The 144179-nt window shown below is 44.5% G+C and overlaps 1 protein-coding gene and 1 long non-coding RNA gene across 5 annotated transcripts; both read left to right on the top strand.

The window, feature by feature from the left end:
- Positions 1-56392: 56392 nt before the first annotated feature.
- LOC106112624 (uncharacterized) lies at positions 56393-62546 on the top strand. Of its 2 annotated transcripts, none has more exons than XR_008746729.1 (3): positions 56393-56607; positions 61003-62153; positions 62511-62546. It is a non-coding gene; the product is annotated as an uncharacterized LOC106112624 (long non-coding RNA). The 2 variants fall into 2 exon arrangements; XR_008746728.1 differs by lacking the exon at positions 62511-62546 and having other exon boundaries at positions 61003-61187; positions 62068-62504.
- Positions 62547-65735: 3189 nt separating this feature from the next.
- Positions 65736-131749, top strand: LOC106112616 (E3 ubiquitin-protein ligase rnf213-alpha-like). Of its 3 annotated transcripts, none has more exons than XM_055801964.1 (69): positions 65736-65927; positions 66965-67142; positions 68234-68316; positions 68684-68780; positions 69126-69370; positions 71026-71089; positions 71689-71728; positions 72054-72122; positions 72236-72412; positions 73024-73238; positions 73916-74208; positions 76545-76750; positions 77625-77798; positions 78421-78619; positions 79496-79560; positions 79946-80141; positions 80538-80657; positions 80756-80854; positions 81070-81198; positions 81403-81604; positions 82402-82581; positions 84099-84230; positions 85121-85698; positions 86749-86914; positions 87109-87326; positions 88505-88642; positions 89169-89348; positions 90296-91763; positions 92591-92784; positions 93431-93586; positions 94521-98087; positions 99066-99199; positions 99344-99439; positions 100707-100822; positions 103662-103790; positions 104488-104552; positions 105008-105152; positions 106382-106523; positions 106745-106918; positions 107583-107716; positions 107928-108085; positions 108359-108562; positions 109735-109931; positions 110834-110954; positions 111373-111473; positions 112050-112223; positions 112747-112922; positions 113001-113097; positions 113180-113294; positions 113934-114117; positions 115318-115520; positions 116140-116241; positions 116451-116666; positions 118575-118656; positions 119053-119087; positions 119186-119280; positions 119657-119807; positions 119960-120131; positions 120292-120383; positions 120802-121056; positions 121269-121395; positions 122367-122450; positions 122703-122871; positions 123005-123200; positions 125949-126026; positions 126559-126759; positions 126953-127042; positions 127441-127601; positions 129020-131749. In XM_055801964.1, exons 2-69 carry the CDS (start codon positions 67037-67039, stop codon positions 129186-129188), a joined length of 15096 nt encoding a protein of 5031 aa, XP_055657939.1. In that variant the 5' UTR covers positions 65736-65927; positions 66965-67036; the 3' UTR covers positions 129189-131749. The 3 variants fall into 3 exon arrangements, with proteins under 3 accessions (XP_055657939.1, XP_055657940.1, XP_055657941.1); XM_055801966.1 differs by having other exon boundaries at positions 65737-65927; positions 69243-69370; XM_055801965.1 differs by lacking the exon at positions 72054-72122.
- The last annotated feature ends 12430 nt before the right edge of the window (positions 131750-144179 follow it).

Here is a 144179-nt window from a genome sequence, read left to right as displayed (position 1 = left end):
TTCATTTCTTTAAATAGAGTTGTGGTTTGATCCCAGCTGGCAGCTAAGCCCTATACAGCCTCTTGCTCACTCCCCCCCAGCTGGGGTCGGGGAGAGAATCAGAAGTGAGACAACTTGTAGTTGAGATAAAGACAGTTTAATAGGTAAAGCAAAAACTGTGCACATAAGCAAAGCAAAAGGAATTCATTCACCACTTCCCATCAGCAGGCCGGTGCTCAGCCATCCCCAGGAAAGCAGGGCTCCGTCACACATTAATGGTTACTTGGGAAGACCCATGCCATCACTACAAATGTCCCCTCCTTCCTTCTCATTCCCCCAGCTTTATACGCTGAGCATGACATCATATGGTATGGAACATCCCTGTGGTCAGTTGGGGTCAGCTGTCCCAGCTGTGTCACCTCCCAGCTCCCTGTGCCCCCCCAGCCCACTCCCTCTGTGTGTGTGAGAGAGAGAGGCAGAGGAGGCCTTGGCTCTGTGCAAGTGCTGCTCAGCAGTAACAAAAACATCTCTGCGTTATCAGCCCGGTTTTGAGCACGAGCCCAAAGCATAGAGCTATACTAGCTACTATGAAGAAAATTAACTCTATCCCAGCCAAAACCAGCACAGATAGTTTCCTTAACACAAATTGCTTAAAAACACTTTTTATGAGAATCACCAGTATAATTTGTTTTTCTGCCTATTCCATATAAGTCATTCTTTAAAAAGAAAAGACTGTAGTTTTGTAAAAACTCAAATGCCTCTGCAGCCCAAGGGTAACACAGTTAGCAGACTATACTGGATAATTCAATTTCATTAGCAGATTTTTCATCCACTGTGAAAACTAGAAGAGTGCATACTTCCACATGCCTATCACACCACTGTATGTTTTATGAATTGCTAGTGTCAGATTTATACAAAGAAAATGAAAGTGCTGGATTCTGTTGAAGTCCGTTATAAGTTAATACGCTAGACCATGGTATTAATTCAGCCTTTGGAAGAGGACTGATCTGAGGGATGGTGCAATAGTGCCAGTAGAGGATTTCCATTTTCGTTGAGTATTGTTACTATCTTAGTTGCTATCTCTTTAGTTCTTGCAAGCGGTTAAAGCTTCAGAAGGGCCCCCCTTTATCACACTTTTTTCACTTCTTTACATCAAAAAGTCTACAAATGGACAATTTGTAAAACTGTGCAGAGCAGCTCTGGTAGCTGCAGGAAACGAGTCAGGTGTACCTCAGGGAGGGAACATGAGCATACCTGTCAGAGGTTCACAACCAGGTGTGGGTCCTGGCACACCACCTTGTTCACTCAGGTCCAGGGGACCAGGGCAATGGTCTGCAGTAACCCTTTCAATTCAGGCACTTACATGCTGCAACATCAGGCACATATATGAATAGGTAACTATTATAGAGCTATACCTCTTCTTTCCTGCTGCCATTCGCCCTTTCTGGTTGCACCACGTGTTCTGGTTATAATGGTGATGAAACAGAATGATTACAGGAACATAAGTGCATTAGGATATGCAGTCAGGTGGAATTGGTCTTTCATGCTTCTTTGCGAATAGCTGCTGAGCAGGCAGGGGAAAGTGAATATAAGTTCTTGATACGGTTCATTGCCTTCTACATGAATTGTGTGAAACTTATGCTCTCAATGCAGTTATCTGAGACTTTTTACATCTCCTGTCCCTTTTTCAAGCAATGGACTGGCAAGCAAACACAGTGCCATACATTATGGTGGCCACAGAACGGGTACATGCATGATGTATTACAGTGCTCTGCTGCACCTTGTACTACACAGCAGCTCTGCGATGAGTAGTGTAGATCACGGGAGACTGCAAGATGGCTCTCTTCTTCCAGTTATATAATTAGATCCATTGCTCATCTGTCATAGCAAAGTGCTGTAGCAAACAGAGACTCGGCCATCTATGACACCACTCTGCCTGCTCCTCCATCAGGAACACTGACACGTCTGCATGTTGCTGTGTGCCCTGGTAGCAGGAGCTCAGACCTCTGGCTTAGGGCTACGTCACTTTGGCTCCTACCCACTCATCATCAGAGATGCTGCCTCCGATTCTGACAGTGACAAGGGGCAGAGACAGCAAGTGTAAAGCTGTACAGAAGCATCTTCTTCTCTGGACACCTCGTTCTTCTTCCTACATCTTTTGCCTCTTGCCATCTCTTTTAGTGTGCTTTTCTTACTCTGGATGCTCCCTGGGGCATGGAACTGCCATTAGTATTTAGGTTCCCTTGTGCCACCTAGAGCTGTAATAAGAAGGTCACTGTCATCATCATATTGCAGTACAAGCATCACAAAGAAATGGGGTCTGTCCCTACAGGGAGGAAACACCCTGAGCCTCACAGAAAAGAATTCAGCCCTTTTCATGTGGCAAAAGCTTCACTTCTCTCTAGTGGCAATCCTGTGAACTCCCGGGTCCAAGGCATCGCATTAACAGAGGTTATGTTTCACTTTGCTGTTTCATAGTGATCCTCTGCAAGGACACAAGGCACTGTGTCCTGTAGCAGGGATGTCTGATCGGAACTTATGATGGCTAGACTCCAGGAACAAAAGCGAGGCACTTTTCGATACTTGCAAATATTCCTGCCTAAGTGGGATGAAAATTGGAACCACAGCAAATGTTCAAGGCAGATAATCTTACGAAACAAAATTAGATCCCCACACATCAGTTAAAATGCTTCATTTCTTTCACAGACTGTTTATTTATGGGTTTTATTTATAATTTATGGCTTTATCAAAAGCTTTTGTGACATCAGTGAAGGCACAGCAAGGCTCCAGTTTATGGTCATGACCTGCTTCCTGAAGCTGCCTGGTTAAAAATGTGCCTGATGGTGGTGGAGAGGCTGGGGTGGTAGTTTCCCTTCCCTGCACACAGAGCTGGAGGGCGGTGGCTCCCTTTGCTTGGTGTCACCTGGAGCCAGCTGAGAACAAGTGCCAGGGGGTGTTTCCCATAAAGTCCCATTGTGAAAGTGTCTTAAGGTTTTGTCTTCCAGGCTTTCCATCAGCTGATGCAGGCAGAGCCGCTGCAGCTGTGAGTCACAGCAGTCACTGCTTGCAAAGGGGGAGCTGGGGGCATGCGACACTTCCATTCGCATATTGTCCAGCACCATCTTTTCCCTTAGGTGACCTATCATCATTTCTCCCTTCAGAAACAGCAGCCTCTGATACTCTTGATAATATTTCAATCATCTCTATCCCCACAAAGTGTGCAGCAAGCATTTTTCAACTGCACTGTCTTGCAGTGCTCTAAAATCATCTGTGCAAGGTGTTTGCAGCAGCAGCAAGCAGGGAGAGCCCATGGTTATTAGGTCTTTTTGCAGGCAGATGGAATATGGATGTACTGCTGAACTCCTGCGAGCTGTGTTCACTGCATCATCTGGAAAAGTTGAGCCACATCTGAGCCAGATGAGGCTCTCCTGTCTGACGTGTCATAGAAATCATGTCTTCAGCTGATGCCTTGCCACTGGAGACAAAATTAACAGTATCAAACGCCTCCAGAAAGGATGGTTCTTCAGGTAGAAATTCCATATTTTCACCCTGTGTGATATGTCCAAAGACCTCAATTTCTTATACTGACTTCATTTTCACATGCCAGACTTGATAGTGAAAAGGCTGTTAACGTGCTCATCCCTGGGATCCATCTTGTCTCTTAGTGAGGTGAAGGACTGCTCTCTCAAGGGGAGAAGAACCAGCAGAGAAGGGGAAAGAGACTGTCAGGGGCCTTGTAAAAACTTTCCACACTTAACAGCCTTCAGCTGGATCTCCTCAGTGCTCTCCTGGCACCACCTCTCCTGCCTGGACCTCAGCTGTCTTGGGAGGTTTCTGTTCTTGTGTTTTATGTTGTCCAGGGTTTCAGGAGGTCATCTGGTCCCACACCCCATTAGTGCAAAGCCAGCTTTGAAATTAGATGCACCTTCAAATTTAGATCAGAGCATATACAGCTAAGTTGTATCTTCAGTGGTGGAGACTCCACAACTTCACTGGGCCTGAGAATTTTTCCTCCTAATATCCAGTGTTACTGCTGCTACACTACCACAGCTCAATATATACACTGGGCCTTCTTTTGCCCCTCTCCTTTCACATCTACAGGTTCAAGGTAGTGGTAAATCATCGCCTTTATTTAGGAAACTCATTTGCTTCACCTCTCGTCTTATTCCCTTGTATCTATGTGGGACTACTTTTAAACTGGATTAGTTAAATTGCCGTCACTGCTGGCCATAGCTAGTAAGAGTAGGCCAGTATTACCCAAAGATGTGGATGGGGTAGGCTGCTAAGAGAATCACAGAATAACTCCAAGTAGGAGGAACCTCAGGGGTCTCTGCTCCAACCTCCTGCTCACAGCATGCCTTCTCTGAGGTCAGACCAGGCTGCTCAGGGCTTCATTCAGTCCAGTCTTGAAAACGTCCAAAGTCAGAGACTGCACAACCTCTCTGGGACACCTTTGCCTCTGTCTGATTGTCCTCATGGAGAAGAAGTGTCTCCTTAAACCCAGGCTGAAACTCTTGTGTTTCAACCTGTGTCCTTTGTGTCTTTCTTCCTACGCATCCTCACTCTGGGGAGCCCATCGTGGTCTCCTCCTCCTCCCACAGACACTGGGGGCTGCTGCTAGGCCCACAGAAGCCATCTTTGCTCCAGGCTGAACAAGCCCAGCTCCCCCAGCCTCTCCTCATGGAGCAGGTGCTCCAGCCCCACCATTTCCACTGAACTCACTCCAGTTTATCAATGTCCATTTTCTACTGGGAGGGGACAAAACTATTTCCAGTATCTATCTGTGATCTAATGAGTGCCAGATAGGTGGACATAACAACTCCCCCTGATCTCTGCCTCTTTGCCTGTTCATTCACTTGTTGGCCATTGTTGCTGTCAGGATTCACTGCTGGCCCATGTCCCATTTGCTGCCCAGCAAGATCACCTGTGTTGTTGCAAAGGGTCCTTCCATCCCAGGTGCAGGACTCTGCATTTTTCTTTGTCAAACTTAATGAGGTCCTTGTTGGACCATTCCTCCAGCTAGTCTAAGTCTACCTGAATGGCAGTCCTGTCCTTGAGCATAACAATTGATCTCCCCGGTTTGGAGTCATCTGGAAAATTGATGAGCAAGCCTTCTGTCTCCTTCAGAGCACTGGTAAAGGTATTAGGCAGGACTAGTCCCAGGACAGACCTGTGTAGTGCTCCTGAGCGCTGCTCCAGTGGGTATTAGGGACCATGTCTTGTGGTGTGTCACCACTGCTGCTGAGCGTGCATACTCTTCCCTCAGCAGAGTTTCCACCCTCTTCCCATGCACCTTCCTGCAAAAGCTGCTTCATCTTTGAGCTACTTTACTTGAGTGCGCACTGGGCCTCCAGATGTTGAGGTCTTTATCTTTTGTTGAATGGATGGTTGGTACTCCCTCATAGGCAGTCAGCTGGAGGCAAGAGCACCTTAAGATGAAAAATAGCTGGAGTTTTCTGGATGCAAATCCTGCCTGGCCACCCTTGCCCAACAGCAGCAGCCAGGACACCTCACACTCACTCAGAGAGTTCCGAGTAGTCTCCAAAGAGCCTGTAAGACTGGGAAGATCTAAAAGCAAAGCCCAGAAGCAGCTGTGCAGACTCTCACCACTGTGGTGCTCCTGTTTGCTGTGCTCTGGGGAGTGCAGAGACTGTGCTTAGCTGTTGCGTGCATCTGATTTCAATGTTTGTGCATTTAGCTGTCATTAATAGCAGCTCATTATCTTATGGAGTGTCTAATTGTAGCAAAATGGCAGCCTTTGCTGTGAGGTAGGAGACGTGATGTAGGACAGAACTTAACAGATCATTTTAAAGGCTGGGGGCGTCCTCACCACTCTCCAGAGGCTTGCAATAAGCCACTGTTGGTACTAGGGTATCATCAGACAATGCTTAATCTCTGAGATTTGGGCAAAGTTTGATCTTTTGACTTAGAAGATAATTATTCTGAGTATACCTGTTTCCCATGGCCTGTTTCTTCACCCTGCTACCTGGCAGGGATCCCCTGGACATGGGGCAGGGTTGCAGGGGCTTTATCACTGCCCCTACATCATCTTTCCTGCAAATGGGGCAGCCTCTTCAGTCTAGTGCTCTGCATCACAGCAGCTGAGGACTTTGTTGTTTGGAAGGAGGATCACAAGAAGCTGGGACAGTTTAGGGACATTGCATTGAGACCAGGCTTTGAGGGAAGAGGTGTGGACATCATTGGTTTATGGTGAAAAAGTTGAGAACCTGACTCTGACCCCATCCGTTCCACTCCCAGGCACAGGCAGGCATGTTGCCTGCCGATAAATATGACCATACCTCTGCACTGCACATCCCCTTCACCACCCAGAAACAGCAGCAATGAGCAAAGGGGCAGGCCAGTTCTCTTGCCCGTGGCTGGACACAAAAAATTAACTTGGAATTTATATTTTTTTATACTTTTCAGTGTGTGATATGAAAGTGATGTGAATAAGGCTATTCTTTACTAATAATTCTGAGCTTTCAGTACAGGAAAATATATAATCTCCAGTCAAATATAGAAAATAAAGTCAACATTTTATCTGCAACCCTCTGAAATTTTAGCTGAGAGAAGATAATGTGCTATAATTTTGAAACATTGATTGAAAACTTGTTCATCACAAAGTATCGTTGCTGTGCTCAATTTTTCCACATTCACATTTGTGCTGACACAGCTCCAGTGAAATGTTGATCTTGTCTAATCATTAACACAGAGCAGTTAGGAAGGCTGTGGATTTTCTGAGTGTATATATATAGTACACCAATATAGCTGCATCAGTGGAAGGTCCCAGCAAATGTATTCCTTGATTGATGTAATCCAGTAGACTGTGGTTAGAGGTCATAACTAACTGCCAGCCAGCACACAGGCAAAAACATTTGTGAGGTTGCTGCTGCATTGGGCATTTTTTTGGGAAAAAGGACTACAGTGGAGAAAAGATGATACAGTGTCTAATCAAAATATTACTAGAAAAATTGTTCTAGAGTTCATATAATAGCTTACTAGACAAAGTCCTGTAGACAGACAATGAAATGTATGTGCCAAAATCAATCAGGACCTTATGAAAATTTAATCAAAGTTTATGGTAAATAGTTCTACCCTAGATAAAGTTATATTTCATTAATTTTTTATTGTTACTCATTTAAACTGAAGTGATTACTGCACAGAGCAGATACTTTGTTGTCAAAAATTAGTCTAAGCATGGTCCAGGGATCAGTTTTGGGTGAGCTCTTTGCTTCATATTAGGATTCCTGGTCCTGCTCCAAGAAGCAGTTTAGCATTTTAATGAATCCCTTCCAGACTCTGTGTATCACCCTCAGAGCAGGGACAGGACCTCAGGTCTCTTCATGTACAAGCAAGTGCCAAATCCCAGGCTAAAACATTAGATTTTGGATTAACACATCCCTCATTCCTCTCTGAAGCACAAAGTAAGTTTAGCTGAAGGACTGAAGTGTCGCCTCCCCCCAGCTAACCCATATTGCAGCAGCTCAAGCAGTCTCCTTGCCAAGGATGGGGAAGACCACAGAGTCTTCCACATAAGCCCTCTTTTATGAATCAGTGACTGTTCTGTCTTCCTGAGACACTTGTGTGAAAACCAGAATGTATCCAGGTATGTTTTCTGCATAAAGACAGAAAAACTTACAAGGGACTCAGGGTTCTAGGTAGTGGAGTCCATACATGTTCCTTAGTCTTTTTTAAAACCACAATGACCTGTTATCTCTGCATGAAAAAGATGATAGTCATTCCATTGCTCATATCTGTCCATTCTTGTTCTGGCTGTGGACTGACATACCTAATTTTATGTTTACCTGGAAGAATTCAAAGACCTGATGTGTGTCTGTGCATGTTTTGCAATATTTGCTTTGGACGGAAGAGTGTTGGTTTTAACACTCAGATGGGGGTTGGAGGTTCTGGAAAGTAATTCTAGAAAGCATTCAGTGTAGTCAGAATGCATGAACTGCTCATCATTTTGTGACAGAAAGGGTTAATGAAATTCTTGGCAGTGTAAAGAGGGAAGTAATGATTAAGGGTGGAAAGGCGGCTTTTACCTTTGTGTACAAAATTGGCTAGACTTATGTGCAGTTCTGGCATACTTATATTAAAAGAACCATGAAAAGATGCTGGAAATGCAAAAATGCCCTAAAAAAATGTGGAGATTGGAAGAAACATAATTCCTTAGGCGATGTAAAGAGCACCATCACTTTAGCTTAGCAAAGAAAAGTTCAAGGTGACCTCAAGAGGAAAATGAACTGGGAATGGAAGTGTTCTTTAATTCACTTTATAATTATGGACAAAGGCATAACAAGAAATTATGGTTCAAAGCAAAACTAGACAAATTTAAATGAGAAATAATGTGCAAATATGTTTTAGGGAGGTTATAAACTCTTGAAGCGAACTAGGAAAGAAAATGGTTGATTCTGCATGTCCTGATGTGTCTGAATGCCTCTCTGAAGTTTGCTTAGGTCAAACACATATGATCAGACGCTGCACAGAGATAAGTGGGTGAAATCAAGTGGCCAGTGTTCTGGCTGTTTCTAGTGCTGAAGCTCTAGATTTTATCTTTTTATTAGATACAGACACTGTAATTTTACTTTCTAAGTGTGAAGTCTATTAGTAATCTTGCAAAGCATTCGCTGGGTCTGTAAACATAATCAATCAATTGGATATCGACATGGCAGGTAGCAGTTTGATTAGAAAATGCTAAATATCAGAACATTCGTGTGATTAATGGAGCAGCTGAGATGCAAGTGATTCCACATTAGTGGGGCAGGTGTTTGGTCTAAGCAAGCAAGTGGAGTGTTGTTATAGAGAGTAAAATCAATAACATTGCTGGAGCTCCTCCCAGTACGAAGAGCTGCAGGAACAGACTCTGACTGGTAAAGGTCAGATTGATTCAGTGGCTGTCATAATTTCCTACAGTAAAACACCTACTTACAAAAAATAAAGTGCTATATTCGATGCAGCAGTTGTTCAGGCAGCCAACCACTTATATTTATGTTTTAAAAATGACCACAAAAAACTGAGAAATCTTCACATGCCACACTGGTCTTCCTCCTTCCAGCCTCATCATATGCTTGGGACTTTTCAGCCTGGACAAGGACAGGCAGAAGAGCCCCACAGCAGCTGTTCTGCACTAAATGTCTGAACTAAGGAACTCATCAGCTTGCAGACGCTCAAGTAGGCGTTCATCCTGTCCTTGTCCGCATCAAAGCAAGCCCTGGACATGTGACCACCAAAGAACATATTTGAGTTTCCCGAAAACCTATGCTTTGTGCAACTCAAGCTGCCCTACAAGAAGCACAGAACACCAGCAAAATTGTCCAGACCCAAGATCTGTCCTTTCACCCAGGGACCAGAGGAAACAGCAGTTGTGGGATGGGACAGGCCAGCTACTGCCCAGCCATTTGTGGGTGCTGCAGCTTCAGGAGCAGGAAATGAAGATCCATGTTAATCTTAAATAGAATTGACAAGCTGTCTTCAATGAGAGCTTTTGATCCACTGCTCCTCTGGGAGTGAAATAAATTGTATCATCAAAGGCAGCTATAATTCTGCATGCAGGGATTTATGCTACTCTATTTGGAAGTACATTCAGATGAGATTTCCTAGGAATTTAAATAGATGAACCCGTATTCATATCTGTGGGAGCAGAACTAGCCTATTTCAGATCTTCTTATATGCACTCACTGCATAATATCCAATAGTTTCTTACTACCTTCAGACATTGCCTCGCTGCTATTTACAGTGCATTGATATCATATTGCGTCATGTGGATGTCACCCTACCTAGTGCCACGTTTGCAACATAAAATATCAGGCAGGGGAATTAATATTCAGGAAGTCCAGGCAATGGACTCCCATTGACATATAGCACTTATTTGTCCTTCTGCCAGTGAAAACCTTTGCCCAGTGATTTGACTTCCCCTGGGCTTATGATGAATGACTCTGTGAATTTGGTTTGGTACCATCCCTTTCTCAGTGCTGATAGAGGTGAAGAGAAGCAAAGGATGGAAATTCAAACCTTTCTCCTCAAGGGATTTGGTTAACCACATCCATCTGGAAGATTTTTATTATCAGGGAGAAGAACAAGAAGAATATATGAACTGCACAGGAAGGTATTAGCAAATTTCTTCACCCCCATTGCCCCAAGAGAAAGCCCTTTTTTGCACATTCATCTTATATTTATATTTCACCTCCACTTTCCCCCTTCTTTTCTGAATTTCTCCAGATAGCACATCTTAGTTGTCTCCTCTCCTGTTCCCCAAAGTTCTTAATGTTTGATGAATAATCTCTGTTTCTTTCCTTCAAACCAACCTGAGAATCCCCCTCCTTGCCATGAGTCCTCTCCAACATCATTCCACCTGACCTATATTTTCAGGCTCTTCTTGGCATCCCATGGGGCAGTTATTACACCCCATATCTAAGAGGAATATTTCTCACAGTCTCTTTTCATTATTTTTGGAAACATCAGGCTACCCCCAGGCACCAGCTCCTTCAGCAGTATCTCAGCATCCCAGTGTATAGCAAACCAGGAGTCCAGCAGCTCTGGAAAATGAGCATCTGACCTGCATGTTCCTTTCTTGAGCCTCAAAGGCAAAGTCAGCACTTAGGTTTGTCTTTGGCAACCCAGGTGAGGGTCTCTGCACTGAAAGTCTTCAAAACCAGGGACATTTGTTCTGATGATGCCACCCTTTCTGGAGATGAGGATTTACCCTCAGTCCTACAAGAGATTCCTCTACAAGTTGTGCTTTCTGAGTATACAGATTTTGTGGAACTGGAACTATATCACGGAAAGTCTAGAAGGCAGCACTGAAGAAATGTCCTTGGTTGTCTCAGACCTGCGTCCCCACGATGTCCCATCCTGTACCAGAACAGGGACATACTTACTACAATTTCATTGGGCTCCAGCTTCTTCTCAGCTATTCCAGCTCCTGAGTCTCTCCAGTAGTGCAGATCTACAGCTGCATTTTGGGAGTGGGGTTTGAATGGTTAAAGCAGCTAAACGGACATCCAGGAGTATGCCCCATATTCCTGCCTCTCTCTGCTCTGTCCCTGCCTCTCCTTCTCCATCTGCTGTAGGGGAAGGCAGTGCCTCTGAGCATTTCCTAATATTTGCTGAATACTTTGGGAACCCTGAATAAGAGGATCCCTACATACAGGCACAGGCTGGTGTCAAGCCAAAGAGGAAGAACTGAGAGAATCGAAGCCTGGGAACAGCTTGCTCGGACCTTTGCTTCCCTGCTGAAAGCTCAGAAACACCACAGCATTCCAAAGCACTTTAGGGACACTATGAGGGAGGAATCCTGAAGCCTCAGAGATATGTTACTGGCAAAATAAAAGGCTTTTTTTTTCTTTTATTTTTCTTTTTTAGGTACAAGCAGATGAAAGGGACTCTTTGACTACAAATAGATGCAAACCGTGGTTTGTGGATCTGTGTCTGATGCTGAAGTAGGAGTGGAATGTTAGAGCTTCTGCAAATACTGACACAGTATTATTGCACAAATAATTGCCCTTTTCATCTACGTGAGGCCTGGAAAAACTCATTTTCTGCTAAAATCACCATATGGTATGCAAATATATTTATGTGCTGTGCTTGTATTATCACAGGCTTACTAGGTTTAGTCCTGGAGTGACTGATGGGCCTCTTTGTAGAAGGACACTGAAGACATAGGCAGTTGATCTGCCAGTAGAGAACAAGGAAAATCTGATTAAGCAAGTCAAATAAATGCACTGTGTCTGCAAAGGAGCTCTGTTGACCCATTGGCTCTGCAGGGCCCTCTGGCAGCTCCCGGGCTGACTCAGTTTGACTGTCCAGCAGTGGGGCTAAATGGGTATCTGTTGCTTGGCCCACAGCTCTGGTCTCTCCTGCTCTACAAACCTGAGGTCCTGTGGCTCCCAAAATTGGCAGACCCAATGCAGTTTGCAGCTTAACCACTGTCTGCTTTGCTGCTTCACCATGCAGGACAGGCTCTTGAGCCATGTCTGCACTGATGGGAAAGCCATCAGGTCAAGCCAGCTTTCCTAAGACGAATTTCACAGAGTAATCTGCCTTCATCACCAGGGGTTAAGGTAGCATGGTGTGCAGCATTGCAATGGCCAAGGATCATGTGGAGCTGAGTTGCAGCAGAGCCCTTGTATTGGCCAGACAACAGCCCAAAGGCTGAGACAGCTTAATCCAGCACTTGCTGGAGGATGAGAAGGGGGATAAAGGCTTCATTAGAAGCATTTGGCTCCCTATGCAAGCAGCTTTCACTAACAATGCCATTTGTCCTCCAGAGAGATGGATGTCTTCTCCTCATAGCCCTATATGAACATACAGCAAAGCGTAAATTTTATAAGCAACTGAAAAACAATTCTTATAATGGAAAGTGTCTGGCAGCTGTCCTGTGGCCCCAGCAGTGCACGCACACAGCCTGCCATGTTAGGGACACTACAGTGGTATGTGAATCAGAAACAGAATTTCCCAGGAGCACTTAACCATGCAGGTATACAGCATACAGAAGAGGTGGTTATATTAGTTATGGGTATGAACACGCTTCTCAGAATGTGTAGACTAGCTGGGCTGAGTACAGCATGTACACAGCATTCACTGAGAATGAGACTTGTTGGTATCCTTCTAAAATCTGAGCTAGATTTTAGTAAAAATTACATATCCGGAGGGACACCAGTATGAATTCTGTGTTTTCTTCAGCTCCTGGAAGATTTGGGTGTGGTTTTTTTAAACTACAGTTTAAAAATTCCCTGAAATGGATTCAACACACTTCAAAAGTCTCACGTCAGTGTAACAGGGATCACTGAAGCTTTTTCCCAGGCTCTGTCAGAATTAACAATATGAGGAGTGCAAGGGGATTTCTCCTATAACATTTCCAGGTAAATCCAGACATTCCCACATGGTATGAATTGTCCAGAACAAGTGTAGGTTGGGATGGGTATGAGCTTCATAAGAGGTAGCCTTTGCTAGACTTTGGAAAGAAAACTGGTTTACCTGTTGTATGAAATTAATAATGTCAAGTTTAGACCTCTTTTCCTATATCTTGATTATGCAGACTATCTGTAATTTGCAGCAATGGTCTAGGTCTCCAACTAAGCAGTCTTCATTTGCTTTATTAGAAAGACTTCATGGGAAGATTACTTGTGCAAGGAGCTGGGGGTTCTAGCAGATAGGAGAGGACAAGGCAGCAGCAAACGTCTTTCAACAGCCAGGACCAGGAAAGATAGGAATTGGTAGCTTGGATGCTGGACTCCATGAAAGACAAGAGTGGAGCCATGCGCAATGGTAAGGATCTGGGCTGGCAAATAAGTCAGTTACTGGAGTTAGCAAATGAAAAAAGCCTCTCTGCAAGTCGAGGTAAGAAAAGGGAGGAATGAGCTCCCTTTAACAAAACTCTTATTTTGAGAGGTGTGATGATGGGGCAGACAGGCAGCGAAAATATCTCAATGCCAATTAGGTTGAAAGTCAATTGGAAAAGAATTGTTGAGCACATTAAAGGCTGTTAATTTTTTTAAAGTTTCAGTAGGAAGACTATACAGGAGGTGGACAGTAATTAATGTAAATTGCAAAGAAAAGCCCAGAAAATCAAATGCTAACAGTCTCCACACTGAAACAAAATGAGTTAATCATCATTATTGTTATTACAATGTGTATCAGGGGAATTAATAATCGTTAGTTAATTGTCAACAGTGCCATCCTAACTTTCTCCTAGTGCATTTGCATGTTTTCCACCTCTTATTTGGTTTTATTAGTTTAAAGAGATGGTGTCAACTTGAAATCCAAGGTTTTTTAAAAAAATAATTAAAGGCTGTTGCTCTCCCCCTTCTGCCAATTATAACTTTGCAGTTACGTACTGCTATTTTAAAAATGTTTTTTCTTCCTCATGTACAAAGGTTGCAAAAGGAAAACAAACTACTGTGGAACACTGACAGTCATTAAAAAAAGTGCTGCCAAAGATTCAAAGTAAACAAACCTGAAAATCTATTTCTTTCTGGTCTCTTTCAGGACTCAAAATCTAGATACCTCAAATGAATACTGTACCTGATCAGAGCTGTTCTTTCAGATAAATGTCATGCAGAGTTACAGACAAGAATCAAAGCTTCAGCTATGTCTCTCTCATGTTTCTTAAAAGAGCTGCACTTTACAGGAAAAGTTATCTGAGTTTCTTACCAGTGGGGAATAGACTCCGGACACATGTAGGGATAGCTGTAGCAGATACCTTGTGTGGAATTTAAAGTTCAAATTGAACGTTCCTTAGGATTATGTCATGATTCTAGGGAATTATGCTAGTGGCGATCTTTGAACCATTGTTATTTCTCATTTTAGAGATGGGCCCATTATGTGCTAGCGCTATGTAATTTGACTGATGCTCCACAATACCCAGCCTGTTATTTGTGTCTGTCATCCTTTACACCCGGTAACAGTTTACATTATTTATATTATTATAATGTCATTTTCATATAAGTATTTTGTTACCTTGTGGAGACATAATAAACTTTTTAAAAGCTTTTCTTCAATTTTCTAAGACCATTCTGCAGTGGAGGAATAGGTCTGGGTAAGCTCACATTCCAAGTTGTCCAAGGTTTAAAAAAAACCCAAAAATTCAACCTGTATACTCCATTAAATGTTCACAAATGCCATTAAAAGTATTATAAGACTTGAGGCTAGACACTATATCCTTTTATTAAATGAACTACTAGGCTTGGAAAAATTACATTGGTCTTTCTAGCAAAAAGTATTTTACTCACATAGTAGTTTTTATTATGAAGGTGTAGGTAGTTTCCATGCTGTCAGGCCTGAAATGAGCACTGACATGGTGAAACTAGGATGCTCAATCTGTCTGTCCATGTTTGTTTGTCCCCTCACTGGTCAGGGAAAGCACACAACTCCTCCCACCCCAGCCCCCAAGCCACAGGCACAGTCAGACCCTCACAGCATGGTCAGGACAGTGGGTTTGGGCAGCTGTCCTGCTCCAGCATGTCCTGTGAGCATTGCAGGAGGAACAAGTCTTGAGAACAGTGAAGGCAGTAGATTACAGTAGCCCTGCAATCTGTAAAGCTTTTGAGAGAGTAAAAGTATCTATATATTCTTAAAATCCACTACCTTCATTGATGGTGAAGATCTGTAATAATAAAAAGCACCAACAGCAAACATGGGGATTACAGAGACATACTGAAGAGGTACATCTCTGAGATAAGATATGGTAGAAATCCGCTACAGTTTAAATGAAAGTGTACATGTAAGAAAGACAATGTAAGCAGAGGTTATGTAGGTGCAAACACACCATATTTATAATCTGCCTTCTGAACAGGAGTGTCCTGAACTTTGGTATGTGTCAAACCTGTGGCTCTGTGAAAATCCTCTTTGTCACTGAGTTTCATAGCACTGAAAGTTTTTTGGAAGCACCCTAGACTGCCTCATCAGCCCAAATTGACCCCATGGTGCAGCTGCAAAGGGACTGGGAAATCTGGAAGGAATTAGGCAAAGCACAGAGTGCAGGTTCCATCCAAACAGGACTACATCTGCTCTGCAGAATGCTTCACGATTTCACCTGGCTGTACCAGCTGGTTACCTAACCGCAATCTGCAACAACATGGAAGGTCTGCAGCCCCATGCTGACCCCAGCCCTTGGGCCACTCTCAGGCTAGCAGTAGCCGTTTGGAGAGGAGCAGTGTTCCCATCTCACCCCAAATTCCCAGCTCCAGCTAAAGCCTCTGGGCTTCCAATTCACTGGTGTCTTATAGATAACACCCTGAATCTCAGGGGCTTTTGCATTTCTGGTATTCTAATATTCAAGAAAGATGCTTTTCATCTCCTCCGTGACTGGGAGGAGCAGCTGGCTGTCCTCTAGGTCATGACAGACTGTCACTTCCACTTATATGCTATGGAAGAAGGGCTGCTGGCTAGTGAATGCCAGGCTGCAGAGCTGCAGAAAGTGCTGTTCCAGCGGCTCTTAGGTTTGTTAAGCAGCTGTCATAACCTGCTGTGTTTTTGGAGGAATCAAATGTTTACACAAATTTGTTTTGTAAACTGAGAGCTTCAAAAGTGTCAGGGTTTGATTCAGCTGTGAGAGTAGCCCCAAGGGCTGGATGTTTATCAGAGCTGCTCTCGGAGGAGTTGTGTCAAACCCTGCTCCCAGAGTCACACCAGGCGGCACGGCAGCCTGCCACACACCTGTCACGGTAGATCACTGGTGTGACTGAGGAGCTACTACCCGTTCTCAACATCTTATCCCGATTACTAGTTCATTCATTTGCACTTCCAGACTTCCTTGAAGTGGCCATGGAAGAAAGGATTGTATTAGAAAGGTGTAAAGCCTTTCAGAGAATATAGGGATCCTCTTAGTTTTGCAAATGAGAACATTTCCCCTGTTTTCAAAGTCTTTTCCAGTTTTATGCAGGTTTTTGAGTTCTGGTCACCATTAGAAAATTAAGCGCCAGAAAACTGTAACAATAACACTTTTGTGTACGGTTTCTATCCCATCCAACAGTGGCAATCCAAGGGAGGTAGGATCTAGGGGACAGCTTGTTCCCACAAGCTTTCTAATGTTGTGAAGCTCAGAGTTTTGCAAACTGCACTGAGGATATTGAGGAGTTTCATGAGCCTACATGCTGAACCTTTTAGTTTTGTTCATTGGTGTCATCACAAATGCCTTGCTTGGTCTAAGTCTGTGTTGTGTTTGACTTACCAGCTCCCCAAACTGACTCTGTCTTTGCTTCCATCTCCAGCTGTACATTATTCACATGAATGCAGAAACTGTTGAATTTAATCTCAGTGTCTACCAGCTTTCGAAAACAGGGACACTTGAGAAGCATGTTTTTAATTAAAAAAATAACTTAGCAGTTTCTACAGTTTTTCCAAGCACATCCTGCTTCTGGAGGACTCACCATCCCTGTTCTCTGCATCATGTAACTAGGCTCTATCTAAGAAGGATTAGTTATGCATGAAAAGCAGAGCCTGTAACCTTTCTGCATGGTCAAACCAGCAGCATTGTGGGAAAAACAGGATGGGAAACAACTTTCAGATTCATCAGGCTTTGTCTCTTGATATCAAATGCCACCACACTGTCTATTCCTCTTCTTAAAAAACCTGAATTGCACCTTAAAAGTAACTTTGGTTTTTTGCTCATGTTGTTCCTGTTGAAAAGCTGTTTCCAGGACATCATTCTTATGGATGGAAATGGTTTAATTTTATGTAGAAATCTATTCATGGCTGTACTCATTTTTTCTTCTCCTAGCACTGCCCTGCAGCTTTTCTCTTGATAAACTTCTACTCCCTGATGTTACAGATAAATCATGATCGTTTCTTTTCTCAGGCTTTACTTTCCTAGGTTAAACAAGCCAAATCCTTCCTGTCATCTCTTGTATAATCTTGTCTGCATTCCCTACTTCTCCTAGGTGCATAACCTGGACTTGGGCCAGGCTGAATTTACCTTTCTTGAATATGAAAACCAATATGTATGTAGGAAACAAAGTACATATGGCTTTTACAATGCTCTAACTATTTCTCATTTGTAATTATACCGTATTTCCCCTCTGGACAACATTTCAGCACTACAAAGGTGATCTTTCTGTACAGGAATAGCATCTGTTACATTGACAGAGTTGTGTACATGGTGAGGAGTCTAAAATTGCCATATGCTTTGTTTTACCTTTATTTCTTTGCTGTCAGTGCCTGCTGTAGAGACTGTGCAGCAGGTTCACATGTGTGTGTTTTCTAAATGCTCTTCAGAGGTATTCAAAACACATGTAGATGTGGTGCTTAGGGACATGGGAGGCTTATATTGGATATTAGGAAAAAATTCTTCACTGAAAGGGTTGTCAAGCATTGGAACAGGCTGCTCAGGGAGGTGGTAGACTCATTGTCCCTGGAGGTGTTTAGAAGTTGTGTAGATGCGGTGCTTAGGGACATGGTTTATTGGTGGACTTGGCAGAGCTAGGTTAACGGTTGGATTCGATGATCTTAAAGGTCTTTTCCAACCTAAACAATTCTATGATTCTATTCAAAAGCCAAAAGGGTTCAGGCATCTGGGGGTCTTACCTACTGGGCCCTTGGGGAAAAGTACATTTACCTGAAGAAAAAGTGTTGATGATAGGAAGTATTATTTCTTTGGAGGAAGGAGTTGGCTCAGGACAAAGCCTGGAGACTGTTGTAGATTATGTGCTTAACTTTGGAGGAGCTGGCCACTTGTATTCCATCTGCGGGGATGAGAAACAGAGCAGTCTGAGCAGACAGGCTTGAATTTGTTTCCTTCTGTGGTCTGCCTTTATATTTTGAAGACAGCACTGTGTAACTCATTTTTTCAGTATGTGTTTTCCTGGCCAACATAAAACCATGGAGAAACTTCTATTTCTGATGTAGGCAGGGGGGCTAAATATTGCTACTGCAGCAGCTATAAAGAGATATTTTGGTTTTATACTTGCTGTACACTCAGATGATATGAGACAAGAATAGCAATATTTTACATGTAACTGAGATACCTCTTTCCCATTGTTGCTGTCTACATCAAACCACGGCCGCCTATACTCTCCTGCTTCTCTTTTCCTGGTGACCTTCCAAATTACAGTCTCCTATGTTCATGAAGAATCCATTAAAATTGATGGGCCGAGGCCAGTGGTGTGAGGTTCAACCAGGCTCAGTGCCGGGCCCTGCCCGTGGGTCACACCAGCCCCAGGCAGCGCTACAGGCTGGGGCAGGGGGCTGGGAACTGCCCGGTGGGAAAGGGCCTGGGGGTGCTGGCTGACAGCCGGCTGGGCATGAGCCCCCAGTGTGCCCAGGTGGCCAGGGGGCCAGCAGCGTCCTGGCTGGTGTCAGAAACAGTGTGGCCAGCAGGGCCAGGGCAGTGACCGCCCCCTGTACTGGGCACTGGTGAGGCCGCACCTCGAACCCTGGGTTCAGCTTTGGGCTCCTTCCCAGAAGAAGGACATGGAGGTGCTGGAGCTAAAGAAGGGCAATGGAGCTGGTGAAGGGTCTGGAGCACAAGTCTTATAAGGAAACTGGGGTTGTTTAGCCTGGAGAACAGGAGGCTGAGGGGAGACCTTATCGCTCCCTACAGCTGCCTGACAGAAGGCTGTAGGCAGGTGGGGGTCGGTCTCTTCTCCCACATAACAAGTGATAGGAGAAGAGGAAACAGCCTCAAGTTGCACCAGGGGAGGTTTAGATTGAATATTAGGAAAAATTTCTTCACTGAAAAGGTTGTCAAGCATTGGAACAGGCTGCCCAAGGAGGTGGTTTTAGTCACCCTTCCTGGAGGTATTTAAAAGACATGGAGATGTGGTGCTTGGGGACATGGTTTAGTGGTGGACCTGGCAGTGCTGGGTTAACGGTTGGACTTGATGACCTTAAAGGTCTTTTCCAAGTCAATACTATGATTCTGTGGCAATCGATGGACTATTAAAGTCTGCCTAGTAAATCTGGCAGCCATCAACAGATTAAATTCAAGGTCTATCCAAACATATTAAAAACAGTTTCTTGCTGACCACAGGCACTCCAACAGACTTGCGAAAATGAAATACTGTAATCTTTCTGGCTGTCAGCTAGCCTGCTGTTATTTGTGCTAAGGCTTCCCCTGCTGTGAAGATAGCTATATTTACAGTGGTTATTTATGCAGCACTGCATTATATTTAGCTGTTTATCATATGGTGACATACTCTCATTTGGTTAACTGGAAGACAACACCTTGAGTATAAAGCACAAGGTTCTGTTTGCCTTTACTTTTCCAATTTGAATTACCTGGTCTTGCTACAATACAATTAAGTTTTAGAATTTTAGACAATTTCCTCATATCAAGGTCTCTCCTGAGCGACAAGGCAAACACAAAGAAAATTCCCTGCTGTTAACAACATATGGCCCATGTAACACTGCATACACTTACACTAGTAGTTCTCTTCACGGGAATAACTCTCCTGACATGAGTAGGACTGTTCCTAGGGGTGAAGTTGTGCTCCTTCAGAACCGTTTGTAAGATCTCTACCATAGATGATATTTGGTACTGTGTCATTTTCACATTTTATTAATGATACTTTAGTCTTCATACGAGCTAGTCTTCCCAGAATTTCTTACATCCTCACAAATGCAATTCAAGCTGCCTAAAAGTAAAGCATCCAGTTTAAGTGAGTTGACCAGGGTTTCCAGCAGTCAGAGAAGAGAAAGAAGCCTGTGTAAATGGCAAACCATTTTGGCGTTTGGAGTAAAAGCTCCTTCTGGAAATGTTGTATGGCTTAGTCTAGGCAGCTAAAATTTTGAGGATGAAAGCAAGCAGAATGAATTCCCTCCTGCCTTACAGATTAATAATATTTCAGAAAATAACAACTACACAAGACAAAATAATAACACTGTAAAAGGGCTTGTTTCATTTTTGGAGGACAAACTAACTCTTCAGTATAATTTTTTTCATTTTACAAGAGCTTATTTTTTGTTTCCTTAGCACTGGAGATCACTGTCTGGATGGGGATAGGGTCATAATGCTTTTTCAATTTTAACCTAGAACATTCATCTAAAAAAAGAAAAGCTATCTCAAAATTTTTTTTATGCATTTCACTGAAAAGTAATACATATAAAAGTATGGGATAGAATAGAGATAAATATGGAAAAGTAGCAGCATAGGAGATCTATAGAATAGCTTATACCGTGACTAGAAGTAACATTTGATCGTTTCTGAAAAGCTGTTTCTTAAATTAATCACACAGGCTTTTGGGTACAAAATCTTGTTGCTGTTTGGCAAAGATGTAGGTATGGCTTTATTTTATTACTCAGTTCATACCTAAAGTAATTAAAATAGACTATAAAATCCACTATCTGAACTCATGTTCAGTTAGATGGGAGCAAACAGATGAAACTGATAGTCATTTTTTCCAAGCAATTTGCAGGCTGGAACTAATTAATACCAAAATCATTACAAGAAATATACTGTAGTATTAACCTCTAGCTTAGTTTTGTTCAGGAAGCTGATAAGATATTAGTAGATTTAGATAAGTTAACTGCAATTGTAATTTTTACAGTGGCACAAATATAGTACCTTTTCTCAGTTTAATCATCTTTATTCCAATCTTTATCCACGCCCACCAGTGGTTCTCAATCAAGCAACATGCATTTAGCATCTAACAATAGCTATTTCATAAAGCATTCATTAGCGTGCAGCTGCCAGCTGTTGTTCAAAGTCTGCACTCTGAGGTGTAGCGAAGGCCTTCATCTCTCTTTGGCTTTTGCAGGATGTATAGTTGTTCTATTATGTTGCTGATTGACCTGTAAAAGGGATGGTATTTCACCTGCAGTGCTCATAGCATCCTGACCAGTCATCTAATGTCAATTAAATTTCTGTCATTTGGGTCTGTAAGAGGGTTTGTGCGTGGAGCCACGTGTAGTTCTGTATGGTCTCCAGGAATTCCAACATAATTTGTTCCAGGAGAAATTGCATGATTTTATTTGATTTTTTTTTTTTTTCTTCCTAGAATTGTATAAGGAGCTCCACTTGACATTTGCATTTTGTTTTTTCAGTGTGAAGTTGTAAATTAGTCCCAGATGTCTTGCAGTTTGGGCACAGAGACTCATGAACTTCTGTAAACCTTTTGATGTTCTCTGTCTGTGATTAAAAGGCTATAATAAATCTACCCACAAAGATGTTAAAAAGCTGAAGCTGCAACAGCTTCTTAAGAACAGCCTAATCATCTCTTTAAAGATATGAGCCTGTATCAAACAGACAAACGTTTCTTTGCTATAATTTCCCAGGTTATCAGACTTTACAGGGAGAGCTCTGCACGCTGGTATACCGAACACTCTCATCTTCTCTCACGACACCTGCATATGGATGCGTTTCCTGCACATCGAGATGGAAGAGAAAATGCTTTTTTACATAAGTTGTAATTAATTGCAGTATCATAATATGGTCAAAACTGAGCAAACTCTCAAGCACTGTTGAATGGGTACTAGGCATACCTGGGTGTAATGATGACTAAGATAATTTGGGAAATTATTTTTAACCCCATGTCTAGATTTCAAGGCCTAAATAAGGTCTTCCTTATTATCTTCTTCTGAAATAACTTCAAAACAACACCTTCAGAAAAGGCCAGAGAACAACCCAGGGAACTACAAGCCAGTCAGATTCTCTTTGATCCCTGGAAAGGTTATGCAGTAAGTCCTCTCAGAGCACAATTCTGGGTGCAGGAAGGAGAAGAAGGTGACTGGTAGCACTGAGTATGGATGTACCAAGGGTCAGTCATGCCTGACCAATCTGATTGCCTCCTATGATAAAATGACTGTGTTTCAGGATGAGGGGAGAGTAGTAGATGTCATTTTTGTTGAGTTTAGGAAGGCATTCAAGGTTCTTTCTCATCATATCCTTGTATCCAAGGTGGAATGTCATGGTAGGGTTGGGAGAAATTCAGATGGTTTATAATCTGGATGGATGGTTGGGTTTAGAGGGTAATGGGTAATAAGCCATCTTTACCTGAAGATTGGCAACAAGGGAAACACCATAGCAGTCTGTCCTGGGACCTGTCCCAGAGACCTGTTTAAAATCTTTATCGGTGGGTGGGAGGAGGCAACAGAGTGCTTGGTCATCAGGTTTGCAATGACATCAGATTGAGCCACCACTTAATATGAGAAAGACCTGGGGGTGTTGGTGGATGAAAAGCTCAACATGACCAGGCAATGTGTGTTTGCAGCCCAGAAAGCCTGGACTGGGCTGCATCAAAAGAAGCATTACCAGCAGGTCGAGAGAGGGGATTCTGCCCCTCTACTCCACTCTCATGAGAGCCCACCTGCAGTACTGCATCCAGCTCTGGGGCCCCCAACACAAGAAGGACATGGACCTGTTGGGAGTGAGTACAGAGAAAGGCCACAAAGATGATCAGAGGGCTGGAGCACCTCTCCTGTGAACACAGGCTGAGAGAGTTGGGGTGGTTCAGCCTGGAGCAGAGAAGGCTCCAGGGAGACCTCAGATCAGCCCTCCAGTACGTAAAGGGGCCTACAGGAAAGCTAGAAGGGGACTTTTTACAAGGGCATGTAGTGACAGGACAAGGGGGAATGGCTTTAAACCAAAAGACAGTAGACTTAAATTAGATATAAGGAAGAAATCCTTTACCATGAGAATGGTGAGGCACTGGAGCAGGTTGCCCAGAGCAGCTGTGGCTGCCCCATCCCTGGCAGTGCTCAAGGCCAGGCTGGATGGGGCTGTGAGCAACCTGGTCTGGTGGGAGGTGCCCCTGCCCGTGGCAGGGGGGTTGGAACTATGTGACTCAGGTCACTATAAATCTTTCCCAGTCCTCCCTAAAGCTTTCTTTCAACTTATAATGTCACTTTCAGGTGACAAAATCCTCACTTAAATATTAGAGAGCTCCTCAGAAATTAATCTCATTTAGCTATTTTGAGGCTTTCCTTTTTTCCTGTACATCCATTAACTATTAGGTGAAAAAGATACTGTCACCTCCATCAGGTGAGGATGAAGTCCCCAGCACCAAATAGAGATCTCTGTAAGGAGCAGTTCCTGTTGTCCAGCTGTGAGTTAATGTTTTCATTCTTTTTGTGAATGTAAAATATCACATATTCCACATGTAAGGACCTTTCTTTTTTCATTATTATGATGGCTCAAATCTTCGCTAAAGTCAAAAGACACAGCACACTCAGGAGCTTAGAAGGATAAAGCCAGATTACAGTTTCTTTTTTTTTTTTTTTTTTTTTTTTTTTTTAACCCACATATTGTGACAGTGTGCTGTGCAAGGCAGCTCTCAGTGTGCTGCCTAGCCTGGCCTCTGCTTCCCCTAACTTTAGTTGCTACCTATTATTTCAACTAGGCAAGAAGTTGGTGACCATCTATGCTGCTTTTCCTTCACCTTTTTTTCTTTTCTATACATGTGTCTTTCTGTAGCAGCAGCCTCTCAGAAAATATGTGAATTTATCCCAGTTCTGCCACTCTGTGTGATCATGTAGGCTTTGGGATGGTTGTGTTGGAGTGATGCTGAAACAAGGCTGACCTTGCCAGCATGCTGGCCGTGAAGTGTGAAGCGTCTGTGTCACCCCTGAGCAGATCAATTGTGTCATTCACATGCACAAAATCTGCTGAACTGAACTGAAAACCTCGCAGACATGAAGACACTTGTGTAAATATTTGCCAGTAGTGGTCTTAAGTCAAAGGTAGGAAACCTCAGGGCACAACTTAGAAAATTAAAACACAGAGATCCTGAAAATGTCCTGGCTTTGGGAACTTTGTTCTGATTCTTCACATTGTGTACTTCATGTAAGAAGTGACAGCAATTTTGCACGTTTATTTGGCAAAGAAATCTTTTTTTCCCATGACTTTTGACTTGTTTGCAGCATTTTTTTAATTCTGAGAGTCATATAATTTCCCACCAGCTTTCTTTTCTGTCCATATCTAGTTCTTTCCATCTTTCTGAAGAGGATTTGTCCCCTGCTCTTTTTATCAGAGACTTCTTATCATTTCTTTTGCTCATAGTTGGAATCTCTCAAATGTCTCCTGGTTTATCACTATCCTCCTGTAGTCAAGTGCCTAGGAGTGCATACAGCTATCCAACTACAACTTTTCCTAAAGACATATGAAAAAGAATAATTACTTACCTGGCCTTATAAAAGATACGCCATTGTAAAATATGCTGAAAGACTTTGTCTGCTGCAGCAGAATTCACAGTGCATACTCATATTTAGCATGTTTAATTTGTTATCTACTATCAACTCCAAAATTAACATGTTATTACTAACTTTGGAGCTCCCTGAACCCTCTGGGACTTCTCCCTTTAGATATAAGCATCAGCCTCATTAATGCCATTATAATTTATTCATCACTCTCTAATGTTCTGTTAAACTCCTCTCTGCTTTCAAAGTTAGAATTAAATATGTGTAGGAACCATGTTCATTTCTGACTGAGTATAGGCCCTCCAGGAACTGATGAATTTGACATTTAGCTGTTCCTTGCAGCAAGTTCCATCACCAGTTAGATTATGAATTTTGGAGGGTGAAAATTATTGGCTGGTTTTTTTTCTTTAGTGTGATCTTTCACCACTGATGTCAAAGGGTGTTGTGCATCTGATGTAAGCGAACTGATACCAGGAATTCATTTTATCTTCTAGTTTCAGAAATGAACTTTATTCATGGTGTAGCACGAGATGCAGTGGGTCTCATGTTGTTTGGAATCATTAAATCCGCTCTGGCTGGTAATATAACATACATGGTATTACTCAGCCACAACTTCTTAGGTTTAATGGGAAATGTCTGTTGACTCTCCAGCTCCACTGTTAAGCCAAAGATCAGACGACATTATAATGAACTTAGAGCTAAAACCTACCCAAGTAATAAAGTCTTAGATTGTTCTGATTTTATTAGGAAGTACTTCTGAATGTAGGCTGGAAACAAACCCTTAGCTACTGCATGCTGAAGTCAGTGGTCCTGGCCACCAAGGGCCAGGAAACAGCAGCAGAAACCCTGTAGAAGCCCATCTGACTGCACCTTGGATTTCACAGCCAGACTTCACAGGGACTAGTTAATCCTTCTGTCCTTGTGTCTAGCGATCACATTCAGCAGGCACCTCCAATGGTGAGGAGATGCTGGGAAGGATAAGATATGGGAAGAACCTTGCCAGCATCACCCTACAATCTGTCTGCAACTGCTTCAGAGAGAGCTGCCACAGTGTCGGGGCTGTCAGCACAGCACAGGCTGCTGCAGGGAGGTGGCAGGTTGCAGTGCCCCGGAGGAAAGAGTTTCCCCTCTGGAGACAATGACATGCCACCCCATGGTGAGAAGGGACTGTAGAGATGAGAGCACTGCCGTCTCTAGGGATGTAATTCCAGAAGAGCTGAAAGAAAGCAATTGTTAGTGATTTTCTGGGAGAGAGACAGCATACGAGTTCTTGATTGTTTCTTATTGTCAGGTAAGCTGAGCACAAACTTCCTGTGAGGAAAGGCCAAAGTGTCAAATATCCATTTTGCCATTTTTGAGAACATCTACATCGAACTGACGAGCAGAACTAGAGTCACCTCACTTCATGTAATATATGCTTCCAAAGTTCAATAGCATTGTCATATAATTCAAGTGTTTGCTTCAATCATTATTCATATCTAACGCTGGAGTTGGGAAAATAATGAAAATATTATTCATAGAATGTATTAGTCTCCAAATTCCATGAATCTCATTGAATAAATTATTCAGCTATTATTATCACCCTCTTCCCCCTCACTCCTCCTCCCTGTCCCCAGGAATTTTCAGATGACTACCTGTAAGGAGGAACAGGTCCAGATGCAGGTGTTGGCATAAGGTGTAGATGCTGCATCTGTCTTATGTGAGCCAGGTGGATGGACGTGAATATGCAACACACAGTCTACGTGGCTATTTCATTTTGTGTATGGGACCCCAAAAAATATTTCTGTACAAAAGCCCCAAATGACATCAGATGCCTAGGCATAGACAGCTGAATCACATCCTGAATAATATTTAAATATATACACTTTCTTCAGAGGCAGGTCATGCCTGAGGTGGCCCTGCTTGTCACTCCCCAGGGGCGGATGGGGCAGCAGCAGCTTCTGCTTGGCATCTGCAGCTGAACTATGCTTTCATTGCTTCTGAGAAGGTATCAGGCAGAAGAGGGGTGCTGCTCTTCCAAATTTGTGGTGACAGTACTGGAAGCTTGTGCTCTTTAATGAATGGTATTTATTCAGAAAAGTGTAGTTACTGGTATTAATATTGAATTCTTCATCCCCTCCAATGAAGGAACTTTAGGACAGGGCTGCACCCTGCAGTCCCAGATGGAAGTATCTTGGGGTTATACTCTTCAAATGTTTGCATCCAGGAAGGTATTTGCAATGCCCTGTCTGTACCTGCTGAAGTGTGGGGAAAAGCCCAGGAGCCACGTGCACCTTATGGGGTATAGTACAGGAACTAGTCAAGAGGGCACCGACCTAGTGCCAGCCTACCACAGGCCAGCTCTATGGGGAGGTCACAGCACTGCTCCTCCTCTTCATCTCATCTGTTCAGGTGTCAGGAGCTTTGTGTAGATGGTTCTTCATATCATCCTATACAAGGTGACACACTGACAGATGCACTGAGTCCTGCTCCCCCTCACAGCTCAAAAGAAGGCAAGACAGGAGGAAAAGATGCATTTTCCCTAAGCCTGTATGTCTACAGGGCAGGCAACTGCAACCCAAGCTCGCTTTGGAGCTCAGTAGGGTTCTTACCTGATGAGAGAAATTGGAGAACATGGGGCCTTGTTTTACCATTTCTGAAAAGTATAGACAGGACAAATTGCATCCCTGTGGCCCCTGTTTCTCTCTGTTGGCTGTATGGAGACCAGATCAGACACTGACACCCACTCCTGCTTTGTGGATATCAACTGTTGATCCCATAAACATGGGATCATGGGTCCCAACATCACACTGAGCATTGTGTGTCCATGGGAGTATCCTCACACTGCAGGGAACTGGGGAGCTACACAGGAGCCCATAGCATCTCTCTTGAGGGACTAACTCCAGTTAGCCAGGTCTACTGGTGGTCTACCCTACAGACTTGGCTCTTTGCAAATTAACCTTTTTACATATTTGTCACAGTGATTACCACTGAGATAGAACTGCCTTAGCAGAAAAAGTCCTTACTGTTCAGCTAATAGTTTCTGTGTTTCCCCACCTCTGTCTGAAGTGTGTGACAGACGACAGATGCCCGAGAGCCTTACCTGTCTCCATGTAATCATGGCTGGGTACAATTGCCTGTTGAGCTCTGCAGGCATCAGGCTTGCAGAAGTAAGCCACATTTGTGGACAGGAACACCAACCTGCAGGAATTACATGTTGCCTTTATTGCTCTCTCTGATCATTTACAGTTTACTTTTCAAAGTCTGTCTAACACATGTTCACCTCATCTCAGCTCCCTGTAACCTGGTCTGCTTCACTGCCCCTCACCCAGTGAGCAGGGCATCCTCCTCAAGCCATTTCCCTTGGCATGGTGAAGAGTGAGCATAACTGCTACTCACCCCAGGGCACTGAGTGATTTATCTGAGGGGGAAGTATTGCTGAGGCCTTTTTCACCATCCAACTTCTAAAATACTTTTTTTTCCAAAGGCTTAGTTATTCATTATCCAACTGTCACAAACATTTCCATTATTCCCTTCTGCATTTGGCTGCTATTAGGCTTTTGTCTGTCTGTGTCTTTCCCTTTCTCAACTCTTGATTTACATGGGATGCTTTGGAAACTCCTGTCATTTCTAATGCCGAGCACTGCTTCAGGTCAGTGGGGTGGGAGGAAGCAGTGTTCGCATTCAAAGACGCATAGGCGTGTGTTTAACTTGTAGTCTTATAAATGTCAGCTTGTAATTTGCATGTAAGTGCTTTGCAGAAATAAAGCTGTAGGACATAAGCAAGGTGAAGTGTGAGTTACGAGTCTGTGGAGACGGTGCAGCAACCCAGGTCCTCTGTAATGTGGCATAGCCTAACTATTTTGCCCTGACCTGAGATTTGTCCCAAGGGAAAAGTGAAGCCAGTTCTTCATGCATTGCAAACCAGAGCACAGACTTTGCCTTTCAAGCTGTGATAGACTAAAATAAAATGGGTAGGAAACACTTTACAGGCACAAACTCCTTTGAGTTTTCCCTCCCAGACACTGCACATTTTCAAAGAGCTGTTGATGGCTGCTCTGCGCTTTAGCTGCCCTTGCCCTTGCTGTCTGAGCAGTGCACGAGGACTCTTAAGGCCAGCAGTACCTTGTTTGCCAGCTGCACGGTGCTCCTAGCCCAAGGACTCAGGACAACTGCAGAAACCAGGGGGAAACATGTTTCTTACCTCCTTTTTAAATGACTGCTCACTTCACAGCGATCCCTGCAGCTGCTTGCAGAGGGTGTGCAGGATGAGCAATGCCAGCTCACCCAGCAGGATCTTCAGTTGTGTCCTGTCAGCACAGGACAGAGTTTACTGAAACACTTCTCTCAGGCACAGCGTAGGCAGAATTGCTCATCACTTTCATTCATTTCGGCCAAAGAAAGGAGATGAATTTCCTGGTGATACCTTCAGTGACGAATGTCTGCAAAGACAACCCCTGGAACAGGACCCATGTTTTTTTCTCATTGAATAGAGTGCAAAAAGGTTCAGTGTGTGCCTGCAAGCTTCTTTCATGCTCTGACTAGAACCTATCATGAAGCCAGTTTGAGCACATTACAGTTGCCTCTTCCTTCATGAAAAGGGATATGGACTAAAGGGCTGCATATGGGCCCAAGGAGGAGATAAAAATCTCCTGGCTGACCTGAACGAACCATCATCTGGATCATGGGTGTGAATGCAAAGCAAGTGTCTTCTCACCCACATCTTCCCATCACAGTATAAGGAGCAGAGCCCACCTAGATCAGTGGAGCTGCAATAGTTAATATTTGTCTTTGCTAGTGCCACGGGACACACAGTGAAAGAAATGTTTCCCTTGGTGCAGCTGTCTGTCCTGCAGCAGGGCAGATTGAAAGTGTGTTGCAAGCTGTGGCTTTGAGACACCAATTTCTGCATGTGTGCAAGAGCTGTGAGGTCCACACCACGGTCTTCCAAGAGTGGTTCCTGGGAGGGAGTTGCAGGCATGGGGTTGGTCCATCCACCCCTGGCAAGCCATGATGGCTCTCTCCCTCTTGCAGCCTCATCCCAAGTCACGCAATGTGCCCCCAGCCTGGGACTTGCTTCTCTTTGCTCGTGGATCACCTGTGGCTCAAGGAGCTCAGTTTTGCTGCCCCTGCCAACTGTGCATGAGAGCAGAGGCAGCACTGGGGCAGCTTGTACCCTTTCTCTTCCCATAGGAACTCCTCTATTCTCTGTCGCAGGGGAAAAACTGCTCAGCTCAAGTGGTTTAAATCAAATGAGGATCAAAGCAATTTTTAGATTTTTTTTAATGACATAATTAACTAGTAATCAGTGAACTGTACTTGCAGGATCAATATCAGTAATATGACAGACGAACCACAGCACTAGATGCCTATGAAATATTAATAAACACCTACACATTTCAAAATAGCCTTCATAACTGATATCCCAAAGCTCTAATCCCAGAGCGTGCAGAGTTATGTGCACACCACCATCACAGAGGCCATGTGGGCCACCAGCACTCACCCCCCTCCTAGGGAGCTCCCCTGCTCTCACACCCCTCCTGTGAGATGTGGATGCTCCCCATGCACACACCAGTGACAAAGGTCCCTCCAGGCTAACACACAGGCACTCCAGATGTGTGTCTCCACTGCGGCAGTCCATGCTGTCACCCCACTAGAACAGAACAGAATAAACTATTTCAGTTAAAAGGGACCTACAACGATCATCTAGTCCAGCTGCCTGACCAATTCAGGGCTGACCAAAAGCTAAAGCATGATACTAATATATAAAGCATGATACCAAATGCCTTCTAAACAGTCACAGCTTTGGGGCCTCAACCACCTCTCTAGAAAGCTTGTTCCAGTGTTTGACCACCCTCTTGGTAAAAAAATGCTTCCTAATGTCCAGTCTGAACCTCCCCTGGTGCAGCTTTGACCCATTCCCATGTGTCCTGCCACTGGACGTGGGGGAGAAGAGCTCAGCGCCTCCCTCTCCCCTTCCCCTCCTCAGGAAGCTGTACAGAGCAATGAGGCCGCCCCTCAGCCTCCTTTTCTCCAAACTAGACAAGCCCAAAGTCCTTAGCCGCCCTCATAGGACATTCCCTCCCGCCTTTTCACCAGCTTTGTTGCCCTCCTCTGGAGGCATTCAAGGACCTTCACACCCTTCTGAAGTTGTGGGGCCTGGCACTGCACACAGTACTCAAGGTGAGGCTGCACCAGTGCTGAATCCAGCAGGATTGTCATCTCTTTTGACCGGGTGGTCATAGTGTGTTTGATGCACCCCAGGGTGCAGTTTGCCCCCTTGGCTGCTGGGGCACACAGGTGACTCGTGTTGAGCCTGCTGCTGACCAGCACCCCCAGATCACCCCCTGCAGGGCTGCTCTCCAGCCACTCCTCTCCCAGTTCGTACTTGTGCCCAGCATTACTCCATCCTAGGTGCAGAACCCATCATTTCAACTTGTTAATGTCACCCCATTAATCATCGCCTAATGCTCTAGTCTATCTAGATCCCTCTGCAAGGGATCTGGTCCCTCAAGAGAGTCAACAGCACCTCCCAGTTTGGTATCACCAGCAAACTTGCTAATGGTGCATTCAACTCCTGCATCCAGATAGTTTACAAATATGTTGAACAGAACTGGCTCTAGAACTGAGCCCTGAGGAACAGCGCTGCTGACTGATTGCCAGCCACATATAACCCCATTCACTACAACTCTTTGAGTTCTGCCTTTCAGCCAGTTCTTCATCCAGCGTACTGTGAATGCGCTCATCCCACAGTCAGACAGCTTGTTGAGAAGGATGTTGTGAGGGATGGTATCAAAAGCCTTACCAAAATCCAGAAAAACTACATCCAGCACCTTCCCTTCACCCACTAAGCAGGTGACCTTATCATAGAAGGTCATGATCTTTATCACATCAAATTAGTTAAACAGGACCTTCCCTTTGTGAACCCATGTTGACAACACTAGTTGAATGTCGGCCTCACATGGTGTCCAACAGGGCAGCTGCTCTGCCCAGCCTCAGCAGAGGCTGGGATGCTGGTGGTGCTTCTGGCACTGTCACACCAACTTTTGACTGCTGCTGTTCCCACTCCAAGGACTCTCCCCAATGTTACAAATTTTTGTACTTCACACATAAGCCTTCTTAAGCTGACTCCTTCATTGTTTTGAATTCTTTCTAATTCCCTGGTCACTGTTCAATCCAGCTAGTTGCTGATGTCTTCTTTAACATGATCAGTTTTAGGCAAGTGATGGCAGTTTTGGGTATTCTGCTCCCCCATGCTGTAGGCACTCACTTTCTATCTTAACAGCTGCTTTTAACCAGGCTGTTCTGCAAAGACTGCACTTTGTGAGCACCCCCACAATTCTGCCAAGGGGGGAGCTTGGTGAATTTGCCCGCACCAACCATTGCAGTGAAACTCTGCAGCCCGTCCTACCCTGTCCATTGGGCAACTAGTCTCTGTGCCACAAAACTCTGTTTTGCCTGTTCACTGACTGCTGACCTCTACTCTCTTCTTTGCTGTGCAAAAGGGGCTGTGTGACCTCCTGAGGTCCCACTTGACACCTCTGTCTCCTCCCTTTTCATATCTCCTCCCTGGCATGGAAATCTACCTTCTTTCCTTGCCTTCCTCCTCCTCCCCAGAATTGAGCCCACCCATCATCCTTTCCTTGCCCACAGCCATGTGTGGCCATACTTTCTGGGTCTTTAGACCCTGGTCCTGTTTCTTCCCTACCACTTTTGGGCAGAATTCAGTCATAATCATATGAAGGTCTCTTGGGTGGCGCTGAGCTACATATAGCCAGCCCTCTGCTGGAAGATGCTCAAACAAACTTTCCCCTTCCAGATTTACAGTCTTCTAGATTTCACAGAAAACAAAATAGACTTCTGTTCATTTTTGCTCAGGACATCCTCTTTGAAGTTGTGGAAGAACGTGTTTGTGCATGTGTTTGCTTTTCTGTAATGACTGCTCTAAATGCAGTATTAAAGAAACCAGAACTACCATTCAGTTATGTACTGCTGGACGTTTGACTGCAAACACATACGTGGTCTGTATTTCTCATCAATACTCTTTATTATGTTTTCTTAGCCTTATTCCCCACCATGTGCCTTAATATACTTTGTTCTTTTCCTGATTTTTTTTTTTTTTTAGCAAATCCCCAAAAGCAAATGATAAGCATGAAATTGAGTTAGGTAGCAACAGTAAACTGAAGATATTAATAGTCCTCAGCTTGGCATTTATAAGAGATGAGGATTATTTTCTGAAGTGGTACCCAATGAATGGTCAAAACAGTTTCTTAATTAACAGTATTAGGAGAAAATTCTGGGTATTGCCATGTGGCTTGATTTATATAAATGGGTCATGGAATGTTTTTTCTGTAGGTCTCTGAAACAAAAGGCATGTGCTGCACAGCCTACTGCTCCTCCCCCCATTTCAAATCAAGCAGAAGACATTTCAGTAGACAGATTTTGTGTTTATCCTATTTTTGGATGATATTGTAATGTTTCACACAATTTGATTTAAAGGGGATGGATACCTCCTGTTTACTTAATGGAACACTGTTGAACGTGTGTGGCCTTCTGCAGCAGACGTTTGACTAACTCCCATGTGCATCGCAATGCCTAGGTAGGCAGGCTGGCACTGGAGGCTGCTGCTGCTGCCTGTTACTATCAGTTGCACTGGGTAAGTTTTGCGAAGCATGTTCACACTGCAGCTGAGCCATCCATCTACCTCTCCCTCCCTTTTCATTTCCATCTGGTTTATTGTTCTGTCTGAACGGCCTTCAGTCCTCACCCTAGCCTCGCTCCTGGAAGACACGAATTGCCCAGGGATGGTCTGCAAGCACTGCAGCGGGGGCGCAGCGCTAAGGCTGGCACAGGCAGGCGTCAGCTCACAGCTGGTGAAAGTTCTGTGGTGTCATAGAATGATACAATCATAGAATCATTTAGGTTGGAAAAGAATTTTAAGGTCATCAAGTCCAACTGTTAATCCAGGACTGCCAGGTCCACCACTAAACCATGTCCCCAAGAGCCACATCTCCATGTCTTTTGAATACCTCCAGGGACAACAGCTCCACCGACTCCCTGGATAGCCTGTTCCAATGCTTGACAACACTTTCAGTGAAGAATTCTTCCTAATATCCAATCTGAATTTCCCTTGGCAGAACTTGAGGCCGTTTCCTCTTGTCCTATCATTTGTTATGTGGGAGAAGAGACCGACCCCCACCTGTCTACACTCCCCATTCAGAGCGATAAGGTCTCCCCTCAGCCTCCTCCTCTCCAGGCTGAACACCCCCAGCTCCCTCAGCTGCTCCTCACAGGACTTGTGCCCCAGCCCCTTCCCCAGCCCCGCTGCCCTTCCCTGGACACGCTCCAGCCCCTCGACGTCCCTCCTGCAGCGAGGGGCCCGACACTGAACCCAGGGTTCGAGGTGCGGCCTCACCAGTGCCCGGTACAGGGGCGGTCACTGCCCTGGCCCTGCTGGCCACACTGTTTCTGACACCAGCCAGGACGCTGCTGGCCCCCTGGCCACCTGGGCACACTGGGGGCTCATGCCCAGCCGGCTGTCAGCCAGCACCCCCAGGCCCTTTCCCACCGGGCAGTTCCCAGCCCCCTGCCCCAGCCTGTAGCGCTGCCTGGGGCTGGTGTGACCCACGGGCAGGGCCCGGCACTGAGCCTGGTTGAACCTCACACCACTGGCCTCGGCCCATCGGCCCAGCCTGCCCAGACCCCTCTGCAGAGCCTCCTGCCCTCCAGCAGATCAGTGCTCCCCCAGCTTAATGTCTGGCCCCAGTACTGAGCCCTGGGGAACACCACTTGTGAGTGGCCGCTGAGCAGATCTAACTCCTTTCACCACCACTCTTTGGGCTCGGCCAGCCAGTCAGTTTTTTACCCAGAAAAGAGTAAGCCCACCCCAGTGAAGAGTGTCACTCCATCCTCAGTGGTGGTAGCTGCCTGCACGGGTTCCCTCTGCCAGCAGCAGTCCTGCTGGGCACAGCCTCACGCTTCACTGCCACTTCTGCCTCAGCACCAAGGAGACAGTAAGCAGCAGGATGACAGCCCAGCTCAGCCCACAGCCTCTTGTGCACAGAACCTATTGCCCCCTTTATCTCCCTTTCCTCCTCCTTCATAAAGGAAGGTCTCCTTCAGCTATGACAGTAGCCTGAGTGTGGATCCCTTCCTGGAATAAAGCCCATTAATTCATACACTCAGGGACAGATCAGGCAAGAAGAAAGAGCATTTCAGTTGCTAACTGTTTATCCTTTCTTCCACTGCAGCAGGAAAATCCTATCAAAAGGAAGTTAATTATTTAAATGCCTCCTCCATTAGAATTGTTCATTCAGAGACGTTTCTTACACCTCAGTCACCCTGAGGCTTTACTTGCTTTGAGCAAATCTGTTGTGGGTTTATATTATTTACCAAATAGCACTGCTCCTGACCAAAAATTTAATAAAGATCTACTCAAGACAAAGCAGCCACTGTATTACAATACAGTTTTAGTCTGCACTGACTTAAAAAACATTGTATTGTGCTGAAGATAATCGCACAGAGGGCAATTAGAGAAGCTGGAGAGGATCAAACACAGTAATAGGGATATAAAAGGAAACCTGCCTTCTTCATATGCTACTCCCCATGCATGTGAATACTTCCCTTTTATCTTTTTACGGATGTTTCAAATAACATAGTAATTACAAATTCAAAAGGATTTTTTTCACATAAAACCATCTCATCTTAGCCACTCTCCTGGGTAACGTTAGAGCAACTTCCCAAGGCTTGCAGTTAAGTTACCTGTCACTGCAAACACAGGATAGTTTTGTACAGGATATGGTGTAGTACTTTTGGGGCTCAGGTCTTGACCCAGAGCCTTCTGCAGGAATCAGAATAGATGATTACAGTGTCTTTTTTTTTTTTTTTTTTTTGTCTATTGAAAGATACAAACTATCTTGGGCAGAAAACTGATTGAGCTGAATATTACTAAAGTATCATTGCAATCTAAACCAGTAGTCAACTGACTGAGAGTGTAGTGAAGTGTTAAGATAATTATGTAAGTAACTTAGTTATCATTTATAGCTGCCCTAGAAGATTTGTCCTACTACCTAGGATAAAAAATCAGCACTAGTGATTATGGAGTGACTTTGGGAGGTGCAAAACAGTGGATTGGTGCCCAAGGAGTATATGTGGTGGCAGCTGCAAAAACACTGTGAGAGGAAAGGTGATTAATAGGCATAGAGGGAGCCTTCAGTTTAGATCTGAATCAGTTCTGCTCAAAACCTGTAGGCAGCTAGGCAAGTCTGTGGAGCACACAGGTCTGCATTTCCTTGTAAAACTTGCATATGGAGACTTCCAAGGGTGTGCATCTATGCATTGTTGGAATTTGGCTCAACAGGTAAGAGCAGAGATACGGTAATAGATACTTTTTCCTTATGAGCCTCTTCAAGCAGAACTCTGTTGCAAAGATAGTTAAGGGACTCAGTCCAAATCACCTTGAAATGAGAGTTTTCCCATTTGCTTCAGTGGGCCAAAGCACATTTATCATGAGCACTGAGTGCCACTGAAAGGGAGGAGGGCTGCCCATGTGCCCTGGTCCACAGCACGCTCATGCTGGCAAGCAGTGTTAGTGGAGAGAGGGAAGGAAAAGGTAGTAGCTGAGGTTTAAGACCCCCTAAGTCATCCTAATAAATTCATCCCCATGTACTGCTTTTGTAGTTAAATTCTTCCAAAACCAGCTGTTCTGAAAAATGCTGCCGCATATTTTCTTTGCAGTTTCTACAACATTATTCTTTGTTTGTGTGAGGAGTTATAGGAAGTATTTCCTTACTATTATGCTGCTATTTAACAGAATATTTCTCAGAATTGTTTTATACTATACAAAATAAAAGTAATCATAACAAAATGCCAATGTTGCACCTTGCAAATTTTGTCTTGCTTGTTTGTCAGCAAGGTCAGCACATAACCAGAGCCTTTTCAAGCTCACATCAAGTCCTGTTTTTGAGATTCACTTCCTGGCCTTTGAGATACTTAAAAACCTCAATTTGTCTCTTTTTTTCAATTCTCTCTCTCTTTTTTTTTTTTTTTAATAATTTTAACATTCTTGATCAGGTTCAAGGATCAGCTTTTTGGATTGTCATATTCCATGAAATTGGAATGGCCAAGAAGTTTCTGTTCAAGAAGTCTCTCCCTCTGTCTCTCTCTGGAAGCACCTTTACATGTCATATGTGTTGATCTAGAGTTCTTAGAAAATATGATGATTATAAAAGGATATTTCAGGAGAGAGAACCCATTGGTTATAATACCTGTACACTGTGTAACATAAGTAAATTAATCACCTAAACAAAACAAAACTTTGAATTACATGCTAGGATTAATAGCTTGTCATGATCCATTTTCAATTATGTTTTTGTGCTTCTGATCACATGAAAAATGGATGTCCCTTATGTCTTCTGTGATAAAGAATAGTATCTCTTGAAAGATTGCGGGGGATTATACAAAACATGATATGCCCATAGCAAACATGACGTACAGCAGACACGAACACAGGATGAAGAGCCTTCCCTGTGTTCAGCTCCTCTTGTACTTCCTGAAGGGAATGGCCTGTCAGCTGCTGTGACCCACAGCATCTTTGCAAGTACCAGTGATGTCTTCTGTTTGCGGGATGAAATCTTCTCTTTCTCACTTCCCTGAAATAAAGTCTGTGGAAAAAAAAAAAAAAGGGGGGGGGGGAGGGGGAGAAAAAGATCAAGGCAACCCCCAAATTTTCCATTTTCATTTGTCTTCCACTGATGTATGTGGCCTTGCTTCTGATATTTCTTCTTTTGCTAGGAACTGGCTCAAACTGCTTGGCAACTTCGTGGGACTAATGATCAAACCAGCAGACACTCTTGTGAAAGAGAAAGATTTGGTGTTTTCACTCACTGTAAAAATGGTCTGGATATATACTCCTATGTATCAATGCCTTCTGAGCAGAACTGAGTTTGAAGACATAAAAGTCTTTTGTTGTATTAATACCATCAATCATTAATTAGGAAGATATTTTTCTGTTTAAAGAAAAGGATCAGAATACATGGCATAAGCTTTTGCCAACTTATGGCCTTCATGGAGGGTGTTTTTCAGTGTGATTTAGTTTACAAGGTCTCTGGGGTTCTTTCACCACCACCAAGTATTTATATTTATGCTGTAAACAATAAATTGTATAAATTTCTCTTTTGCTGTTGTGCCTCAGAAATCTTGACAATGAGCATGCAGCCATGCACCAAGACCTCTTCCTGACAGCCTGATGTTGCTGGTTTGCTCTGCCATGTGTTGCCTCTTAATTTATACATAGGTTGTTATTTATTTGAGACAGGCTTTTCGTACTTGCTTTTACACAGAACATAACACAACGAGGTGTAGTTCACACTGAAGAAAGGTGCATTATACCATGCTCCAACTGGAAAAAGGGGCAGGAAAATTAATCGGTACTGTTTTGCTGGGACTCATTTCATTAGGAAATGAGGCACTACAAATACACACACACATGGGAACCCTTAGATTAATAGAGGATGGGCTGGCAACAACATATGTACCAAGGATGCTCATTGGCTCTAGATCATGCCGCTGAGCCTGATTTATTATCACCAAGCAGGATGCCAAGAGGTGATTCTGACATACTGGGAGCTGGGGACATACAGAAGAGTGAAGAAATAGTATTATGCAGCTCAAGATGTGTTGTGTATGAATGTATTTGTAGGCTGGCTGGCGTGCGTTCTGGTTGCACTAATGTATTCCTATTGATATAAAATACTCGGGGTAGAACTGGACACTTAAAGATTAATCTAAATGTGTTTAAAAAGAAAGTAGCAGCAGAATCAGCAGGGAAAGCATTTGGTTTCTTCCTGTCTCCCTCTCTGTACCAGAGAAGAGTGATCTATGCACAACTCCTACAGCCTTTGCTCCCTTGATGCTGGAATAGCAGCAGAGGAACTCCAGGGTCATGCTTCTGGAGACCACCAAAGGCCAATTTGTGTTTAGCAGCACTTACCATCAGTTCTCTCAGCTGGGTTTTAAAGGCCTGAGCTTTTATATACAAGATATGGCCCAAAACCCAATAGTTCCTGAGACACAATAATGTTTGTTTGGGTTTTTTTTTTCTGTATTAGACTCTAGCTGGAAAGCAAGGCATGCAAATTGTCCTTGTTTTAGGTGAGATTTTGAAAAGATCACTTGGTTGACCACTGTCTTCACCCTTTCCTCGTGGATTTGCTTACATGGCAAGGTTCTTGGAGTCCACTTCTTTTGAAAATGAGAGCCCTCAGCTAACTGAGGGCATGTATTAAGAGTCCAACTGATCTGTCTATTCTGTGTTGTCTCCTAATCTGTGTTCTCTGCCCTGTGCGAAGAAAGAAATACATTGATCAAGTGCCTGTGACACTGCAAAAGGAAGCTGGGAAAAAGCAATGAAAATAGGAGAAATTTATCCTTTTCTCTACCACCTTGTCCTGAAGTCAATGCAAGGGTATTCACAAACTGCATCCTTCCATTTGTGGTGTCTGACACTGCCATTAATCACAGCTCAAATGAGAAAAAAAAAAAAACAACCAAAAAAACCCACACCACCAAAAAACCCAGCCCAAAATACAAAGACCCACAGGATCTTTCTCCTGTGCTTTCTAATGCCCCACCAGTATGCTGTGCTGTGCAGTCCTGCCATCTGCCCTATAGACTGTGTCCACGTGCCTCACTGTGCCCACACTGGGCAAGTGTACATCACCAGTAATGGCACTGAAATAGGAGGAATTAGTGCACACCTGCAACATGTTCCAAGTTAGAGAGGTGAACACAATAAAGTGGTGGTGAAAGACATTCATCAGCTATTTAATGGAAATGTGACTTACACGTCAAATCCATTCGCTGATTAGCATCACCCTTCCTCTCAGGAAAGAAGGCTCCAGTATATTTTTCAGACTTGATTAATAATTTATTTGGCATCTGGAAGTCACAGCAAAACAGCTCATATGGAAAGGGAGGATGCAAATTGTATGCCTCTCCCAGGCACTACCAGCTTATTATTCACAGCTAGAAAACTATTTGTAAAATATTTGTGTAATTAATATTTTAAAGAGCATCTCTGGCACTTGGGTTGATTTCAGCATTCTCAAGGTGGAGGGGGCTGTGTGTGTGCTACAGATACCGTCATCTGGAAGGCATGCTCTCATCACCAACTGAACCAGACAAAAGAGGATTTAAGTATGTGAGGGAGCCGGCACTAGAATAAGGGGAGGCTTATTGTCTTTTGAATGGATGACAACCATCCATGGAAGACAAGGGGAACCTTTCCAAACTGGGACATTGGTCACGCACAGAGGGCACACTCTGCCTACCGTAAACAGGGCATTTGTAGAGCTCATGTCAGAGCATATTTAATGCAATAAAGCTGCTTACAGATTTTACAGCTGTACAGGTGATATATTACTGTCTTTCTGCAGGTATCACTCGAAGATGACCTCAATCATGTTGTGACAGCTTCCCTGATTGTCTTCTAGGAATTCATCTTCTAGAGTAATACACTATTTTTAGCTACTTCTACTGTCATGCCACTTGCTGTATGGTAGCTGCAGTATTTCTTCTCAGAGTTGTAATTCTGTTTACCAACCACAGATTCTCATGAGTTGCTAATAGCTCTCATTGTCGTATCAAGAGGATTTTAATAGACGAGGCCACTTAATCAACTGAAAAGGGAAAGAAAACCACTAAATGCTGTGTCATATTCAAGCTACAATTTTTCTTTTCTTTTTAAGTTTTTTTTTTCTTTTTAAAAGATTAAAGTTGCAGTAGTTGAAAAGGGGTAGCTGCCGTGCTCATTCTTGGTTTTTACAACCATGACTTTCAGAGTGCCAAAGTTTATATACCTAAATCTACAACTTGACCTACACAGTAATAGAAACCAAATATTCTCTTCTGATTATTTAACCCTGGCATGTGGACCGTATTCTTGTTATTATTGTTCACCACTTCTGGGGCCAGCATCCATTGGGTCCAATCCAGACCAGCTTTCCCCTACATTACACTCTGCACATATGTAGTCCAAGATAATGAAGAACAATTTGCCTGGGGTGGGACGATGAACCAGATGACCTCTCAAGTTCCCTATGAAGACTTGGTGTGCAAAGGTGGTGGCTGGGGACAGTGCTGACCTGAATGGCAGCATGTTCACATGCATGGCTATGTTGTGTGAAAAACTGTACCTTGTGGTGGCAATCTTATGGATGTGAGTTACAGATGCCTAAATAAGCATCTGGAACACAGGCAGTACCCCAGAAACAAAGATGACAAGAATAGGAAAGGAAGCAAAGACTTACCAAGCAGTCTGGTTGCTATTTATTTACCCACGCTGCCTCTCCTGGCTAATTTGACAGCCTGAATGAAATTGTCAGTGAGGAAAGTACTGTGAGCATGCAGAGTGTGCCGTGATTAGAAATGGCACTGTTGGGGAGAGGAGCATCAGAGCAGCCCAGCAGAAGTTATCTCTGTATTCCCTCTGCCTTTTCTCCTGAGAGATACTTGCCTTTTATTCCCAGCTCCTTTGCTTTCAGTCCTGTTGCAGCTTGCACCTCGTCAAATGTAAAATGCAGTTGCTTTCAGTGCAATGGAGGCAAAGGGAGCTCATGGTCCTTCTGCTCCTGGGTGGATAAAAATGCCACAGCGCTGATTCTGCATTGCAGGGAGGGGACAACCTCAATAACCAAAACAAGTCATACAGTTATTGAATTACTCGGGATCACTGGTTATCAAGATCTTTTTTCAAGTTCTCCCCATACAGAATATAAATGCCCCATAAAAATATTACTGCTTATTGACATTTGGCCACATTTATAAGTCAGTTGTCAGCAGCTAAATCAAGCCAGTGCTGAAGTGTTTAATTCTGGATACAACAGAATGCACTAGCCTTTGGCTATTCCACCCTGCTTTAAGCAAAAAGATAATGCAAAGTTTTTTCCTAAAAAATCACAAAATTACATGGGCTTGCGCATCCCTTGCTGTAACTATTTAGGAGCATGATTTAGAGTTGTTGTGTTCTGGAAAGGGGAATGTGGTTTGAGCTGAGGGTCCCAGAGCCATTTCACTTCAGCAGGTCTGAGAGGTTCTGCGTGAATGTGTCTTCCTTGCTGGTGAGGAAGCAAGCAGGGCTTGGTAACAGACCCAGGACAGTTTGGTGGCATATTCGTTCTCCATTACTACTAGGGTGCAACTGGGGATCCCAGTCAATGACCAGGATTTGGCATCCTTGACTCAAAAAGGGGTCCCATGTGTTGCCTTAGGGTCAGCCCATCTCCTTGTCACATTCTTGGAGTGCCATCACCTATTTTTATTGTCTCTTCCTTAGTAACAATACTTGGGCTGGAAACAGAGGCTTCCTGCACTTTATCCTTCCTCAGAGCACTGGCTGGGCACACATATGATTTAATCTCATGAAATCTCTTGCTGTATCTGAGGGGAAAAAAGGAACCAGCCTTGAAGAAAGGGTAACCTGCAAGGGTGCAAAAATGCATTCAAGAGTGTTGTGCAGCTGGCAGCATCTGGATGGTCAGTGGGGAAACCAGGTGGAATTTGTTTAGCTGAACACTTAGCACAACCTTGAAAAACTACAGACAGACTGTCCCTGTTCTTTTAAAGATCCAAATTCCCATTTTTTGGTGGCAGGAGAGCAAGAATTTAGGAAAGAAGATTTATGTATTTAATCCCTTCAGCTCGGTGAAGGGATGAGCTACATTCCAAAGCAGACTTTCAGAAGCTGAGAGTACAGCAGTGATTGACTGCATATTTATCCCAAATAAACATTTCCCAGGATGAATGGCACAGTTCAGAAGTTATTTCAGGAAAGGGACAATACCCTCAAAAGCACTAAGAAGCAAGCAAGCAAGCAGATACAGCAGAAAACACAATTATAGTAAAGCCAGCTTTGAAAAGACAGAGACCTTACAAGCCAGGGTTACTTTAGCCTGCAGTAAGGGAAGATTAATAATGAACATAGATTGCTCAAATGAATCATATCATAATGGATGTCCTCAATGTCTTGTGATGGATGGCTAGACAGCATTTAGTGCCACTAACACTGGTGATTGAACTGGAATACAAAGCAGGTAGGAAGGAGGTTTTGGTCAGGGAAGGGCATCGGCAGTGTCTGTCAGTAAGAGGGCAAAACCCACCTCCTGGGGAACAGCTATATCCTCCAACCTGTGATGTAGGGGAGAAAACCAATGAGACTGGAACAGCCATTGCTTGGACAAGGACAGCAATGTCAGGCAACGCAGAGACTGATGGATGTGCTCAGGAGCAATCTTTATCACCTGGAGCTTCAGTGGACAGTTGCAGAGTTACATTGCATTAGGAGATTGCATGAAACTGGTTTTCTGCCCTGTGGTCTGCTTAAGCCAAAAAGCATTTTGCAGTTTGGGTAGAAGCCCAAGCATTTCATACTGCTTCGCTGTAGACCAGAGATAAGGCTATTAATAGGTTCTCTGTATATATCTTTTCCTAATACAGCAAGTAGCTCCTCAATTCACTAGCTAAGGTGGCAGAGTTTGCTAGCTGGCACCTGATAAATGCCGTCTCTGCCTCCCTGGCTTACCTGCCTGTAAATATATTCAGTGCAAGTTATTGAAAATTTGCTAGGTGGCAAAAAAAATGTCATGCAGGACTGGCTGGCTGGACCAGAGAAGCCGGAGTTTCTGACACTGTCCTGCACTACACACCCCTACCAGCCCCACCAGGGCCAGTTGTGTTCTTCTCCCACATCTCTCTTCCCAGGCCATGAAAATTATAACTGACCCACTAGAAAAAAAGTCAAAGCCTGTGAAACTGGAAAGAGCTACAAAAAATGTAGTAGTGGAAAAAAAAAAAAAAAGAGCATAACAAATGTTTCCTGCACAGACGATAGCCACAGTCAGAAAAAAAGAAAAAGAAAAAGAAAAAAAAAAACAACACCAGAAAACCAGAGAGAAAGAGGCTTTCATTACCCTCCTTGCTGGGTAGAAGCAAAACTAATTAAAAAAACAGTGGGACAAGGGGTATGCCATAAAGTCTCACCGCACAAGCATGGCCCCTTTCTTCTTTTTTTTTTGCTAAAATTTTTATACATTTCCAAGTCTTGCCCATCAGAATCTGTAGGTAACAAAGTCGAATAAGTTGCGAGACCCTGGGACCAGTGTTGCTGCAAGTGTGAAACAAGAAATGGAGGCGTTCCCGGTGCACCGTGATTGCTTTTCCCCTTCTGACTGCACCATAGCCAGCTGGCAACCATAGCCACTGCTAATGGGGAAAGCAGTTTAGAAAGGAAGGAAAGTGTATCAGCAGTCTGGATGCCGTTCCAGTAGCAGCACTTAAAATGAAGCTGAAGTCACAAAATCGGTCAGCTCACCGTGGTCCTCAGCAACTGGCACCTGTGTCAGCACACCACAGAGGCAGAGGGAGAGAGGGAACAGGGAAAGAAGGAAGGAAGGGAGGAAGGAAGGAAGGAAGGAAGGAAGGAAGGAAGGAAGGGAGGGAGGGAGGGAGGGAGGGAGGAGAGAAGGAGGGAGGAGAGGGAGGGAGGAGAGGAGGAAAGAAAAGAAAGAAGGAATGTATTACTGTATAAAGACATGGGAACTGTGTGTTATATAGTGTCATTGATACTCCAGTAAACAGCATGATTATAAGCAACCTATTGCTCAAACAGGCTCTATGGTTAATAGCAAAAATTTACCAGTTAAATGTAACGGCCAAGCATCAATTCCCCTGTTAAAAAATGTCCAGAAAGTTTATGACCAAAGTCTCACTGTGGTCCTGTAATATGTGTGAAGTAAATGTAGCCCTTCAAATGCATTCGTAGTCTGATGCAGCCGTTACTTCTCCAGGCACTGACTCCTTGTCATGTCCGCTGTATTGAAGGTATGAGACAAAACAGCAGCTGGAAATAAAGTCTGAAAACTTTGCTCTGAAAAACAGCTTTCTGAAACTATGCAGTCCTATATTCAGCAGATCTCTGTCGGTCAGATCCTCTCTCAAGTGATTAAAATAAGCTCTCACCCACAGAAGAGCTGACACAGCCCAGAAAATTATTGACATAATGCAGAATGAGAAGAATGTATTCATTATGTTTCTGCTGTGATTAAGACTATAATATGAACTGACCGCTCAAATATCTTCCTTCCCCCAAACAATTGAGGTCTGGGCGTGCACTCTCAGCTCAGGGAAGGGTCCTTGGTGCCTGCTGCCCTACAAGGTACCACTGTCATGTGTCCTCCAGCTGCAGGGCCAGGCCAGTGCAAAATGTAGGGGCAGGAGAGGGAGAAAGGCCATAATAAAAACCTGCAATTTGGGCTTGGATGTTGTAAACATGGGCAAAGCGGTAAACACTGTGAGCATCTGACCTGGTGCACACAATCTGTGTGGTTTGAGCCCTGTGTATAATTAAAGAACACCTTTTACTCCATATACATCAGGGCTATGCAGCAGCACAGGAGCTGTTTTCCAGGTAGTACTCCAGGTCACTATCATTTCTACCGCAACAAACCAGCCCATTTGCCTGACGGAAAAAGACAGCAGCGCTGGGATGAACAAGCATGCAGCAAACTGTCTCACCCAGATCATAAGTCTTTATTTATCTTCAGCTCTGCTTGCCAGAGCAGGTGGTTTTCACATCTTTAAAAGCTCTTTGCTTCAGATGTCTTTTATCACCTTGGATATGTTTACGAGACTCCTTGCTCCTTCTGTGCACACTTAAATTGAATTTATTCCCACGTTTTCTCCCTTCTTTGTTTCCACTCCTCCCCATACCTTCCCCTTCAGCAAGCTCATCCTGAGGAGATACTCGTTTTGGGGAAAAACTCATGTCTGATTTTATGAGGATGTTTGTATGTATGCACAATCTCTGCAAGTCTCAGTTTGTTGGTGGCTTCTTCATGTCCCATTTTATTCATTTTTGAAGCTTAGAGCTGGGTTTCTACATCCTCTTCTGGAATCCTAATACGCAGCCTGAATTTCAAGGTCGTAAAGCTCTCTATAGATCTTACTGAGCTCTGAAATAAAGCCCCCAGGAACATGGTCTGGGAGAATAGAACGGAATAGTATAGAACAGAACAGAATAGAATAGAGTATGATTTGTTTAGACTGGAAAAGTCCTTTAAAATCATTGAGTCCCACAGTCAACTTAGCTCTGCCAAGTCCACCACTAAACCATGTCCCTAAGCAGCACATCTCCATGTCTTTCAAATACCTCCAGGGAGGATGACTCAGCCATCTCCCTGGGCAGCCTGTTCCAATGCTTGACAACCTTTTGGTGAAGAATTTTCTCCTAATATCCAATCTAAACCTCCACCACCACAACTTGACACCATGTCCTCTTGTCCTACTGCTTCTTACTCGGGAGAAGACACTGACCCCCATCATGCTACAACCTCCTTTCAGGTAGTTGTAGAGTGTGATAAGGTCTCCCCTCAGCCTCTTCCACTCCAGGCTGAACCACCCCAGTTCCCTCAGTCACTCCTCACAGGACCTGTGCTCCAGACCCTTCACCAGTTTCATTGCCCTTCTTTTGCTACAGCACCTCGACGTCCCTCCTGCAGCGAGGGGCCCAACACTGAACCCAGTATTCGAGGTGCGGCCTCACCAGTGCCCAGTCCAGGGGGCGGTCACTGCCCTGGCTCTGCTGGCCACACTGTTTCTGACACCAGCCAGGATGCTCAACAGAGGTGTAACATGGGATTGTATCTCAGACTCAATTCTAGGCTTGAACTGTTCAACTGTAGCTGCAGAACACTGCAGTAGGGACATTGTGAGCCTCCCAGCCATAAAATAAAAACAGATGATGCCTATTAGTGTTGCTATAGAGCCAGAGTGGCATTTTAGGATTTAAGGAGATACATGGTATTGCAGACGTTTTCTGTCTGTCCTAGCAAGAGATACAGGCAATGGAGTGCTGGAGCCCACTGCCAGAGGTGGAAAGGGTTGGAGGCATGAGGCTCAGGAACACACTGATGCCCCTTTGCTGGCCTCAGGGTTTGACTACAACTAATTGGCAGCACTTTATATCAAGCGAAGATGAAAACCCCAAGGTTCAGAAGCCAGGCTTCCCATGGAGAGAGGTCATGGAGGGTTGCTGAACATGCACACAAGTCCTGGCTTAACAAAATGCTGCCTAGCTTTCAGTATCAGAGGAGAGACCCTATTTCAGCTGAGGGAGAGCTGCCCAACAAGTAATTGCCTGGGAACAGAGTCACTGCTGGCACTTTGGGGTAATCAGGCAGAAAGGAAAGAAGGGATATGAGAGATGAGAAAGGTCACTGAGTATATGAGGACCAGTGCTTTTTGACACATGGGATTTGCATGTCCCAGAAACAGACAGGGTCTAATGAGGCAATCCAAAGGTTGAACAGGGGACTGAAGGTCTCCTTGAACTATTAATAACCAGCCACTGGGGTAGATTCTTTCAGCTCCACTAAAAACATAACTGTCCTTTATTTCATATTGCAGTAAGGCTGATCTTAATACTGTTGTTGCTGAATTACTTTATTTGGCTTTGTTGCTTTTACATTGTCAAGACTTTATTTCTGTTGAGCAGCATGTACTCCTCACCTTGTTGCATGCTATACTAATAATGCTTTTATTATGTATTTTTAGATCCTTCCCACAGTGTGCAGAGATCTGTAGAGCTTTTTTAGCCCAGAATATCAACAAAGCTTACTGCCAAAGTTCCTGGTAGAGGTACTGCATCAACTCACTCTGATTGTCCCTTGAAAAAATTAGATTGTTGCAATGTGAGTGCAGAGCAGGGGTCAAGGTCCACTGCATATGAAAATGGAATTGATTACTCCCAATGAATAGAGGCTTGCAGCTCTTAAGAACACTATACAATAAATATATTGGCACATACTATGCATTTGGCATGCTAAACAGTTTACTGAACTACTCCCTGCAGCATATTTTAATGAAATGCTGACAGTTTGGCATCTTATTGGATAACTGCGTTCAGTGGCATCGGTCACAAATGACAGATGTTAAGGAAGGCATACAAAGCACCCTGTAAGATGGCAGCTCCTCTGTGACTTTCTGCTCCACGTTGCTACACTTTTGGAATTTATCATAGCCAGCAATTAGAAATCAATAATGAACACATGGCATTCCTCCAGTTCACCGTCTAGAAACTTCTGCCTCTAAGCTCCCCCACCAAAAAAAAAAAAAAAAATGGTATGCAGATATTCTTCCGGAAGAACTTGGTCTTACCTGCTGGAGTAATGCCATTAGCATTCCATGTTAGATGAGATGTGAGAAAGAACAACTTGCTGATGGAGGGGCTCTGCCTCTTGCTCCGGTCCTGCTTTGCTGGCTGGTACACAGGGCAATGCAGCTGATGATGGAAGGAACAGGAGATCCGCAAGGGCCACTCCCAGCTCCAGCTGTCTCTTAGACATGGCCAACACTGGCACAGAACCTAGGACTGGCCCTACCTCTCCACTGCTTTTCTGTCTCTTTTTTTCTGTGCCTGAGGAGAGGGTTTATTCATGACAAGATTAAAAAAAACACAACCCAAACACCTTTGTCACAGGTGGGGATTTTTTAAGCTGAAATAGTTCCACAGTGGAAGTAATCAAACTTTACAAACACTTCTTCCTATCTTATATCCTCACCTGCTCCTAATGCTACCATTACCTGAGGTCTCGTGCTACGATAATGTTTTTCTTACAGTCGCTGCGTCAAGACTATAAACAAATAAACCGGTAGGACCTCACCTCTCCCAGGATCACAGCTGCTTTTGAAGAAGGAAAGGCTGGAGACGTGGCCCTGATTCTTTATGTCGTTGGTGCCACCCGGTGTTGACAGACTGGAAGTGGCACTGCAAAAGCACCCGCTTGAGAAGTCTCGGCCGATGGTGCCTCTGGAGCATGTTCTGCAGCCCTGATGGCACTGCCAGTGTTGTGACCGAGGTGTAGGGAAGAACCAGGAGATGAGGATTTTTTTTTAAATTTCAGATGCTGGTTGAGATCGATTGGCATGAAAATGCATATGGGTGGTCGTCTAGGTATTTAGTATCTGCAGTAACCAGAGATCTCTCAAGTTAGTCTCCTCTGTGTGAAATATTATGCATTGGGCTGCCTGGCTGGAGAGCAGCCACTACACACAGGAATATGGTGACACATGATGAATTCACATGTGTGCCCGGTCCCGTGTCTTAGGCAAAGGTCTCCACGTTGAGGATGCCACATTGTAGGGGTGTCCTGTGTGTAGGTCCCTGCCACCAGGCACAGTCCTTGACTGAGCACTGTGGCCTCTCTCCCTAGGTTTTCCCATTTCCATGTAGCTGATGGACTCATCACACTGTGAGCAGCACACCACTGGTGCAAGTGATGGTAAGGAATGAAGGAACTGGGCACCTTGTGCAGAACCTGTAAGGTATTAAAAGTCCACACATTGCCAAACATTAACAGTTACATTCCATTCTCAATAACTGATATGCCTTTCAGATGGGCTAAAACGTTTTAAAAGGTCATGGTGTCTTTCTACAGTCTTTAGTGACCACCTCTCTCATGTACCAGCCAGAGATGCACTTTAAACAGGAGCCTTTTCCAGCCTGTTTCCACCTATTTCTCTTCATCAAAAGGCTCGTCTTTTCTCTAACACTTTCCTAAGTGTGAGGAGAGTGACTATGGGGGACACCAGCTGGTGTTCTCATGTGTGTTGAATGGATCTTAGGACCCATATTGACAGGAAAAGCTAAAAGTTCAGAAGCCTGCAGGAAATACAGTCAGGACTTCTGGTATGGAAGCCATGCCCATTTTGATGGCTTATCCTTAAATCCAGCCTGGCCTAATTCTATGAACATTTCCAGCACCTGCAGCGCATACATTGTTACAGATTCAAACTGAAGGAAAATGGAAAGCATCACCTCGGCAATGCAGAGTGAGAGTCCTAGCTTCATTCTTTTAGTTGTGCAAAGAGCATATCTCACTCTGGGGGGTGGCATTCAGTTAACTGAACAGGGGGAAGCATGGGGCTGCAGACATGAGGTGTAACTGTACGAATATTGGTTGCAAAAACACCTGTGTGAAAAATATGTTACGACCTCTTTACACAAAAACTGTTACTCGGTGTCACAACCCAAAAGGAGTTGTTTAGGACAAACTCACTCCCCTTGGGACCAGCAACCAAGGTCATGATACCCTTAGACTGAATTAAGGTGAACTGACACCAACCAACTAGTTTCTTGACTTACTAATACAAAATAGAAGGCATGCGGTTAGATACAATAGCTCAATGGCAGTTACTTTAACTGGATGAGCTAGTCCCATGCCACATTTTGTTACCTAGATGTGAGAACTATTCAATAAAAAGAAAGGGGAGGGGAGGGTGGTGGTGGTGGTGGTGTGTGAAGAGGGAGAGAGGGTGAAGATACCACCACACATGGATCAAATTATGTCCTGTTGGTCTTCTTCACCCCCAGGTGCCTTGGTGGGGGGGTCCCACCCAAGCTTTCATCAGTTCAAGTTTTATGCTCTCAAGAGGACACCTCCTCATTTACATACAAAGTGAGGGTGGGTGTAGTCTGTGTAAGCTCAACATGTGAGCAGTGGTCAGTGGTCGAAGGGGGTCTTCATCAGTGGCTGTGAGGGGTTTAGGTAACCCTTGCTGTGCACATGAGCAGTTGCCAGATGTTACCACAGGCATTTCTTCCAGGAAGAGCTAGCTAGATCTCATCTTTGTGGAACCTAAAAACTTTACATCCTACATCACCTCCTTGTGGTTACAAAGTTATGCAACAGCTTGTTCCAGTTCCTCTCCAATCTGAGCAGAACCACTTTTTGTGGCAACAGCTCATTCCAGTCCCTCTCGAATTTGTGCACTAAGCAATATTTAAGGCAATTATCAATATATAAGTTCCTTGCACTAGGTAGAGTCCAAGTCACACTGTGAAAAAAAAAAAAAAAAAAAAAAAGAGCATCTCCATAAGAAAAGAGAAGAATGGCTTAATGATAACCTGCAACTTGCCACCAAATCAGGTGTGGATGACACTGACAAGGGTCCAAAATGGACCGGTCCCCTCTAAATGTGAACCTGTCTCAGCACAACACATATTTCTATCCTAGATGGATTATATATATTTTTGGTAGATACCTGAGGGCTTTGTCTCCTTTTTGAAGTTGGCAGCATTGTGTAGGTTGCTATGCCAATTCACTTCTCTCCGAATCGAACTGTGCTACACCATGACCCATGCCTCTCAGACTGCATTGAGCCTGGGAAGTTAGTTTGGCTTCAGATTTATATCCAGTGAGGAAGTGAGGAATTTTCTACCTCAGTGTTGTTTTGACCTTGACAGACAAGTCTTGTGGGGACAGTGTCATGGTTTAACCCCAGCCAGCAACTAAGCCCCACACAGCCACTCACTCACTCCCTCTGCATCAGGATGGGGGAGAGAATCAGAAGGGCAAAACTGAGAAAACAAGGGCTGAAACAAGGACAGTTTAATAGGTAAAGCAAAAAAGTTAATTCATTCACCACTTCCCATTGGCAGGCAGGTGTTCAGCCATCTTCAGGAAAGCAGGGCTCCATCACCCGTAAAGGTTATTTGGGAAGACAAATGCTGTTAACTTTAGCCCCCGCCCCCCCTTCTTCTTCCCTCAGCTTTTATTGCCAAGCATGATGCCATATGTTATGGAACATCCCTTTGGTCGGTTTGGGTCAGCTGTCCCAGCTGGGTCCCCTCCCAGCTCCCTGTGCCCCCCCAGCCCACTCGCTAGTGGGGTGGGGTGAGAGGCAGAAAAGGCCTTGGCTCAGTGTAAGCACTGCTCAGCAGTAACTAAAACATCTCTACATTATCAACACCGTTTTCAGCAAAAATCATAGAATGGTTTGTGTTTGAAGGGACCTTAAAGAACATCTAGTTCCAAATTCCCTGCCATGGGCAGGGACACCTCCCACCAGACCAGGCTGCTCACAGCCCCATCCAGCCTGGCTTTGAGCGCTGCCAGGGATGGGGCAGCCACAGCTGCAACCTGCTCCCATGCCTCACCACCCTCACAATAAGTCCAAAGCATAGCCCTGTACTAGCTACTATGAAGAAAATAAACTGTATCCCAGCCAAAACTAACAGAAATAAGTACACAGATGTCTTAAGGAAGAAGTGTCAAAGAGGGCATCACAGGACTGTGTCCTTTCTCAGTGGTACTTAGTCTGATTTTGGTGCAACAGCTCTGCATTTCATCTATCAGAGAAAAGAGCCAAGTGCACTGTCACCAGTACTGGAAACCAAAGCTGCTGAAATAAGGCCACAGACCAAATACAATATATTATATGTTACCCTTGTTAAGAAGGGGTGTATATAGGAGAGCATGAGAAAATACCCAAGCAGTTGTGAAGGTGGGGATTCTTCTGAAACTCAGTGGAACTGCAGCTCTGAATTAGGGTAGTTCCAATGTTAAAGGCTATTGCTCTTACCTTCTGAAGACCTCCTCATTCCCTTTTTCTTAGTTCTTTCATATTACACTTCCTCAGTTCTAACAGATGAAGCCATCCACCTGTCCACATACAAGCTTCCTCTTCTCCACCTGAACATTCTACTGCACTTGCAGGTCTTCTGGATACAGATTGTCCACTTGTCACTAACTTTGCTAAGTAGTTTGCACCCTTAGCTCCACCTTTGGCTTCTCCCTACGTACAGGTTTTGATCAAGAAGCCATAACTTTCCTTACGAACCAGAAAATCATCCCAGTAGGTTTCTTCTCCATTTTTCAGAAGTCCCGTGCTTGAGTTGCCCTTGCTTGGATTTCATTGGTTGAACTGTGATCCTAAACCAGCTTCTTCCACAGACACCATGACTTCTACTTTCTCTGACAGAACTAGGCACCTCTTGATTAGTGCTAAGAGGCAGAGGAATTTTTTTTCCTTGAGTGTTTCAAGGTTCCTGGTCCCAACCATTAAGGGAATATTGCCATCTACCTCTTTAAGAATGATTCTGTGGATCAGTCACCCCAGATGCAATGTTACCCCACTGTGATAAATTACCTTCATATGCAGTTTCAGCCAAGAGGAGTAACAGGGTACCTCCATGCAGACCATCCAGACCTTTGCGTTGTTAGTGTTTATCGATATGAGACAGATAAGAGATGTGAGTCAGTGCATATACATACGTTTCAGAGTATCATGGTGACTGAGTCACTAGAAGAAAGCTTACTCTTTCTTGAAGGATCACTTGATAACTTCTTGCCTAAAAGCATGAGAAAAGACATCTGACCTAAGAGAGAACCATGAGCATCTCTAAGCTTAGTACTACCTGTTCCCCAGATCCCAAAACTAACTATTCCCCATCTTCCTTTTCCCTTGTTATGTATGGGTCTCTGCTCTTCCAGTGGCTGTCATCCACTCCTAAATTCTAGGGACTGTGGCTGACCATGCTGTACGACAGTGTTTGACTGGCCCGTTACCCTATGACAGGCCATATCTCACCTTCACTCACCTCTTGTCAAAGGGTTCATGCTGTCCACATGGATCAGCTGTCCCAAGTTAGCTCCAGAGGTGAAAAAACATGTTGTGGCTTCTGGAATTGTGGTAACTGGTTTATTCTTGGATTTCCAAGGCAACATACAGTCTCCCCTATTCATTCACACTTTGACCATAGACTTCCACTCCATCCAGTTAGCCGTGTCTCTTCCCTAGGCCTTCACAGAACAATGTCCTGTGTCCACTTTGCTCTTTTAGAGGTTGTTGCATAGTGTTACAGAAGTTAGAATAGCTCATTTACTATGTTTTACAATACATTTTCCCTTTTTCATTTATACTACCTTGACACAAGCCTACCTCAGCAGTAACTCACTGCACTGCCAGCTGGCAGTCTGACAGCTTGTATAAGCCTAGATTTGCAGTCAAAAACTCTGGGCAAACAGACAGCCATGGGTTACAGGGGATGGTTTTGACTCAAAAGCCTTACATGCAGTTTGTTAATGCATGGACACTGACATAAACTCGCAGCTTCAGGAAGTCCGGTTCTAGTCCCATTGCCCAGAAGGACGCCAGCAGCAGCACAAAAAGAGAAATAAATCAATCAGACAGTCTGTAAGTGCATTGCATAACTGGACAAATAAACAGATACTAGAAACAATAAAACACTGTAGCTATTTTCACCTTATCAGGCCGAGCCTTCCAGACAATCAATAGGGAGAAAAGGAAAGGTCACTGACTGCCAGAATAAATCTTACCCAAAAACCACAGCCAAACAGCAGTAGCTCCCACTGAGAAGAGAAAGACATGGCCTTATTGGCATAAAACCAAGATTAAAAAGTAGCAGTGAACAAAAGTTAAAGCATAAACACTATAGACTACAGAAATTATGTAGAAAAACAGGATATTCAAAGCATTGTTGGGGTTTTTTTTTTATTATTTTCTCAGTTTCTTATAGCTACAGAGGTCTCTATTGCCTTTTGACACATGGAAAAAGAGTTTTGGAATAAAACTTGCTGAGCTAACCTGATCAATGCACTTGTAAAGTAATAGCTTTACATATATTTTCATGTTCTGGAGATTTTTTTTAGTTATAAAAATCGGAATATATTTAGAGTCCTAAAGATATTGTCCAGAGTAGCTTATTTTTATGTAGGTCAAATGCTGGTTTAAAGCTATTTCAGGACAGATTTTGGAGTCAAACTCACCTTCACTGAAGCAAATCGCTCAGGAATCAAGTGTTACTGAAGACAGTCTTCTGCCCTGTGCATAAGAAAAACTTGGCTGAACCCCCTGCCCAGCGATGGTGATGCTCGCCACAGGGTCACACACCTCAGTGGCTGCACTCGGGAAAGCTAACGTTAATCATGCTGCAAAGGAAGCTACTACTTGCCAGCCTGTGTTGGTTAAAAAAGTACAAGCTTCAGCTGTGAACCATTCACTGCTGATCTTAACCCACTATCTGGCACAGTTGTCCTCTGCTGCTTTATACCAGTCCAAAGCACAGAACATTTATTTCCCTGCTGTGTGTTACAGTGAAACCACAGTCCAGAAAATCTACAGCTTTATGGAATGCTCTGTCACCGCATGGGCCACACAAAGGCCTGCAACATGGCAAGAGATACTGCTATATGATCATTTACTGTAGAGAAATGAAGCTGACTTAATTATCATTGATAATATACAACTGTGGGCTGGCTTCAGGGGCAGCGGGTTGGCCAATGTAGATAAGATGCAGGCGGTTGGTTCTGTTAAGTGGTTGGGCAGCCAAGGAAAAGAAAGAACACACATCCTGAATGAGGTGAGACGAGGAGAAGGCAGCAGAGGGACTGACATGAAGAGTATGTTGGTATGAGATGGTAGAAGATCTTGTTGCAGCTTGATAGTCTGGAGAGTGCTGTGACAATTTACATCTTTCAAGCATCCTCCAGCAGTCTACAATTCTGCTTGGGTGTTAGCCACCAGCTCTACATCCACCTGTGCTGTTAAAAGCTAAAGTGATTATACATTGGACTCAGAGTTTGTTAACAGCTACAGACAGAAATCCTCATTTCTTTATGCCCATAAGTGTGCAGAGACCGGATCAGGAATCAGCCCTGCCCATTCAGCATGCTGAGCCAACACTAGATTGTATCCCCAACTACTTCAAATAAAAGAATTATTATGGCTACTTCATCTCTCTTTGTTGACACTGGCAACAAACAGATCCTCTGACAGAAGGAAGCTTTGATTAAAAATTTGAGGGAAAAGGGGAAGCTGTGCTTCCTAAGCTAGGTGTCCAGATACCATAGTTTAACCCCAGTAGGCAGCTTGGCAACTAAGCTGCTCGCTCACTACCTCCTGCACCAGGGTGAGGGAGACAAGAGAAAGGGTAAAGATGAGAAAAACCATGGGCTGAGATAAAGACAGTTTAATAAGTAAAGCAAAAGCCACATGTGCAAGCAAAGCAAAACAAGTAATTCATTCACCGCTTCCCATTGGCAGGCAGGTGCTCAGCCATCACCAAGAAAGCCAGGCTCCATCACATGTAACACTGTAACTCCAAACATCCCCCACTCCTCCTTCTTCCCTCAGCTTTTATTGCCGAGCATGATGCCATATGATATGGAATATCAATTTGTTCAGTTGTCCCAGCTGCATCCCCACCCATGTTCTTGTGCACCCCCAGACTACTCACTGGTGGGGCAGCAGATGAAACCGAAAGGGCCTTGACTCTGTATAAGCACATCCCTGTATTACAACACTATTTTCATCACAAATTTAAAACATAGACCCATACAAGCTACCATGAAGAAATTTAACCTTATCCCAGCTAAAACCAGCACACCAGGAATACTCAGGACTATTTTTTTCATTACCTTGTTAAACATCTAGGTCTTAGTAAAAAGCTTATGGTAGTAATAACCAAAACCTTTCATGACTCTATAGTTGTGAAGACAGGAGTTAGTGAAGGTAAATAGGGCAAAACACCTGGCTTTTTAGTCTGGTACCTAAATGAGATTTCCCTCCCTTTATTAGCAACATTATATAAATAAACAAGTATTTAACAGCAAAATACAGGAGTACCCCTGCAATGCACCTGAGGATAACTTGCATTAAGTGATAAATAACCTTCACAGAGACAAATTAAATTAATTGAGGTGATCAGGTATCACAGGCACAAAAAAGGTGTGGGCTGGATTGTAGTGGTTGCTTGTGGCAAAGAAGATCTTGCTCTACTGTCCTGTGACCGTACATCAGACTGAGGTGCAGACAGGGGTTTTCAGCAATGCTTTCTGAAGTGCTGATAACATTTGGATAAGGTGCCTGTATGAAACTTCTGAAGTGCTCATATGAGGAAAGCCTTGGTCCTTAGTAACTGTAAGTTGCTTGTCATCCTTTGTCAGCAAGCTCTTGCTCATTGCTGGCAACCTGCAGGAGGAAGATAGCACTATCTGTGTCTGTGCAGGCTAATGCCTGCCTGCAGAAAAATGCACTGAGCCTTTGGGCTAACAGAACATTCCACTTGCCCAGCCTGAAACCACTGGATGAAAATTACTAAAGGGGATGCACTATTATCTACCCAGTGGCACTAGAGACCTAGTAGACCCTGGATGGGTCAGGATCAGGAGCATTGTATGCCTCTCAGGAGAAGATCACTCTGGGCTGGGAGGTTACCATGGCAGGGTAAGTCATGTCACCTATCCAGTTGTGGCAGAAGCGATGCTATCTGTGAGTGAGTAGTTTGCTAGGTAGGGGAATCTCCATCAACATAAAGTGCAACATCAGGCAACAGTCAAATCTGTTATTTGTATGTGAACCTGACTACAAACAAGGTGAGCAGCTCCTGAACTACCTATGGACCAGCTGCATAGCTCTGATTAACACTGCCCAGAAGGACCTGAGCTGGGCAGCACCAGCAATAACCAATTGCTCTCTTCTTCAGAGAAAAGCAGTGTCAGGAGCACAGATTTGGGCAGTCACGTAAGATTAACCATGGAGAAATATTAACTGTGCTGTAAATCTGAATGACAAAAGGAAAGTATAATAACACAAACATAGCCCATGCACCCTCAAAGTGACCTGCTCTTTGCAAAGATATTGCTTTTTGCCATGAGAAAAAGATCATCTCACAGAGACTACACTGAAAATGCCCTAAGGGAAAGAAAAGGCACATTGGTCAATGATAGGTGCAGAGACGGAATAACTCAGACTATAATTAAGGGGGAAAAGTTTCACTGCTCTCCTGATCTATTCTTAATATGCCAAAATGATTTATCAGAGACTTTAATTACATGAAGGAGTTAAGAGCTTATTTCTCTTTCCTATGAAGGAAAGATCACTGATGAGCTGCAACCAGGGGAGCATGCCACACTGAGACAACAACCTTTGCTAAAATACTTGGGAGAACAGAACCACAGTTTGAACTCTGCCCACTGAAAATAAGATTAAAGGTTATTGCTCATTATAAGTGCATGCTAGAGAAAACAGAAGAGCTTGTACTGATATTCACAGGGCTAAAAAATGGGTTGCAGACTTAGAACTTGAAGCTCCTGTAAGTTTTATGGGAATGAGGAAAAATCTACGTGGCTATAGGCCAAGCATAGCTCCTGGGTCTCTGTACATGCAAATAAGTTGCACCTAAATTTGGCATATGAATTTTGCTGATTTCATTCTGAATATTTTGCACAACATTAGGAAGTGTTGCAAAGCATGATGTCAGTGAAGAATGAGGAGGGAAAATACTGACAATTAAGTAAGCTTCAGAAAAAGCTATGAAAACTGCATAGCACAGCCTGCACAAGATCTTTCAGAACCAGTGCCTAAGTCTCTGTTTGAGCTCTTGTCCTGCTTGAGAGGTGTCTTAGTGCACGCAAATGTTTTGCTGATTGACTGGATACCAAGAAAAAATGAATTCCAAATCAGCTATAAGAACAAATGCAGTTGTTTATATAGCAATATAATAAAGGAAAATAGCATACAATATGATAAAAGGATTCAGTACTAGTTATTATGCACAATATGATGAAAGAGCAATAGGAGCAAAGCATGAAATCATTACTGCAAAGCATTACAGAGACTAAGCAAAGGATACATCACCAATTACCACTTCATGCAAGCCCCATTGCAGGTGGCACCAGGAGTCTCTCAGTGCATCCACCTGTAGGTGAGGCTTCTGGCCCAGTCCCAGAACTTGCCCACCTTTATACTCAGTGAAAACCAAAAACAGTTTACCTATCTAGTGTATGTAATTTTTTAAGTTTAGGCTAAGTGCAGATGTGCACTGTCTCATGATTTGTAAGATACACACATGGTGGAGTGTTGGCCAGGCACCCAAGTATGGTGGAGTTGCCGTCATGACATAGCTGCACACAATATTTATTGTCTGGATGGTTCTGCTCATATCTTGCTTGTTCAGGGGGCTCAGGACAAACACCACCTGCTCATTAAAGTTGTCCCTGAGCTCTCTGTCCAAGACTTTTTCAAAAGCAGCAATCAATTAAATAGATTTTGACCGCACATGAGTGTATGTGCTACTGTATTACCTGTGTGTGCTTTTAGTCTCTGAAAAACGAGGTGCCACAAACCAGATGCAGGGATGTTTAGCTCCATCTTCTAACCTTATCCACAGGAGGCAAGAGACTAGAATAAAAATGTGTTCTCTGTGCCTACCACCTAACTCTCACACAACCTATGATACAGCTGTGCTGTGGGACAATTGCAAACCTGTAATTTCTTCCTGCGGATGAAGGCCCTGGGGTGATTTACAAAGCAAGCAACTGCAGCTGTTTTGGCTAGCTTTCACCATTTTGAATCAGATCCTGTAATTGTTTAGCACATATCTGTTTCATGCAGCCAGGAGTACAGTGTCTGATGGCCTGAGGCAGAATTTCTAATTTGCCCAAATAACATTCAGCATAAGCTCCATATGATAATTAATCAGTGGTCATTAAAGCAAGAGATACATATGATGTCTCTGATGTTTATTAAAGCCTTTTCATGTCATTTTAATCACAGTATTGCCATGGCAGGATTTCCTTTTATTTAAAACAAATTTTGTGCCTTACAAAGTGTTTTGGGGTTTGGTTTTTTTTCCCAGGTGCCTGAGAGTCATTTCTAATGATTATTTCTCTCTCTTAATAGTTTAGGATAATGATTATGGAAGCAGCACTGTGATAAAAATAGTCCCTAGATCAGGAGCCTCATACATCTCAGATGCAAATGTTTGGGTTTCCTTAAGCTTCAGTACAGACATTAGGCAGCATTACTGCTCCAGAACATTCATTCCCCAGAAAATGCAACAGGACTAAGCCTCTCTGAAGTAAGAACAGATAAAGTAAAAAAGACCAAAAAACAGGGGGGGGGGGGAGGGATGAAACAAAATCAGCCAACTCAGGGATCAAAAAAGGAGTATCAGATTTTCCAGAACTCCAAACTCACAATTTAAAGCACGATGAATTTGCAGTCTACACTCACATCAAATCAAGAAGAAATTGATTTTTTTATGAGGAAAATGAAAGGTTATCCTGCTGCATGTTTCAGTGTCTTGAACAACAGCTTCAAAACTCATTTTCACAAGGCATCTGGGGATTTGGGGCCAGATCCTCAGTGCTATTTAGGTATGAAACTGACTGAAATCGCCAGCAGTGAAGGAAAAGGGAAGGAAGCAGAGCACTTGGCTCTAGTGACTCCTCAAGACAGGTGGGAATAAGAGGAGCCTGAGAATGCAACTCCTGACTGGTGAGGACAGGGAATATTTAAGATGTCTGTGGTGCATGAGATAAGAGCTGGGCTATTCAAAAGAGCAGAAGTTAAGCTTTACAGGAAGTTTAGGCAAGGTATTTTGTGTTATTTCTGTCCTGTTACAGTCTCTCAAATTTTCTTTTGGATGGTCCTGTGTTTACACGACAGAAGGTGAACACAGAGATGAGTTAATACCTTTCATTACTAAGTCAAAGCATTTGCTCTCCATCAAGGGATAAAATATAGCCACAAGACCAACTTTAGCTCATGACCTGCCATGGCATGATAGTACTCTTTAGCGTTCTAATATGGCATGGCAAAGTTAAGATTCTAATTGCAGTAGCAAGCTAAAGGGAAGATTTAGAAACATATCAAAGCATACATATACTTTCTACAGATACATTTTCACCTTTACATATTCATTTTTTTTCAAGCCTTTCCTGATCTAGTTTTTCTTTCTGCACCACAGTATCTGAATTTTACAGGTTAACTGTCTCCCACATATATCGTACCAGCTTCAGCACTTTTTGACGTTATAGTAATATCACTTTACAGTTTAAAGCTTGCACTTGGTTGCTACCCAAAACCAACCTCCTAAATAAGTCCAAGCATTGTAACTTCACAGAAATGTCATGTCTTCAGGAGGGATATTTTTCTAACAAGCAAAATCACTTTAATCTTTTCTTGGTAAAGAGCTAGCTGCTGCATATATCATCCCATCTGCAATTCATTCGCTTACATTGAATATGGGCCTCTCAAGCAGCTAGTTTCTTCTACTTGTAGTTCTGCAGAGCTGAAAATCTTTGAAGGGCTGGCACCTACCAAAACCCCCACTTCAAGAAACTGTGCTATTTCAGACAGTTCATCTGTATCTATTGCATGCTCATTTTGGCTGGGATGGTGTTAAGTTTTGCTTTACCTATTAAACCGTCTTTATCTCACCCCACTAGTTTTCTCCCCTTTACCCTTCTGATTCTCTCCTCCATCCCGACATGGGGCGGGGGGCTTGGGGAGGGGGGGTGCGGGGAGTGTGCAAGTGGCTGCATGGTGCTTAGTTGCCAGCTGGGGTTAAAACACGACAGTCCTTTTTGGTGCTCAGTGGGGGGTTCGAAGGGTTCAAGATAATGACAGATTTGATTGGAATGTGCCAGATCAAATTTATAGCTGTTATTGCTGTTTAGCTATTGGCAGGCTCCTGTGCTTGCTATGGGGCTTGCTTGCTCTTTGTATCTTTCAGTTTAACACTTGTTAGAAGCTGCTTTTTGCTTTCACTGCTTGCAGTACTGGCGTACTGCACATCATCTTACTCTGCTGTGTCTGGGAACATTTTGATGACAGCAGTGGCAATGCAGCTGGGCTGGCAGGTGACCAGGACATCGCAGCTGTTTCTGTGCTGCCATACTGGACAGGCTGGAACTCCAGTGTGAACTCAAGGCAAAGGGACTGTGACCTGTGGATGAGTCCACATGGAAGCAGGACACCCCGAAGCATCCGTGGCCATGGATAAGTCCACACCAAAGCAGGTCCACTGTAGATGAATTGTAGAGGAATTATAGAGGAATGAAGCTGGGTTAATTAACATTGGTAATATACAGCTGTGGGCTGGCTTCAGGGGCGGCGGGTTGGCCCATGTGGATAATGTGCAGCTGTGGCTGGTTCTGTTAAGGGGTTACATAGCTCTAAGGGGTATGGAAGAGGTGAAGAGAGACTTGGAAGAAGCAGAGGGAGAAGATAGAGTATCCTGCATGCAGGAGAGACAGGGATAACCCCTGGGGGAAGAAGGGTGCCTGGATGAGGAGAGGCTGGCTGGAAGAGGAGTCTGGAGAAGAAAGAATACAGATGCAGCAGAGGCAAGAAGCAGGGTGGACTGACCTGAAGAGGATTAAGAAACAGCACGGACAGTAGATGAACTTCTGAAACCCTGTGGGGGATTAGTGGTTGTGCCGGGGCAAGGTCTGAGAACTACTAATTGAAGTTAACCTGGTATGGGGTGGTAAAAGCCTTGTTGCAGCTGGCTAGTTTTGAGAGTGCTGCGACAGTCCACATCAGTGTGTTTGTAGCCAGTTACGTCTGTGCCGCAGCAGGTATACCTCTGAAGGGACTGTGGCCCAAGGATCAGTCCGCACGGGAGCAAATACACCTCAAAGCATCTGTGGCTGTGCGTGAGTCTATGCTGCAGCAGGTATACCCCTGGAGAGACTGTGGCTCACAGATAAGGCTCCACTTGGAGCACATACAACTCTAAGGGGTTGCAGTCTGTGGATAAGCCCAAGCTGGAGCAGGGACAAGGGGAGAAGTTCATTGCAAAGTTAAATGTGGTGGTCTGGTTCAAAGGGAGATTGTAATGGAAATACCTTTAAATTGCTGTAACCCATTATTTGAGCTACAATATTTGACTTGTAGGAACCACCTGAACCAATAGAGGACAAGTCTTACAAGAAGCAGCGCAAGTGCAGCAGTGACCTGACCTGAGCTGTCTTTGGTGCCCAGTAAGTCCATGCAGCACATCACCTCTCCTGTGCTAAGTGGCCACCGTAACAGATAGAGCCCAAAGTCATGGACTACATGAACTCAGTGGACACTTTACAGGGCTGTCCCATGGACTAGGGGACTGATCTGTGTATTATATCAAAGAATGGGGAGGGTGGCTCTGGTTAATGAGGATTTATTGGATAACATGGGACCTAAGGATGATGTATATGGTATGGAATAAGGGGTAGAGAATGTGCTTGTTTTGGCTGGGGTAGAGTTACTTTTCTTCATGGTAACTTTTATGGGTCTATGTTTTGGATTTGTGCTGAGAACAGTGTTGATAACGCAGAAATGTTTTCGTTACTGCCGAGCAGCATTTACACTGAGCCAAGGCCTTTCCTGCCTCTCACCCCATCCCACCAGCGGGGGGTGGGGGGAGAGGGGGGCGGGGGCACCAGAAGCTGGGAGGTGACACAGCCAGGACAGTGACCCCAACTGACCAAAGGGATATCAATACTACATGGCATCATGCTTGGCAATAAAAGCCAAGGGAAGAAGGAGGAAGGGGGGATGTTTGGAGTTATGGTGTTACATGTGATAGAGCCCTGCTTTCCTGGTGATGGCTGAGCACCAGCCTGCCAATGGGAAGTAACGAGTGAATTCTTTGTTTTGCTTTGCTTGTGCATGTGTTTTTTGCTTTACCTATTAAAATTCTTTTATCTCAACCCATGAGCTTTCTCAGTTTTACCCTTCTGATTCTTTCCCCCATCCCCACACAGAGGGAGAGAGTGAGCAGCTGTGTGGTGCTTAATTGCTGGCCAGGGTTAAACCATGACACATTGCCACAGAAATCATTCACCACAGTATTGCTTTTGATGCTAAAATAAAGTGGCAGCTCCTAACAAAATCAGAAGATAAAATGACAAACTACTTAATCTGTTTCAGCTCCAGGGGTTCAGACTTCTTGTAAGTACTTACTTTAGCCCTTCACCAGGACTAAACTTTACTACTTGAAAACCCCACCAGAAGAGCTCTTCTTACCTGACCCCTGTCACGTAAACACACACACAACAGGATTACTCAGGCAAGAACGATTTGGGTAAATAAATATAACATAAAGATTACATGTCATTCAGCTGATGTTCTCATAGGCTACCATATGTGCTACTTGGAACAGTGAGATGGATTTTAACACAATAACTTGAAGTATTTTACTATTCTTAATATTTGGTACATTGATGAAATAACATTCATGTGGTAAAGCAAATGCCCATTTAAAATTAACAGAGACAATGCTCTATGAGACAGTGTAGTTAATGTTACAGAACCAGGTTTTATCTTTCCTTTTTGATAAGGAAACAGCCAAAATATATCCTGTAATATCTGCTGCTACGCTTGCAGAATCCCTTGGTGCAAGTGGCTTGTTTAAAATTATGTATTTTAATGCTGATTTCTGTGGTTCTCAGCAGGATTTAGGGCTTCAAACCCTGAAAATTCTACAGGGGAATTTTGCTTTTCCAGCGTCTTCTTTTGATGAGCTGGTTGGTTGGCTTCTTAAAAAAAAAAAAAGGGGGGGGGGGGGGAGAAGAATAAGATCTAAATACAAGTTTTAGAAAAATGTTAACCCTAAAAGGTAATCCAAGCAAGAGCTTCAATAGAGTAACACAGACATATGTTTGAAGAGAACATTATAATGCTCTGGTTTTGCTTCAAGCTCAGCATTCTTTTTCACTTACCCTTGCAGCTGTGTAAAGTAGCAAATATGGGAGGGGAAGTCAATGCTGGCAGCTTTTCAACTCTCTTTCTTATGAGCTGTTTTCAGTGACAAACTGGGAGCTCCTCTGTGCTTTTCCTAAAGAGCCTAGAGATACCTTTCCTCTGAGATTGGCTGGCAGGTACAGAAGATCCCATTCTGGCAGAAGGTATCAGAAGTGGTTGTTCTACCACAGGGCATCTGTGAGTCCCGGGACCAGGAGTGGGTCTCAGCAGCCAGCTCTGCACGTGCCTTTCACCACCTTGGTCCTGGGGCTGGTCACCAGCCACTCCACACAGGGGCACGAAGCTCAGAAGTGCAGAGGAGTCCCCAGGCTGGGGGCAAAGCCTGAGGAGCACAGCATGGAGACCAATCATCCTGTCCAAGCTGTCAGTGCTCTGGGGCAAAGCATGAGTCGAGCTGGGGGCTGTGACAGTTTGCCTGTTCTGCAGGGCTGGGTAAGGCTGCAGTGGGGAAGATGCTCGCTGTTTGACAGCTCAACATCTCTGTTATTGTGCAAGGTGGGAGCAAGTGCTGGACAGTCGCTTCTTGCCCACAGGCTGCAGTCCTCTTGGTCTTGTTTGCACATCTTGGTTTGTTGATGTGTCAGCGTCCCCATAGTTGCTGAAGCAGCAGTCTTATTGTGCTGATCTTTCAGTCCACTGTTCCTTCTCTTGATCTGAACATGCTTTCTATGGGTAGGGTGCTCCTCCTGGACAGACAAGGTCCAGCTACCATTATGCTCTCCTGAATTTACAAATGCCTCATATTTAATTTGCCTGCTATTCTCTCAGATATTGACAAACTTTCTTTTATTTCTTCCTGAGTCATGGAAGAGGGAATGAAGTAAAACTTGTACTGCAATGACTGGGGCATGGATGGTGGGTGAGGAGGCCAGGTCTCGAGGAAAGGACCTCAAAGTATATGCAGGGGACACTGCAGATCAAGACTCCTTCCCAGCAGTCAAAGCATCTCCTGTGAGCAGCCCCAGGGTCTACTGCCCTCCTGATGGCAGCCTTGCTGGTGGCCTTGGCCATGTTCTTCACCTGGGACTGCTCCACTGTGCTGGGCAGTGGAACATTGACCTCTGGCTTTCAGCCCCATGTGCAAGGACAGAAGGTCATGGCTAAGATCTAGAACAGGGGTCCTCAAACTTTTTAACCAGGGGGCTGGTGCGCAGATGAAGTGGCAGGCAGTCATCTGCGGCTGCTTGGTTCCCCCTCAACCCCCGGCTCGCGGGGGGGGGGGGGGGGGGGGGGGGGGCGGGCAGGGGGGGTCTGTAAATACCGGGGGCTGGATTTAGGACCCTGGGGGGCTGTATCTGGCCCGTGGGCCGTAGTTTGAGGACCCTGATCCAGAACATCCATTGGGCCAGGGGGAGGCTGAGGGACCATGGACCATGAGGGAACCTATAGGACTAAGACTCATCAAGTATATCTGGGGACTTGTGTAGAAAGACTACACAGGACATGTGGCAGAGATCTCTTGATCCTGAGGACAGCCAGAGCTGGAGAGGGGTGAGGGGGAGAAAGCCCCCAGTCCCTGGAGACACCAGAGTATTTGTAGAGCTGAGACACCCCGAAGATCCCTGGGGCACAGAGGGATATGCACATGGGGTGGGGGAATACCTTGGGGTAAGGATCCTCGGGACCATGGAGGATCTGTGGGGCAAAGACACCAGTGGAATCACTGGGGAACCCAAGGAATGTGGGAGTGGGTGATATCCATGGGGCCAAGGCACCCCCAGATGTCACCGGTGCCAGGGGAGGCCAGGGCTGTCCCACAGCATGGCAGGATGGCCACACACCCCAGCAGGGCTCTCACACCCCTGCAGATCCTAACTTTTGTTCTTGCTGAGGAAATTCCACCTCCACCCTGCGACAAGAAGGAAACAAACAAGGCGCCGACGCGTCTTGGATAATTTCTTTCACTTTCCAATGATTACCGAGAAATGGCAGCTGGCAGACCCAGGCGGGTATAAGAGGCTGCGACAGCCCAGTCCGGTGGGGAGATGCACCTGAGGTGGCCACAGCACAAGGTAGGGGCTGGCTCTGGGGCTGGGGACTCCCAAGGCTTTTGCACAGACCTTTTACAGACTTTAAACCCAAGAGAAGCAGGAGGATTTTGGGGGATATTTCTGTGGGTGCTTTCCCCTGGCAGGGTCTCCAGGCAGCCCCACATCTCTCCTGGGGCTTCATCCGCTCTCTCCTGCCTCACTTGGCCCTGGGGCTCACCCTGCAGAGCCTCAGCTGCCTCCGAGCTGCCACTTCCAGCCTCAGATCCACAGGCTGCCTGGGCACCCATGGGGCCAAGAAAGCCTCCCCATCTGGGTGAGGGCAAGGGGGGCTGACCCTGCCCCAGTTTCCCCTGTCCCAGCTCACAGCCAGGCCAGAACAGGGCACTGGGTCTCCCCATGCACCTGAAGCAGAGGCAGGAGGGTTTACAGCCCTGTTCAAATTGTGCTTGCCCATTCCTGCGTCTCAGGAGAAATACTTGGCAGGAAAGGAGAAAAAATAATTTTGAATTGTTTTCTAGTTTTGCTGTTTCAGAGGAAAAAAACATAACTGCAAGCATGGGAAAGGTACTGAACAGGTGTAAAGCTTTTAGAGACCAAGCTAGAGAGAGAAGGAGCTGAGCAATGTGCAGTATGGCTGAGCGCAGTATCAGGGATGAGGGAGGGGAGGACACCAGAAAAAGTGTGAAGCAGGGCACAGAGTCTCCAGGACAGAAACTTCAGCTTTTTTGTTTTGCTTTCACAAATTAGAGCTGGACTGAGATGAACTGTGCTCATATAGAAAGTCTCAGTCCATAGAGGTTCCTTAAAATGCATCCATGAAGTCACATTTCCAGGAAAGGGTGTAAAAAACACCTGATTTTTCCATGCTCCGGAACATTCTCAGAGGTGCTGACAAACCCCTACATGGCTTGAAGATGGATTTGAAATGAGTGAGGCTGCAACCACTAGATGAGGTTCTCTGCCTCACTGCATGAGGCAGGGGTAGGGATGGGGGAGATAAAACGACCAGACCTGGCATTCTCAGGCTGATCTTTATGTTCTTTTAACCTTTCCTTCAGATCTTTAGCTCTGAAGCTGCAAGTCTCATTGCTGAAGTTTTCTCCTTGTCTGCCCCGGTCTGAGCTACTGCAATGGAGGGTGTAGAGGGTGACAGAGAGGGCGAAAACAAAGAGAACCCTTACCCTGTTCCTCCTTCCACAGAGGAAGGCAGCAGTGACCTGCTACATGATAAAGAAGGTAACAGGAAATGTTGTGGGTGGAGATTATGTAAAACAGCCACCAACCGACCCCGGTGTTTATAATCTAGAGGCTTGCTTCTTCATACAGTAAGGAAAAGCCCAGTAAAACAATGAAAGCCTATTGAAGGCTTCCAGCTCCTGTAATGGAGGGTGAACTTTATCCTATGTTTAAAATATCTGAGCATTATTTTTAAGAAAATGTATATCAAGCTAATCTCCCATCAGTGCTACCAGGAAAAAAAAAAAAAAAAAAAGCTGCTTCGCTTGGTAAAAAGAAAAAGATGGTGAACTCCCTTTGGTCTCCCTAGGCCCAAAGAAAGGTTGTCTGCAAGAAGCAGCACGTCATGTTATGTGACAGCCGGTCTCTTACTCCCCGGGGATTTTGTCAGGGAGCCTGCAGAACTAGAAGCAAAAGATGCCACAACTTGCATTAAAGGCCCTGTAACTAACTTTGTCCCCAGTGGGGACACAGACCCTGCCTTTACATTCCTGTGCTGGTCCCAAACAATAGGGAGGAGCAGTGCTGATGCGTGCGATTTTACAGTGCTGTCAGCAGGTGGGACGGCTGGATGAGCACCACATTGCAGGCACAATCTGCTCTTACCACACAATTTAGACACAGGCAAGTTTGGTTCGGGGTGATTTCCCTTGGAAGGGCCAGAAATGTGGCAGAATTTCAGCAGCAGGAATCAAGAGCTTCCTGACTTCATAAAACTTGGTGTAAGCCCTGCCCAAAATGAGATCTTCTCGTCGTCTTTTCCATGTGCTTCTCTTTTACCCTTTTCAATGACATTTTCCTTCACTGCACTATTGTTAACTTGTCTCTACTAAATCTAGATAACTGGCTTGGATTAGATATTCCAGCTTTCAGCTGGCTCAGATGAGCCCACTCACTAGGGTGGAAAGCTGGGCGCTCTGACTGCTGGCTCAGCCCAGACCTTTCAACAGATTCAAACTGGAAAAGGGGAGCATTCTGAAAACTGTTGATGCTCCTTCATTATTAGGAGCAAAGTGAGAGGGCTTGGTATTATTGTAGCAGATATGGTAAAGATAGACACTGGGCTCAATACATGCATTTTCTTGCACCAGGAATGAAATCTGCAGAACTGAAAAGCAACAAGCAGCAACCTCTCGGCACAGACCATCTGACAGCTACCATGCTTGCACCCCAGGTATAAGCTATAGGACCGAACACTGAGGTGGGAACTCTGTTTCTCTAGGTCCAGGGTGGCCAAGTTACATAATTTATGAGCATCACTTAGCCAGGGTCTGGAGCTGCAGGGGAATCCAGGGACTCATCCCATATGACCTGAGCTTCACCCTATTTGCTGTCCCACAGAGAAGCTGGCAATATGAGTGGATACTTGCAGGTTGTAGACTCTCTTAACGACAGCTGGCTGGCAAGGGAAAGTAGTTACGAATGAGACAACCACATGCATTAGATCCCCAGAGCTGGAATTCATAGTCCTTCCCTGTGAAAGCCAGTCCTCCATAATCTTCTTTGAAGAGTGTATCCTGATTTTTAAAATATTCCCAAAGGAAAGCTGTGATACCACTTCATCTCTGGGATTGGTGAGAAGCGAGCCCTCAACCGAATATGACAGCAAGTCCTGGAAGATATTGCCCACCAATTCAGGTACAGCGTGTCTGGGAAATATCTTGATGAAGCAGAAAAGGTTAGGAAAACTGAGGCAAAAAGAAGGTCAGTATTCAATCTTAAGGAGTAGAAGGGCCTTCCTGCTCTCTCCTATATATTACCTTGCTGCTGCTCCCCTCACTGCCTGTGTTGCAGCATCATTGATTCACTTCCTGGCTCCTAAGAAGTGAGCCTGTGAGACAAAAGATGGGGCCAGCCCTGGGATTTGCCCTTTGAAGGGAGCACCCCTAAAAAGTGGCCTGGCTGAGACCTCTCCTGGATGATCGTTGCTCTACCCAGTTCTCTGACAAGTTAGTCTGCAGGTTCCTGCAAGCAGTGTTTCAGGCCCCAAGGCTTCCTGTGTGCCCCTCTGCTGGCCAGCTGGTGGCTTTGGGTCACAAAGGGAAGGGCAGGCACCAGCAATGGGACCAGGTGGAAACCTTGATCTCACTTTGTGCTCAGCTCCAACTGCTGCAGAGGAAGAGAAACTCCAGGTACACACAGCCAGTGCAGAACTCTTGAGAGATCATCATTCTCAACAGAAATCATTCTCCCAGTCCACAGATGACACCTCTGTCAGAGCTAACGAGGTGAGTTTTTAATTGACTATCACTGATGTCCAATGAATATACTCAGGCCAAAAAACTTGTGACAGAAGTCATGGGGTGAGAAAATTGTGCTTTACCTAAGACATTTCACTGGTGACTGAAACCCTTAAACTGAGATATTTAATGCTAAAGAAGATATATGCTGCTTCCTGTCTCACTAAAAAGGCCCCGTTAAGAAGCCTGAGTATCATCCTTGCTTGTTCTTCCAAGCTAGTGATTCCAAAGGGATGCCATGCCCCAGCACAGGGCTCTGGGAATGCTTTTGGGTGGAAGAAGCAGGAACAAAAGGATGGCTCTGACAATACTACAGAGCAGCTTGTACTCTGAAGAGATTTCCATATGGCATGTCCACTCAATATCCAGTTGTTTTATGTCTTCAGGATAGTTCTGAGAACTACTTTGACTTTGCCTTCTTTTTAACCATCATCATGGCAAATGAAATCTGGTGTCTTTCTGCTTTTTCTTCACCCATATAAAACAAACAAAAATCTAAAGTTTGAGGTCTGACCTATTTTTTTTCCCATGGAACGAATCCATCATGAGAAAGCAGTTTGGAGAAAGATAATTTCTGCTGAAAGGCTGTTTAATTTTTCTCACATAAAAAGTAAAATCTTTGCTTGAAAATTCAGATTTCCCACTGAAATTGGGAATTGATCATTTCCCACTTCATTGATCAAGCCCACTACCAAACTATAAAAGTTCTAGCCTAACAGATTGTATTGATTTATTGCCACGTAGAAGCAGGGTAAAATCTCTGAGTGTAAGTACACCTTCAAATTTCAGAACTTTGTGTGAACATTTGGGCATTACTGGATTAGGCTAAAATATTCTGAGAGGCTGGAATTTCTGTGCTGCCAGTATTCCTGAGACAAACAATATTAGGCCTTACACTGTTTATATCTTTTTCTTGCCTGCTTCAGGAGAAGTTATTCCCTGGCCAGGCCACAACCTTGCTTTGCTTTAACATTGCCTCAAATGCTAGAGTTCTTCCAAAAGTCCTTTGGCACTTACGGAAGCCTGGGCTGATACAGCCCACAGCAGGGAGACTAATTATGGCCATTAGTACACATATTCTTCTCCTTGCTGTGGCCCAGCAACTCCACTCCAGGAAAAGGCCCATGCCCAACAAGTCCCAGCATACCAGCAGCAGTCTGCTGTGTCTGAGCTCACAGGGCAAGCATTATTTGAATGCCAGTTCCAGTCGAGTGGAGCTATCAGAAATCAAGGACCCCCAGCATTCAAGGAACTCAGAATGGCTTCTGAGTGGGAATCACACTGTAACTGTTAAAGAGCAAACTCAGTCATGGCTGAACTCCATGGGGACCTCTGAGGACAATGGGTGGAGGCTGTATTTCCCTCCCCTATACCATGCAGGGTAGCACTGTCACTAGCATGGAGTTTGCAAGGTGACACCTTGAGTTCAATTGCAGTTACGCTGAGATGCAGCTCTTCTCTTCACACTCATAATTTGCTGCATGCAAAGCAGAAACGACAAAAAGAAACACTGGCAGAAAGGCTGAATGGCTTCAGCTCTGCACCATCCCATGCCCTGTGCCTCTTGTGTTGTTTGGACTTCTGTGTTTGAATCAATGCTGGAGTTCTCTTTTTCTTTAATTTTAAAACTTTATTTTTGCAAGAATGAGATCGTGGATCACCAGAGGAGAGAGGAACTGGTAGAGCAAGAAAACTGTAACAGAAGAGGTAACTGATGAGTGTTTTTTAGCATTGCCATCGCTGCTCTAATGTGAATCTGATGCAAACTACTGTGAAGAGCAGGCCTGAGTGTGCAGGTCCTGGCTGGGAGTCAAAGGCTCCTGGCAATGCCACATGATTGTTAGATTGTTAGAATGCCTGGAGGTACTTGGCTTGCTGTCATGAACTACCCGTGGCAAAAGACAATTGATAAGAGAAGCCTCAAAGCTGATTGTTCAGCATAATTGTACATGCTGTCCTTCTACCCATTGTTCCCATCCATAACTCCACCAGTGTGGGGTGTGCTAACTGTTGTCCTTAGGCCCATTCTTTGCCCTCACTCTCACCCCCAGCAGAACAGATTGCTCCATGTCACTATCCCCAGTACAAAGCTGTACCAAGCATTGGTGGAGCTTGGCAAGATAGGTGGGAGGTCACACAAGTGGTCTGAGATTTTTGGTTCAAAGACCCAGAGGACCATACCCAAGCCGTGAGGATTTTAACTACAAGAGCTTCTCTCCCATTCCCAGTATGCAACTATCTTCTAGTTTTTCTCGGCCTGGTGCATCTTCTGATGATGTTAACCCAAACATTCTCCTCCCTTGCAGATGAACATGAAAGCAAAGAAAACCTAGGACCCAAGAGCAGGTTCGTTGATGTGGAGACTTATGCTGTGGGGTTTCCCATCAGACCTCAAGGAGCTTGAGATCTGGGTGCTTGCTGAGAAAACAGCTGTCTTTAGGAGGGGGTTAGCTTTAGTACTGTAAGGCTACTCCACCCTTAAACTCCTTCCTCAATCAGCAGATGGAGATGGAGACAAGTAGAGGCTCTGCAGGACAGGAGTTGGTCTCTGCAATGCCTCTTGGTCTACAGCATGCTGTCTGTATCTGAGTTATTCATACAATAGGTTGATACTTGCATGTAAGCAGCGGGGACCACTGTAAATACTTTATGGTAATCAGGATATTTCCAGGACTGGAGGAAATTATGCAGAAGACACTCCTCTTCCCAGAGCTGCAGCCAGAGGCTGGGAGAAATGCATGTGAGTGTTTGAATGATGCCCTGAAGTCCTGAGGTGGATCAGGTGAAGATGGCGACAGAGTGGTGGAAGGCATCTTGATGTGGACCTTACATTATTTCTTTCCCTTCCAACAGCTGCCTGGAGAATCCCTATCTGTCCAATGAAAGACTTCGAACGGAAGAAACAATGACCCTAGAGTTTGTTGCTGTAATGTCAAAAAAATCCAGGTTTTCTGAAAATTCATCCAAAATCTGTGTTGCTTTTTACAAGCAACCTGGGCAATACCAGGAAATTGCTCTTCTGAAAAAAAGGTAAAAATCATACCTAAATGTATGTTGATGCCACACTTTTCAAAAGCATATAGCTCACTCCAGATTTAGGGTCCCACCCTGGCCTTCAGCTCCAGACAAAGGCACCTAAATGTAGGTATCTGTATAAACGAGTTACAGCATTAAGTCTAACTTCTGTAGGTCCTGCATCAGATCTGCCAGTTCTTCACAGAGGTCTAAAACGTTACAGAGCTTTTCAAATGTCATCAGGTGACTTGCATGAGAGAAAATGGAGTGAGTCGAGACCTCAGTTCTGGTACAGTTGCAGCACTCAACAGGAATATCTCTAGATGTATTTCCCATTCTTTTTAGAAAGCTAGGACCAGGGTTGTTCACATCAAGATGTCTTACCAATTATTTTTATTTTTTCCTGTCTGACAAACCTTCAAGCTCAGGTCAGATTATCAAGTTTTTGTCTGCCATTACAAAGGCCAGAAGCATTTTGTTGAACTTTGCATTTTGAATGTGAATGTTGGTTGCTCATTCTTGCTGTGTGAACTGACTTGTACAGCTAAAGGCCATCTGGGATTGAACCTGAAGGAAGCTTCTTATGGCATAGTAACTAATTCATCTTCTTCTTTACTCTGTTCTAGAAAAAAACTGATTGTGGGCCAAGCAATAATCCCCATTTCTGACCTACAGAAAGGACCAATTTTTTATAAATATGCTATCCTTAACCAAGTGCACTCAACTGACCATGAGATGAGATTATGTGATTTAGAGCATATATATGAAATGGACTCCAACAATATTGAGAGTCAATTACATCGAGTCATTAACATTCCCAAGGAAGAGATCAAAGCAGATGGTAAGTGTTATACTTTCTTCAAAGGCAGGACTGTAAGAGTGAAATATGACCAACAAATCCTCGCAGGCAGCAGGTGAACTTGAACGCTCCCTTGTTTTGCTTTGCAGTAGGGCAGCCCCTGCTTCCTACAATGGAAACATTGTTATTGTGGGGATTTTTGATGCATAGGCTTATAGGCTATTTATTTAACACAAACTGATTCTTTATGTAACACAAACACAAACTATTCTGCAAGGAGTGCTTAAGTTATTTAGCTTTTTCCCAGAATAAATTCAGGCTTTTCATTGTTGGGCAAAGAAGAGTGTGTAACGAAGCCTTGAATACCTTTGCATTTACCATCAGGCCTTCAGTTGCCATTCCAGAAGGGTGCAGGTGAGCTGGAGGACCAGTGTGAGATCTGATGTTTTGAATATGCCAGGATAACTGAAAAAGTAGGCACGTATTGTTAGGGCAATAGAATCAACCATGGGCTGTGCACACCAGACTCTAGATCTAAAGTACAGGTGAGATATCTAGGGCTGAATAAGCACGGTGAGTTCTGTGCATCAGTGGCTCAGTTATGGCTCAGCTGGGCTTGGCATTCATATAAAGCAATTGGTATCATTAGCTCAGAGTCAGTTTAAGACTAACCCTTTATAGGTTTGAAGGTTCATTCACAAACCTTGATTCCTCCCCAGGAACATGGACCATTTTTGAAAACATAAAGTGCTATTTTCATGAGGAGAAAAAAAGTTGCTTCAAATACTTGTCTTCCTTCAAACTTTGGTCTTCAAATACATTGCCTCAGAAGTCAGTCAACTTCAGTATTATAGAATACCTTGCAGATGAATTTCTCTGGCCCATCAGGCTCCAGAATAACTTTAAGACTATAGAAAGAAAACTAAAGATCTACACAGAGACCTTCAAAATTTATCTTGGGGATGCTGTGAAAGGCAAACCGTATTTTCCAACTGATCTTACTGAGCAAGTGGTAAGTATACACCAAGCCAAAGCAGCAAGTAGCTCTCAGGTAGACAGACTCATGAAGAGAAATTTCTGCAGCTACCTCTAATTCCATGTAGGATTCTGAACCACAGCCAGAGAACATCAAAAGGCTGGACCTTATTCTCATTGCTTTTTCCAATTTTGGGGTTGGACCCAAAGCCTGGTAAGGTCAAAGGAGATCTTCTATTGGAATAAGACCCAAATGGTGTCATTTGTAGAACTAGCTTTGAGGCTGATCCATGGAAAGACTACCCTGTTTTTGAGAATCCTGCATGGAAAAAAAAAATTTTACATGTAGTTATGTTCTGACTTCAATATCTGATTTTAAAGTCTAAAATTAGAGTCCAATTTGACTTTTTTCTCAGGGGTATGAACCAAGGGTAGGATGCATTTTAAGGATGCAGACACCTAAAATGAAATTGGCATACTAAAAAATAACTGGGTGCATACATGATGAATTTCTTAGCTCCTGTTGTAGGTGCTGAAAAGTAGACAATAGAGTCATTGAAGGACTGGAGAGAGAGTCAACCATTCAGTAGGCACTGATGTTTAGTCAGAGGAATGGCCTACCAGTCCTTATCAACTACAATGATGGATCCTGTCTGGGCTGAAACTGCTTCTTTCAGGGTTTTACTTTCCTGGGATGAGAACCACTTTCAGTGTGAACAGGTCCATCTGAGCAAGCTCCCCCTCCCCAGTTCCCTTAATTACCAGCAGAGACTGATCTGCAAGGGACAAAGGGGAGGCTGTTTGTCTTATCCTAAGGTGGACAGGTGGGATTTTTCCCTGGGCACATCCATCTTTTGCCATGGATTGAGCGGGAATCCTGGAAGAAAGTTCGAAGTCAATATTCTCATTGTTCATGGAAGTGAATCCCTTCCCTGCAAATACAATAAAAAGCCAAAATCTCCATGGCTAACAGAGACCACTGATGTCTCCTCCCATCCCAGCATGGCTTCTAGCTGAGATGGTACTAGGTCTGGATGGGATGGAGTTAACTTTCTTCATAGCATAAGGTGCCGTGCCTTGCATTTGTGGCTAAAAGCTGGAAGAGTGTTGATAACATGAATGTTTTGGCTACTGCTGAAGAGTGCTTGTACAGCGTCTAGGCTTCCTCATTCTGCCCACTCCCCACAGTAAGTATGCTGGTGGTGGAGAAGAGGCTGGGAGGGGACATAAGCAAGACAGCTGACCCAAACCGACCAAAGGGGTATTCCATATCATATGATGTTGTCCTCAGCAACAATAGGTGAGACTGATGAGGAAGGAGGGATGTTCATAGTTATAGCTTTTGTCTTTCCAAGCAACTGTTACGCATGCTGAGACCCTGCCACCCAGGAAGGAGCTAGAAATCTTCACGCCAATGGGAAGTAGCATATTATTTTTTCTTTTTGCTTTGCTTACGTGCACAGCTTTTGCTTTCCCTATTTAACTGTCATCCTCTGTTCATGACTCTTCTCACCTCCCTTGTGTTTTCACCCTGGCCCACAAGAGGAGATTTGGTGAGAAGCCTGGTGGGTGTTAGGCTGTTGGCCAGGCAAAACCCACTAGTGCTGTTCATGAGCTGAGGTGCCACATCCACCTGGCATAGTCTGGGGCTTGCCTCAGAGGGAGTCAGCAGGGTATATCCAGAAGAGAACTAGGTGCCTAGGTTACAGTCAGCTAGGTGCTGATGTTGTCTTACACTGTGGATGTATCCTAAGAGGTCACACACAGTGGAAAGTTCGAAATACACCTGGGCTACTCAGGATGTAGAACAATGCCTTGCAAGTCACCCACAGGGAAATCTTAGTGAGAGGAGTTGAGTGACAGGTGCTGCATCTGTGTTTAGGTGAAAGTGTTTATCTGCCCTTTGGGTTTCTCAGTCATGGAGTTATGTTATACTCCTATACTAAGCTAGACCTCTGAATGAATCTCCATTATTCCTTTTTATTCCCTTTGATTTGCCAGCTCAGCTGGGAGACTGAAAATCTGTTTGCCTATACTTCATCTGTGGTAGAACTTGAGCATCCTAGAACAGGTGGCTAGTATGGTCCTGGTGCCGGAGTGGATTCAGCACACAAGATCTGCTTGGTCAACTTCTGACAGCCAGGAGAACATTCTCCTTGGGCAGTAGGACGCTATGGAAGCTGAGAAATTTCTTAGCTGTTGCAAAGGCAGGAACCTGTCTTTAATTAAGTGGTCTAACTGCAAGGCTTTTGCCTCCAGATAATGTTTCTTAGCAACTTCCATCTTCCATCCTCCTTCCTGAACCCTTCCTAGCTCTTCAAGTAAAATTGTCTTGTCAGTCTTGGTGAAATTCTCCTTATTCTCATTTTCCAGTTGCATGATAACATGATAAAGTTCATGGACAAGATCCTTGAATTGCTGGAGACAGAGGAGCATAAAGATGATGGGCTGCTTTTTGCCTTACACACTTCATTTCATTATAAAATCCCACTAAGCAAAGAAGTAATCATCAAGATTGAAAAACTCTTCCAGGGCATTGGCCCGTTTCAAGGCAAATTCAAGTACCTGAAAGGAAAGAGGTAATTAAAAGTGCCATCCTACTTTCTTGAGTTACAGATCCTTCTGTAGCCATTCAGTTGTTTGGTCCATTTCGTCTATGAAGAAATTATGTGAAGACAGAGGTAGAATGTCATTCCCCAACACTTTCCCCTTCACTTCAGTGCTTCCTAGCTGTATTTCTGCCACTGGCTGCCAAAACCTGTGAAGCCTGTCCCCTCTGCCAGGTCTCCAATGGAAGGAGAGCTGCAGGTCCCGTATTTGGCAGGCAATCTCTTTGGTTTGAGATTCAGACCCTTACATTTATGCACATCTGTAGGTGTCTGGGCTTTTGTTATAAACTTCGGAGATACAAGACTCAGGTGGGCATCTGTGTTGCTTTAGCTGCCATTAGGTGCCATTAGCTATCTCATCAAGACACCTGCTTGGCAATTGGAAAGGATTTTTATCTCCCAGAAGTTCTGGTTCATATCTGAAAACCCTGCAGGTCTACCTTAGATGTCCCAGACACCTCAAAGAGAATTAAACACTTCTGCATAGACAGTTGAATTGAGCCTTACAAAAATGGATATATTAGACCAAAGATTACTATATTCTGTCATGCCGTTTTGATATAACCTATAGAATTTGAGTTCTTCAGATTTTCCTTTGCTACATACAACTTACGGAGGGAGATTGTTACAGGAAAGCTGGGTGGGATTCATTTGTTGTAAATGAATGTCTGCTGATAAGGCTTCTAGAAGCAAGCTCTTGCTCTTTTTCACACATCTTCATGCAACTGCATGTTGGCAAGATGAATGCCATTGGGTCAAGGGGAAAGGTTCTTAGGAAACATCGTAATAAGTGTTTATGGGAGCTCTGACCACTGATGGAGATTTTTGGTGATTTTCTTTTCAGCAAATATGTTTCATCTGTGAAGGGAATTTGCTTAAGTAATAAAAATGACACCTTGTGGATTTGGCTGATTCCATTGTTATATGCAATCACAGAGAAGACAGAGGATACCTTTTTTTCACAAACCATTCCCTTACAACATTTGTTGCAGCTGAGAAATGATGAAGAGAAGCAGAGGTAGGTTTGAAAGGGAGAGACCATCAAGGCTGGATCAGGGAAATAAGCTGTTCTACAATTGAAGTATTTTTGCATTGCTTTTGCTTGTGTACTTCTAACCACCAGAAACTTTGTGTTTCTTCCCTGGAATACAAGCCTTTGCCTTTCTCACACATCCTACTCCTGTCCTGGGCTCTTGACTAGATGATGAGGGTGTTTGAAGGTGAATGGAGGAAGGGGAAGACTAAGCTGAGGACTGTGCAGTCTCATTCAGACAGCTTGTTGTGAGTGGCTTTAGGGAGAGAACTATCCCTTGATCCTCATTTAGGTGTTGTTTCACAGGGAGAAAGGTGGATTGACCCCAAAATATCCTATCTGCAGGCAAACTGTACAGGGAGCAAAGGCATATATGTGCACTCACACGAGTTTCAAACACAGACTTCCTTCTTTAAAAGCGTCAAAAAAAAAATAGTCTTACTGTGTAAATTCACTTGCTATAAAATCCCAGATATCCCATTCAGCATCCAGCAACCTATTCTTTAAGCCCAGTGCCATGTTTGCCAGCTGCAGGAAAACATAAGACAGCACAAAGTGCTTCCTGATGCTCCAAAATTCATTTGCTGCTGATGGTCCATTTTCATAGGAAAGTCATGGCGATGATAGAGATTCACAAGTCATTCATTGAAAACTGCTTTCCTCTGGCAAAGACAGTCTTGGAGATGTTGGCACTGAAGAAATTCACCAAGGACTCTCTGCTCCAAATCAAGGTTCCACCTCAGCTCTTCCTGGATACTGTGTACCAACGCATTGTTAACATCGTGTCTAAACCATCCCAAGTGCATGTAAGGCAATCAGACAACATACACAGTAATAGATCGATTTCTTGTTACTGTTTCTTTCCTAGGCTATGGAAAGTTGTGCAATTTTTTACAGGTGAGCCAGAAAGCCTCCTTGGCTCCTGAAGAAATTTTCAACAAATCCAAAAGGGTTGAATCGTAGGACCCTGGAATAAGAGCTCAATACAATACCCATGTTTTGAGAGAAGTGGCAACAGAGAAATGGCAAGGGGATCTCACTGGTTTTTGGCCTCATTGGAAAAATGGCTAGCAAATGCTGTATTGAGTGAATTTTAATTAGAAACTTTAAGCCATTTTTATATCCTGTCCCCAAAAGCAGCACGCAAAATGAACTCTGTGGAGATCAAGCCATTGAAACTTTGTTTAAAGCTGGAAAAGGATGAAAGAAGGAAGTTAAAGTTCTAACTTGCATTTTGAGGGGAGTGATTATTTTTAAATCAAAATTTAGTTTGTTTGTGGGATCCTACTTCCTGCCATTCTCACTTATGTTTCGACTAGGCTGTTGTAATATCCTCTGAGGCCCTGGAGAGGAATTCCACTTAAAATCTACTTTTTTATGCTTATTATAGGATTTACGCCCAACACGCTCTAATTTGCACTTGAAAAAATCTGACCTAAGCACTCCCACACCATCCTCCAAACTTCAAAGATCTTGGAGACATGTGGCTTCTGTGGGATCTAAAGCAATTGTTTTAATAGCAGCTATATCTGCCTTTCCATCTGGAAGTACTGGGCTTTTGGGCAGAAAAAAAATTCTCATAAGGTCCCACACTTACCAGTTTTCATAGGATACCACCTCAGCTATAGGAATAGAGGTGTTTTCACAGTTGTTTTCAGTGTATGTTTTTACCTTCTATTCAGGAAAAGGATTTGAATGGAGTTGTGGACAACATTGCTGAAAGGATGGCATTCTGGTTCAAGGACTTGTAAGTGCTAACCTTTTAAGAGGAGAAATACTGGGACAGGTCTGTAGAGGAGGCGAGAAGGAATGGCTATACTTGCAGTTGAGCAGAACAAGGGAGGTTGTAGTAATTTTCTTTGTTAGTTGTATGTCACAATCTTTTAAACCCCTCTGGGGCTGAGGAGTATATGGGAAGGAGTTTCACAGGGGAACTTGTCCTGTCAAACAGTCTACCTCCACCTCACCTTGTGGGATTCAGCTCCAAATTCAGACACATAAGTGGCTGTGGTTGGCAGAGACTGCGTAGCATTGTCCAGCAAATAGACAGTTAACCTTAAGTTTGTGTTGACTGTTATTCAAATGCTATTAGAATTAGGCACGGAGTGTACTGTGCTTTCCTCTGTCCACAGGTGCCTGCCACAGGGTTCCAAGCAGCTGATGAAGCCCACACATGAGGAGGATATCTTGCCATGTCTGAATTCAACATACGCGTTGCTTTTATTTTCCTTAAAGCACAGTTATGCAATGCCTATTACCTTGATAATGTCACTGCTACGGATACTTGACATGTTTGCTGAAAAATCAGATGTGTTGCAAGAAAATCAGGTAAAACCAACACCCATAGCTTTCATGAAGACACATACCCATGTCTTTTCATGAGAAGGGCCAGGATTTCAGGTTTGCTTCATTCAGGCATGGCCAACTCTTGGAATGACAGCAGAGTATGTAGCTACCTTTCTCAGTTACTTATTCTAACACTGTCGGAATTTGTGCTGGCGCAAATGAGGAGGGTGTGCATGAACAGAGAGGTGCAAAGAAAGATGGTAGTATCTCAAAGTCTGCCAGCCATTTTTTTTCTTGGAGACCCTTGATAGTTATGGGAAGAACTTCATTTTCACTCTGTACGTAGTAGTTAAGAATCAAAAGCTAGAGTGAAAATCTGGCTCTTCTTGCCAATTCTCTCTCTTTTTTTTTTTTTTTCTATTTATTTTATTTTCCAAGGAATTTCAGCAGTTTATCTTAGAAAGGTTCAATGAGTATGCAGGTTACATCAAGGAGTGGCTGGGAAAATCCTTGTTCAGACCACTCATGGGAAATAAACAGCTCCTGGAAACTGTCAATGTGAGTAGCAAGAACCCACAGAAGGGATAATCACCCACCCTGAAAGGTCTATCTATACCCTGAGGCCCAGGTGACCAGCTTTGCTTTTTTTGCCACAGGTGTGCCATGAGCTGTTCTCATTTAAGATCCTCTGTGTGGAATGGACTCAGAAATGGCAAAGCCTGATATACAGCATGGTAGAAAGTTGGCTGGAGAAAGTAAGTTATGGTTACTTAACTCCAAGCAGGAAGGGGTGATGCTCAGACTTCTCCTGATCCCAGGATGCTCTGTTTTGTCCCAGTCAGTGTTTGGATGATGAGGGCTGAAGCAGTCAGCTCCTTGCTAGTGTAGAAGCCTCCTGCACTGTGAGAACCCAATGATATTTGGCAAGGCCCCAGAAAAAAAATGCAGCTTAAGTATTTCCTTCTTGCAGGTAGATAACAGAAAACGTCTGGACCTCTACTTGGAATTCATGAAGAAGGACAAGTGTTGGAATACAAATCTGGAGAGCTGCTTTACAGATTGTGTCATTCAAAGTATTAAACACTTTATGAAAAGTGAGGTATGGAGTTTCCCTCTAAATAGCAACATCCCTTCTTGCACAGCTGGGAGTCTCTACCTACTGTCACACCGAGCTGACCTACCTTGCTAGCTGTAATCATTTGGCCTGCAGTGGGTTAATGGAGTGGGAGAGGAATTTTCTGTAAAGGTACAGGTTCTTCAAAGCTTATTTACAACTAAGAGGATAAATTTCTTGTCCTTACAGGAGCCCATCTTAGGAAAATTGGCTTCCGAAGTCCTCAAGAGAGACAGGTCAACTGCTAGGAAAGTGCTTTCTGCTGTTGCTGAGAAAATATTCTCAGACAAGATGAGCATGCTGGAAAATGTAAGCTTTGTTGACACCAGAGAAGCAGTTCTCACAGAGACGCTCAGCTCTCCTGTGACCTGTGATGTACTCTACGCTGTCAGTGAGTTTCCCACAGAATGGCTTTTTTAAAATTCTTGTTTTAGAAGTGAGCTTTGGTGGGCTCTGAGAGCCAAGCAACATCTGATGCATGTATCACTAAAATCCCACACCAAACAAAAGTTCAACCATGGAGCTGGGTGTAGTTTCTGATCAAGTTCTTTCTTTTGCTAGAAAGGAATATGAGGCTTCAGTAGCTCTGTTCAGAGATCTGCCAAGTTTATTGGCAATGCAAAATGGAAGAGGCAAAATAATCACATATCCTGGAAAAATTATGTTTCATTTCAGAAACTAAGAAGAATCTCAGTTTCTTTTTGCAGTTGAAATAGTGTTTTGTTGCACATTCATGGGAGGTGTTTCATTTTCTAAATAAAAATATGGGTATTAAAATAAATTACTCTCTGACAGTGAAAAAAAGTAACAGAAATGCTAATTTTTAAACACCCCAGAGGTTTGTCTCAGACATGAAGGAGGATTATAACCAAATCTAGGCCAGAGTCCTCAAAAGACACGTTTTGTTTTCAATGTACCTGAAACAATTGAAAAATGCTATTTTACACTGACTAAGAACAATGCAACATTTTTGCCAAATGCTGGTGTTGGCCACCTAAGTGGAAAACAACCAAATCTGTCCAGTTCGCAAAGGTGGCTATAACAGATCCCCTTGCTATTCATGCCTTGGAGGTGGGGTGCTGTGAAGCTGCTAGCTCATCTTGGGGATGTATGTTAAAAAGGAATCTAGTGGGGAAACTGCTTCTTTTGAAATCACTGCTCTATCACTAGATTTCATCTATTTTACAGAAAAATCAGAGCACAAGCTTCAAAGTCAGATCAGTGAAAAAGTAAAAATCCTGCTTTCCCAGTTTTCTGATTTCTTCTACAATTTGAAGCACCAAGTTTTCTCAGGAGACATCTCCTGCAATGTACTGTCCATCATCTTGCAGCATCAAGAGCAATTTCAGAATATACTGTGCATCTGTGGTAAGCTCACAGTTTCCAAATTTATTTCCCCAAACAGTAGTTCCATGTGGTGTGTTTTCCCATGCAATGGGGCAAATAGAAAATATATCCATTGCAAAAGTATATAAAATACAAAGAAACCAAAAAATTATCTGCAAGAGAACAAACACAAAGGCAAAAAATATGAAAGCTGAATATAGGCAAGATTTTTAGCCCTGTTAACACTATGAAGGACAGAAAGCCACGCTTTTCTCTGTACAATGGATAGCAATTAAAATATTGAAGTGTTCTTATGATTTATTTAGAGAATTCTATTTGTGGTGTTAGAATCACAGAAGGTTGGGTTGGATGGGACCTTTAAAGGTCATCTAGTTCAACCCTTCTGCAATGAGCCTGGACATCTTCAACTAGATCAGGCTGCTCAGAGCCCGTCCAACCTGGCCTTGAATGTTTCCCAAGACAGGGCATCTACCAGCTCTCTGGGCAACCTGTTCCAGGGGTTCACAACCCTCATTGTAAAAAATGTCTTCCTTACATCTAGACTGAATCTACTCTCTTCTAGTTTAAAACGATTACCTCTTGTCCTATCACAACAGGCCCTACTAAATAGTCTGTCCCCAAGACCCATCCAAGTATTAAAAGGCTTCTATAAAGTCTCCCTGGAGCCTTCTCTCCTCCAGACTGAACCACCCCAAGTCTCTCAGCTTGTCTTCATAGGAGAGGTGCTCCAGGCCTCTAATCATTTTTGTGGGGCTACTCCGTGTCTTTCCTGAGCTAAGGACTCCAGAGCTGAACACAGTACTCCAAGGTGAGGTCTCACCAGAGTGAAAAGATGGGCTGAATCACCTCCCTCAACCTGCTGGCCAGACTTCTTTTGATGCAACCCAGGCCACAGTTGACTTTCTGGGCTGAAAGCACACATTGCCTGGTCATGTCCAGCTTTTCATCCGACAGTACCCCTAAGTCCTCTGCAAAGCTGCTCTCAATCTTTTCATCCCCCAGCCTTCACTGATACCAGGGGTTGCCCCAACCCAGGTGCAGGACCTTGCACTTGGCCTTGCTGAACCTCATGAGGTTCACATTTTGAACTCGTCCAGGTCCCTCAGGATGGCAACTCATCCCTCAGGCATGTCAACCACACCACTCAGTTTAGTTTAGTGGGTTTAGTTTTTATTTTTCTGTTGTTATTTATGCTGATTACAGAATAACCTTCAAGATCACAGGCCAGTTTCAAAATAAATCAAGTAAATTTTACAAAACCTGGAAGAAATTTCTTTCAAATTCTTCTGCAATAATAATCTTTATCCATGTGTTTTAGGCTTTGGCAGTGGTCACATCAGAACAGCTCCGGATTGATACTGCTGCTTTTAGATCCAGCGACACTGCCTTTGTGCAAACTCAAGCTTGTGTTTTGTTTTTTTTTGTAACAGCAATGGTTATGTTTCTAGAAGCTCTTCTCTCTCTCCAAGTGGTTTTCTCAAAAATCCTTTATATCTGGAGGTCTGGGCATGAGTGGTTTTGTTTGTTTCTTTCCTCAGATTCCTCTGTCTCCAGCTGTATAGCAACAGTGCTGGAAGTCAGAAGGGAGGAATATGCACAACTGGAAGAGCAGAAGCAGCAGAGACTCTCATTTCTACATCTATGCAACAGCATAGGGGATGTGATAAGAGGTACCATACCATTCTATTTGAGAGGATTGGACTGCCTGTATGGTTTTTGAATGGGAACCTGTCTCCTGAAATAAAGACCTGGTAGCAAATCCTCCAAGAGATAATGCTGCGTGACTGTCTAGTGGCAAGCAGTAGCTGGGAAGACAGAGTAAGCAGGGAGTTCTTTAAAGAATAAAAGGAATGAGGAAAGTCTGGTAGGGGTTTATATATAGAAGGAACTCAGAATACTGGAAAAATCTTTCCATTGGGGAAGATTAAACAGTGCCAGGTATTTCATTTCTCTGAGACATATGAGGTTGGGTTAGCTACTTCAACAAGTGTTTGTAGGGTCAAAGTGCATTTCAGACAGGACAAAGAATTTCACACAAGATCTGGGACCTGAAAAGAGGACAGAACTAGCAAAAGGGAAAAAAAATGTATGTTGGTTGGGAAGACTGACCAGCGAGCTCTTTCTGCTGGACAATGGAACATGCATGTCCCAGTGTTGAAGTTCTTGGATTGGGTTCAGGAATCAGTAGAAGTGATTCTCCAGCTGGGGTAAGCCAAATGCTGGCGTAAGTCTCCTCAACCTCTACATCAGGGCCAAGCTGTTTTCCAACAGTACAGACATGTTTCATGTTCCACAGTTTCAAGGCTATGGTTTGAAGGTTCCCTTCCTCATCATGGAACAATTGATTTTACCCCTTGTTTGTTTTGGTGTTGATCTTGGATTCAGTTTTTACCCAATAACTTTGCCACAAAGACAAATACACATCTCCCCCTGCCACACAAGCCCACACCCCTGCCTCTTTGGTGTTGCAGTCAGGTTCAAAATATTTCCATGCTTTGAGAGCAAGTGTCTTTCTAGCTGGAGAAATGCACTGAATTTTTCTTGTTTCCATCTTATTTAGTGGATAGAAGAGCTGTGAAGAAAAGCATCAGAAAAAGAGGATGTTTTAAGGATCAGATGTCTGTAAGCAGATTTTCTAACAATGGCAAGAAGAAAGCTCCTGAATTGCACTTCCTTTCTAAATACAGTGACATGATGAAAAAAATTCATATCTTAAAGGAAAGCAATTATTTTCAAAGACTTTGGAAGCAAAAAGCAGAAGAAATCAAAGCCAGAATCCCTGAAGAGAAAATTCTCTTGATAGAAGATGTGCAAGAAAACATTTATAAGCCAGCTGTTGCAGACTTTCAGAGTACCTATCTGGCCCTCAAAGACTTTTCCATCACCCTTGGGAATTTGCAGAGCCATTTTGAGAAGCAGTTAACAAATGAGAGTCAACTCACAAAGGAGTTTAGAATTATGGAGATGAGTGAAGGGAAAGGGAGTGGAAAAGCTGCCTGGGTAGATGCTGCAGTTGAGAAAATTAAAACCTACCTGACCCTGTCTACAGTGGTGAGCACTGCCAAGATGATTGATGAACTGCGGAAGACACTTAAGTTTAATGGAAATTTTCAGATTCTCGACGACTTAACAAAATACGTAAGTAGGACACACTTACTTACTTATACTTACTCAGTATAAGATATTCATATCTTATACTGAGTGCTCTTGTGGCTTCTGTGTTGGCAGGTCTGAATGGGGGACCTCTGCTTTTGTGTCTTAACTTTTAACTAAATCATACAGGACACAGTGGATGGAATTTTTCTTCTGGGATATAGATGTCACTGTTGTAGCAGTGTCCCTTTTAGCCTGGCACCTTTATAGTGGAGTCAGGAATGTGATTCAGCTCACCCCTAGTCAGGCTCCTGCTTGTCCACAAATGAGTTCCCAGTGCCATTAAAGATGCCCAAAGGCATCTGAGGCAACTGTGCGAGGTGGATGGATGCAGGCATCTGTGCATCAGCAGCCAAATTCTGCATCAAGGGATCCTTATCAAGTGATTTGGAATAGACAGGGAAGTATTCTTTTCCCCAACCTCCATGGAAAGTTTCTGGCAGAACCAGGAATTAGAAACTCCAGGAGTTAAATAACAGATCCCAACCAAATATTCTCCACCAACACCAGCAATTCTTCCTTTGGCTTTCACATGTTCTTTATTGCAGATTTCCAATTCTGATTGCTCCAGTCCTGTAAAAGCTAAAATGTTATATTTTCATAACCTTGTTATTATAGTAGCAGTGATGGGGCACTGCAAGTGTAACTCCCAAGGAGCAGCTAGATATTCTGTAACATTTTGTACTCTGGATAGCTTTCCATGTTTTGTACAGGTTTCCCCAGAAATTTAAAATTTGAGCAGACCTTTTAAATTTTGTGGAAAGGTCCTTTTAGTGATCAGGACTTCAATGCAGATGTCAGACAAGTTTTATATCATAACTCTGTGCCTCTGCTGCATGGACTTGTACTGAAATAACCAGACTGGGTCTATTACATAGATTGGATGAGAGCAACAGAAGTCCCTGGGGAGCTGGCCCTTTGGAAAAGACCCAGAGTGGCTGATGAAACTTGGATGTGTGGGGTGGAGGCAGAGGTTAGTTTCCCTCTTCTCTTACCAAGGGACAAACATCAGTATGTCTTGGGTTTTTTTTGCAGGAAGAGGTGGAATTTAGGAATAAGACACTTGATTGTATGACCCAGGACTTAATGAATGTGAAAAATAGTTTGAGCAACCTTCCAGAAGCGGTGCTGGATTTTTTGAGGGAACTTCTTGAATGCACAAGGAAAGGCTTTGTCTCCTTGATCAAAACCATAATAAAAGGTGAGTTATACTGGAATGTAATAGAGTCATCAGATAAGAGCCATAATAGAAAGGGATCCGTTAATCCCTACTTGTCACAACAGCCAGAGGCATTGTATTAATCAACAATGTGAACTCCTCAACTATGAAGCTCCTCAACTATGTGTTTCGGGTTTTGATTTTATCTTTTTTTCTTTTTTCTTTATTATTTACAGACAAAACGGAAATCCCTGCATTTGTGGAGCTGGCCTCAATTTATGCAGGTGAAAATGACATAGATATTGACAAAGTGCAGTTCTTCCGTGATGCCGTGACTGCTTCAGCACCCATCATATTTGACCTGGGACCCACATCTGGATTTGAACATTTCTCTGCAGCCCTGTCATTCATCAGTGAAGCCACTGCAAAAGACCATAATCTGCCCAAGAAGCTGGTGAGTCTACAAATCCCTTGTTCCAAAATTACTCGCACTTGTACTAGAGGAATTAATTGCCAAAGTCTGGTGCCACGCCCTGGGGGAGTCAAGACATCCAAGTAGGCATAGCAAATATGAGGTAAAATTTATGAGAAATTGTCATGGTTTAACCCCGGCCAGCAACCAAGCCCCACGCAGCCGCCCGCTCACCCCCCCTCACCCAGAAGGGTGGGGAGGAGGATTGGAAAGGGATGTAAAACTCAAGGGTTGAGATAAGAACAATTTAATAGGTAAAGCAAAAGCCATGCACACAAGCAAAGCAAAGCAAGGAATTCATTCCCCACTTCCCTGGGCGGGCAGGTGCTCAGCCATCCCCAGGAGAGCAGGGCTCCGTCATGGGTGACGGTTACTCGGGAAGACAAACGCCATAATGTCAGATGTCCCCCCCTTCCTTCTTCTTCCCCCAGTTTATACACTCAGCATGATGTCATATGGTATGGAATACCTCTTTGGCTAGTTCGGGTCACCTGTCCTGGCTGTGTCCCCTCCCAATGTCCCGTGCCCCTCCAGCCCTCTGGCTGGCAGGGCCCAAGGAACTGAAAAGTCCTTGACTTAGTACAAACATCAACCAGCAACAACTAAACCCCAACATTTTTCTCACATCATAGCCAAAACACATCACTGTACTAAGAAGAAAATTAACTCTATCCCAGCTGAAACCAGGACAGAAATCTATGCTGTTTGGGACTGAAGTTCAGCAAGGACACCTTAAAAGACCTCACATGCCTCTGTGAGGGCAAATGGAGGAAACCCATTAGGTGTCATGTGCAGAATACAGTGAATCCAATGCTCTGTATTTTGGGAAAGTCTAGTCTAGCACTGTCTTGCATAATCCTCTCCACAGAAACTCTAACATCCTACTCGGGGTACCATTTAACTGACTCCCTTCCTCCAAATTGCCTAAAGACTGGCAAAGAACAGCAGCTTCACAAAATACTTATTCACTGGCTTTGGCTTTTGGAAAGCTTGTCAGATAGATGCAGACTTGGGTGCAACAGCTATGCTTTGTCTCTTCAGGTGCAGCAGGCACAAAAAAACCCCCATTCTTACCAAAATTGTCCTTACAGAGCTGACAAATAGGTATTAGCTTTCATTCTGTTGTGAAGTTTTTTGTGTTGCTTTTTATTTTTTAACAGAAAGATTCTTGTGATAACAGAGAGTGGATACAGATGGTTCATGATTCTTATGGCTCTATAGAACGTTCCTCAATCTCTCAAGCCAGAGACATAAACAACAGAGGGATTTTTATCATCTCAGCACCTCAAAAATTCAAGGTAATGGTTCTCCACACTGAAGAGTGCTTTCCAGTGGGTTGTTTCTGCCTAAAGACATTAATATCCTTGAAATTCATTTCCAAGGAGTATGTCAGATAGCAAATAGATCTCTAGTCAGGTTTGAAAGAAGCACAACCTTGTGTCACATTTTCCATTAATCCTTGGTTGTTTTCAAGGCAAAACAGACTTTTTTTATCCCCAGGGAGGAAAAGAAGCAATATTTTAATGCAAAAAATAACTTATCTGCTCACTGAGAAAGTAAAAAAAGGAAAAGGAAAGATTTAAAATGAGAACAGCCAACTCCATTTTTCAAGGAAAATGGTGCTTGCAGCACTCCCTGAAAGAGTGAGCCCTGCACAACAGAAGAGGGAAGGAATGATACACATCTTAAGACATGGGAAAACTTAATGTTTGGCTGTGATATGCAAGAATGTACTACTACCATTCTTAAAGGGCCATTGCACAAGGATGGGGAATTACACAGAAAAGAGGCAGAACGAGGCTGATCCTGTTACCTGCTTTCTAGGCTACCCTTGAGGACTGTGTTTCACTGCAATTACTGAAGGATGCCAAAGAGGAAGCATCTCAGACAGATCAGAAGGCTAAAGGATACAGTCTGGCTCAGCTCATAGAGCTTCAGAACAAGCTTATGTTGGTCACCACAAAAGCTGAGCAAGGCAGAGAGGAGGCAAACCGCTTCCTGGAGGTAAGCCACAATGCAACACCAATATGTGCTTGGAAAACAGCCCATAAGGCTTGGGGTGTTTTGCTAAAATTATTTCATGGAGACATCCTTGGCCTTCAGCTCTGGCTCTTCAGGAACAGAGGTACCAATCTTGTGTGTAAGGCAAATTATAATTACAGCCTTGCAAGCTGATGGTGGACTGTGTGGAACTCTGACTTTCTGAGGTCTTGGCCTCATTCTGCATGTTAATGATGTGGGTATCTCCATCCAAGCAAGCTATCTAAGCTCCTGCTGCAGTGAATGAAGAGAAACAGGAGACTCCAGGAGTGTGATGGAGGTCACCCCAAGGTGCACACCCACCCCAAGCCAGATGCTTCACATACAAAAAATGGCTTTTTCTTATTTCTTATACAAGCTGTTTATTCAGATGTTTGAAGTGAGGTGTTCTCTCACATACCTGAGGACACACTCCAACTGCTTGCTCTCTGATCAATTGTAGGCAGGGCAGTACTTCAGTCAGAGGTGAAGAAACCTCACAAGGGCCAAATATCTTGAAGGTGGTGATTCAGTGGGTGGGATACAGCTCATTATAATCTTCAGGGGTGGGATTTGCTTGCTACCTGAGACAATGGAGCTGTCCTTCCTCTATGGACCTCCTTCCCCCTGTAGGCATGTGCACGTTACTATGGAAAAGATATTTTTGAATAGTAGTAGAAGTCTTCCAGGAAAACACGCACTTCTAGAGCATTTCCTTGGTCAACAAATATATCCTGGGAAGAACTATAAAAATTGAGCCAAACCCTTTTTCCTTTTTTTTTTCCTTTTTTTTCTTTTTTTTTTCTTTTTTCTTTCTTTTTTTTATCAGGTTTTACTAGATCTTTGGAAGAAAATGTAATGTGAAAAGTATTCAGTAGTTGTTGAAAATACATGATAATCCATTTCCATGTTTTGTCTGTGGCATGTTATAGATCCTGGAAAAAGTTCAAATGGTTGCAAAGCTGTACCTGCATCTTCTCAGAGCTGGCAATATCCTCTTCATAGACTGGAAGGCTGACATCTACTGCAATCCCCAACACAAAGTACAAGTTTACACAGAATTTAGAATTACTGGCACCCTTGTTCAGAGCACCAGACCCGTCCTGGAGGAGCTAGATGGGCTTTGCAAAGCAATGGAGTACTGCCTGGTAGAATGGAAGAAATATCTGGAGACTCAAAGGGACACCTACTATCATCTCAACCTGTTCACTTCACCTCAGCTCTTCTATTTATGTGGCCAACTAGCCAAAGCCCATAATAGTGTAATAGAGCCACAGGTTCTTAATATGCTTTCTGTCGTAAAGCGTGATATTGAAGCAGAAGATATTAGAAAAGCCCTGGAACAAGCCCTCATGACTCCACTCGACTCTGTCAACACATCAGCAGGAGAAATATCTGTTACCTGGCATAACTATGTCGTTCGTTTTCCCCAGCTCATCAACAGCCTGGCTGAATCTGGCTACGATGCAGCAGTGGCAAAGGCAGCGCTGCAGAGCTGCCTTTCAGACTCTGATGTTACAGAGCAGAACCTCATGAGTTTTGCCTTTCAACAAGGTGATGACAAGGAATTGGTTGAAAATCTGAGCAAATTATATGATGAGCAGAGAGAAGCCTTTCTGCAGAAGTCAAGGAAATTTAAAAATAGGAACATAGATGTCAACAAGGAATCTTTTAACACCCTTGCAGAAGGTGAACTGATCACCTTCTTTGAGAGTTTGCAATTCATCTGTGACAAGGTGTGTCTGCTCTGGAAAGCTTACTGGGAGAAATACCCTGAACTTGTATCAGACAAATACATCAGCCTGGATGTTTTTGGAGAAACACTGAAGCAGTTAGCAGCTCTTGAAACTACATGTATCAAGAGAAGTTTACCAGTAGGCCTTGAAGCCAGGAAACCTTCTCTCATCATGTGTAAAGAAGAGGAAATGTTGCTCTACATGCTCTCCGTTTACAGACACACAGAGACAGCACCTGTCCCAACATATGATGAGGTTCTGGTGTGCACACCTGACACAGAGGAGGAAGAAGTGGAGCTGATAGTTAGGAGAGCTCTTTCATCTGATTCTCAAAACCAGAAAATCTACTGCTTGCTAGGTGCTGAGAAATTAGCGTACAAAGTTTCCAAACAACTGGAGACCCACTTCTTCAGCCTGCTGCAATCTTCTACAGTCCCTGAGTACAGGTTCATTATCTTTTGTGATGCCAAAGCTCACAACTCTTACGTTATCACAGCCTTCAACACCTACAAAGTTACTATCCCGTGCTACTCTAAGACAGAAATCCAGACATACTTGAGCACACATCTCAAAGTGCCTTGTGGGACAGCCCCCATGGCTCAGGCCTTCGAAGAACCCTATCAGCAGAATGTGAAGTTCATCATTTCAGATCAAGCAGGAATGGGTAGGTGTTAGTAGTCCTACTGTGAGTCATGTCTCAAACCAGGAAGCTTTGAGAGGACCATGGCATACAACTGAAAGCCCTCTACTCTCCTCACATATGCTTAGTTTTGGGTAGTGAATTTCAAGAGAGGTTTTAGGCCACCTGGAAAGACTCCAGGTGACTGGGGAATGACAATGCAGTCTAGAAAACATGAACTTTGAGGGAGCTACAGTTGTCCAATTTAAAGAGAAAAAAATAATGGTGTGAGACTCTGGGAAAGAGCAAGAAACAAGACTGTCTCCTTAGGATAAGCTAGACCATAGAGACAGGAGTCAGTTGCCTGAATAAGCCTGGATGTCTTCTGAAGGACCATAGGCTAGCCCAGCTAGTGTCCATCTGCCATTCCAGAATGGGACAAGTGTTCTGCAGGCCCTTTGCAAGTCTCAGCAAGGTGTGCCATGCTTCCTACCATTTCTGAAACCTTTCAAGACATGTCTCCTTAGACAGTGAACTTTTCTGATATTTTATAGGGCACATCTAAGGTGAGTTGGTCAGGATCCAGGCCTTCTGGCTATGTCTGTACTAGTAACCTCAATGGGGCTGCAGTGGGGGCATGAGTTTGATCTTGCAATGGGCCATACTGCTGAAATTGTGAGCATAGACTTGGAAGATGTCCTTCATGTGACTGGGATCTGGTCCCAGGTATTGTTGTAAAGAGATTGTTGAGAGATGGTTACTCAGTTTGAAGGGAGTTCAGATGTCTGGAACAAGACTGTACTGTGCACAGGAAAGGGAGAGACTGACTCTGATGGTGAATCTTGGCCGTCTCTTCTGCTTCTGTTCCTTAGGGAAGTCTCACTTCGTGAACAACACCCTCCAAAAGATCCATGCCCAGCTTTGTGATTTACCAGTGGTTCACAAAACCATTAGGCTGCTGGAGTCAGAGATTGATTTCCAGTTCCTTCTGAAGGAGCTACTCTCTGTTGAGGAAATCCCAACTGAAACTCGGCCCATTGTCTTCCATATTGATGTGTCACCAGTGGTAAGAGTCTTTGTCTTGGTGGCTGAACATGGAGTGTCCAAGATCTCATAAGCTTTTATAGAAGAGGGTATTTGTGCAGCCTCTTGTGCTGGCTTATTCTCACATACAGTAGTAGGAACAGGTGCTTAAAATTTAAAGTGAGCAAGAGTTCTAGATACAGTTTGGAAGCTCAGGTGCCTGCATTTGCCTTGTTCCATGCCCACAGGTGCAGAAGCTGTATGATGTGGGTCCCATTTCATAAAAACAATCTTTCCTCTTACAGTGTACCAATCAGAGTGTAGGGCACTGGAGGATGGCTGAATTCAAACCAAGTGATCAGACACAGAAGCCCCCATACACAGGAAGCTCCATCTCACATCCAGTCTGGTACTTCTCTGGAAGAGGCTTTATTTAAACAAAAGGTAGCGGGCTTAGGGCAGAGGGTGAATCCACACAACCTATTTCTACCTCAGAAGGTCAGAGCACCAAGCATCCCATCATATTAACAGTTATAAATGTCTCAGTGTTGGTAGAATAGCAGTCCTGCACAAGAGTTGGAGCAAAGCTGTAACCTGGCGACAGGTACTACTACCTGCTGTGGTAGTAGAATAAGTGTGTTTTGATAGATATTTCCTTCACCAATTTGCAAATGTTTCTTCCCTGGCAGGTGTCAAGAGGTCTCTACCGATTGCTTATTGAGCTGTGCATCCTAAGACACATCCAGAGTCCCAACGGCTTGGTCTGGAAGTGTAAATCCTCTCATCTTTACTTGATTGAGTACCTGGCAAAAGGGAGAGGTGTTATCAGGACAAGGGAACAAGAGGTACTGCTTTGGGAGTGGTGTGCTCAGGTCAGAGGAACAGTAAGGGAGGATGTTAACATAACTAGGTCTGCACCTGCAGTAAAACCGCTAAATCCCAAGTCACTTTTAAGACTATGCATAATTTAGCATCTGTCTCTCCAATGGAGTAATGGCTTATCTATACAGAAACAAGCAGCTCCAGCATGTGCCTAGTCCAGAAAGGAAATGTAAGGCACTGTGCAGGGTTTGGGGCTTTTTTTCAGTTCATTCCTGGTGCAATATAGACATCCCACATGTTCAAAAAATAATGGAAGTCTCTTATATGAGAAATTAGCAAGGACACCCAAAAAGAGGAAATTAGGGATATGATGGAGAAAGAACATTATGAGTGGCCAGGAGAGGGTGAGTGGGGAGAAAGCATCCACCATCTCTTCCAACACAAGAACCAGTAGCATCAAACAGTATTAACAACACCAGCTCAGAACAAATGAAAAGGGAGTGATTCTTCATGGTATGGGTCATAAACCTGTGAGGGTCCTTGCCAAAGGGGGCTGTATGTGCCCCCTTTGGCTGGTTGACACAGCTGCAAGGTGAGTCTGGCCAAGTATTTGGAAAGGAAAGCTATTGTGGCCTACTAATTAGAGAAAGCAGATGAAGGTGGAGAGCACCCTGTGCTGAAACCTATCTGTTCGGCAGATCATTTGATGGTGGAAATAATCATGCTTGCTCGATTCTAGCTTTTCATTGGGCATCCACGCAGCACCAGGACCTCACAGGTTATGGGCAGGCTGGTATATATCCACCTGGGAGCATTCGTGGAGGCTTGGACAAATTTGACCTACATATGCTTTTCCTAGCTTCCTGACTTATTTATGTACAGAATAAAAAGCTCGTGCAGAAGGCTGGGCAACTGTCCTCATTGTAATGTGTGCATGCCTTACTGACTTTCTTTTAGGTGTCCAATGAAACAGAAGAAAAGTTCCTGGATCTTTTTCCTACAGTGAAATGTGTATCACCAATGCAGGTACTTGACCTGCTGGAACACCCCAGCTCTGGTTGTCTTTCTGAAATGAAAGAGGAATACTTCGATCGAGACATGTTAAAGAGTGAAGCTTTCCAAAGGTCTTACCAGTACCTCAGGAGATATAAAAGGGAGGAAAACCTTGACAGTTTCCTTTTCATCCCTGAGAGGACTGAAGGGACAGAGAAAGAGTGCCTGAAGATCTTACTGGAGTTCTGTGGGAGGCACAACCCTTCCTGGACTGAGCTTAGCAACTTCACTCATTTCCTAAACTTCCAGCTAAGGAAGTGTGAGAAATCAGTTTTCTGTAGCCCAGCAGTCGGAAAAGATTTCCAGGGGTTTAAAACATTTGTGGTAAAGTTCATGATCACCATGTCCAAGGACTTTGCTGTACCCTCTCTTGATATCTCTGATGAGAGTGTGTCAAGTGTAGGAAATGATGATGAGGAAAACAGCATTATGAGACAGTACCAGCTAAGACGAAAATGGGAACAAGAGTGCCACCCCTATATATTCTTCCATGCAGACAATCACTCCATGGAGTTCTTAGGTTTCCACATCAACAATAACTTGGATGCTATTGATGCCCATTCTCAGGCTGTTTTAGAAAGTAATGTTATCAAAGGTAATTTATACCATACCTTGAAAGCCCAGAATGTTCCTTTCAATAAGAAGTTTGAAGACTTGCCTAGAACAATGCAGCTGGAGACCCTCTGCAGAGTTTTTGGTGTGAGCTGCACCCAGGATCCAGATGAATCATACCAGCTGACACTGGACAACACCATGAAGATGCTTGCCATTCACCTGCGGTTCCAGTGTGGGATCCCTGTAATCATCATGGGCGAAACAGGCTGTGGGAAGACAAAGCTTGTGCAGTTCATGTGCAACCTGCAAAGGGCAGGCAGAGACATGCAGAACATGGTGGTGGTACGCGTCCATGGTGGCACTACCTCCAAGACCATCCACAAGAAGGTTAGGAAGGCAATCGAGCTGGCACTCATCAATGAAGAGAGGCACAAAGTTGACACTGTACTCTTTTTTGATGAAGCCAACACATCAGAAGCTATCTTTGCGATCAAAGAGGTGCTGTGTGATCACAGTGTAAACGGAGAGGTTATCACTGACTGTTTAAAAGTAGTAGCTGCTTGCAACCCTTACAAAAGGCACACAAAGGAAACCATAGAGAAACTTGAAAAAGCTGGCCTGGGGTACCGAGTCCGGAGTGAAGATACACTGGAGAAACTGGGCTCTATTCCTTTGCGGCAGCTGGTGTATCGGGTCAAGCCCCTTCCACCTAGCTTACTGCCTCTGGTCTGGGATTTTGGGGAGCTGAATGAAAATACACGGAACCTGTACATCAGAGAGATTGTAAAATCCACCATGAAAACCAAGATTGCCTTTGGAAATTTGGACATCTTTACCAGTGTCATTTCAGCCTCTCAAAAGTTCCTTAGGAAGAATAAAGATGACTGCAGAATTGCCAGTCTTCGGGATATAGAGCGCTGCATGAACATTGCACTGTGGTTTTATAATTTGAGAGACCTGCTATTTCCGAAGATTGATGAGAAGAAGTATGAAAAGAAACAGAAGCCAATCTTAAATGATGCAGAAAGGGCCTTGGTCCTTTCAGTAGGAGCTTGCTATTATGTATCTTTGGAGAACCGCAAAGATTACCTGGAGGAGGTCGCAAAATGTTTTTCTGTCCCTGCATCCCAGCTGCAGCAAGAGATTGAGCTTTGCCAAGAGGTATTTCTTGATAACCTCTCTATTCCTGAGGCAACTGCCCGTAATGATGCTCTGAGGGAAAACATCTTCATGACAGTTCTATGCATGGACTTACGAGTTCCACTCTTTCTGGTTGGGAAGCCAGGAAGCTCAAAATCCCTGTCTAAAACCATTGCAGTGGATGCCATGCAGGGCAGGCTGTCCAAAAGCCAGTTGTTCAAAAGATTCAAGGAGATCCAGCTGGTGTCTTTTCAGTGCAGCCCCCATTCAAAGCCAGAAGGGATCATCTCCACTTTCCGACAATGTGCACAGTTCCAGAAGGGGAAGAATCTGGATGAGTTTGCATCCGTGGTCCTCCTGAATGAGATTGGTCTTGCAGAAGACTCAACAGAGATGCCACTGAAGACACTGCATCCTCTTCTTGAAGATGGAAGTGTTGATGATGAAAACCCAGAAGCTTACCAGAAAGTTGGTTTTGTGGGCATTTCAAACTGGGCCCTAGACCCTGCCAAAATGAACAGGGGTCTTCTTGTATTTCGGACTGACCCTAGCAAAGAAGAGCTCGTTAAAACTGCAAAGGGAATCTGCTCTGCATGGCCTCACCTTGAAAGCATTGAGAATTTGTTCCCTTCACTGGCAGAATTCTACTGCAAGGTGCTAAAAACACAAAAAAATGAGTTCTTTGGGCTCCGTGATTTCTACAGCTTGATCAAAATGATACTGTCCTACACCCAGGACAAGAAGTGCATCCCTCAAGAGGAGATTATTATAAAGGCCATTCAGAGAAACTTTGGAGGCTCTGATTTTATCAATCCTGTTGAGCTCTTCCGAAACTGCATCAGTGAGGTGTATCTGCCCCCTGACTTGGAAACCAGCCACACACTTCATTTACTGAAGGAAAATATGGGCAAACAGCAGGCAGGACTCATGTCTCGATACCTCCTGCTGCTGACAACCAACCGTGCAGCTTTCCACATCATCCAGATGACACAGCTTATAGATACTGAGAACTGTGAAATCATATTTGGCTCTGGTTTTCCACAGGACCAAGATTATTCCCAGGTATGCCGGTCTGTCAGCAGACTGAAGATCTGTATGGAGATAGGCAGGCCTGTTATTCTTTTAAATATACACAACCTTTATGAGAGCCTTTACGATGCACTCAACCAGTGCTTCGTTACCCTGGGGGGAAATTACTATGTGGACCTGGGTCTTGGCACTCACAGAGTGAAAAGCCGTGTGAAGGATGAGTTCAGACTCATTGTGATAGAGGAAAAGAATGTAGTCTATGCCCAGTTCCCCACACCACTGCTGAACCGTCTGGAGAAGCACTACTTGGATATGAACACCATCCTAAACTGGCAGCAGCAACAGCTGAAGCAGGACCTGCAGACCTGGACCAAGCTGTTTGTCTCCATGGACAGCAGCAAGTTCACCAATGTTTTGTCCGCCAAGCCCAGCCCCAAGGAACAGGATGTCTTCATCGGCTTCAGCAATGACACGACTGCAACTGTTGCTTTGGAGAGCACTCAGGGCAGGTCCTGCGGTGTCCTTGAGCCCTATGAAGAGTCAGCACTCTCTATTGCCAAAAGGAAACTTGTTCAGTGTGCAACCCCTGACTCCATCCTGCGCCTTAAATACTCCCTTCTGGATGATGCTGAGAAGATCCAAGACTTGTACTTCAAAGAGCAGAAGCACAACAGCCTTGCTAATGTTTTGGAAGAGGCAGTTAAATGGCATCCAAGGAAAGAGACAACTGGTGGGCTCTGCCTACAGGTATGTGTGCTTCACGGTAAAGCAGTGAGAGTAGTCTTTATTTTCCAGATGAGGAAGGTTGCCATACAACCTCCATTAAGACACTGGATAAATTCCATTGCTGAACAGTGACAGGCTTCTGCCTGTCCTCTTTGGTCCCTGCTCTGTCAGTTGTATCATACATGTGTCTGGCTTCTGCATTGTGGTCCTCTGCAGTCAGGGTAGGCTCTGTTTCTCCTCTTGAGCCAGGTGTGGTGAATCTGTTAGCAAACAGAGAGTGGATGCCAGCTCCTAACTCTGAAGGCTTTGGAGGTTCAAGGCTAAGATATCCGGGCATCATTCATTGCCTGCAGACAAGTGACAAACATCACTGGTGATGCTGTGGGGATCTCAGCAAGCCTCCAGCAAGACTATAGGTAGTTCTTGAAATTCTGCAGGTTGTGGATCAAGTCCACTGCCCCCTGACATCTATTTTCAGTTGTGCATGCCACAGAAAGCATCCTGATCAGTTCTCCAGTGACTATCACAGGAGCTCATGAACCTGTGTTCCCTAAAAGGGTAGCAGCTGAATCCCCAGACAGAATCTACAGTACTAGGAGCCCACAGCCTTGGGAGAGTCAGCCCAGTAGAGTCACATGTGGATACCATCATGCTAGCCCCCTAATTTTGCATGGATAGGCTCTTCCACCCTCAAGGCTTGCAGTGCTCATGCACATCTTCCAGCAGGATTCCTTTGGAGTCAATGTCTTACAGCATCTGAGTCATTCCTAAGGATGAAGCTGAAGTCTAAGTCTTGTGGCATGAGGAATCAGGGCTTTTCTGGTTATTGACTATATTCACAAACTTCTTCCCTGTAAGCAGGGCACATTTCTGAGTCTTGACTTTAGGAAGCACTGGAAAAGATCCAGAAGGGGATCACTTCAATTTTCCCACCTGTTAGGGATAGTAATACAACAACTACACAGTATTTCCCTGGAATTTATTTCCCTTTCACGGCAGGTTTCTACACATGCAAGACTTCTAAATGAGAGAGATTTAGAAAAGATAAGGAAGGCACTTAAACTTCAAAATAAAATCTACTGCCTCTTCCTAAGCCAGTTTGACACCGAATACTCTTTCCGGAAGGAACTCAGGTGAGGAAATATTTACTTCTCACCTTTCTTTGTTGCCATTATAGATTGGTGTTTTGGGGAAAGGGGCTGAGGGGCATCAGGGAGAGTGAAGAATAGATATGGTTTTATGAATAAAGTAATAACAGACTATTTCATTGTCTGCAGTAATTTTTTTGCACAATCGTCAGAAGGAAAATTCCTCCTCATCCAGTTTCACTTTGATGAGCCACAGAGCAGCCAAAGGCTTCTAGCTTGTGCCAAGTAAGCATCCTTACTTCTTTCTTCTCTCCTGTATTTCCTTAGTCAGATGCAAAGGTAAGGGAAGATGCAGTAGCCAACTAGCCATGGGATATAGTATTGGTTTACTTGTTCAGTGGAGTCATTGCAGATGTTCTCACATATCTTTATGCGTGTATCTGTGTGTGCACACTCATGCCTATGTTCTGTAGCTTAAATTTCCAAGCCTGTGTTTGTTAAGATGTTAAGATAAAGCATCCCTAACATCTCAGCTTTAATTTGTCTAAAAAAGCATCTTCTTCATTCTGGAAACATGCTTTATACATCCTTCCCACATTAAAACCACCTTCCCCCATCACGGTTGACATACACAGCACAAGCTACTCCAAACAGGGCCTAACACAAAATAACTTTTTTCCTTTTATTCATCAAACCAAAGGACTTAAACTGACATCTGGTGCCATTTGAGACATCCTAGGGAGCCAAGACACTCCTCAGGGCTGGCTGATAGGACACAGGGCCTTCAGAAGACTTAAACCCTCCTGGGCACCAGTGAATGCTGAAGTCATTGACAGTAGTATTATATGAAGTTGGTCTCAAGCCCTTGAAGTACATTAATGACATTGTCCCCCAACCAGACACATCCTCTCTCAATATGATCCCTCTTACCCTCTCTCTTACTCTCCCACATTTGCCGTTCATATCCTTTCTTCACCATCTCAGCTAATGTGCATGTTGTCTCCTGAAATGCTGTATTCTCGGTGGATTTGTGCTTTTCTAGAGAGGTACTTGAACTTTTCTGCTCCTAATTCTAGGAAAGCTATACTAGGTTTTGGCTCATTTCCCTGCAAGTCCTGGATTGGTCTGTGTTGTGGCTTTTGTTGTCTAATTTGTCTGTATGTTTGTGGAAGATATTGCTAATGTTATACCTGTGACTGCTTGAAAAATATATGATTGGGCAGAGACCCATACATACAATAAAACAAATCTAGATTAAAATAAAGATTTGATATTCAGCAGTAAGTGAAATTCATCATGAAAGAGCTTGCTGAGGCATGTGACTGAATCATTGTTTAGAGAGGGTGTAGGAGCCATATATGAGCATGGCTCTTGAAGTAGCCAGCACCATCCTTGGCTCTTGGCCTTGCCACTACAGCACAGTCACACCTCAAGCTGTTGGTCTTTCCTAAAGCTCTGTCAGAGCCCTGGAAAGGCAGGGGGTGACTTTGGGAGGCTCTCTGCCCAACTGACAGAGAGAACGGACATTTTAGCCTCTCTGTTCTCTTTCTAGGTACTGTATCATAGATGAGAGAAGGAAATCAACAGGCACAGGCCCATCACATGTTGTGCTGGCCACTCAAGTTCCACGAGTTCTGGGAGGCTGCAGCTACCTGGCATTTGACAGTGGTAAGGTTGCATTTGTTATTTGGGTCCAGGGAGAAAGTGGGAGGGAAGGGAGAGGTTGTGCAAGGGCAAGAAGAAGGATCCAGGAAACTACAGACCAGATAGCCTCACACTGATCCCTGAAAGATGATGCAGCAAATAATCACAGAATCACAGAATGTTTGGGGTTGGAAGGGACCACTGGAGACAATCTAGTCCAAACCTATGCTAAAAGCAGGTTTACCTAGAGCAAGTTGCACAGAATCACGTCCAGGTGGGGTTTGAAAATCTCCAGAGAAGGAGACTTTACAACCTCTCTGGCCAGCCTGTTCCAGTGCTCGCTTGTCACCCTCAAGGTAAAGCAGCTCTTCCTCATATTCAGGTGGACCTTCCCATGTTGCAGTTTGTGCCCGTTGCTCCTTGTCCTGTCACTGGGCACCACTGTGAAGAGCCTGGCCCCATCCTCTTGACACCCACCCTTAAGATACTTGTATGCACTGATAAGATCCCTCTCGGTCTTCTCTTCCCCAGGCTAACCAGGCCCAGCTCTCTCAGCCTTTCCCCATACGGGAGATGCTCCAGTCCCCTCATCAGCTTTGTAGCCCTCCGCTGGGCCCTCTCCAGTAGTTCCCTGTCTCCCTTGAACTGGGGAGCCCAGCACTGGGCACAGCACTCCAGATGGGGCCTCACCAGGGCAGAGCAGAGGGGAGGATCACCTCCCTCCACCTGCTGGCCACGCATCTCCTGATGCACCCCAGGGTCCCATTGGCCACCTTGGCCACAAGGGCACACTGCTGGCTCATGGGCAACTTGCTGCCCACCAGAACTCCCAGGTCCTTCTCTTCAGAACTTTTTTCCAGCAGGTCAGCCCCTTGCCTGTCCTGGTGCATGGGATTGTTCCCCCCGAGGTGCAGGACCTTACGCTTGCGTTTGTTGAACTCCATGAGGTTCCTCCCCACCCAGCTCTCCAGCCTGTCCAGGTCTCGCTGAATGGCAGCGCAGCCTTCTGGTGCATCAGCCACTCCTCCCAGTTTTGTATCATCAGCAACCTTGCTGAGGGTGCACTGTCCCTTCATCCAGGTTATTGACGTATAGGTTGAACAAGACTGGACCCAGCACTGACCCCTGGGGAACACTGCTGGCTACAGGCCTCCAGCAAGACTCTGTGCTGTTGTTCACAACTCTGAGCTCTGCCATTCAGCCAGTTCTCAATCCACCTCACTGTCCACACACTTTCACCCACATTCCTGATCTTACCTAGGAGGATGTAATGGGAGGCAGTGTCAAAAGCCTTGCTGAGGTCAAGATAGACAACATCCACTGCCCTGCCCTTGTGTACCCAGCCAGTCATTCCATCGTAGAAGTCTATCAGGTTGGTCAGGCATGATTTCCCCTTGGTGAATCCATGTTGACTACTCCTGGTAACCTTCTTTTTCTCCACATGCTTAGAGATTCTGGAAACCTTTTCCAGACGCATGGAAAGCGGTAAGTCAGCATGGATTTATGAACGACAGATCAAGTCTGAGCAACCTGATAGCTTTCTATGATGAGATGACTGGCTTGGTGGATGAGGAAAGAATGGTAGACAGTGTTTATCTTGACTTTAGAAAGGGTTTTCACATTGTCTCCTGTAACATCCTCACTGACAAACTAATGAAAATGGGCAAGATAAATTGTGAATTTAACAAGTAGCTCTCAACTGCTGCACATAGGAGGTTTTGCTCAACAGCACGAAGTCCAGCTGGAGGCCAGTCACTAGTGGTGTTACCTTAAGAATAGATACTGGGACCAGTACTGTTTAACATCTTCATTAATGACTCGGATGACGGGACAGAGTATACCTTCAGTAAGTTTGCTGATGATACAAAACTGGGAGGAGTGGCTAATACACCAAAGGATCATGCTGCCATCCAAAGGCACCTGGACAGGCTGGACAAATGGGCTGATAGGAACATCATGAAGTTCAATAGAGGGAAGTGCAAAGTCCTACATACACTGAGGAATAACTCCAGGCACCAGTACAGGCTGGGTGCTGACCAGCTTGAAAGTGGCTTCATAGAGAAGAACCTGGTGGTCCTGATGGACTTCAAGTTTAACATGAGCTACCAATGTGTCCTTTTGGCAAAGGCAGCCAACATAGCCTTCATTAGGCAAAGTGCTTCCAACAGTTCAAAGAAGGTGATCCTTCCCCACTACTCAGTACCGGTGAGACCACACCTGTACTATTGCGTCCATTTCTGTGTCTCCCAGTATAAAAGACATGGACATACTGGAGGAAGCCGAGTAAAAGATCATGAAGATGTTTAAGGGACTGGAGCATCTTTCATATGAGGAGAGACTGAGAGAGCTGGGACAGTTCAGCTTGGAGAAGAGAAGGCTCGTGGGATCTTATCACTGTGTATACATGCATGACCGGAGGATGTAAAGAAGATGGAGCTAGATGCTTCTGTGGTGTCCTATGACAAAATAAGAGTCAATGAGCACAAACTGAAATAAAGAAATTCCATTCAAACATAAGAAAAAACTTCTTTATGTGGTCAAACACCTTTTGGGTTATAGGATCATTTTCTTCCGTAGTTAATGGGTGAGAATGTTAAGGCACCTGTGCACATTAGCACTGGGAAGATGGAAAGGGAGAAAGAGAATGATATGAGAAGCATGTCCTCCCTCAGAGCACAAAAGAAACAGGACATGATAAATCTTCCATCTCTCAATATCTTATTATCTAGGCTGCTGGTAGGGCAGGGCAGCCAAAGTTTCTTGATTTTTCTGGATGTATGTGATACACCAAGGAAAGCAGATCAACTGTTCACAGCAGTTATGTCTGGTACTACTATTTCTGTCATGTTTACTGTCTCCCCAGGTGAATGGATGTCAATCCACTTGGATGATCTGATGCCCTCAGACAACTTTACAGCGAACCCAGGAGATCTTGCCAAAATGACTGTTGCTAAGATTTTCAACAACGCTTGCCAGGGGCATAGCCTAACAGGTAATGAGCCACTTGCTTTTAACCTGCTACCTGCACGTCTGTGTCCTTTCTTCTGTGTCCCATTTGCTCCTTCTACAGCTTTAAGTTCAGCTAGATCAAGTGGGCTGTGGAGGCACTGCCTCTGAGTCTCAGCAGGACGTACTGTACTTGCTGTTTCTGAAGTCCTCACAGCACTGCATTTTTTATTCCTGGTCTGAAAGCTGTGAGCGTAGGGTAGCAGGGTACCTGAGCTAGTTCTTCAGTTACAATAGCAAATTGGCTGTAGTGCTGTGGCATTCAGCATACAGCAGACACACACTTACTTTGCTGTGATTTCCAGCAACCCTTTCTGCTCACCTTGCACAAATAAAGCCACTAAATATTCCTGATCTGTTGAGTTCAAAGGCAACTTAATACATCCCTGCCATTGTTTCCAGGATGTGTGGACGAGGGGAGGCAGGAGCTTTTGGGGAGGAACTGCACTTCCTGTCCTGCTACACCCGCACTTCCTATGGGGTGCCAGCCAAAGCTGAGATCTGGTTACTGGGCAATTCTTCCCAGAGGGGACAAAGCCCAGGCTGAAATTTATGAGGTTGACAGCTTTGCAACCCTTTGTTAATTGTTAACAGATTCCAAATGCTTCCTTTGGGTAGAGGCATCTCTTTGTCAGGTTTTGACATTTTTTACAAAGGCGTCTTATGAATGATTGTGATTTCAGGTCCTCCAGAGGAATCTGCTGCTCTTGAAGATCCAGCCAAGTCCAGTCTTTCTACAGAAGGAAATGTATGCTTCATTTCTTTTTTCTCATTTCAGCTGCCTGACATTACACATGAACTGGTTTAAGAAACAATAGCTTTCCCAGGCATTTAGGGATTCCGTTATGCTGGTCCCTGGTTTAGATAGTACATTGGCTACAGGAAAAAGTAGTTGCAGGTCTTTGTGGGTCACACAATGAGGGTGAAGTGATCCCCACCTATAACAGACAAATACAAGGACAGAGGAGGCACATTTAAGCCTTCTGTGGACTTTGAAAAAGCATGAAATCACTGTCCCCATTTCTCCATCCCTTGCAGGGCTTTTGTCACTTCTGTGTAGTATTGGGATTGATTTACTAGGGATGGGATGGTGAAGTAGACATACACCTGGGAGTCTATTGTGTCAAGTTAAGTAGGAATTGACAGAGCAAATGCAATGGAGTGTTAGGCAATACAATAACGTCCAAGCTTCTCCATTCACAGTTCCTCAGCATGGACTCTATGATCAAAGAGAGCATCCAGAAAGCTGTGATTCAGTTGGAAGACAAGACAGACAATAGTCGGCGTGCCATTAAGAGAATCACGATCATTTACAACTTACTTTTCCAGGATCATGGTAGAACCACACGTGAGTACAAACAAAGGCCCAGCGTGGGTTGGGTTATTTTTATTTCTGCAAGGCTGCATCTTGCATATTGAAAACCATGAACAGGGGGAATGAAATGAGTGGTTTAATGATCTGTCCTGATGCTTGTCTATGAAAATATGTGAGGAGATCCCAAAGAAGAAAGGACTAGGTTTGCCTAGAGCCTCTTCTTCTCTCTATGCACCCCAAGTTGTGTGTTCTCAGAGTTTGCACTGGAACATCCAGCTTTTCACATGACCTTTGATGGAAAACTTGGTAGAAACATCTGAGGCAGAAGCCACTTTATACTCCCATGACTATTTCGGAGTCCAAAGTGACCCAAGTGATTCCTACATAGAATTGATACAAATTATTTGTGCAGGTGATGTGGTGTCTTCATAGAAAACTATGGCTTCAGCAAAATGGAAAGGGTCTGGTTTCAACAGAAAACAAGAACCAAAATCCTTGTAGATGCATTTGGAAATTATTCTTTCCTGCACATCGAAAGACTTTGTCACTGTGGTGCATGACTTGCTCTTTGAGCAATAGGTTCCTGTCAGGAGCCTAGGATGTTTGTTAACAACTGAAAAAGAAAAGACACCATGTTGCCACTTCAAAGATGTGGTGGGTCTGGAAAGTCCTTATGGTCACATGGCTAAGGCAGAATTTATTCTGTACTAAATTTTGATTATAAGAAAATTTCCCTTAGGAAAAGATATTTTCTTGTGATTGCATAATGACACCTTCATTCCTCAGCACAATACAGGATGAATTTTGCTTGTGGTGAAGCAAAACCATCAGTTTTATTTTATATTGATAACAGTGTCATCAGTGTCATACAGATAGGAACAGGATGCCAACCCTTCTGCAGTACTGTGACTATTCTTGTGACATACAATACTAAACATTTCTCCATATCAATATGAATATCAGAGTGTTTATACACCATAGAACCTAAATCACACAATTATTTTTAAAGAGAGAAGTGGATTTTCTTTCCTCCATCAAAAATGGCACGTGTTCAACAAACGTTGCCCCCAAAATCAACTCACTGAAAATAAAGAGGAAAGGGAAGAGGCTAGAGTAGAATATAAAGCACTGGAATTTATTGTGGAAGAAAACCAAGAACTTTCATAGTGGTCGCTTTCTATGACTGGCTTTATGTTGACTGAAAACTTTGCATGGAAACGTCTTTCATTCAAATGTTTTAATAAATGTTGTTTTATAATTAGTTTCTAGTTGTTTTATGAATGTGCTGAAAAAGAGAATTTGCCACCTCCTAGAAGAACGTGAGAAAATAAGCTTTGAGCCAGGGGAGTGGGTCTTCCGCAGAGCTGTCTCCAGTGAGTTCATCCTTGAAGAAACTTCATTCAGGTACTTTTACCTGTGCAGCTCTTTCCAAATTTCTAACACGTCTGTTTCTGAGAGCATTAAAAAAGCTGTGGTGTGTGAAGCACAATATTTAATGGGGCTCAGATATGACAATTAGGAGGGATTTTGCTGTCTAGTATACAGAAGTAGATGTGAGTTTCTGATGAATAGAGGATTGGTCAGGTACAAGGAAAGCACTTAACAGGCCACGTTATCACTTCCAGGCATGCTCTGTGGATGCATTTAGAAGACATTGTGGCAAATCTGTTTGCTCAAATTCTCGCAGTGGTGGATGCAAACAACAACCTGGATCATCTCTTTCCGCTGTCTCCATTCTCAGAACTGTGGCTTCAGATGTTTGCAGAGGACTCATTCTTGAGTTTTAAATACACCAGCAAGTAAGAGACTTGGTGGGGAAATACAGTATGTACATTAGTGGAATTAAAACCTGCTTTCATAATCCAACCCTCTACAAAAAGAAATGGTAAAACAAGTCTGAAGTTAAGATAAGCTCACACAGCTCATAACTTATCCGTGATAAGTCTTTTGGGTCATGATTTTGGAATCAGAACTTTCCAGTTCTCTTAAACCTTCAGCAACTCAGGAACATTAGCAAGGAGCTCCAGTTCCTTGGAATAGCGATTAACACAGAGTAAACTCAGAAACAGTAGGTCCGGATTTTAGCAACTTGAATTTGAGTTCCCTAAGGTAAGAGCAGATGAATCCCTTCCCCAGCATAAAATGTATCTAGTGTCCAACTATCACATTTCAATTGATCAGTCATCTTATTCTGAACAGTAGCTGTGGCAGACACAAGACAGGTGTCTGACTCGTTTGCCTTTCCCCTGCTGCAATGTTTTTTAGCCTTCAACTCCCAGTGACAGCAATTTTTTCTGGTCGTGCCTTGTTTTCACTGTTGCTGGTTTTTACAAAATATTTTTCTGTACTTTTTAACCTTTTAAGCAGAACATATACTAGTGGCAGTCAGAAATTTCTCTGTGATGCTTCAGTTCAGTATACACAGAGCACATTACATGTTTGCTTCATTCTATACTGTTTAAGGAAACAAGATGCTAAGATTTCGGTGTTGTCAATGACTGAAGACCCCAACACATCCATGTTTTGCCAGTTCCCATTCAGCTGGGTTCTGAAGGCCTACCTGGAGGAACTATGGGAGAAAGTCTATAATACGAGAGGTAACATCAGACTTTTCAAACAGGTGTTGTTCTTTAACCCAGGGAAGGTGAACTCCAAAATTTCCCATAATAGCCAAAGGTTGTGATAGGACCAACCGTAGCAGTTCTGTTCCCCACACAACCATAATGGCCTAAAATATCTGTTCTGCACTCCTAGTTTCCCGTCAACTTCTATTTTCAGGTTACCTGACATCTCTGTCCTTTCCTCTAGGTCATCCTAAAATACCTATGAAGGAACCAGCTGAATTTTTCCAATCACTGGTCAAGGATGTGTTGATGCCAGATGGCAGTAATCCAGAGATGATGCAGTGTTATACCAATGACTTTCTAAGGATGACTTTTCCTGGGCAAGATCATTCTGTCTATGAGGTAAACGCGGTCTGGTGGGGTATAAGCTTTAAAAGTCACTGGCTTGAGTCACAGGACTACAGATATCTATGGTTCCAAGAACTAGGGGGAAAAAATAGCTTCTCCTATTCTGCATGCTTCCCAACAACTGTTGGTGCTCAGTCTTAATTCCACCTTGAGAAAAATATTTTTAATGGACAAGCTTCACTGGACTGTTTCAACAATGCTGAACACCATGCTCAGTCCCCTGCTGTTTGTTTGGAGCAGAAATAACACCTTTTATTTTATCTGCAGATTCTGTCAAAAGCTCTCCTAGTGAATGCAAAACAGCTCTGCTCCTCTGTGGGGCAGAGGAAGATAAGCTTCTCCCCCATTTGGCTTCATATGGAGTATTTCTACCTACGAGAGGAGTATCAACTCTTTGTTGACTTGGTAAAAATTGATGAGACTGTAACAAGTGACCTGCAAAAAAAGTATGAGAAGGACCCACCAGAAATGGTGAGCAAAAGGGAACAGCTGGTGTTTTGCAGAGCAAAGAGGCACAGCCTGTTTCTGCCTATGGTTACTAGCAAACACTCAGTGAAAGTGTGTAAGAGAAAAATAAGACTTCAGGAGATCTTTCCTTGGAAGTATTTTCCAGCTTCCAGTAAGTCTTAGGGAGTTTCTGAGTTAGTGGTCATATCCAGCTCATTCCCTACCAAAGGACCTGTCCTTCATCCTCCTCTAACCATTTCTTAATTCCATTTATACTTTTTTGTTTTCAAAATGTCTATAATTTAATCAGCATTATGTAGAAAAACATTACACATCCTTTTGCTTGTGTTATTCTGGGTATGACATTCATCTCTCCTTAGACAGTCAGACGTTATAGGTGATGGTAACAGTATTTAAATTCTGGGATGGGGTCCATGTCTGGATTCAGACACTGTAGCTTACATGTCTACAGGGATGTGCCTGTATTTGCAATGGTCATCTGATCACCTATGATTGTTAGTGAAAACATGGGCTACAGAGACAGTGGAGAGTGACTCACAACTGAATGGAGAGGCGCAGTCCAGTTGCCCAAAAGTAGGCATCTACTGACATTTAAGATACTCCCTGGCCTCCAGCTCCTGCTGCGGTAGGGCATGGGTCTCCTGTAGGTCTTGTAGGCCCTATACGCCAGCTGTGTGTAGATGTCTCAGACAACCAAAGGCATTTCAACTGACAGCAGAGACCTACAATAGGGCAACTGGATTCCACCTAAATATCTGTCTTTCCAAAGAACAATTGCTTCAATAATCTTAAACATCTCTCTGTGAAATGGAAGAACTGTTCTTTGGAGGTATCTGTTTCTCCCTCCTGAAAGTCAAGGGAACTGAAGGCAACAAGCTTAGAGCTGAAAGTTTCCCTGTGGAGGGAAAGCCATGCTCTGCTCCCAGTATTCAAACAGTGATCAAGACACAAGTGCAACACAGAGTTACACTATGGTACAATTACAGTTTCTGTACTCTTCTCACATCCTTACCTAATAAATTCCTGCTATGGTATTTGTTGCTGTGTACACCAAGGTAGAGTTTCAGAGAATTCTCCATCACAGCCTCCAAAGCTTTTTTTTTTTTTTCACCAAGGTGCAATGGGACCAGGTCAGCTATAAAAGCTGGATTTTTTTTCTCTCTCTCTAAATGTAGTTCCAGTTTATCACTCTTGACACCTTGAACATTCTCCTGAAGAAGGTGCAGCCCACAGGTAATCTTCGGTCATTTGAAGCCTGTACAGAATGGCTTAGAAGGGTCAAGTCCATTATGCCCTGGATGGAACAGATCAGTATTGACAATTACCAGCTTAATCTTCACCAGAAGAAAAGGGAGCTCCTGAGGAGTGTGTTGTAAGTCCAACCCTCAACAGACATATCTTCATCTTTCAAGTAAGAGGTTCTCTTTCAGACAAGCAAAACTTTTTTCCTTCAAATTGTCTCAGTGTATTTGCTAAAGATTCTGTCAACTCTCACCGGAAGGTTTGAAAACTAAAATGCTTGAAGCTTAAAAATACAATCTGTGGAGAAAGATTTCACATAATCTACCCTTTTTCCCTGGAGTTCCTAATCCAGTGTTTCAATTAATTGAAAGGTTTCATGCAAATATATAGGGCCTCATCTCACCTCTTCCATGAGCTGGTTGTTTGCACTGTGAGCTTAATCTATCCTTTCCTTGGGAAGCCATAATAGTTAGTTTGAGAACCTTAAGATCCCTGAAACTCTTGGCTCACTTCTAATCCTTTGCTCATTCTGTTGTCTGATTATCACAAAAACATTGGCAAAATCACTCCAAAAAAGCTGTGTTAAGAACTACACATTTTAATCACGGCCACGCACCCAGCATTCTTAAACAGTAAGACCTGTTTTCCTGAACATCTGACTTCATGCTTTCTCATGCCCAGGATATTTGCTGTAGTAGTGTAGGTATCTCCATAGACAAAACCCAGTAATGATTCAAGAAGTTTGGTCTGGAGACACTCCAACAAGTGAGGTAGACAGGACCATGCCATTTTTTTCTCTCTTTGCTTGGTTTAGTCTACCAAAGCAAGCCCAGGAGTTCTTGTGTCCTGAAATCATTTCACAGTACCCGAGACCTGTCATAGAAATATTGGTTGGAAGGGACCTCAGAAGTCTGTAGGCCAGCCTCCTGCTGAAAATTACACCATTAACCAACAGTAGAGGAGGTCACCTGTGGCTTTCTCTGGCAAGTCTTGAAGCTTTGTTTGGCATTTGCGTGTGTGTGTGTTTTCCAGACACGAGTGGACCTGCACCAACATTGTCTACATGTTCTTTGACCACATGCTGCACAATGAGACAGAAATAGATGAGAAGCTTCTGAGACTTCTTGGGAACCATTTCATCTTCATATGGAATGTATGTGCTCAGTGTAGTGCTTGCCTGGACAATTTATAGCCTTGGAGACAAGCAGAGTTTGAAAGGAGCCTTATCTTCCAGGGATTCCTCTGATTCCAGCTTGAGAGAGGGCATAGAAATAGGAAGAGGATGCAAAGAGGGTGGAAGCACCACCCAGTGCAAAAAACACTGAGATTTCAGAATCATATGAAAGCCCCCCCAAAATCAGAATTTTATGTAAAGGAAGGTTTCCTTGAAAGCTTAAGACATATTTCAGGCCAATTATCCCTGACATTACATGAGGAAAGACACTTTGTAGGCCTGTTTGATTTTGGTGGTTTATTATGTAATGTTGTGGTGCTGACATTACATGTTGGTCTTTTTTCATATGCCAGGAAGATATTTTCATTGAGCTTTTACCATCCTTTCTTTCCTACAGCGCCTGACTAAAACACAAAATTTTGAGCCAGCAGAAACTTTGAATTTGGTGACAGAAGTGCTCAAGAAATGCAATGAAAAAGCTGAAATTGTGTACCTTGTGTAAGTCCAAGCCAAAACAAACAAACAAACAAACAAACAACCCAAACAACAACAACAAAAAAGCTCTTTCTGGGGACAATAAATGATTTTTTGTAAGGGGTGGGGTAAGATTGTCACTAGCCAATGGAGATTAATCTCCTCAGGCCAAGGGATCCCCCCTGGAGACTGCTAATGCCAAGGCATGTAATGCCCAACCTCAGGCGACCATGGAGCAAAGCCTTTTCCATGCGGTGTTGTGTCTGGCTGGTGTCAGAGACAACCCTGGAATTGAACATGGGGTAACTGAAGGTACTCACTAGTTAGACTGTGAATAAGGCCCAGCCCCCTCACCCAGCCAAGCCTTAGTATGTCAGGCCACATCTCTTAGGTGGGATGGTCCTTGGTGGAGCCATCCCCTTAATGAACTATCAGATGTTGCCCCTATTCTGTGCTCACCAGTAAGGCTAGTTAAAAGTTGCAATTCAGTTTTGATGCCCATGGCAAACATTGGGCATGAGAATCCCATGCCCACTCTCAGGTCTGGCACCAGTGTAAAATCAGCCCTGAGTTGTATCTTCCTTTGGTGACATCTTTCAGGAAGGGTGTGAAGGACTGCAAGAGCTGTCTACTGGAGATCACTGACCCAGCAGAGCTGCCCTGTGGACACATTTTCTGCTCGCAGTGCATTCGTGAGTGGAGCAGCAAGCACTGTAAGATCTGCAAGGCTAACTTCCCAGAAGATTACACACCCACTGCTACAGTGGCCACAAGGTATCCTGCAACCTGTAAAACAACTAGTTTTGTTGTGTCAGTCTCTACACCTTGTATAAAATATGGAAATAGTTACCAGAAAAGAGGCTACACCAACATCATTAACACATGAGCTCCACGGAAAAGTCATTATTCACCACCTGTAGCAAGCCCTTGGTGCTGAGAGGATTCACATGAAGAGATCTGGATTCAGTTCCAGCCCTTTTGCTTCCATCTCAACAGGTGGTCTATCCAGGCATACATACTACATGAGAATTCGTTTGCCTTTGTTCTGTAGCTATCTTGAGTGGAAGCAGGAGAAAGGGAGAGTACAAGGAAGGAGAAAGTTTGTCCTCAGTATTCAAGGAAAAATGCTGTTAGTGGGTTTTCTGGGGGCTAATTCCCCTCTCTATTTAAAAAAATTATTTCTTCTCCACAGTCTAGGTGTACCTGATCTGGTCACATACAGAGAATCAGAAAAGACAAGTTGTTTCTTTGTTTTGTTGGGGTTTCATGGTAGATCTTGATTTTTTCTTCCCTACAGGGAAGCTGTTGCATCTCGCAACAAATTCCGGAGGAAATGTAACTCCTTCTTTGTGGAGTTTGTCACCACTTCTATCTTGGGAGACAGAGGCATACCATCCCCAGAAGTCATTACTCAACTGATCCAGTTTGTGGCCTGCAAGCCATCCAGCCCTGAGCACCAGGCAGTAAAAAGGAGTAAGAGCCTGATTTCACTAGCACCCTGATCTGATCTTGTACTGAAGAAAAATAATTAATGTCATCCTTCATTTTTAGTGTGCAAGTCAAAAAGTGAGCTGTCACCCTTTGAAGAGTGCATTGACACCAGTCCAACAGTCAAGTCCTCCCTCTTGAAACTGCTTCTGCGACATGGGTTAGCATGAGCTAGGTCCTGGCCTGACCACTGAGCCACACAGGCTACACAGATGCTCACATGCTGTCTTTTTTTGTCATAGGTTCAACAACATAAAGGTTCACCTGGAAAAATACCTTTCTGAGATGGAGAAAAAGATAACTTTCAACAAAATTAACTGGAACCATTTCTACTTCATGGTGGTGCATTGTCTGGAGGTAAGTGCAAGTATCTTTGAGTTGTTCTTGGAATCCATACTCAAATTAACCCTTACTCCCTGTCCTGCCCTTTGCAGATCATACTCTTCCTCTATCTTTCCCCCCACTGGCTCCTCAGGCTGTCTGGAACAGGCTGCTGACCCGCCTTGGTTCTGTGCCTAAGTGTAGTGTGGAAGAATCCAGGCCTGAGTTATAAGGTCCAGTGTACAGTCTGAATTTTGGAGCTGTGGCTCTTGAAGCCCAGGGATGCCCTGGCCTGATTTGTAAGCCACAAGAGCCTCCCTGCAGCATAAGTGACACTCTGAGCAGAACTGTCCCTGGTCTCTTCTCCAATTTGAACTGGAGCACTACTGATAGGCACAAGCACACCTGTTCAACATACGATTCTCCACCAAGTGAACAAGAGAGGAGGCAGTCCTCTCCTGCCAGGGAAGCAGAGTTGGGGTTACCCTCAAAGGTGATGAAAAATACTCCACCTGTAAAGCAGAGCATTGCTACGGACTTGAGATTCACATGGTACAACATCACAGCAGAAATAAGTCTGCATCTGGTGAAAAGGCTTGGGAAAGAAGAAGGGATTATTCAGAACCTATGGCAGCTTTGGACTCTTAAGTTTCCCTCTCTCTTTCTGTTGAACAGGATTGTATGTATCCTTCCTCCCAAGATGATGCCAGCCAGCTTGCTGAAAGGTGCCTCTCTACTGCAGACCTTTCCGCTTTCTGCTCATGCAGGCTCTCAAAAATTGACACCCTCCAGTTCATAGCCCGCCTCCGGTTCTCCATCAGCCATGTGGCCACTGTGCTTGGCAGACAGGTGCTCTGCGGTGAGTCCTTCTGCTAGCCACAGAGAGCATGAGATTTTTGTTTTCTTATAAGCAGGTTTAGAACAAGCCAAACATTCACTAGTATAGGAGGTTCCTTCTGGGGGAAGAAAAAAAAAAAAAAAAGAAAATAAAAGAAAAAAGTAAGTTTTGTCTAAATTTAAGGGGTTTAACAGATGATTTTTCAAGAGGTGATTCAGGATCAGAAGGACTAATTTATTTCTTTTAGATCTAGATAATTTTTTTATCCTCTTAGTCTGACACTATAAAACTATTTTTTGTCAATATTGAAACTGAATAGGGTTAAACTAGCTACATTTTTATATAAATAGATCGCATCCAAAGATGTGTATGTTACACCCAAAACATATATGTTACCTAGAACTTGTTGATTCCCTCTGAAACCGTTTTCTTTTTACTGGATTATTTTCTCAGTATTGAAACATCCAGGTTTTGGTCAGTGTTAAAAGAAATTTATCTGAACATTGTCATTTCCCCTGAATAAGTAGTTCACCAGACTTAAGGGGTGGTGTGCAGCAGTGTATCAAGATAATCGTTTAAGTGGCTACAGGTAGGTGCATGTGCTAAGACTCCCTTCTCCCATTAGTCTGTTGAGAATGACATGCAGAATCTATGGAGTTCACACTGAACACATGAGTCTCTTGGTTTAGAAGTGACTGTATTGCACTTTAAACTCTGTTGAGTCACTTCCTTAGATCTTTGTCAGCTTTGAAGAGTGTTCAAGTCTGAGTGAAGAGACTGGCACAATCTTACCTCAACCCATATAATCAACGGAGGTAAGAGGAGACCCTTTATAAGGCCAAGATGTAAAATAGGCCAGAGGATTCCCACTTTTCTCAGCTACCTGGAATAGATCCATGAGATTGCTTTCCATCTTCTGGACAGCCTTGAGAGCTTTCCTCTCTGACCTAAGATAGATGCTAGAGAAGATTACCTGACCAAGAACCTATAAGCACAAAAAAACAGTGGGCCATTCAGTCCTCATATTCACTGCCCAGTATTCTACTTCCCTGCATGCTGTAGGTATTGAGAAGCCCAAGATACTATGGTTGCAGGCCATATTTCTACTCTTGGGGAAAAAGTGTTGTTGCAACCTAAGCAGGTAAAGTGTTTGCAAAAAGGTTCTATGATGTACAACTGCATGGGAGTGAGCTTAATAGGAAATCTCACTGGTACCTTCAGATCCAAACAGATCTCCTGGTGGGAACAAGCAAGAGGAGCAAGACCTGGTGAATGCAATGAAGAAGCTGGTGGTAAATGCACAGACACCATGGCCTCAAATATTCCTCATTAAAAATCTCCATAACAACTACGGTTTCATGCCAATGCAGGAGATTCTTCAGGCAGAAAAATGGATTTTACCTAGAGGGGTTGAAATTTCACAGGTGAGTGTCTTCTGAAAGCCCATCTGCAGGTCACTGAAGTTGTGTGATCCAGGCATGCAGATGCACCCAGGCTTTCTTTGCAGCCAGCTCTGAGGGTGTACAGCTGGCTAACTTGAGCCCTGCCTGATGAAATGTATCTTGTGTTGTAGCCTGTGTACCTTATCACAGACAATGAGATAGGAAACACTCAAGTAATTTTTCATTAAGTAATGAAAAATCAGTTTCATTCAGTTCAAGTAATGAAAATATCTTCTTAGAGTCTTTCTTCCAATCTGAGGAGAGATAAAACCTCCTCTAGAGGACAATTCATTCCTCCTTTAAACCTGCTTAGCATGTGACTATTCGTGTATTTGAAAGACTGCAGAAATGGAACAATTGCACAGTAAAATTCAGGCAGAACAGATTTCAGACTCCATATCTCTGCAGCACCCCGAGCTTGCCCCCATGATACAAATACAAATTTTAGAAAATGCAAAACCAGTTTGTAATATTCATAACATAAAAATAACATGATCATTTGTGAGGGGTCCATCTGAATGCTTCAGTGGGCTTGAGATAACCTTCTACATGCTGGTGGTATCTTCATTATAATAATGTAACTTACATCTGTGTTTCACAGCATATGAGTACCTGGTCAAATATAACACTGATGTTATCAGTGCTGGACAGAGCAAAAAGTCAAATAAATAACAAAGATCCCCAGGAAGTCCAGAGACTGGTGGTGAGTATCTATTGTGTCTCCCACAGATTTCTATGGGGTGTTTGTAGAAAGCTATAGGAATTTCTTCCTGAGTTGGAGACAAGGATCATCACATTTATATTAAAAAACCCCACTTTTTAACCCTACCAGTGGGTACCTCATGAAGAGATGCCTTATGGGACTCCTTAGATTCCATCTGGGTTTGTTTTTTTTTTCAATTTGTTTTCTAGCCTGTCATAAAACAAATGGAAAACATCCTCCAAACACCAATGCTCCCAGAAGAGACTCTGGAAAAAAAGATGAAGAAAATCATGGATGCTCTGTGCAGACACAAAAACAATGTCTTGATGGAGGTGGTCTTTCACACTGCATTTACTCTGGCCTTATCCCAAAGTCCCCTTACTCAACTTTTCAGGAATATCTGCTTTAAGCCTCATGTGGTAAAGGTAAGTCAAGATGTGGGAATACAGATACTTCCCTTCATGATAACATCATTGGGCTGGTCCCGCTTTTACAAAATCAGCTCTGTCAGCTTACAGCCAGATTTGGTTTAGGTCACATATGGAGCCTTGTAGTTCTGCTCCCTTCCCGACAGTCCACCAGGAGCAAACTGAGACTGTTCATCACTATCTGTACTGAAAGCAAGGGATGCAAATTGCTGGTGATGCCCATCTCTCTCTGGTTGAATCTAAGGGAGCCTAGAGGCCAGGCAAATATCAGCTGTTGATTGAGCTTATATGACTCAAATTGTAGCCCAAATGTCTTCATTCTAGACCACAATATGCCAGCTGTCAGGTAAGATAAACTTTTTACTAGACTATACCCCACTTTGCATCTAATGATGGACAAATTATTCCCGTTATTTGAGGAGTGCAGAAAGCAACTGAGATATGCATTGCACATCTCTTGGTCGTGAAGACAATGGCAGTGTCCAGGTTTCAGAAACACAGAATGGTCAGAGTTGGAAGGGACCTCTGGACATCATCTAGTCCAATCCCCTGTCAAATAAGCAAGTTCTCCTAGGGCAGTTTGAACAGAATCACATCCAGGTGGGGTTTGAAAATCTCCAGAGAAGGAGACTTTATAACCTCTCTGGCCAGCCTGTTCCAGTGCTCGCTTGTCACCCTCAAGGTAAAGCAGCTCTTCCTCATATTCAGGTGGACCTTCCCATGTTGCAGTTTGTGCCCGTTGCTCCTTGTCCTGTCACTGGGCACCACTGTGAAGAGCCTGGCCCCATCCTCTTGACACCCACCCTTAAGATACTTGTATGCACTGATAAGATCCCTCTCGGTCTTCTCTTCCCCAGGCTAACCAGGCCCAGCTCTCTCAGCCTTTCCCCATACGGGAGATGCTCCAGTCCCCTCATCAGCTTTGCAGCCCCCTGCTGGGCCCTCTCCAGTAGTTCCCTGTCTCTCTTGAACTGGGGAGCCCAGCACTGGGCACAGCACTCCAGATGGGGCCTCACCAGGGCAGAACAGAGGGGAGGATCACCTCCCTCCACCTGCTGGCCACACTCCTCCTGATGCACCCCAGGGTCCCATTGGCCACCTTGGCCACAAGGGCACACTGCTGGCTCATGGGCAACTTGCTGCCCACCAGAACTCCCAGGTCCTTCTCTTCAGAACTTTTTTTCCAGCAGGTCAGCCCCTTGCCTGTACTGGTGCATGGGATTGTTCCCCCCGAGGTGCAGGACCCTACACTTGCGTTTGTTGAACTCCATGAGGTTCCTCCCCACCCAGCTCTCCAGCCTGTCCAGGTCTCGCTGAATGGCAGCGGAACCTTCTGGTGCATCAGCCACCCCTCCCAGTTCTGCATCAGCAGCAACTTTGCTGGGGGCACACTCTGTCCCTTCATCCAGGTCATTGATGAATAAGTTGAACAGGGCTGGACCCAGCACTGACCCCTGGGGAACACCGCTGGCTACAGGCCTCCAGCGAGACTCTGTGCTGTTGTTCACAACTCTCTGAGCTCTGCCATTCGGCCAGTTCTCAATCCACCTCACTGTCCCCTCTAGTCCACGCTTCATGAACTTACCTATAAGGATGTTGTGGGAGACAGTATCAGGTTATGCTCTTTCACCCTGAATCCTCAGTTTGTTAGGCAGATACCAAAGAAGTGATGAAGATGTTAACTTGCGTGTTGCTGTTCTTGTAAACCCAGCTATCCCCAATGTATGTCCAGTTGATATAATGCTATGTCCCTTGGTCTATGTCTCTGTCAAGCTTTTTCATGTTCTCATTCGTACCTAATGTTTTTATCTCCAGAAATTATTTCTCCAGTAGATGAGAAGTGAACTAGGAAAATTGTTATATAATTTCTCAACTTTTTCTTTACACCTGTGTTTCCTTTCTAAGGGGTCCTACCTTCCTACCATGCCTGAAGACCTGCTTTTTGATCAGAAGAACTGGAAAATTGGTCAATATGATACACCTTGGGGTAAGCGCTGAGGAAATTTTGCTTCTTTCCAGCTATATGGATGGCAGACACAGGCAACATGCTATAAATGTGCCATGAGATAGACTGGCCAGGGACTGAAGGGAAAGAAGGAACAGGTGGATGGAGGGAAGGGTGCCTTTCTTCAAAGCTACCTCTGTGTTTCTGTTGAGTGCTTTACCAATCTCCTTTTGGCTGCAGCAACTCCAGGCCCATTTATAGCAAATTCTTGTGAGAACCATGTTGTGAGACCAGATCCCAGTAGATGGGAAGAAGGTCTTACTTGCGAGGAGCCTGGTCTGTTGCCCTCCCAGTGAATTTCTGGCTGTGCTTATATCACAAATGATTTGGTAATTGGAAGAAAATTGACTGATTACTCTAATTCCTTTTCATACACAGTTTGTCAGTGCGGATCATACTGGATCATCACCAACGTAAGTGTCTTTTGGTTTTTTGTAATGCTGAGGATCTTCTGTCTGCTGTTAAGTTTTTTGCCCTACATCTTACCCTGCTGTCATTTCTTTACCTACAGTGTGGGAATCCTGTGGAAGTCAAACAATGCCTATGTGGTGCCAAAATTGGAGGAATTAATCACATACCTGAGAGAGGTTTTGTGAGGAAGGAAATGTAAGTTGGTGCTCTCCAGCCTAGAGCCCAAAAGAGATCAACAGAGCTGCAGCCACTTGACCCTCTTTTTATTCTCTGGGCACAGGGGAAACACTGTAGGTGGGCAGAGCAAGGTCTTTGTGACCCAGGGTCCAGTTGCAGGAAAAAATCTTGGAAATACCTACTGGGGGGAACAGAAAGGAAAGAAAGCGTGAGTGGCATGAAACAGCTAGAAAGAGCATTTCTTCGCAGCAGTTCTTTTCTTCCAAAAGTCTCATCTCGTGCCACATTCACATTTGTTCTGAACCAATGCTGACAAAGCCTCCACCAATGTTAACTTATATGAGAAGAGCCCAGTCACTGAGAGTGTAAACTGAATTACATTTCCTTAACACAGCACGGAAGATAAAACAGGAAAAGGATACATCCTTGGAAGCCCTTCAATACGGAGAATTGAACTGGAGAGGGACCTGTCACCTGCCTCTGTCTGTCTTGCAAGAGCTCTGCTGCATTGTTCCATGCTGCTGGGGATCTATACAGATAAACAGGTGAGACAGCCCTTGCTTCATTTCCTTCCCTTACCTCCTGTCTGCCTGTCCTCTCCACTAAGCCTGCAGCTTCCGCATGATGAATAGTTTCTTCCCTACTCTGGGAGGAATCTTTCTTGAGAGCTAAATTAAAAAAACATCCTGTCTTCCAGGCAATTCTAAGTCTAATGACAGAGAAGCCAAAGGATGTGGCAAAATTCTTCTGGGACCACCTTGAAAAAGATATTGAATGCCTGGCAGTGGCACTTAGCAGAAACATGGAGGATGCCACAGTGACTGTCCATCTGTTTCTCCAGCACTTGAGCAACAGTACAACAGTTAAAGGTACATTCCATGCAATGGGAGGGTACGAACAGGCTTACCTCAGATTGGTTTTCACATGGCCACTGGAACTGGTGACTCTTATCCCATGACTGTAGCTGTTCTCTACAGATTCCAGTGTCTACTGGGTCAGGGTTCATATTTTGCTTTGCAATTCCTACAGGGCAAAACATGGCCTTCGATATTCTGCTTAGACAAGAAGACCGAAGGAAGTGGGAAACCTGCTTTAAAACACTGACTCAGGCATTCTTCCAGGTATGCGAGGGACTAGTCACTGTGTTTCCAGGGATCCCATATACTAACTATCACTTTGTTAGGTATCAACTGCAGAGCCCACACAGGCTCTGATGTGGTGTGATCCAATGAGCTAGGACATTCCCACATGCAATGAACAGGTTCATCGCCTCTTTTTTGAGATGCTTTTTATATGTTGATGCAAATCCCCTTTAAAAAAAAAATATGGCTCTTTGCCTTGGAGGGCAAGAAAATACCCTTTTGTTTTCTTCTTGGGCAATTTTGTTCTTGTCCAAGCTTCATTTTTCATCATGAAGTTTTTGCTGTGTCTTCCCTTTCTTCAGAATGACCATTATCTTCCCTCGTGAGAAGACTTGTAAATTCTCCCAAACACTTTTGTAACAAAAAGCAGCTCCTAACAACCCTTCAAATTCCACAGGCCTGGGAGCAGAGCCTTACTTCTGTCAAACAGCAGAGGATAAGAGATCCTCAGGGCTCCAACCTGCTCCTACAAATAGCTTATGGTGAGATTCCTCCTTTTGAAGACCAGCCAAACCTTGGACTGATCGGCCTGTCCTACATGTGGAGATTTGAACAGAAGATGTCCATCCAAACCCTGATGCATCTCCTTCAGCAAGAACAACAAGAAGGCAAGGGAAATTGCTATCCTGTTCTTCTGGAGCTCATGTCTAAGGTGTGTTGTAGAAACATTCCTCCTTTTTCAAATCAGAGACAGGCACCATGTGGATTCACCATTGTTGGTGTCAGTGGGGCACTAAGGTGACTCATTTCCCTGGTTTTCCCAGAACAGTGCCCTTCTCCTGAATGCCACACAATGCCAGACACAATCCTGGTTCCTCATATAAGTGTGTGGATAGCAAAGTCATGTTGCATTTTCCCTTCCAGCTCCAAAACATCCAGTATGTTCAACACTTGCCTGACATTTTCAGTCTGCAGAAAGCTCTGATCCACTTCTTCCAGAACAGCCATGCTGGGGAAACATACTCAGTACAACAGTTTCTAGAACTTTCAGGTATGACATGGACATATTCTAATCCTAGTAAACTGGCCTCTACTACTCCTCAACACCCACATGCTCTGCTCTGATGTTATAGCAGGACCTGTGATTTCTGTGGCAAGCTGTGAGGGACCAGCAAACACAAGACTGCTCCAAAGGAAGATGAGCCAGAACCTAAGGGTGACCATAGCACAGACCAGGCAGCAATCAGGGTGCAGTCCCACAGCATCAGGACAAGGCCAGGGTAGTGACAGAACCAGGTTCTGTCAACAGCCCAGTGATCATAGCACTAGGCAAGGAAATTAGTACAGAAGTCATCCTGAAGTCCAGTCAATAAGTTGTGAGACCAGGAGACAGGACTTATTACAACTCAGGCACTGTTGTGAGCTTACATGTATCTCCTGGGCCCATGCAGAAGGGATGAGGTGGATTCCCCACATCAGGCTGCTCAGGGATAGTAAGGCCTGACACAAGTTCACAGTATGACTGTCAGTCATCTCCATCTTTATGGCCATCTTTGGGGTTTGAGGGAGAGGCTAGAGAACTCTGAGATACTGGAATGATCTCTGAAATATTGGAACGCATCTTGGGCAGATTGCCTCCCACCCTCATAGTAGGTATAGCCAGCAGGACTTGAGAAACTTGTAGATTTGTCCTGTTGTTTCACCCATGAATGGGCTACATACACGAGACAAGTTTTTAAGACTGTAGGCAGGTATATTAGCGTGGTGTACATGAACTGGCATTCGGTACCCCCTGGATGCCAGGTATGGTATAAATGGTATAATATGAGCTAGAAAAAAAGTAACTCTGGTTAAGCTTGGAGCCACAGCTGTGAATGGCAACCAACGCGCAGCCTAACACAGTTTACTGATCAGCTGTACACTATAAGCTATATCTTTCAGGGAAACTAAACCTTTTTCAGTCGTTTTCTCTTGGGAGCATGCATTGACACTGCTGTTTTTCTCCCCGCTCTGTGCCTGAAGAGGACCAGCGTTCAACTTTTTGCCGAGCTATAGGGACCATCCAGAAAGTCTGGAGCAATATCAGAATGAAACCACTGTGCTCAGGTATTTTGACTTCCCAGGTATTGTTACTTCCCTTTTCTAAGCCATTGATCAAGGCTGGAATCCATGCCAGTTGCTGAGCTCACTTTATTTTGACCCTCTAGCTGAAAACAAATCTAAAAGCCTTCCAAAACGACAAAACCTAATATAAAAAACCTCAAAAAGCTTTCAACAAAGTCTAGCCAGAGTTTTCCCCTGGGAAGAATTCTTCCTAACACCACATTAGCAGAAGAGAAACCCTCCATTTTGTTACAGATGTCAGAGTCCCCCTGGACCTCTTGCCAAAGGACATCAATGCCAGCACTGCTGTCCTGAAACTCCTCCCAACTCCACTTTCTGTCGGTCACCTTGTGACAAGCCTTCTCATACAGCTCCAGAACAGTTGTGTGGACACAGCTACACAGATCACAAAGGAAAAGCAACGGTACATTTCAAACCATTTCTCTGGAGCAATTCAGGACTTGTCTAGAGCTGCACGTGTCACTGACTGCAAAGTGGCATGAGGTAAGAAACAACCTGCTATCCTTAACAGCAAAGGGTAACTTCTTCTCTCCCAGGACCATCTCTGCAGAAGAAGTGAAACCATCTTCAGTGCTGAAGATAACTGAGAATGATCTGATCATTGCAACACTGGCCAACTCCCAGTATGTGATAGATGAAAATGGCACCAAGACAACTCATTTTGACTTCCAGGCATTGCAGCGGCAAGTGATCCAACGTTTTATCAGTGGGAAACCTATCATCAAAGCTCAGGTGAGTTTAGCACGATGCCCTTTCAGCACAAGCCAAATTGCAGTGCTCCAGGCCAGCAGAGGGTGTAGGATTTTACTTCCAGCACCTAGTACTCCCCTCTCCAGAGCTGGAGCAAACACAAATTAAGGTGCTTGCACCTTTGGCAGCCCACCACTCCACATCTATCTGCATTCCATGGATTTTAACAGTTGTGTGGTCAAAAAACATTCTGTGCTCAGCAAATCTTGGTGCTATGAAAGGCACTGTGAGCTTTTCTATTCAAAGCCTGCAGGGGAGGTTGGCCTGGATTTTCTTATAAACAAGGAGTCAGATACAGTCTAAAAAGACTCAAGAGAGTTGAGTTCCTGGGCATAGTATAGGGCTGGAGTCTAATGTGAGTCTCTGAACTGTATTGGAGAAGCCAGCCTTCTTCCGTGCTATTCATCTTCACTTATCCACATTAGCCTTTGGCTTTTCTCTGGAAGCTCTCAAGGGACAAGAACTGCAAATAATTATTCCCATCTGAAAAGGTGGGCCAGAGATACGTACCTCAAAAATTAAGGCTTGCAAGACAGCAATGTATTTAGGTACCTAAGTCCTTTCAGCCCCTTAAAAAACTTCCCATAACTCTCAGGCAGTTATGTAAACTTCACCTGAGGTTCTCCTATGACTGCTGGTTGCCCCAGCTATTTCCTATGTCAGAGGAAGCGCCTACTGGGTGTTTGGATGTGTGAAATGTGAAAATCTGGCCACAAGAAAGTGGGAAAAAGGGATTCAAGGGCATTATAACATGGCTGTCACATAGTCGTTCAGGTCTACATCCTTGTCCAGAAATAGAGTAAGATAAGCAGAGCAACTGACATACAGTCACACAGAAACTGAAATAGTTTGGCTGGAGGGACCTCGGGATGTTTCTGGTCCAATTGTTTTCTCCAAATAAGGCTAACTTCAAAGCAAAAGCAGATTGCTCAGGGTGTTGTACAGTTGGATTTTGGAAATCTCCAAAGACAGAAATTCACCAACTCTCTACCCCTCTGTTCTGATGTTTTAACGTCCTCACCGTGAAAATGTATTCTGCATGCTTAAGTAGGAGATCCCTGGCTGCCCCTTGTCCTTATTGTCTTCACTGCAATCCCTCTTTTAGTAGTGGATAAGCAACTAGCATCTCCCCATAAAGTTCTGTTTTACAGGGTGAACAATCCCCTGCATTCTGTTCTGCAGCCCCTCAATGATCTTTTTTGTCTCTGCTGGACTCACTTCAATTTTTCAATTACTTTTGTACTGAAGAATCGCAAATTTGAAACAGTACTCAAGCATAATCTGGTAGATGATGAATAGATCGGAAAAATCATTTCTTTTGTCCTGCTGGCCACACTCCTGCTAATATAGCCTGCTGGGCACGTGACTTTTTTCACCATAAATGCACACTGCTGACTCCTGTTCAACCTGTCCACCAGGACACACAGGTCTTTTCTGCAAAGCTGCTCCAGAGCTGGTCTGCTCTCAGCCTGTGCTGTTGCATATGATTGTTCCATCCCAGATGCAGGATTTTGCATTTGTCTTTGTTGAACTTCATGAGGTTCCTGTTGGCCCATTTCTCCAGCATGTTGAGAACCCTCTAAATGGCAGCCATGCCCTCTAGCATATCAGCCCCTTTCCTCAATTTGGTGTCATCCACAAACTTGCTGAAACGTCATGTCAGTTATTGCTGAAGTATCTTAACAACATCAGCCAGCTCCCTCAGCACCATTGGATGCATTTGTCTGGTTCCATGGGCCTGTGTATATCCAGCTACACTGGGTCTGGCTGAGATGGAGTTAATTTTCATCATAGCTGCTCATATGGTGCTGTGTTTTAGATTTGTGACCAAAACGTGCTGATAACACACCAATGATTCAACTATCGCTGAGCTGTATTTGCACAGCATCAAAGGCCTTCTCCATTTCTCATTCTGCTCCCCCTCAGTGAATAGATTGGAGATGTGCAAAAAGGTTGGGAGGGGCCACAGCCAGGCAGATGACCCAAACTAACCAAAGAGATATTCTATGACAAATAACATCATGCTCAGCAATAAAATGGAGACAAAGTGGTTTTAGGGGGGTTCATCAGTCTGCCCATGGGAGGTGGTGAGCGATTTCCTTTAATATAACTTGTTTCTCACTTTTATTTTTATTTTCCTTTTTTGCTGTCCCACTGGGGGTAAGGAAAGGAGGGAAGTGAGTGAGGAGCTCTGTGGTACTTGGATGCCACAACAGCAACTTATCTCTGTAGTCCCTAATTTGTTCCTCTTTTTTTTGTGACATGCCTTTAAACTTTGCCATTAAACACAGAGGGCTGAAAGCAGACATTTAAAGTAAAAAACAAGGCAAAGGAAGCACCAAGTATCTCAATGAGTACCTTTTCCATGCCCTTTGTCAGTAGGTCCCGTTCCTTGTTGAGCAGTGGACCTAGTTTTTATCTGGTTTTCCTTTTGCTAATGACATAGTGATGTAGAAGCCGTTCTTGGTGGCCTTCACATCCCTCAGCAATTTCAGCTCCCGATGAGCTTTGTCTTTCCTAACTCCACCCTTGCATGCCCAAGTAGTGTCTCTATATTCCACTTGGGTAGCCCCTCCCTGCTTTTGCCTCCACTATACCTCCTATGCTAGGCTATCACTGCCACTGGCCCTGCAGCCCAAGGCATGGGTAGCTGTGTCCTACTGCATGGTCACAAGTTTCCAGTTTGGCCTGTGCCAAGTGATACTTCAAAGCCATTCATTTGCTTTCCAGACCGCTCCATCCTTTGCACTGAACAGCATGAAGACTCTGCAGCACACAAAAATGAAAGTGAGAGAACAGCTGGCACAGGTACAAAAAGAGCTTACAATTTTTTCCATCCAAGCTTTCCTCTGCCTTGTAATACTTATTAATAAGCCACCCCAAGGGACAGAGATCTCAACAAAGAATATGGCACCTGCAGGATGTGTAAAAAGGTCTGAGTCCGAACCAGACAGATGGCTGGAGCCTCATAAGGAGCCAATTTTCTTTGCTGGCTCTGAAGGGAATCCAGGCAGCTCAGGTGGAGTTATCTGTACAAGTGTCTAAACCAAAGGGATATGGTGACCACAGCACACCATGCACTGGCATGGTGGATCAGTACAAGTACCAGCTTCAAGGTTATTGTTCCTGCTTACAACTACGCTGGGGAACCCATGTCCTTGTACAGCCTGTGTCTTTCCCACGTAAACACTGGACATCACCCAGGTGTACCTAACTCTCCCTTTGATAAGAGGGCAGAACTGGTACCAAAGTTTATACCGTCACTTTGCTGTACAGACACACTTGTTGGACCCTGACTTCACGTGTCAGAGTCACAGTCTGGCTATATTTCTCCTGATAGGAATCTCTAAGTGTGAACCAGCTGAAACAGATCATGGAAGAAGCCCGATCAGTGAATGCTATTTCCCAAACACTTGCCACCTTAAAAGTGGCTGCCGAGTTCCTGGCCGTGACCGGTGAGGACCCAAAGCGTCAGTTGTCTGAGTATGTAAAAAATGAGCTGAAGATGGATGCAGGTGTAGAACAGTTCAGAGACATGCCGGTAAGCAAGGCGCTTTGCTTGTACTGAATCAGAAACTGGATTAATGTTTCCAACCTTCATACCCTCCCCTAAGAATTAAGACACCACCTTTTAAGTCACTTTTTTGTGAGCTAACCCAGAACATGGCCAATGGAGGCTTTCTGACAAGCAGGAACTGGTTGACTAGTTGTCCATCTGTTTTCTCCTCCTCCAGGTGGTACTGAACACTCAGCTGAAGCACATCCTGTCTCTGTGGCAGACATTGTCAGCAAAGAGATCTGTGCTGTTGGTGCAGATGAATCAGGTGAAAGAGAGAGCTCAGTTCACAAAACTGTCCACAAGAGCTAGGGGAAGGGAGAAAAATTTTTACAAAGTTGATTTTCTGTGGAAAACTTTGGAAATGGGTAGGAAAATAACAGGAATATTTTGTGGGTTTTGTATCTTTCCATTCAGCAGTCTTATGTGACTTACATTACGTAAGACCCTTGGAAAACGGTGGCCCACAAGATTCTGTGCTAGAAGCAGTGGTACTTTCTGGCATGGGTCACATCAGCAGCCGGTGCTGTGGTCTCTGGTGTCCCTGGCATAAGAGTCAGGAACAAAGAGGGTTCCAGTTCCACCTCTTCCATCAGTTGTAGCCCCGAGATGGTCTTTGCAGGGAGTCCCTGGCCATCGTCTTGCTGATGTTGTCTGTCATTGCAGAATCCCTTCTGCCTGGTTCCTGAGCAGTACCATGAGGAGTTGAGTGCAGAGATGGAGAAGGCTCTGACTACTGCACTCTCGACAGTGAACCTGGACTTGTTCCTCATTGAGCTCCATGAGATGATCGCTGTGTCTCTGGATAGCTTTAATCCACAGTGGGAGTAAGAGCAGATTTTTCTTGGTTTGTTCCTGAGGTAGATACCAACTCCTTAGACCCAGATGAAAGGTGTCTTGAAGTCCTTTTTAAGGTGGACTCTTGAAACTTGCCGGAGGGAAGGGCCGTGCCTTCCAAAAGTGGGAGTTACTGCAGCTGTGATGAGCATCATCAGGTTTTTTTGTGATGCCCAAGTAAAGAGAACAATGCAAATGTAAAATTACAAGAGCAAATAATACAAAAACAAACAAACAAAAAAAAAGAGCAAAGAATGTAAAGAGTAAAATACATCAGAAACCCCAGTACTTTCAATTCATCTGGCATGTCATGGGGAAGCAAAAGAACCACTAAAAATCATATGGTCATGGAGACTGAGGTTGGGGGTGCCCTCTGGAAGTCTATAGTCTACCCTTTTGATTCAGGAAGGTCTGAGTTCAAAGCTACAGCAGACTGTTCAAGGACTTGTCCAGTTGTGTCATTGTGTCCTCTGCATTGTCCCAGGGCTGCATCACCCATGTGAAGAATATTTATTTTATTTTATTTTTGCATTTAGTGGGGATTTCCACTGTTGTATATTGTGTTTGTTAATTCCTGTCTTTTCACTGGGCAGTTCAAGAAGAGGCTGGCTTAATCTTCTTGCAACCTTCCCACTACATTCTTAAAGATGCATTTAGAGTTTCTCTTTACCTTCTCTGAAGACTGAATAACCCAGTTCTCTACCTTCTCTTCATATGTTCTGTGCTCCAGACCTCTAATCATACTGGTTGCACTCCGCTGAACTCACTTTGAAAGATCAATGTTTTTCTTGCACTTGGAGCACAATATCAGGCACAATCCTCCAGATGGGATTTCACAGAAGAGAAAAATTAACCGACTAGCTACATTCTTGTTCATACAGTTCAGTGTGTGTTTGGCCTGGGGAGAAAAAAAAAGAGGGATCATGTAAGGGAACAAAAAAGGTGCCCCCTATACAAGACCACTGAGAAACCCTAATGTGAGCATATGGCCACAGCACCTCCCTTTCCCTGTTTCTTGCATGAGGAAGGTTTCCTAATGCCACAGTGACAGCATGACAGACCCCGTGAAGGAGGGAGCTGGGCATGTATCTCGATGAGTGCAGATAGGTTTGGCATGCTGTGTTACACCTGAGATGGGAGAGGCAGTCAGTGAAGCCAAGAGAGCTCAGCTTTGAGGAGGCCACAGCCTATGGGTTCTGTTGACAATGTTGACCAACAGTTGCCCACATTGTTGTCTGATACCACTGGAGATATCCCAGAGAACACTGCCCAGGTTCCAGCTGCAAGGCCGTCTTAGGTGTACCAGTGCAGAATGGCATTGACTGCTGGCATTGCCTGCCACGGTCAGGGCATTTGGAAACCCAGCAGTCTTTCAGACACTTAAAATTATAATCTGTCTCACCCACAGGCTAAAAGAAACTTTCAGATTGTTCCTGGAAGACAGGCAAGATGATGACTCCATTGCAAACCTGACAGGCACTTTGAGTCCAAACCTGCTACTGAAGGATGTTGTTTCCGTCTGGAAGACAGCTGTGAGGACCAGCAAACTTCATAGCTCTATTTACATCCAGGAATGACCAACCTAACTCTGGCAAACTCCTCCAGGAATTTACTCACCTGCAGCTTCTCCAACCCAGTTTTCAGCACCCTGAGTGCCTTAATTGTCCTGACAGACCTCATGCAGGATTTCCACCCACACACCCACTGTCCACTGGTCCAGGAGCTCTACTTAATCTCAGCCCTGGGCCTTCTGTCCCCTCCTCAGCTATGTTGTAGGTGCACTGTTGTCCAGCCTTGACAATCCTGATTTGCTCCCTAGTCTTCCTGCATTGACCTTGGACCTGTCTCATCACCTCACCTTGTTTGGTGATCACTGGGCAGTCAATAGAATCTGGTTCTGCCCATGTTCTGTGGAACTGTGCCAGGTTGGTGGGGACACTGTCCTGCTTCTGCCTGGGTCACCCTCTTCTCCCAGCTCACTTTCCTGTGTGGGACAGCCCCACGCCTGCTGCTCCCTGACAAAAATTTCCCCATAAACCATTCAGTTTGTTGTCAATTTATTGCATTTAAGTTTCAGAGCAGGTTACCAAAAAAAAACCCAATCAACTGGAAAGGGGTAGGGAAAGGGAATCTCATTTTAATGCTTAGTACTGTGTTTGTGCTTTTTCCTAATAGCTTTGATAGCATATTCAAGGCAGCAAAAGCAATGTAAGCAAAAATACACCTAGAAATAAAAGGAAAAGCGAGAAACCTACAGCAGCTGCAGCACTGCAGAATGGATCAGCAGTGGTACATCCACAGTAACGATGCACTTCACAGCTGTGGCGAAGAGCCATATTTTATATGCATATCTGGGGACTCTTCACTTTGAAAGAGATTATGTCACCCTTTCAGCTGGCCCAGATCAGGTCTTCAGGTCATCCTGACCTAGTAGTACATGTTGTGCTTCCTTATTGGTCCCAACTGTGTTTTCTTTGGTATCCCCAAAATTAATCCCAGTTCCCAAGACTGAATTCCTCTGGTGATGAGTGATTGACAGTTGGTGAGTAATTTATAGTCCTGGGGCTATGAATATCATCTTGTGCCTGTATTTTCAAGGCCTCTGCTCTTACCCTATGTCTGTATTCCTCTTTGCATTTTTATTTTAGGGTCATACATATTTTATTCTGCATATAGTAACTACTTTTTACTAGTGTTAGTCACTATATATGTGTGTGTGTGTATATATATATATACACAAAAATATAGATGTGTATGTATATATGCATGCATATGTTTATATATATAAATAGATATACACATGTGCACACACAAAAACTATTGCCATGGTAGAACACACAACCGTACAGCACAGGCTGTAAAGCTCAGACAAGTTTAGGTGCTATAAGCTCATGGAGCAAGGAAAGGACAGGTCCTTCTACTGGTGCAAAGCAAAACCTGGGCTTCCACTTCTCCCCTCTGCAACTTAGCATTTGAGCAGCAAAATGTAGAATAACTGGCTCATCTCCTTTCACGAAGCCAGCGGAGGATGACATAGGGACATGAGCCAGGCTTCTGTGGATATAAACAAGCTGGGCTCTCCCACAGTGATGTCTTCTTGGAGTAGCTCTGTAGAGACTTGGATGTGAGGTCTGCTATAGGTCTAGGGATTGAGAGCCAGGGGCCCTGCTCCAGGCTCCAAAAACTGGCCAAGACCTCTGATGGGAACTGGAAGCCTGTTGAAAACTGTTCCAGTACAGAGATAGGATGTAAGAACAAAATGCACAAATATCGTTGTTGTGGTATGCAAACTGTGCACCTGAGATGAGAAACAGATTTTGCTTAATCAGCATAGGTAGGTAAGGCTAAAACGCAGTAATTCTGCCCCCAAAAAAACATAAAATGTAAATCAAATGCTACCAGTGTGGACCGCACAGTCAGAAGGGAGTATTGTAACGTAAGATATCCTTCATCTAAAGAATTGTATCGGTAATACCATAATAGGCCTAAAATGGCCAAGTGACAGTGTCAGAAACCCTGGATTTGTGTATGAATGTAGCAGAGTTGAGACTAATGACTGATTAAGCTTAGACTGTTTATTTGGGAGGAGTCAGAAGGGCAAAAAAGAGGTGCAAGGGAGGCAAAAATGTGGATTCAGGAAAAGGGCAAAAGGGAAAAAAGGGGCAATGAGGTTTAAGATTGGGTAGAGAATAAAGAAGGGTGAGAAGCTTCTGATGGAAGGAGTGCAGATGCTGAAGCTGAGCTGTGGACCCAACACCACTGGAGATGCTGGAGGGAACCCCCCTTGGAGAACATGCTGGTCTCTCCACCAGGCTGGTCCACAAGACTTGGTGTGAGAGGGTGCAGTAAAGATGCATAAACTTATAAGGAAGGATAGACTTGTTACCTAAATGCAGGCAGAAAGGCAATAGACTTGCAGGTTAAAAAGTGCTTGATTTGTAAGATTTCTTGGGAGTAACATAATTATGTATCTGTACTAATACTAATAATAAGCAATAGGTTAATCACTCTGTATTACTTGCAGTGACACAAATGTGAATTATGCTACTAAAAAGGGGCGCATTTATAAGGTAGTTAAGGTATTAAAAGATTTGTAGATGTGTGTTTTGCTTAATTAATAAACATCATTACCATCTCAGTCCACTACCTCACAAGCCTCCAATTGAAAGGACAAAAGTTGGGCTTAGAGAGTAGCTGCTTTTCCACCCTTGGGAAGAACAGAAGACAAGGAAATGTGATTGAGACACACAGTGGAGCTTCTTTCAGCAAAAAAGGGCTTTTAATAGGTCTAAGGAAGTTTAAACCCTTCACAGGGATTTCTAAGGGCCTATGGCCACAGATATCCTGTGGCATAGCGGAGCAAACAGGGGTGATAGGAGCTGCTCATCACTGAGATGTGATGGGGAGAGATGGGGAGAGAGGATGTCCCCATTTCTGAAAAAGGCCGTAGTAGGGCCATGCCTGCCCCTCTGCCTTTTTCTTCAACACAAAAGGTTTGGAGTGGAGAGCACAGCGGGTGGTGGGGAAGCCAGTATTTGGACTGAAGTGCTCCCCAGACTATGTCTTTGGTATTTGGCCAGCCATTTCACCCTCTGCTTGAATGGGAAACTCCTTTTCCATTCCCTTCCAGCACAAGGTCTCCCACATTGGCCAGAATTTCCTTGGATGAACCTTGGTGAAGACAAAGACTGACCATACCACATAACGCTGCCCAGACAGCAAGCTGATGGCATCTCCATCCTTGGAGTCATTGAATCCGCCGTTGGCCATGGCCAGTGCAAGCCACACTCAGCTGTTGGAGGCCATCAGGGCAACCTGGGATGGGGCTGAGTTCTTCACCTTCATCCATCCATCCATCCATGGCTTTATGCAGAGCTGCCACAGATCCCTGAAGTGCTGCAAGTACTGCAGGGTGCAGGTCAAGGTGTGCCAGGACAAAATGACAGACTGGGAAACAGATGAGCCTTGGCCACCACCTATTTCAAGGCCTTTCTTTGCAGCCAGGTGTGGGTTGAGGAGGAAGAGGAAGAAGAGGGAAGGATGGAAATTTATATCATCTGTCAGAATCCACTCAAGAGGAAACTAAATTCTTCCGATCTCACCCTAGGTAGACAAGCTTGGTTTTACCAATACATCAAAACTTCCAATTTTCACTTTGTGACACATTCACAGCAAAACAAAAAGCCATAAATCACAGAGCAGTGGGATGATTGATTTAACTTAATAAAGACAAACAGTAGGAGGAGAAAGTAAATCATACAGATGGGCTTGATTTATGGCTACAAAAGTGATGTACCAGCCTATATACACAGATGAAACTGTCTCCAGCAGTAGCTGGGGATGTAAACCTCTGTCTGCAATCCCAGTCATCGCCTTCTTATCCCCTTGGGGCCAATGGCCTGAGCCCAAGGCCCCAAAGCCCAGCTCTGACACAGCCCTCCTGGCTGTGCAGCTGCAGCTCAGGCTGCTGCGGGTGTTGCGCATTTGTCAGGAGGAGCCACGAGACATGGGTAGAGCGCAGCCAGGAAAGGGGACACGGTGACACCACAGGCACAGAGGTAGCGTGGTTGAGGTGGCATCACTACCAGCTCAAGCGTTCATAAGAAAAACCCATCATGGGAAGGTATAAAACCCTGAAGAAGCTAAGAGGGACCTGAAATAAGGAAACTCATCACCACTGAGGATGTGCCCTGGGGCTGCAGAGACCAACTCTTCTCGCTCCAAGGTGGTGCCTGTGCAGCTGGCAAAGGCGCCGGTGCTGTACGGGGGCAGTGAGCTGCCTGTGCTCGGCTGGGCAGCTCGTTAAGCCCCGGCTATCCTGTGTGTGTAGCCAGCAAATACTAGCGTTGTGCTTTGGAGCTGTGTGTGTCCTTGCAGCACCTCCTTGCACATGCTGAAGGGTGCCCAAACAGAGTGACCCTGGGGGGAGGCTCAGATCTCACTGGGGCTCCTGTACTAAGCACCACAAGCGAGACACAGATGAAGACTGCTTGCAGGGGGGAAGACAGACTCTCGTCTTTTGGCATGCTGTGTTATACATACACGTATACGTATACGTATGCGTACGCGTACGCATACACATACACATACACATACGCATATACATATACATATACATATACATATACATATACATATACATATACATATACATATACATATACATATACATATACATATACATATACATATATATATACATATACATATACATATACATCAAAAAGTGACGTTTAGGATCTGGGTCACGCAGTATGAGCCCAGCCATGGCAGCCGGTTAACTGCACAGGCAAAAGTGTCCCGGGGGAGGCAAGAAAAGCATTTACAGTCTGCTAGGAGCGCACCAAAGTCAAGACTTATTAATGTTGCTGGCTATGGGCTTTGTGGAAAGTTGCAGCTACATTGACTAGTCCACTAAAATGGTAAAGTGAGGACCTGGAGAGAAAATTGCAGGTCTAGAAAAGGGGAAAATGGAATTAAAATAGGGAACTGAATTGCTGAAGGAACTGAGGCAGAAACATGTGTGCCTCTGCAGCAAAGATCCTGCCATCCACACCGGTGTGGGGTGAGGCCAGGCAGGATGGGATGGAGCTTACAAGAGCTAACACAGCAGAAACTTGAGACCAGCATCCAGATCAGCAACAAGCACCCGTGAGGACAATGGCAAGAGAGACTCAGCATTTGCCAGAGGATGACTGAGTGTTTGGAAGAGCCATGCAGCAGCAGGCTGTGGCTGCGACCCTCTGAGAGGGATTCCTGGGTGAGACATTGATCCCTGGGCCAGGGAAGGGGGCTGTGTGGTCTGATCACAGGCTGGATCTTGAGGAGCCACCAGGTTACTCCCCTCCCCTCTGACTGTTCCTCAGCAAAGTGCTGGACCCCTGACCCCTCTCATGTCCCCTGTCACCACTGGCACACAGCTGCTGGTGAAGGGATACAGGAGCAAGCTTGAGACAAGCTGAGTCAAGGCCTGGAACGAGCCAGAGCTATATGACCACAGCTAGGACCCTGTGTAGATACTGCTGTACAGTGGTAGTGGGACTTGCAGGAGCCCCACAAACAGCCATGAGTGATGATAACCCCACCGCAGCATCATCCAACCTCAACCCAGCATCAGCAGCACTGGAGGAAGAAGCTGGGGGAGAACACCAGGCCATCTGCAGAGGACTGTAGAGGTATTGCTGCTTTCCCTAACCGTGGTGCAGCTGCTCAGTTTGGAATAAAAGAGAGCTGAGGAAGGACCAGAGGCGGGTGTTTTTTTTAATCAAGAAAGCAGGTACTGAATACAGGTTCAGATTTCACGCAGGAGGGACGAAGACAGCAACCTAATGCTGAGGTTCAAAATTAAACCTGCAATGACGGATGGATAGGTACCAGCTGCTAGGGCAATTACTGAACCGGTAAATCAACATCATTTGACTCAGCTCTAGCTGAAGAGGAAAGTCATTCAGGCAGAACAATTTTACCAGGCACAGATAGAAAATGTAAAGAGAAAGAAGGTCTGTGAAACACTCTAAGTAGTAACATTTGCTACTAATTGTCTGCTCCAGGGAAAACAAAGTTAATGGAGAAAAGCCAGTATTTCAAAGCTGAGGCAAAGGCCAGTGACACCAGAGACAGAGGTGGACAAGGGATTTTCACAGGTCAAAAAGCTGAGGACTGAAGGAGAAAACATAAATGCTCAGAGAGGGTCACCTTTCAGTGCCTTTTAAGAACAAACTGAATTAACTAAACAACAAGAGCCGTAAAAGGAACAAACAGTAAGGCCTGACCCAGACAGACCCAATTCTGCACATTAGGGGTGCCCACCTCCTAAAAACCTCCAGCTGGTCCTGCCCAGAGCTATCCAAACTTTACAGGGGGCAAGCAGCAACTAGAGTGCTGATCTCAACAAAGCGAATACACATAGTCCTAAAGAGCTAACAGGTGTAGGAGCCTCAGCTGGCTCAATGCAAGATGCCCTTGGGGAGCCCAGAGAGCCACCAAGCAAAGCAGCCGTGACCTATATGGGACATGAAGTAGAAACACAGATTTTAGGACTGTTTCAGATGGTGCAGCCAGTGCTTTAGGGATCCTAATGCTCTGGCAACCTGCCCTGTGTGTGTTATGGTAAATGTGGAGTTCTTGGAAAACAGCCAAACTTCAGTTGCACATTCTGTACATGGTATTTTGATCTATGGACCCTCTTGTGCAACCATGACAGCAAATAAAGAGCTAGTTCTGCAGGTGAGGAAACTGCGTTTCAGTTTAGGTGACCAAAGATCCAACTAGTACAGTGAGAACTTAAAGAGCTGGGCATAATTTTAGCTCAAGAGGTCACTGATAAACAACAGGTGGAATTCATTGAAATACACACACGCAGCCCAACACGCCCAAATTGTATCAGGATTATGGACCTTGCAAAGAATATTTAGCTTTCCAGAAGTTTTATTCCAACGTTAGCAGGCAAAAGCTGGATGCTGACCATGTCCCTCAAGGAGAAGAGATGGTGACCATGGGGCCCAGACCAGGCACGGCACCAAGGCAGCTGAAGGAAGATTTTGCTCAGGTTCCTGCGCTGGCACACCCCAGCATAGGAGACCCGTTGCATATTCAGTAGCCCATCACTGGCAAGGTGGGGGCAGCCTTGATGCAAAAGGAAAAACTATGTGCAGGGCAAGAACTCTGACAGCCCTGCAGCCAGCTCTCGCACTCTGTGGAGGAACATGTACGAGCCAGGGGACAAAGGGAAGTCACCCCCGGCACAGACCTAGCAAATGCACAGCGCCAGGAGAGCTCACAACAGCAGGTAGCAAACCACAGCTAGTGCTGCAGACAGCAGCCCTAACAAATCAGGGAAAACACTGCAGCTATTTGGGTAAGCATAAAAACATACACAAAAATGAAAGCACTCCTCCACTCAGTTCAAGCAGCTGAAACTCGGGCTGCTAAAGAAATACTACAAAATGAGGACTGAGAGAAACTACTTTTTTCATGGATTTGACAAGCTGTCTGACTACCAACATGGGAAAACAAAGGGTCATGTTCAGGACAGTTACATGTTACCCTCTGGGAACAAGTGGCCCAAACCCTAAGGAAAATAAATGGTGATAAACAAGTAATACAAGTGAAAGCCCACCAAAAATCAGATAGAAAAAGGGGACTCAGGTAACAAAGTGGATGCTCTAGCAAAGGCTGCAGCCCTAAGAGCCGTGGAGTACACAGAGACAGAGCAGCTGCTCTAATATGGAACAACATTTTAGGAGTCAAGCAATGATTTCACATAAAAGGGCATTCCCAAAGCTCTGACTCAATGGGCAGAGTGAACTGAATATTCAAGCAAGACTTTGGAAAGATGGCCAGCGGCATAGGAAAAGACTGAGATAAAAAACTTCCAGTTACTCTAATAGTGTATTTTCTGTCCCTGTCATACATGGATCTTCTCACATGGCAATGACTGGCCAAGAAATAAGACACTCAGTCCCAGTGCGTTGATAATGAAGTACCAGATGATTATCAGATAAAAATATTAAGTATTCAAGAGCTCCATATTCAAATAAAACAAATTGTAAAAATAAAAATAATCTTTAAAAAATCAAAAGATAGCTATCCAGCTAGGGTGCAACTTAAAAAAAAAAAAAGGGGGGGGGGGGATGGGAAAGGTGGCAGTCTTGGGAAACCACAGAACTACAACGAGTGCAATGCAGGAGGGCAGGCTGTGTGCCAGTGTTTCAGTGAATCCCCACAGGGGCTTTCCCAGAAAGGGCAAGATCCAGTTGTAACCATGGAAATTGTCAGCCCTACAGTGTAGCACACAGAAATACCAAACATTGCAAGGAGCAAACCTATGTTGGAAAAAAAGATTTCATCAATCCTAGTTCAAGCTTTGGGAAAAGGCACTCAAAAACATAATAACCACCTTGATGAGTTTTGTTGGGTAGTGTTACAGGGTGGTCCACCATGGGACAAGAACTCAAAGGGAAACAGCTCAGCTTACTGATATTGCTGTTGGCTCCAGTAAGTCCTGTCAAGCAAGTGTGTAAGTATGGAAAGAATCTAGGACAGATGAGTAATAAATAATAAAACACTATGATTGAATTGGGACAGAAGTAACAATCTCAGAGTACAAATAGCTATTAGAGGACATTTATACCTGTCTAGTAATCACGGCTTACCCAAGGCAATTTACATAATTGTTCAAATGCAGATGGTTAACTGAACAACTTAGCTGGTATATGATAAACTTAATCCTTAATCAGTTTTAAATCAACATCTCTTTTAGCAGGAAAGAAAGTTAAAGACACCAGCTTTTAATAGTATTGAACACCCTAGCCATCAAAAATCTCTTTTCATGTCCAAGCTGCAACAAAGCATCAAGAAGCAACATTAAAAGGTCTCTGCGGTGAGACTGACTATGCCTAGAAAACATGAGGATTTCAGTAGCTGTCTTTCTGCTGCACTAAAATGTCGCCCTGGCATTACTACTTGCTTATTTATGCCAAATATAAAGAAAATTTGTTTACTAGTGGAAAAAGATGGAACTGAAGGACATTGAGCAAATAAAGAACAAAAGCAATCAAAAGATCACAGAGAAATAGTGCCTTGTTGGCTGGAATATTAGCTAATAACTTAGAATAAGATATTTGCTTTGCTACATGAATTAACTTAGAATAGAATAACTTGCTCTATGGATAATCAGTTCTGGTGCCATCCCCTGACACTGCGAACTACTGCAGTTTATATAGATTACTGACGTTTGCATAGATTATAACAAGGTGAGACATATATTTTACATATCTACTAGAAAATACACAAGTGTGAACATTGCTGTCACTGAAGGGCAAGTATTAAACATCAGTGAAACCCACTTTTATATGTCTGAAGTTGTTATGTAGTATAATGCTTTGCATTATGCATACTTTGATTTGTATATGTTCAAGCTGGAAAGAAAGATTCACAGTTGATGTCTTCATGTCGCCAGCACTAAGGTTGCACTGTCAGGTAAAGAAACACTTGTCAGTCTTTGTAAAAACACACCCCAAACAGCTAATGTGACTTTCAGCACCATCATCCACCATGTCACAGTTCCTCGAACATCACATCAGATGTTCATGCTGCCAGCTTGCTGCAGAGAGCACAACATGACACAGCTCCAGGCCTGGGAGCAGAGCAGCATCATGCCCTGCATGGACGAGGGAGCGGGGCAAGGATGGCTCCCACAGACCTGCGGGAACCTTTATCCCAGCCAGTGGCTGCAGCACATCAGGCAGAGGTGCCAGATGAGTCTCAACATGGTACCAAGCCCTAATACCATGCATGCGGATGGCTTCCACAATCAAATGATATCAGATGGTGATGGCATGCATGAGCAGATGCTGGGAGCTGCAAACTGTCCACAACTGCAGCTGTCATCTCCTCACTCCTGGCCAGGGCAAACTGCACCCATGGCCCATGCCTGCACCCATGGCCCCAAAGCCCAGGTCTGATACAGCCCTTGTGCCTGCACAGCCACAGCTCCGGCTGCCGCGGCCACGGCACACCCAGGAGGGAGCAGCTGTGAGTCACCCACGGAGCAGAGCCAGGCAAGGACTCTGTGGTGGGTTGACCCTGGCTGGACGCCGGATGCCCCCCAAAGCTGCTCCATCGCTCCCTCCTCAGCTGGGCCGGGGAGAGAAAATACAAGGAGAGGCTCCTGGGTGGAGGTACGGGCAGGGAGAGATGGCTCTGCAGTGACCGTCACGGGCAGAACTGGCTCGACTCGAATCAGTCCAGTTTATTACCAATCAGATCAGAGCAGGGTAACCAGAAATAAACCCAAACGTTAAGAACACCTGCCCCGGCCCTGCCCGCAGCCCGGCCCCGGGGGGGAGCTGCTCCCCGCGGGCTCCGTGGGCTGGGGGCACAGCCTGCCCCGCCGGGGGCTGCCCTGCCCTGCCCTTCCCCGCGGGCTGGGGGAGCCGCTGCTGCGGCGCCCGGAGCCCCCCGGCCCCCCTGCACCGCCCGGGGCTGCGGGGCTGCTGCGCTCGCACGGTCCCGCTCCCCTCTCGCCGCGGCGGCTCTTGCGCTGCAGCTTCTCCCCCTTCTTCAGCACACGAGCCGGGGGGCTCCCGCCGTCGCTGGGGGCTCGGCCTCGGCCAGCGGTGGGTCTGTCCTGGAGCCGGCTGGCACCGGCCCCATCGGGCATGGGGGAGCTTCCAGCAGCTTCTCACCAAAGCCGCCCCGTGCCCACCCCGCTACCAACACCTTGCCAGGCAAACGCAATACAGACACAAAGGCGACACTGCAGGCAGGGGCAGGGTGTTGACATCCATCACTACATGCTCAAAGGTTAGGGGGAAAACCCCAGCATGGAAATTTGCAGAGCTGCGTGTGCCCTACTCGCCGGCTGTCTTTGCGTCTGCCAAATGCTGCCCAGACAGGGCAAGCTGGGGGGATGGCAACTGCAGTCAGCAGAAGTGACAACCGCATTGAGGTCACTGTCTTGAAGCCCAGGTCCCCTGCCTGGGGACCAGTAGATCTGGCCTGAGAATGTGTTGCTGTAAAAAACCCTTATGCTTCAATTCAGCCTTGACCTGCACTGGCCTTTGAACCTGCAGAGAAAAGGAGAGGTTACAGATTTTGTTTGAATTGGCAGATAATCCTGGGTTTCTTTTTAAGAAAACAGGAGTTTCTAAAAAATGTGCCATTCCTGCCGCTACACTTTGTTCTTTTTACTGTGTTCACTTCGTTCTGTGTTCACTTTGCCTCTGCCCAACATAATCTCTTTTGAACATGTATACGGGCAAGTATCTTGGGCACATACAAAGGTGTGTTATACGTATCCTGCTGCAGCATGAAGAAAAGACACTGCCCATTTAGCCATGGTGCCCATTTACACAGTAGTGGCCAGTATCCAGTGGTTTAGCAGGTTCAGACAGCCCTTTCCTGTGTCTGGGTACTATCCACATAAGTCATTTTAATCTGTCACTTAATGGGAATGGTTCAAAAGCCCCAAGACTATCCCTGGCCATCTCTGCACTGTCGGTGAGCTGTTCAGTCACTCTCGCCCTGCCAAAGGTTGTCCTGTCTTAAGCCTGGTCTTGTACTTTCCTCTTCAATATAGTGTGTGAGCTGCTTCTTGGGTCTAAGTGGGGTAAAAAACTTCTGTGCCAGGTGTTTGGATCTTTCTGGACCTCCAGGATTTCAGACCTTCTAGCCATGGTGGATGCATAGCCTGGAGGTGGTGCTTAGACACCGAAGCCCGAAGCCCGGGAGGAGTCAACAGGGATCACACAGACCTAGCAGGGCATGTTCCTGTGCTCTCTGCTCCCTGCCCAGAATGACACATGGCTAGAAGGAAATCAAAGGATTTTGAAGACAGCCATTTCAGAAACCTTGGAAAGATTTTTCACTCTGCTCTGCAACAGTGGCTCCAGAGGTCTCAGAGTTGCTCTGTGAGCCCCAGAAGTGCACAGGTGGAGACAGCCCCTGCCTGGCAAGAGTCTATGGTGTAAGTAGACAAGACAAATTACAGATGACAAGAAGGAAATATGATTATCCAAATTTTACACAAGGGGAATTGAATCTATTTAGATACATATAGGGCAAAAATTTTCAAAGACACAAGGTAGGATCCAGCACCCAAATTCTAACTGATGGCCAAGTGTCTGATCCAGTACATGCTCCAAAACTCTTCCCTGAAATTACTTGCTCAAGGTCACCAGCAAAGTTTGCAACAGAGCTAGGTACCTGTTCCCAGACTCCTGAGTCACGGCACTTTAATCACAAGGCCACCCTCCGTTCTGGAGAACAGCTTCTCCACACTACACTTGCATGCAGCTGAGCACAAACAATCTGTATGCACATTCTCAGAACACCATTAAAAAGGAGAGTGAACATCAAAGCAAAAGCACAATTTTTGTTTGAGCTAACACTGATTAGTACTTCTTCGCAGAATTTGCCAAGCTCTACTATTGATTAAAAATAATTGAATTATAACATTCAGTTCACATTTACTCTGCTATGGTTGCTGGAGTGTTTCTAAGTGGGCAAACATCCCTGTGATCATGTTATTTGGTTCTCATAGTGCTGCAGGCTGAACAAGGGTATAAATATGCAAAAGCTGCTCCGTTTTACTGTTGCATGGATACTAAGCAGATGGATAGATGAACAAAACTCCTTCTTAGAAAGCAAGTGCTCTTGTCAATACAGACTGCACCCATCTGGCTCAGTTCTCCACCCGGGAAAAAGGTGAACATCATATTTAAACCATATCCCATTTTTTCTGAACACAGTGGTAGAATTAACAGCTTGGTGCGCTGTTTCTGTTTCTGCAATAACACATTGTGGATCCCACTGGACAATCCCTTCCGAAGCACAGAAAGACACTCTGCTATCACTTGCCTCCATCTCCCTTCTAAGCAAAATGGGTACAGCCATGTCACCGCCACGGACCACATCTGCAGTGGGGCAGCTGCACCATCCAGCCACCCTGTAAGGGTCCAGCAGTCTCTCCCACAAGATGCTGAAGGCATTGCCGGGCCAGCCATGGACCATTCCTGTTAAAGCAGTGGTACCAGACCTTCCTCTAAATCCCTGCTACCCGAAGCACCCATCCACAAACTGCAGCAGCGACCATGACCCAGTGCTCATACCAGTGCCCCGCTGGCAAGTGACTGGAGGTGGTCTGGGTTATGTGTCCCCACTGCTGAACCGACTTAATGCCTCTGTGAGCTGCAGAAACAGTGTGTCCCAGTATCCAGCATTTCCCCCTCAATCCCAGCCACCTGGGATTGAGATTCCTCTCGCCATCCTGTATGAAAATAAAACACAAGCAAACCCAGTACAACAACCCCCAATAAAAGCCAAATGAATTCTGAGACAACAGAAATTTGGCCAAGATGGAATTTTCCGGATTACAGGCCCCACTCTAATGCAGGTCACAGCTCTGAAGGAGTGACCAGGATGAGCATCGCATGGGGGCTGTGCCAGCAGGAACCAGAGCAAGGAGCTCTCCCATGGCCAGCTCCCCTCTAGAATTCAGGCGCTGCCTCCCTGGGAATCAGCAGGAACTCAGGGCAGGTATCCAGTTTCCACTCCATGCACATACTCCATGGGTGTCTTCATCAGCATACCCCATCCCGCAGACCTGACAGAGAAAGGCTTAATGATGCATGTTCACAAAACTATGAAGCCCAAGCAAAGGACTGAGCATAAAGTTGTTTTTCTATCAAGACCACAGCTGCTTTTGGAGAGAAAATTGACCTTTTTGTGCAGTTCTGATTTGCAATGAAAAATGGAGGGGGAGGGGGGGTGAAGTAAGCTTGAGCTTTGAATGTTTATTTACTAGTTTTTTTACTATTTTTATATCTATTAATTTGGTTTCTTTCCTTGCCTACATGCAAACACGTAAAGTCCTTGTTCTTAATTTGCAGAGCACTGCCTTACACCTTACAGACCAGCAGAGCTCCAGGACGCCCAGCTGTGAAATGCAGTGTTCAACTACGCAGATGCTTCCCCTCTTACGAGGAAAAGATGATATGCACTTGGAGGTGGCTTGTCTGAAACCCACCAGCAACGATCAAATGACTCCAAGGCAGGTAATAGTTATGGCTCATTCCCAAAGGCAAGGAATCATTATCATATTCTAAGCCCCTGAGTTACAGTTGTCCCTTAATCACCCTTTCTGTGGATGATGTGGGGAACTTGTGTGGAATAAGCACTTCCTTTCAGTAGCTATTGGCTTCAGTTTAAAGTGATGAATGCTCAGATCACTGGTATTGAGCTGTTTATGAACAGACAGAAAGGCACAAGAGATGTTACAGTAATAAATATTCAGCAGGTGCCTGTAGAAGAAAAGTATAAATATGCAAAATTGCTCCACTTCGTGGCTATATTAGAAGGCACGGGGGAGTGCAAATCCTTTTCTTTATATTGCTTTGAGGGGGTTTCCTTTTTTTAATTCAGTAATTTTGTTTCTTCTCCAGCTTTCTGTTCAGCAGCCCACAGAGGATGTGGGATCATGACCTGTGCGGCTGTGTGTCCGGTGTCACTGCCGGCACTGGGAACCAGGTGCCAGCTACCATGTCACGCCAGCTCCTTCCCTGACCACCTTCTCAGGGAGCTGCTCTGCCCTGGGGGGCACACAGGGTGATGCTGAGGTGGACACATTTCACCCCAAGGAAAATCCAGCCACTGGAGACAGGGCAGAGCTGGTGGGGCTGAGGGGTCCAGTGTGGTCCTGCCTTGATGCTTAGTGCGGTCTCACATCTGGGCATCTGCCATGTCCCACATCACAGGAATTGCTGCAAAGCTCATCCTTGTCCTCCTAAGCATTAATAATGTGGAAACTACTAAAGGGAAAATGTGCTTTTAGTAGGCAGGGAGTGCCATGGCTGTGTAATGCTGCAGACAGCTGCAGATGTGGTCTTCCTCTTGGGGTTTCTTTTCCTTCTTCCACCTCATATGTCTCGGTTACGCAGAATAAGCACAAAGGTGCCTTTTTCTGATGTCTCTGTAAACTTAAGCATATGCAGCTATTCCAAATCATGCTGTGAAATGGGGGGTGGGGGGGGGTGGGGGGGGTAGTGGGGGGTGGAGCAGTAAACCTT

This window comes from Falco peregrinus, chromosome 4 (genome assembly GCF_023634155.1).
Source record: "Falco peregrinus isolate bFalPer1 chromosome 4, bFalPer1.pri, whole genome shotgun sequence".
NCBI classification, from domain to species: domain Eukaryota; kingdom Metazoa; phylum Chordata; class Aves; order Falconiformes; family Falconidae; genus Falco; species Falco peregrinus.
The sequence above is the reverse complement of the archived record's forward strand: the minus strand, read 5'-3'. Positions and strand labels throughout refer to the sequence as shown.

Excerpts from the sequence above, each read along its gene's own strand:
- LOC106112616 (XM_055801964.1), top strand. The coding sequence starts at position 67,037 with ATGGAGGGTGTAGAGGGTGACAGAGAGGGCGAAAACAAAGAGAACCCT. Across the intron at positions 120,384-120,801 it reads TGACTCAGGCATTCTTCCAG|GCCTGGGAGCAGAGCCTTAC; the intron begins GTATGCGAGGGA and ends CAAATTCCACAG. Across the intron at positions 122,872-123,004 it reads ATCACAAAGGAAAAGCAACG|GACCATCTCTGCAGAAGAAG; the intron begins GTACATTTCAAA and ends CTTCTCTCCCAG.